The sequence below is a fragment of the Cryptomeria japonica genome, chromosome 3 (assembly GCF_030272615.1).
Source record: "Cryptomeria japonica chromosome 3, Sugi_1.0, whole genome shotgun sequence".
Taxonomy (NCBI): domain Eukaryota; kingdom Viridiplantae; phylum Streptophyta; class Pinopsida; order Cupressales; family Cupressaceae; genus Cryptomeria; species Cryptomeria japonica.
Genome location: NC_081407.1, coordinates 465205719 through 465349897, shown reverse-complemented (window position 1 = coordinate 465349897; position 144179 = coordinate 465205719). Strand labels below are relative to the sequence as shown.

Genomic DNA, 144179 nt, shown 5'->3' with positions numbered 1-144179 from the left:
TCAGAATTAAGATGCAGGACGTTGGGTTCACCAAAATGTAAAGTGGAAAATTGAACCCTCGTGATTCCCCACCTAGGAGAGAGAAAGGAAATCACTGGGATGATTTTCACTTGGGAGATACTTTACATTAAAAAAAGGGGTTGAATCCACTAGATCCAAATCCAAGGGAAATAAGGATGTGAATGCCAAGTGGATTGCAAGGGTTAGAATGTAATTTGCTCTCTTTTGTAAGTAGAAGTGTTGACTTATTGACTATGCATAAAAGAGAGATAAAATGGGTGAAATGAGGAGCAACCGGTTTGGGATCGCGTTGTAACTTTGGATCTAAGATATTTAGACTGATACGGATCTTCCTTGTAGATTTGGAGAAAATTCGTCAGGACCGTGTGCACTCCAAAAAATCCGCGAAATGAAAAGGGTTTTTCCGTATCTACAAATGAAGCCCAAACCTGCAATTACAGCTGCGCACCTGCAACCTACACACATAAAAGAAGGGAAGAAGGGTTGTGGATAGGGGTTTGCCTCAGTCAAACCCTAGTTGAGGAATCAACCTTGAAAGAAAGTAATTGCAAATTATTAAATGTAAATGATGAAAATGTATACCCTGTAGATTTGCAATTTGTTGATGATGATTGCTTTGCTTCTTGAATGTAATCATAAGTGTTGCATGAAATGGCATGTAACATGACAAAAACCTAACACACACATTCTTGCAAATGAATATTGTAATGTTGCTCCAATGGATGAATGAAGAAGACACATGAAGAAGAAGATGTTTGAAGATTTGAACACTTGAATGCTTGATGATGTATATTTTCGCCTATGCTTGCTTATGATCAACTTTGCTTCTTCTTGCCTAATTTTTGCTTATGCAAATGAGAGAAATAGATCCCCTTTTATACTTGCCTAGGAAGATTAATTTTCATCTCACCGAAGGCCGACTTAGGAGAATATAAGTCCCCGAGGAGCAAATTAGGTCCAAGGGTCAGATGGACCCATCTTAGGGCCACCCTAAGAGGGAGGACATGAGCACCACACCCCTGTCCTGCCCTATTTTGGGGCCTGGATAGGGTCTCAAGGTGAAGCAGGAGTTGGAAAAGGAGAATATTTGGAATGATGATGCAGAGAGGGGTCCAAATTAAGTAGGGAAATGCAGGTGCTAGGGTGAGTGATGGGGAGAGAAACTCAAAGAGAGTCAATCATTTATCATAAGGCAGTCAAGTGTTGTTTTAGTGGGCTCAATTATATATTCTCTGGTTTAACAATCAGACTAAACATCCAAACTCTCTAGGAGTGCTCCCAATCGGTATGTTCTTACTGGTTACTCAGGCATGGTTGAGATTCACAAGGGTAAATCCAACCTTACACTATCAAACTCCTAACAAATTCTTGCAAGTGTTGTACTATATGTCTATGTAGTTTTCCAAGGCTAATCAGCTGGTTTTGAGTTTGTGTTTGATCCATTTCTCCATCACTCCTTCCTTTCCCTATTTTCTAGGCCTAGTAGCCCTAGAGCCCCAATTAGCCCTACCTAACCGGTTTTTGTGGATTTGTTCACAATTTTCCCAAAGCCCCAAACAAAATCATTGGTGATCTGAGTACCCTTTTGGAATTACTTGAAGATTCATGAAATGATAAAACACAGTCTAACGGTACAAGTACGGAACTCGAGAATGGCTTGTTTTAAGGGGTTTTAGGCTCTTTTTGGTCTTCTTTCAAGGATTTGGTGTCTTCCCTGATCTTCCACACTTCCAAACTCTCACATATGCTCTGCCACACCCCACTTTATCATGCCAAACACTTGGAAACTCCAACCCTACTCATCCCTGTAAACACTTGCATAATTTTATTCATTTCCTAACTGGGCTATGACTGAGCTCGCCTAGGAAATGATGCTCAATGGACTTTCAATGACCTCCAAATGAAAAAAAAGAATATGTACACTATAAAAATATTCCATGGCTTGAGTCCCAAGGGTTATAGAGAAGAACTCAAAGGACTTCAAGTTGGAACCATGTTTGGGTCTCTCAAACCCTTGCTCAGGCCAAGAGCTTACAAATTCAACAACTTGATTCAAACCTGCAACAAAACTAACCAAAACACTTCCTGAGCACTATAAGAACATGTACACAACAATGGTCAAATAAAAGCAAATCAATCGATTCATGAAGTACGGACTGTTGCTCTAATTCTTAGAAAACACAAGGTAAAAACTTGAAAATGGTCTTCAAATTGTATTAAGATCTCCTTCAAGTGTTCACCAACCTCATTACATTCATTCTCAGGGAATTTATATGTAATTTTTGGTCTAAATAACTCTCCATCATTTTCTTAACCAACCCTTTGCTCAAAGTTGCAAAAAGTTTCTCATCGTTGCAAAATGTTGTCAAGCAATTTTGATAACTTTTGCCAAAAAGTGCATTTTTGAATTACATGCTTTGTTTCCTTTTTCAAACCATCTAGGATGACTAAAAACCACTACCATAAAATGTCCCAATTCCAAACAAGGCTTTTCAAGACATTTTACATCAAAATGCATGATTATGCCATTTTAGGCTTACAAGCCAAAATTAAGCAAATGCATGATCCTATGGACATGCAACCTACTAAAGCATCTCACAAACATATGAGAATGTGTGAGAAGACTTTTATTCACCATCCAAAACCAAACTAAATAATAACACACCAAAAATTACACTCAAAACTAGGTGCTCCTGCACCATACTCTCCCATGAGAAAGAAGTCAAGTGACTCCTTTAGGCAGCAAAGAAAGGGGAACTCCATGCTTAGAAAAGTTTGCCTCAGGTATCCAAGTAGCCTCATATGCTAGAAGGTGCTTCCATTCGATCAAGTGCTCCATGTAGGTGGTATGCCTTGTTTTCTTCAAAACTCTAGAATCTAACACCTTCTCGGCTTGGGGAATGGGTGCAGTTGGTAAGGGCAGGTTTGAAAGTGCTTGAGAGACCTTTGAGACTCCACTATTTTCTTTTGGAAGTGTTCCCTTATACTGCACCAAATCTGCCACATTGAAAATGGGGGATAAAGCCATATCACTGGGTAGGTCTATCTTGTATGCATTATTGCCATACTTGGCCAAAACTTTGCAAGGACCTATCCTCCTCATCTGATGCTTACTAGGGACACCTTTCTAAAGTCTTGCCTTGTTCAAATGAACCATCACCATGTCACCAACTACAAATTGGATATATTTTCTTTTCTCATCTACTCTTTCCTTGATCCTTTGAGTAGTGTCTAATAGGGTTGTCCTAACCTACTCATGCACATCTTGCATTGATTGAGCCATGTCTAAGGCATGTCCACTATGTTGTCCCATCTTTCCCGCATCTTTGAGCTCCAAAACACCTCTAGAATGAATTCCATACACAATCTCAAATAGGCTTTTACCAATGGACCTATTCACACTATCATTGTAGGCAAACTCAGCTTGATGGATGATCTTATCCCAAGCTTGTCCATACTCCTTTGTCAGGCATCTAAGAAGGTTTCCAAGTGTTCTATTGACCACCTTAGTTTGGCCATCCGTTTGGGGATGATAGGCTGAATTGAAAGACAAATTAGTACTCAATCTCTGCCACAAAGTCTTCCAAAAATGACCAATAAACTTTGCATCTCTATCTGACACAATGTTGATAGGTAAATCATGGATTCTAATAACCTCCTTGAAAAACAAGTGAGCAATGTGACAAGCATCATGAGTGACCTTACTTGGAATAAAATGAGCCATCTTATTAAACCTATCTACCACAACATAGATGTTATCAAAACCTGATTTGGTTTTAGGCAAACCAACAACAAAGTCCATACTTACACACTCCCATGGCCGGTTGGTGATAGGTAAAGGCTAATAAAGACCAGCATTGGAAGATGTACCCTTAGCCCTTTGGTAAACCACACATTGTTCCACATATCTCCTGATATCTCTTTGCATTTTAGGCCAATAGTAGAATCTTTGGACAAGTTCCAAAGTCTTGTTCAAACCAAAATGTCCACTCAAGCATCCATTATGCTTCTCTTGCATCAAGTTTTCTCTCATAGACCCTTTAGGCACACATAAGTCCTCCTTTGAACAAAAGGACATCTTTCAAGATGTAATCTGCATATTCACTATGAAAATGGTTTCCAAACTCTTGGCAAACCTTGTAGGTAGCAACAAAGTCTTCATCTTCTTCATACAAATTATTGAAACTATCCACTCCAATAATTTCGAGATGCACTTCTTGCACTGTTAGTAACCTCCTACTCAATGAATCAGCTACCTTATTACATTGTCCTTTCTTGTGTTTAATGGTAAAGGTATATGACTACAAATACTTTACCCATTTAATATGCCCATGGTTTAACTTTTCTTGAGAATTAAGAAAGCTAAGAGCTTGATTATCAGTATAAACCACAAATTCCTTAGGAAGAAAATAATGCCTCCATTTCCTAAGGGCTTGGACAAGTGATTACAATTCCAAATCATAAGAGGAATACCTTTTCTTTGCATCATTGAGATTCTCACTGAAAAAGGCAACCGGTCTATTGTCTTGGCTTAAAACTGCTCCAACCACTATGTTGCTTGCATCACATTCAATGGTGAAGAGTTTGTCAAAGCTTGGTAGGATGAGTACCGATTGATTATCCACCTTTGTCTTCAAGAGATCAAATCCTCTTTGTGCTTTCTTTGTCCATACAAACTTGGTTCCCATACCTCCCTTGATTGTCTCAAGCATGGGGGCACATATTTCACTAAACCCTCTGATGAACTTTCTATAAAATTGAGCCAAGCCATGAAAAATTCTTACTTCACTTGTTGTCTTAGGTGTAGGCCAACTGATTATAGCTTCCACCTTAGAGGTATCCATCTTCAAATCACCTCTTGAAACTACAAACCCAAGATACACCAACTCCTATTTCATAAACTCACATTTCTCCAAATTGATGGTTAGTTTCTCATCACATAGGTTACTCAATACCATTTCTATATGCTTAAGATGTTCATCTTTAAACTTGCTAAAAATTAAGATGTCATATAAGTAAACAACAACAAATTTACCAATTTAGTCCTTGAGTACTTCATTCATGAGTCTCATGAATGTGCTAGGAGCATTTGTGAGTCCAAATGGCATAACAAGCCATTCATAGAGTCCTTATGTGGTCTTGAAGGTTGTCTTCCATTCATCACCCTCCTTTATTCTGATTTGGTGGTAACCACTCTTGAGATCTATCTTGGTGAAGTATTCATCACCTCCCAAACAATCCATCAAGTCTTCAATTCTTGGAATGGGAAATCTATACTTGATAGTAATCTGGTTTATGGCTCTAGAATCAGTGCAAAGTCTCCAAGTACCTCCCTTCTTTGGAGCCAAAATGGTGGGTACTACACATGGGCTGATGCTCTTTCTGATTAGTCCATTGTCTAAGAGTTCTTGTATTTGATTGGCTATCTCCTTGTTCTAATCTGGTGTCATTTTATAAGTTGCCTTATTGGGTAATGAAACTCTAGGTATGAAATCAATTTGGTGACTTATGGCACGTTGAGGAGGCAATGTAGCTGGTGTTCCATCAATAATGATGTCCTTAAACTAATTTAGGACCTTTTGCACTTCTTTAGGAATGCACACTTTCTTCTCTTTCATGTCTCTTTTGGCTTTCCAACAATGGCAAACCCCACTCCTTCTCCTTCCTTGAGTGTGTTGATGAACTCTTTCTCACCAACTAGCAACACATTAGAACCTTTGGATCTGCCCTCTACTTGATCACCTATGGACTAAATTTTGTAGGTGGTTGCATCCTTTTGAAAGGTATAAGCATTCTTCTCTCCATGGTGTATTGTTTTTCTGTCAAACTACCATGGCCTACCTAGGAGTAGGTGGCAAGCATCCATGGGAAAGATATCACACAAGATTTTGTCCTTGTAGTCTCCTATAGTGAAATCCACCCAAGTTTGTTCATTTACAAGAACATGCTACCCCTTGTTGATCCATGTAACTCTATAGGGATCACTATGTGGTATTCTTGGCAAATTGAGCTTACTCACCGCTTCCTCTGACACTATGTTGTTCGTGGATCCTGAATCCACCACCACTCTACATACCTTTCCCATGATCTTGCATTTTATTCTAAACAAGGATCTCCTTTGGCTAGGTTCCTCCTTAACTGGTTCTTTAATCAAGACTCTTCTTATCATAAGGTTCTCTCCAACCTCTGAATCCAAACTCCCTTCTGATGCTTTCATGTTTGTTGCATCCTCTTGAGAATAATTTACTCTCCTCTCACCTCCTTGGGATGAATAAGACTTCTTAGGACATCTATAGGCTGGGTGTCCAAGTTGATGGCAATTGTAGCACTTCATGGTGGCAAAATAGGACCCTCTTCCTGATCCACTAGACCTTCCTCTACTAGAGTTTCTAGATCCCCTTCCTCTATAGCTGCTCTTGCTACTGCAATCCCCACTTTCTCAACCAACTTGGATTCCCCTTGGGATCTTTGGTCTACACTTCTTCCACCGAAGCTACCTCTCTGACCTCTGCCATCTCTTCCCCTACCTTTGCGTTTGTTGCTTTGCTCTTGTTTCTTCTTGCTCTTTTCCTCCACTTTCAGTGCCAATTGATAGCACTTATGCACAATATTAGGGCATAACAAACTTAATTCCTCTTGAATATTCCATCTCAAGCCATTCAAGTATCTGGCTACCATGATGCTCTCATCCTCTACCACCTTGGATCTCAGACACAAATTCTGCAATTCCTCAGTGTAGCTGCTCACGTCCAAGTCTCTTTGTCTCAAATTTTGTCTCTTGTGCAACTGGATCTCATGATGTTTAGGGATGTATGCTTCTTTCACCTTGGCTAACATGCCTTTCCAAGTGGCTATTGGGTTTGTACCCTCTTTTTGCCTTTCTTCTTGGATAAATTTCCACCAAGTCAAGGCTTCTCCTCTCAATATAGACTTGGCCACCTTCACCTTTTGTGCCTCATTGATTCCATCACATCCAAAGTGATTCTCCAATCCCTTTATCCATTCCAGGACTACCTCAGGCTCCATTTTTTGACAAAAAAGTGGCACTCCTTCTAGGGATTTTCCTCCTAAGGATTTGATTGCTTTAAGGAAAGGTTCTTCAGATAGAATAGGGTCTGGTTCAGATGTTCTATCCTTTTCTACAACTTCTTCACCCTTCCCTTCATTGACCTTAATTGTCACTTTCTCAGTTTTGTCTTCAACTATGTCTAGTTTGCTCTCCAATTGTAATAATCTTTCCCTGAGGATCCTATTTTCTTCCTCTTGATCTTCTACCTTCTTGGATAACTCTGCATTAGTCACCATCCTTAGACTATTCTCTCCTACTAATTCAATATCTGTCATGTACTAACTTCTTCCCAAATCTTGGTTGCTATGATACCACTATGATGGGGAGAGATACTCAAAGAGAGTCAATCCTTTTATCATAAGGTAGTCAAATGTTGTCTTAGTGAGATCAGTTATTTATTCTCTAGTTTAACAATCAGACTAAACATCCAAACTCTCTAGGAGTGCTACCAATCAGTATGTGCTTACTGGTTACTCAGGCATATGGTTGAGATTCACAAGGGTAAATCCAACCTTACACTATCAAACTCCTAAAAAATGATTGCATGGGTTGTAGTAGATGTCTATGAGGTTTTCCAAGGCCAATCAACTGGTTTTGATCCATTTCTCCATCGCTCCTTCCTTTCCCTATTTTCTAGGCTTAGTAGCCCTAGAGCCCCAATTAGCCCTACCTAACTGTTTTTGTGGATTTGTTCACAATTTTCCCAAAGTCCCAAACAAAATCATTGGTGATCTGAGTGCCCTTTTGGAAGTACTTGAATATTCATGAAATGAGAAAATTCAGTCTGACCGTACAGGAACAGAACCCGAGAATGGATTGTTTTAAGGGGTTTTAGGCTCTTTTTGGTCTTCTTTCAAGGGTTTGGTGTCTTCCCTGATCTACCACACTTCCAAACTCTCACATATTCTCTACCACAACCCCACTTTCTCATGCAAAACACTTGGCAACTCCAACCCTGCTCATCCCTGCAAACACTTGCATAATTTCATTCATTTCCTAACCGGGCTATGACTGAGATCACCTAGGAAATGATGCTCAATGGCCTTTCAATGACCTCCAAATGAAAACAAAGACTGTTTATGTATATGGTGAAAATGGATAACAATAATAACAATATTGAAAGACTAAAATGGATTCAACCACCAAACCCTAGCCTAACAATGAACAAAGATCCACCATAACATATGAAGATAACCTAAGACAATGCAAAATAACTCAAAAAATCACAAAGATTATACCATCACATGTCCACTAGGGTTTTTGATCTCCATTCTTCCTATCTCCATTGATCTTGTTTGATATGCTTGCTCTCAGATTTTTGTATGCACAAGAGCTCAACAAAGAACGGAATGTGGTTGCAAGTAGGATCGTAGTGTAGCCAAGTCCTCCAAAATTAGTCATTAGGGTCCTGGTAATGAAGAAAGCATCTCCTTAAATAGAAGACACAATAGAAAATGGAGGGTTAAGATTGAGAGGTGTAAAAAGAGAGGTCGGCTAGGATTAGAGGGTAGGTATAAGAAATACCAAAATAATGAAAGGGGTAGGTAGTGTAGGAAATAAGAGATGAATGACATGTGTCATGTGTAGAAAAGGTTAATGAATTAATTAAATAAATAAAGATTTATTTAATTAATAGAAGAAGTAGGGCAATTAAATAAATAAAATATTTATTTAATTTAGGAAAGGGATAATTTAAATAAATAACTGTATTTATTTAAATGAGAAATAAGGCTAGAAGAGGATAAATGAATTAATTAAATAAATAAAGATTTATTTAATTAATAGAAGAATTAAGCTAAAGTAATTAAATAAATAAAATATTTATTTAATTAGACATGACAATTTTAGGTGTCTACATTTTGCCCCTCTTTGAGACAATGCGGCTTGTCGCGTTGTTTCAAAGAAGATAAGCTGAACTGATACAGAGTTGCCCCAGGATGGGAATGATATGCCCCCTCGAGAGATTGGATGAAAAAGTCTGGAAAGATTGCAGACAATCTCGTGATAAGAAAGATGGGAAAGAATGGGCTGATTGGATAATGTGACAAAATCACAGGATGAAGAATACTGACTCGGGAAAATGAAGGGCAGGGCTAGGGTAGGCTATAAGATAAACCATGGGCAAAAGACATCCTCATTGTCATTCACACCCTTACGAGATCACAGTGCAGAGCGAGAAAAGAGCAGCAGCAGTCAGCAGCGATGGCATTCGTTCATAGATTCGATCGTGTCCGCCGATTCCAGCGACCAGCCGATGCAGGAGAGCCAGTAAGTACCCGAAAACCTCCTCGTACTTTCACGCATTTCAAGTTTTGTCATTAATGCATGTTTAGGAGCAATAAATGCGCTAGAAATAGGGTAGTTTAAAAGTGCAAAAACGCGCAACCGCGTATGTGTCAGCGCCAGGCGCGTCTGTGTCCAACAGGCGCGTCTGTGTCGGGTCCAGGCGCGTCTGTGCCTGGAACCGCGTTTGTGTTGAATGCGGACGCGTTTGTGAAATGTAGTAGCGTCTGTGCTTTTGAATAGCGTTTATGTCATGCAGGGACGTCTGTGTTCCCTGGTCGCGTTTATGTCTGGCATAGGCACGTTTGTGTTTAGAAAGCGCGTCTGTGTTGCAGAGGCGCGTTTATGCAGTCTATAAGCGCATTTATGAGTTAAAAGCGCGTGTGTGTTGAAAAAGTGCGTTTATGTGTTTAAATGCATAGTTTTAGTCCTTAAGGTCAAATTGGCAGTTCTGTGATGAACATACGCTGTCGATTGGATAAGCTGCTGAGAGGATACACTCAAGCAGGTCCTCTAGGAAGATTAGGATAGATCAAGGCACTTTGTGATGAACAGGGAGCACCAGGATATGCAGCACTTTGTGATGAACAGGGAGTGCGAATGTGAGTGACACTTTGTGATGAACAGGGAATGTCACACACGTAGTACTTTGTGATGAACAGTGAGCACTACTAGGATAAATAGCAACACTTTGTGATGAACAGTGAGTGTCACTAGGGTAGATAGCCATATGCATTTGGGTAGCGAGTAGCATTTTGTGATAAACAGTGAATGCCACGATAACTGACAAGATTGATTTGCTTGACTGCAGGAGTATTTGCCGATGTTGGAGTCACGGGAGAGATTCCCATCGACTCAGAGACTGCGTCCAGAGTTGTCCATCCAGGACATGATTTCCATTGAGGAGATGGGTCTCACATATATGCTCTATGTGCCTGAGTTTCGGGCAAACATGGGGTTGCTGACTGCATTGGCCGAGAGATGGCACTCAGAGACATGCACGTTTCACCTGCCGATGGGTGAGATGACAGTGACACTGGAGGATGTATACAGGATATTACATGTCCCTATTGATGGAGAGTTGATCCCCTACGACCGTGACGGTGACAGGGAGGCCTTGAGACGAGTTTTTCAGGATCCTGAGTTGGAGATGAGAGCAGGGCATGTAGCCTGGGACACCATGACTGCCACAGGATTGGCATTGCCGGCAGTTATTGGGGGAGTTATCAGTGGATACCTGTGTCCAGACAGGGCCACACGAGGATTGGCAGTGGGCTGGGGAGGGGCCTTGGAGACGCTGATGGCAGAGCACACTAGGTATGCATGGGGGCCATGTGTCCTAGCACATTTGTACTATGAGCTGCATCAGTTTGTATACCACGGATCAGTGGGGCTGGGCTGCGGTGTGACTCTATTGCAGGTGTGGGCCTATGAGCACCTTCCAGTGACGAGGCCGATTCATTTCAGAGGCAGAGGACAGGGACAGAGTTTTGTTCATTTGTATGCCATGATCACATCCCAGCCTCGGATTGGGAGATTGGAGCACTGGAGGAGAGTCATTGATGACATTGATATGGTGATCTGGAGGCCGTACCTGGGGTGCGAGGAGTGGGGTGACGATGCACTGGAGCTACCCTACACCTTCCGGAGCAGGTACCTGATTGGACGGACGCCCTATATATTAGAGAGACAGCTGGTGGATAGGGTATGCAGGCAGTATGGCCGGATTCAGAGGATGCCCCGAGGCTCGGGTATGTATGCCCGTACTGTTAGAGATCAGGTGCAGTTTGGCCCACTGCTATCTTATGATCAGGCAGTGATGCAGCTAGCAGAGAGGATGCCGATACCATGGGACATGTGGCCAGAGGTAGATGATGCAGGGATGGACGCAGAGTACTCTGCGTACTGGGCAGAGCATCCATTTCCGAGGTTGACAGATCCGGCAGAGCCAGTGGATGGAGAGGGTGGAGGAGATGATGATGAGGGAGGAGGGGATGCAGGTAGGGGCCGGCGGAGGCGGAGGGGAGTGGTGGGAGAGAGACGGGTAGCACCTCGGAGGGAGGGAGGTCAGGAGAGAGCAGCTCCAGTGGTGAGAGGACGGGGTGGACTGCCCCTACAGGTGCCAGCAGCACAGGGTCCCAGAGAGGGACAGAGACAGGTACAGCCAGAGGGACAGAGACAGGTACAGCCACAGGTACCTATACAGGCACAGGGACAGGTGCAGGCAGAGGCACAGGGACAGGCACCTGTAGAGGAGGAGCCACAGGCAGGGGCGGAGAGCGGAGACTCCGAGGAGGATGAGGTGGTGAGGCTGCGGGAGATCTGCCAGGGCCAGGCAGATGAGATTGAGGATTTGGTTCGAGAGAGGAACCACCTCAGGATCAGGGTCCGAGACACAGAGCGGGAGAGGGATCAGGCCATCCAGAGATATACCGAGGCCGAGACAGGTCTGAGGGCAGGTAGGCGGGCAGCAGAGGATGCAGGGGCAGGCTACGCCTATGTTTTGCGAGCGGGAGAGGAGATCGCCTACTGGAGGGATCTATATTATGCAGCCGTGCCAGCAGAGCAGCGGGCTAGGAGCTTCCAGAGGTCGTCGCGCACAGCGACGGCTACGGGAGGGAGCCGCAGGAGACAGGCATCCAGCGGTGGGGTTATGGGGCCTCCACCACCACCAGAGGGACAGGGGGATCCAGGGGCAGGGCCATCTACAGCTCAGACTCCGTCGAGGCGAGGTGGCTCCGAGGGAGGGAGTTCCTCATAGCTATAGTGGGCTCCCATTGTATCAGTAGATGTATCATTGTTGTATTGTAGACACCTGCGGGTGATTCTTTTGTAGCCATATGATTCTTTTGACATCATTGTATTATGACACATTTGATTGATTATATATATGAGATGATTCATCTTTTGCGGCAGCTATATGTATGTGTACCTTGTGTGATGAGATGTTCTTATGTGATGCATGTTTTATGATATGGATGCTTATATGATGCAAGGCCATATATTTTTGTTCTTTTATGTTGTATATGTGATGCATGATGCAAATGAAAATGTATGTGATGCAAATGATTATTTATATAATGAAAATGTGAGATGTGCTAACATGTGTTGTATGCAGGATGTGATGCCATTATAATATCTATATGTATGAAATGCTTATATGTGGTGATGCAGGTGCAACTATATGAAATGCACATGTTTTTGGTGTGTCATTATACTCAGTCATGTGATAGCGGGCTACGCGGACTCGAGAAGGACAATGGACGTCAATCAAGAAAGGGGGATGGAAGACAGAAGATATGAACGTGAAAGAGCTTCTTGTGCGTTATCATCATTGAGCTTTATTATGGCAGAATAGGTTATGACAATCGAGGCATATGTTCGGCCCAGAAAGTCATTGTACCTGTTTGCATGGAGATAAGACAGTCACAAACAAGGAATGCCCCAGTTCACACTAGACTCACAGTGTCCTCATATCCTTGGACAAGTCATAGTATTACTAAAAGACACTCCACAGACAGCAAATGCAAATAAGTGACGATACCCCATCCTCGCCTTTCTAGTCAAAGACATCCTGGAGATAGAATCTCTAGTCAAAGACATCCCGGAAAAGCTAAAAGACATGTCACCAAAAAGATGAAACCAAAAGAAAACCAAGACTCGACACCCACATCCACTGTAGTCCTCAAGTTTGTGTCTCTTGTCACTTGTTTAAGTCAAATTTTGATTGTGGTCACAATGTTCACTTTCACAAAAAGGATAGATAGCACTGAACCATATGTTGTCTGAGTCTGTTAAAAGATTTGATTTTGTTGAAGCTCATTGTTGCTGCTGTGTTTCCTTGGAAACTGACTGAATCCATGAAACTGATACCTTATTGTGGAGAAGATGGAACTTTATTGCGGATCTGCGATGCAAAATGTTGCTTTATTGCGAATTGTGCGCGGATAGACTGAAGAGAGCTGAAAGAAACTGTATTCCTCGAAACATGTGATGTTCTCAGTTCCACACCCATTACTAGACGCAGGAATTGGCCGTAGTCACAGATAGGATCTGATTTATTATGGATGGAAAGAGAGTGAAAAGGGAGGGTTTATTATGAATGGCTAACCAATCTCGGGTAGATCAATAACAAGCCATGATGGGAATGGGTAAGTTTATTGTGGGTGAATTGGTCGTGATTGTGTGCGAAGTGAAAGAATGAAAGGGAATCCTGAAAGAGGGAGGAGCAAAGTCCCTACGCATGGCGCTGGTGACCCAGTTTTCACCATGGTACTTGCCCAGGGCGCCACCGAAGTGGTTTTCACCGTTGGACGAAATTATTTCTCTTTACTTTTTTGGATTTTGCAATTTTTTTGTTGTCACAAGGCGCCTGTTTGCCAGGTTTTCACCAAGTAACAATTTTTTTGTTTTATAATTTTTTTTGTATTTTTGAATTTTTTTGATTTTTTTTGTATTTTTGCATTAGGATACTCAAAAAGAGCTTATGTGTAGAACCTGCGAAGGTGCATGCTGTTGATAGGATCCTCCAAAGATTCACCTTCTGTAGTTGAGAGCTGATATGCCCCAGATCCATATGCTGCTGTGATGATGTAAGGACCAAGCCAGTTGGGTTCAAATTTGCCCTTCTTTTCTCTATCTTGCTGATTCTTGGGGTTCTCTCTGAGGACTAAGTCACCTACCTCAAATGTGCGAGGCTTGACCTTGTGATTATAACTGCGACTCATTCGTTGTTGGTAAGCCTTGAGATGATTAAAAGCAGTGTGTCGTCGTTCCTCCAACAGTTCTAGTTCTTGTAAGCGAGAGACCCTGTAGTCTTCATCGTTGATTATGTTTCTCAAGGAGACCCGTAAAGAAGGTAACTCGACCTCAATAGGCAAGATGGCTTCAGCACCATAGACAAGTGAGTAAGGTGTAGCTCCTGTAGGTGTGCGGACACTGGTACGATAGGCCCAAAGTGCGGGATTGAGTTGGACATGCCAGTTACGGCCAGCGTCGTCGACTGTCTTTTTAAGTATTTTGAGAATTGTTTTGTTAGACGCCTCAGCTTGGCCATTACCTTGGGGGTAATATGGTGTGGAGAAACGATGAGAGATATGGAATCGCTCACAGAGTTCACGAACATCCTGATTCTTGAAAGGACGCCCGTTGTCGGTAATAATGGAAGTAGGAATCCCGTATCGGCAAATGATGTAGTTCAGGATGAAAATAGCGATTTGTTTCCCAGTAACTTGCGTGAGAGGCACAGCTTCAATCCACTTTGTGAAATACTCTGTGGCTGTGATAATGAATTTATGTCCGTTGGAAGAAGGAGGGTGAATCTTGCCTATGAGATCGAGTCCCCACTGACAAAAGGGCCAAGGAGATGCAAGTGGCTGTAGTTCTTGTGCTGGTGCGTGTATGAGGTCTCCATGAATTTGACACTGCTTACACCTCTTGACAAACTGATATGCATCTTTTTCCATAGTAGGCCAGTAGTATCCAGTCCTGATGAGTTTCTTGGCCAAGGTAGGACCACTAGTATGCGGACCACATATCCCTTCGTGCACTTCTCGTAACGCAATCTGAGCTTCGTCACTCTCTAAACATCTAAGGAGGGTGCCATCTAGACCTCGTCGGTATAGGATATCAGCTAGGATAACGTATCGGGAGGATTGGCGGATGAAAGTGCGACGTTGGTTGTTCGATAAATCGGGAGGTAAAATGTTGTCGCGAAGGTATGTGAATATGGAACCATATAACTGGGATTCAGGACCAACAACACATATCATTTCCGTGAGAGTGATCTCATATGACGGAATCAGCAGGTTGTCAACCAGGAACTCATAACAGGTCTCATTTTGTGGTAGGTCAATGAGTGAAGCAATTGTAGCCATGGCATCAGCAGCGCGATTCTGTTCTCTTGGTATCTGCTCGAACTCTATCTTTGCAAAGTGTTGTTTCAGATCATCTACCAGTTGTTTGTAAGGCATTAGCTTTTCATCTTTTGTTTGATAATCATCAGTTGCTTGACGGATGACAAGTTGAGAATCGCCAAAAACACGAAGTTCCTGGATCTTCCACTGAACTGCAATTCTTAACCCTGTTGTTAATGCCTCGTATTCCGCTATATTGTTGGTGCAAGGAAATGATAAGCGGTATGACTTTGGTATAGAATCGCCTTGGGGAGTTATAAAGAGTATACCCGCTCCTGCCCCGTGCTGTGTGTATGAGCCATCAAAGTATAGTTGCCATGGCTTTGCAGGTGATATTGTTAGAATGGACTCATCTGGAAATTCTGACTGTAGAGGAACATCATCTATCATGGGAGCATCTGCCAGTTGATCTGCAATGGCTTGTCCTTTGACTGCTTTTCTGTCCACGTATTCAATGTCGAATTCACTCAAAATCATTACCCACTTGGCCAGTCGCCCAGTAAGTGTAGCTTTGTTGAGCAGATATTTTAGTGGATCAATTCTGGCAATCAACTTGGTCTTGTGAGTGAGCATATAATGTCGTAATTTTTGTGAAGCGAAGACCACAGCGAGACATGCACGCTCAATTGGTGTGTAGTTGAGCTCATATCCCACCAATGTGCGACTGATATAGTAGACTGCTTTTTCCTTGCCGTCAGGTATTTGCTGTGCTAGTAGTGCCCCCAGTGCTGTTGGAGTAGCTGATATGTAAAGTAGCAATGGTTGATTCGGAATTGGTGGCATCAAAACTGGCAGGTTCAAAAGATAGTCTTTAAGTGCCTGAAAAGCCTGTTGACAGTTCTCGTCCCATTTGAACTTAATGTTTTTGTGTAGCAGGTGCTGGAAAGGATTACACTTATCTGCAAGTTGTGCTATGAATCTTCGTATGGACTGGAGTCTCCCTTGTAAAGACCGAAGTTGACTGATATTCTTGGGTGGCGGCATGTCCAAGATAGCCTTGACTTTTGCTGGATCCGCTTCTATTCCTCTTTTAGACACAATGAATCCTAGGAGCTTCCCGGAGGTTACTCCAAAGACACATTTCTTTGGATTTAATCTTACCTTGTATTTTTCCAGCCTATCAAAAGCAACTGAAAGTATGTCCAAGTGTGTATTTATGTCTATTGATTTAACCAAAAGGTCGTCGACATAATCTTCCACCTTTACATGCATGAGATCATGGAAGATAGTCGTCATGGCTCGTTGATACGTGGCACCTGCATTTTTCAGCCCAAAGGGCATGACATTCCAGCAGAAGGTTCCCCATGGACAAGTGAATGATGTTTTATGTTGATCTTCAGGTGCAATCCTGATCTGATTATATCCAGAGAATCCGTCCATTAAAGATAACATCTCATGGCCTGCTGTGAGATCAACAATTAAATCAATGTTTGGTAATGGGAAATCATCCTTCGGACAAGCCTTGTTGATATCCCTGAAGTCTGTACATATTCGGATGCTGCGATCTGGTTTGCTAACAGGCACTAAGTTGGAAATCCATTCAGGATAATCAATTGGGCGTATGAATCCGACATCTAGTAATTTCTCCAGCTCTGCCTTGACTAATAATGCCACCTGTGGATGCATTTTTCTCAATTTCTGTTTTACTGGTTTTGCCCCCGGTTTGACTGTTAAATGATGCATTACTAAGTCGGGGTCTAGTCCAGGCATATCAGCATAAGACCATGCGAAGTTGACTTGTCGTGCCTTAAAGAAGCTTATGAACCTTGCTTTCTCGGCCTCTGTCAATGATTGAGCCAAAAATATGTTGTGTGGAACCTCGGCTGTACCAATGTTTGTCTTTATAGTCTCCTCTACCAACATGGATGATTTTTCCTCGTATGATGTTGGGAGAATGTCAAGCCTTCCATCTTCGGGCGCCTCAGAGAGGTTTTCACCCTCAGATACGTCCTTTCTTTTTACTTTTTTAGAGTCAGAGAGCGCCACAGTGTGGTTTTCGCCGTAAGACCCTTGTTTTGTCTTTATTTTCACATTTTTGCGACTAGAAGGCCCGACACCCTCACCAAAGTATGCCATGTTATTTAGCTCTATGGCGTATCCTGCTTTATGGTCTCCAAGAGGAAGATCATCGCGAATGCCAAGATAATCCACGATAGCTTCGTCATTTTGAAATGTATCGATCTGTGGTGGTCCATCCTGATCCCAGTCAATGAGTTGGGGGTGAACGAGGGGAAGGTCTTTAGTGTTTTTAGAATCCGCAAGGCTAATAGTGAAGATGTGGTTATATTCAGGTATGTCAAGGTAGTCATCGAGGTCGTCAATGGCACTCTCCTCATCAGTGTCGATCGTGAGTGAGTCCAAATTATCATCACTAGTAGCACCCTCAGGGACAGGTGTCCTCATCCTATGTGATCCTGACCTAGGGCCCTGAAACGAAGCTTGTGCGGGATCCTTATGGGTCGGTTCTTGACCAACTCTGAATTTCTTGTAAAACTCCTCCTCCTCTGTAGGTTCATCTGGCTCTCTAAATGTCTCATTAAGTTCATAATCGCTGGAGGATTTGTCTGAACCCCATTCCCACTTATTGGAGTCTGTGGAATAATTATCCTCTTGTTGAACTTCAGCCACTTTGACTCGCCATATCTGTTTTGTTTTCTTGTGTTGAATCTTGGGGTTTAGAAAACCAAGCCCCTTAGAGCGTTCCCTTCTTGTAGTTAGCTCAGGTTGTAGAGGCTCCATGACACCTTCTTTGCGTAGTCCGAGAGGACTTTTTCCATCATACCCGAATCTCTGCAGAATTTTGAAACCTTTACCATAGTTTTCACAGGGTATTATAATTTGATCATGTGTATCATCTCCAGCGTCCTTATATAGCATTTTATATAAACTTTCTTCCTCTAGTTCGCCCCATTTTTGAAAGACGGTAGGATCCCATTTGAGGAGCATGATGGAGATTTGCTTATTTGGATGTGGTCGCCCATATTCCTTGGGGGAGTTCATGACTTGTCGTAAGAACATTCTTTGATTCAGAGTGTATTCTCCCATGCCTTTGTCTTGAAACTTGGCTCTAAGTTCACCTTGTTTGGATGTCGAGGGCTTTAATGACTCAGGATCAATATATGCTGAAGAAGGAGTAGCCTCACGATTGCTGGGAATGATAATCTCAGTATGTGATCTCAAGTTATTGCAATATATGAATGGATTTGGATCACCATTGACCGTTACCTCGACTCCATTATGAGGAAATTTTATGCACTGATGGTATGTTGATGGGACCGCTCTCATTTCATGAATCCATGGACGTCCTAGCAATATGTTATACGTGAGGTCTAGATCCAGGACTTGACAAATCACGTCCTTTGTTACTGGCCCTATTCTGAGTGGTAAGATGACCGTGCCCTTGGACGAGCGCTCTTCATCATCATAAGCCTTAATAGTGATTTGGTTTGTAGCATTCACAGCTTTGTCAGAATATCCCAATTGTCTGATGGTGCTCAATGTACAAATATTAAGACCTGCTCCTCCATCTATCAGGACTCGTTTTATTCGGTGTTTATGTATGAAGGCTTCAATATGTAGAGGTGCATTGTGAGGCTGACTTATGGAGGCGTCATCGGCTTCTGTAAATGTGAGGGAGTGTGGAACGGATAGGTATCCCACCATGGCTTGAAACTGATCCACGTTTAGATCCGTAGGGACAGCAGTATCTCTCAAGGTTTTGTCAAGGACAGCTTTATGTGCAGGAGATATACGTAAGAGCTCAAGAATAGAGATGAGTGCGGGTGTTTTCCCTAATTGCTCTACAAGATCGTACTCAGGCTTAGTTGACGGAAGATTGGTATTCTTAGAAGAGGTTCCTGGCAATGTGATCTTACCTCGACGGGTTGTAACATGACATTCAGAGGTAGCTTCGGATGAAGATCCCACACCTTTTAGGACAATTTTAGGTCGCTGAGGAGGATTCTCAGGATTTTTATTTTTGATAGTAATGGTAGAAATATGATTGTCCATTGAGATGTGATTAATAGTGGAATCATAATTGTAAGATGTTCTGGTGTAATTGGCTTGATCATCTGTGACTTTGCCTTTTCCCTTGTCATGTTTTGGGAATGGTTCCTTAAACACCTCATGCTCTTGGTTAGATGAATGTCCCTCAATCTCAATATCTCCTCTGTCAATGAGATCTTGTACAATGTTTTTCAATCGATGGCAATTACTTGTCTTGTGACCCTTGCTCTTATGAAATTCACAATATTCATCATCATTCCACCAATTCGGTTTTACCTTTGGTTCATATGGAGGAAAATCTGGGACCGTGATCACTTTGTTTGCTACAAGCTTTTTGAATACTGATTCAAGTGGTTCTCCCAATGGAGTGTACTTCCTTCGTGGTTTGGAAGCTGTTTGATTGTTCACTTGATTGTTGGTAGAATTTGATCCAGAAAAGATGAACTTTGGTCTCACTGTATTGGCATCAACAACACCATCATTAACTGTGTTCTTGTTCTTGTTCCAAAACTTTGGTTTGTCTTTTCCCTTAAAGTCCTCTTTGTTTTCTTTGAATAGTTTGATAACTCCTTGTTCAATTAAGACTCTTTCTGTTGCTAGGCCCTTTTCAATGACATCCTTGAATGTAGACAAACAAGCTTTTCTGAGATCATAACCAATAGCCTTGTTAACATTTTGTGTGAACATTTCCACCATTTGTTTTTGCGGGATTTCACAAGAGCATCTGCTAGCTAAGTTCCTCCATCTTTGCAAAAATGACGCAAAAGATTCTCCTTCTTTTTGTTTCGTATTGCACAAGGTAGTAACTGAGACATCTGTTTCAATGTTGTAAGAGAAATGTTGAATGAATGCCTCTGCCAAGTCACCCCATGACTTAATACCAGGAGGTAATTGAGAAAACCATTCCATCGCTTGATCTCCTAAGCTCTGTGGGAACAACCTCATTAAGTATGTTTCTTCTGCCGCTACCTCAATGCAAGCTGTGAAGAATTGTCTTATGTGTGCCTTGGGATCTCCTCTCCCTCTATATTTGTCAAATTTCGGTGTTGCAAAGTGCGGAGGAAACGGAGGCATTGGAATGCTCTTATCAAAGGGATAAGGGCATATATCTCTCATAGTATATGTGGGTTTTGATGTGCCCATGTCTTCCACTTTCTTTTGTAGATCTCTAATTTGTTGCTCCAAATTATTTTTGGGAGGAGATGGATTTCTTGTAGCATATCCCATGTTTGAAACACCCATTTGAGGAGGAGCTTGTTGCATGTATGGATGATACTGATCGTAGACATGTCCATATGGAGGTCTATATTGTTGCGACATGTATGGAGCACTTGGCATAATTTCTTGTTGAGGAACCCCATATCTGTTTTGTGTATATAAACCATATTCAATGGGCCTTTCATTTTCCATTGTGTTGCCCCCAATTTTGGCATGAGGTCTTCTTGTGTCAAAATTTTGAGGAAGTCCTTGAGTATCCATTTGTCTTGGTTGACCCATATCTTGAGCATGTGTTTGAACATAAGGCCTCCATGATGGTCTTTGAGTGTAAGTATCGTGCATTTGAGCTTGTGTATGTGGGATTGCTGGTTTCTGAAGCAAAACTGATGGTGACTCCGGCATCATATTATTTGGTCCTCCACTATTTGGTTGAGTTTGTTGTGAAGGTCTACTTTCCATAAGTTGAGATAAGTCAAAATCATGTGGTATCTTAGCTCCACTTTGTGCCATCATGTTTAGAAAGTATTGACGATCCCTCCTCATTATCTCTTCAACCAATCTATTGAATTGAGGATCCATTATAGATTCTTGTATGTCTGCTGATAGTATTGAAGAATTGTCCACATTATCATTGTGTGTAGCGTTGTGTATAGCGTTTGCGCTTTCCATATTTGAATTGTGTCTATAAACATTCATGTCTGGTAATGTAGTGTGCTCAGGATTGTAGAAGACATCATTGTCATACTCATAAGAACTCATGTTTACGGGTCCTTGAGCTTCTTTAGCTTTTCTCCTAGATTTTTGAAGACGGGTTTCAACCATGAACTAGGTGTTAGACCAATATGTGAGAGACTTAGACGAAAATGACAAGGGTATGTAAGACCAAGAGTTGTATGGAGTGTAAATGAATCTGAAGTTTACTTGCAATGTCCAAAGTGTAAGACCAAGTATGTATGTTGTAGAGTAGGTGTGACTTCCAAAGAGAGGATAGTTTCTCTTGATGAGGTAAGCTGACCTTGACTCTAAGTAAGACCAAATGAGACCCAAAGGTAAGAAACCTTGATGAGGGATCACTTAGCAAAGTGTTGTAGTATGTAGTGTGTTGACAAAGTATAGTGAGGACAAGCAAGTGACTTTTTGACTCAAGTATGAGGTATGAAGCAATGATGGACTGTGTAAGACCTTAGAACAGGCTGAATGCTAGATGAACCTGAAGAGATAACCTAGGAAGCTCAAGTGTGCCGAAACTGATTTCTTTGTTTGCTTGACTGTTAGACTTTTTTCAAATCCTGACACAGACGCCTCTGTATACTTCACAGACGCGGTTTTAAGACACAGACGCTATTCTGTTTGACACAAACGTGATTCTGAGATTTCCTGTTGATGTTTGCTAAGACTGACAGATTTTTGCAATTGTGGACACAGACGCGCCTGTATACTTCACAGACGCTATTTCCAGACACAGACGTGTCTCTGTTCGACACAGACGCTGATAAAAACACAGACGCTGTTCTGTACTTCACAGACGCGTTTATCAGACACAGACGCGGTTTTAACAGACACAGACGCGTTTCTGTAACCTTAGTGCAATCTTTCCTATCTGTGAATTTGTTTTGCTGTGACCAAATCTGATTTTTCGACTGTTTTTCGTGACAAGAGGACACAGTGTTGATGACCCAATGTTTGCAGACTGTTTAGACTCCAAAAAGTGTGTTGTTTGATGTAAAAAGTTTTTGCATACACTTGAAGACACAAAAGACACAATGTTTTGCTGTTTTGTCTTGATTGTTTGAGTGTTTATCATAAGTCAAGCACAATTCTTATGGCTGGCCAGGACAATAATTGTTGATCCCACATGGGGTTTTACCCCCGAGGCTACGCTATTCAGAGCGGATACTTAGATGCTTGACCTCACTGGCTCCACCCTCGGCACTCACTTCTCGGGTCAGCCAAGCATCAGTCCCCATGAAAACTCCCCATGGCGAACTTTGTATCTCTACTAAGAACCGTATGTGTGTGGGCCGCTACCAGAGGTCCGACCTCCTGCCTCAACAACTAGAAGGATTTGGGCATCTAAAACAATGAGGTGCTAGTAAGGGCATCCGCTCGTGTGGCCATACATGCGGCACTTTCAGCTCTGTAAATACAGAAGGCTCCCAGCCGGTAGGGGTTACGCCCTACAAATGATCAAATAAATTTGATCAAACGGGTTTATGGGGAGACATAGTGTCGGTATGAACTAATCAGCACACGTTATTCATAGTTTTCACCATGAATACATTTGATTATAGTGGCTTGGAAGAAGATGGCTTTTCTTTTGTTACCACTTGGGTCGTTCTCTTCTCACTAGTAGTCCTAATGACCACACGGGAAGACAGGCCCTCTAAAGAATAAACACAAAGAGCCTATTGCTCAAGACACAAAAGACAATGGTTTAATTTTAGTGCACCAATTGAAGTGTTTGCTAAGCTATGAAGACAAGGCACACAAATAAAATTACAAAACCCTAGCTAAGGCCCTGCAACAAAATTGTTAGTAGTTTGGGTTGTTTCAAATGATAACCCCTTCCTGCAAGCACACGAGTTAGGTAAATTTTAAGAAAACCCAAAAAGACTTTGTGAAAAGGGGCCTTCAACAAAAACGTATTTGCCTCCAAAGCAAGCTGCACAAACCAGGTTAGCTAGATCTGCAAAGGTTAGCCAAAAATAAACCAGATCTGAAACCCTAAGTACAAAATCCGAAAACCCGAATCGAAAAACTTGAAGAAAAATTTTTTTTTTTGCAAAACAGAATGCACAGACGCTGTTATACCAGACACAGACGCGTCTATCCGACACAGACGCGGCTCTGTGATTCGCAGACGTGATTTCAGAACACAGACGCCTTTTTATTCTTCAGACGCGATCAGAGGGTTCACAGACGCGATTCGGGATCACAGACGCGACTTTCGGAAACCTGCAAAAATAGAAAATGACAGAAACACAGACGCGATAAAAGATGTCACAGACGCCTCTGAAATACAAAAACGCGATCCGAACACTCGCAGACGCGAAAAAAAAACCTAAAATGTCGTCGAAATCGTCCGATCTGCAACTTCAAAAATGCAAAATCTGCAACAAAATGTTAAATGCAAAGGGACAAGAGTCCCACCAGGCGTGCCAAAATGTATATGGTAAAAATGGATAACAATAATAACAATATTGAAAGACTAAAATGGATTCAACCACCAAACCCTAGCCTAACAATGAACAAAGATCCACCATAACATATGAAGATAACCTAAGACAATGCAAAATAACTCAAAAAATCACAAAGATTATACCATCACATGTCCACTAGGGTTTTTGATCTCCATTCTTCCTATCTCCATTGATCTTGTTTGATATGCTTGCTCTCAGATTTTTGTATGCACAAGAGCTCAACAAAGAACGGAATGTGGTTGCAAGTAGGATCGTAGTGTAGCCAAGTCCTCCAAAATTAGTCATTAGGGTCCTGGTAATGAAGAAAGCATCTCCTTAAATAGAAGACACAATAGAAAATGGAGGGTTAAGATTGAGAGGTGTAAAAAGAGAGGTCGGCTAGGATTAGAGGGTAGGTATAAGAAATACCAAAATAATGAAAGGGGTAGGTAGTGTAGGAAATAAGAGATGAATGACATGTGTCATGTGTAGAAAAGGTTAATGAATTAATTAAATAAATAAAGATTTATTTAATTAATAGAAGAAGTAGGGCAATTAAATAAATAAAATATTTATTTAATTTAGGAAAGGGATAATTTAAATAAATAACTGTATTTATTTAAATGAGAAATAAGGCTAGAAGAGGATAAATGAATTAATTAAATAAATAAAGATTTATTTAATTAATAGAAGAATTAAGCTAAAGTAATTAAATAAATAAAATATTTATTTAATTAGACATGACAATTTTAGGTGTCTACAGTTTACACTGTACAAAGGTTCCATGGCTTGATTCCCAAGGGTTATAGAGAAGAACTCAAAGGACTTCAAGCTGGAATCATGTTTGGGCCTCTCAAACCCTTGCTTAGGCTGAGAGCTTGCAAATTCAACAACTCAATTCAAACTTGCAACAAAACTAACCAAAATGCTTCCTGAGCACTACAAGAACATGTACACAACAATGGTCAAAGAACAACAAAGCAATCAATTCATGAAGTACGGACTGTTGCTCTAATTCTTAGAAAACACAAGGTAAAAACTTGAAAATGATCTTCAAATTGTATTAAGATCTCCTTCAGGCATTCACCAACCTCATTACATTCATTCTCAGAGAATTTATATGCCATTTTTGGTCTAACTAACTCTCCATCAGTTTCCTAACCAACCCTTTTCTCAAAGTTGCAAAATGTTGTCAAGCACTTTTGACAACTTTTGCCAAAAAGTACATTTTTGCATTACATGCTTTGTTTCCTTTTTCAAACCATCTAGGATGACTAAAAACCACTACCATAACATGTCCCAATGCCAAACAATGTTTTTCAAGGCATTTTACATCAAAATGCATGATTATGCCATTTTAGGCTTACAAGCCAAAATTGAGCAAATGCATGATCCTATGGACATCCAACCTACCAAAGCATCTCACAAACATATGAGAACCTATGAGAAGACTCTTATTCACCATCCAAAACCAAACTAGGGACTAACACACCAAAATGAAGAAATTGCACTCAAAATTGGGTCGTCCCTCCTCCCACCCACGTCGTTGTCGCCCAATGCTCAGCTTCTTATTGATCCTCCTCACTGCCCCGCCGGTACTCCAGCTTCTGGAAACTAATGGCACTCTTATTCCCATCGAAAGAGACATGTGGAGACACTAGATTCACCCATGTGGTGACATGGCATTGCTCCACGTATATCCAATAGTGCCACATAGACCTCTGATTTAGCGCGCAGTCAACGTCCTCTCTACACATTCACCATCCACATGGAAGCCAGGTCATCTATACGATGCACAGTCAACATTGTCACATCAGTCGTACAGTCTGCCACATGGTGTGCCTGGTCATCATTTGTATGACGTGTCATAATTTGACTGGGCCACGTCATTTATTCGTACGGTATGGACATGACATGTAGGGGTGCGATGGTTTGGTGATGGCCAAACAAACATCAAATTTAACCCTGTGATGTGTTGACATCAGTCTACATTAGCACCTTTTTAGAAATTTTTACCCCCTCTCCAATGGGATTTTTGATTTTGTAGGCAAACTTTGGAGGCCCATAACTTGCTCATTTTAGCTCCTTTTTTAGTGCAATTTTTTTTTTATTTGGGCTAATTTTTTGTGCTCTTCACAGTAGTGGTGGTATTTTCTGATTTTGGTGAACATATTTTTCATAATTTCTAGTTTTTCAAAATTGTACCTGTCCAACCTCAATTTTGCAACTTCAGAGGCTTCATTTGGGCTCATACGACCTCCTTTTCAAGTACCTTTTTTTTAAGTGCATAATTTTTTGTCTACTTTCATATGGTGCTATCTATTTTTCACCATTTTAAGTAGAAATTGTACTTTCAGTATTTGATCATTTTTGTGTTATTTGGTACTTGTATTTTTTTTGGATCTCAACTTATATCTCTTGCAATATTTGTTGAAGTCTCTTATAGCCTATTTAAGTCAGTTGTAAAGTTGAAATCAGAAGTCCACTTTACCATTTCTTGCAAGTGGCCCATTGTACACACACTGAGTATAAAGTTCCAAATCATCATTTTGGTGGGGGTTCTTTGATTGAGTGAATTTGGGGGATGTCTTGTGTGATTGTGCCTCTTTCTATTTTTTTCTTTTCATTTTGGTGCTATGGGTTCTCTTAAATTTCTACTTTGAACTCCACATAATTATGCATTATGAAAAATTAAAGCATGGAGTAAGTTAGTGGAAAAAGGACTCATTCATTATGTAAACAAAATAATAACAATACCACCTAATCCTAAGGCTGATCCTAATGCCCAAGTTGAATGGCTCACTAAAAATTCTATGGCACTTGGAACTTTGAGAAAGTATGTATCAGATGACCTCATTTTCGCATTGAGAAATGTAATACAGTTAAAGAGGCTTGGGATATTTATGAGAAACTGTATGGTCAATTTGATGAGATAAGGGGCTACAAGCTTGATGGTGAACTCATGACATTTGAATCCAAAGATTTTGATACAATCCAAGATTATGTGAAGCAGTCACCAGTGAGGAGGGACCTCAAGGAGATCAGTCCAAACTGGCCAGCAAGAGTAAACACAACGGAAACACATAGATATAACAGAGGCAATGCAGAACATATAGTTTTATTGCATGAAATTTGATTACATCCAAATGTTAACAATCGGGCTACAACATATCGGCACACAGGCCTAGTAGAATAGGTCACGTTGAGACCTTGAATCGAAAGATTTATCTTCTAGGCATAGTCTATCTATTTGATACTTCTTGATCTTCTAATTGATTACATTCTAAAGCATGATTACAAATATATATATCGATCCAAAGGATTCGGTCGACCCAAAAAGGATCAAAACCCGAAGAACAAGACCTAACATGCAAAATGAACAAGGTCGGCCTCTGCCAAGAGATTCCTCCAGAAAATCCAAAGGATGAAATGTAGAAGGTCGACCACATGCCAAGAAACATTGATATCAACGTCCAAGGCTCCACAAGCTTCAGAATGGGTTTCGGTAGATCACCAAAATAGGTCTCAGGCAACCGGTAACAAACGAACAACTGGTAACAAGAAACTATCAAGGAAACCGGTAGCGATATCTTGCCAAAAAGTGATCCAAAAGAGATGCAGTTTGAAAGAAAGAAATATGATCAAGTCTTCAATTAGAATCCAACTCCACAGGATTCGGTGAGCCAAAACCGGGACACACAAAAAGGAAAACTGAAACTGCAAACAAAAAACATAATAGAAAAGAAAATGTTTTTGGTTGATGCAAGATTGTTGTGAATTAGGGATGCTCCTGCATCATTATGTCATGAAATTAAATGAGCTAAGAGAAAAGCTTAAGGATTGTGGAATTTACAAGAAGTATGCTCAATTAGTTTACAACTTGTTGGACAAGCTTCCATCAGAGTATGCAACCTTTGTTTCTAGCTTTCACACCTATTGATTGGCTCAAGGTGCCTCATACACTCCACCATCATTCGATGCATTCATAGAGATGTTGATACTTGAGCAAACTAAGTTAACCAAGATGGGGATTCTCAAGTCTTCAAAGTCACAAGATTTGGTGGCTAATAAAGGGAATCAAAGCAATCAAGAAAAAGGCAAGAACCAAAAGTAGTCTAAGCCAAAGCCAGAACAAGATAGAGCATAATCATCCTCTCCACAACATGAAAATTCTTCATCCTCACCTAAGGGAAAATCATATAAGGAGAAGCTTTTTTGTGCATGTTGCAAGAAGTCAGGACATGAGGAACATCATTGTTACAAGAAGGATATTAATGAATTGAAACATTTTCTTGAGAAGAATAAAATCAGTTTGCCTTCTAGAATGTCTACTTCAGCTTCTTCTTCTAAAGAAAAGGATAAAGGGAAGGATCACACTTTTCAAACAAATAAAGGACAAGATATTTGTGCTACAACAAGTCATGATTCAGGGATATGACTTCTAGATTTAGGAGCTTCCCATCATATGGTATCTTCATAGTTTATGTTCTCCTCATTTGAGCCTTGCAATATGCCACTGATTTTGATGGGCAATCATAAATATATGAATATTATTGGGAAATGATCTATTATCATTGGGGATAACTCCTTCAATGATTTGTTGCGTGTACCCCATTTGAAAAACAATATTCTTTCCATATATCAGATCACTCATGGGGCAACAAGGAAAACTATGGAGTTCACATCTGATTCAGTTATTATTAGAGACTTGGAGAGTAGAGCTATCATTGTAGCTAGGGTAGTTGACCATGTATCTTAGTTGTACTCCTTTTCACATTTTGGTCTTATTGATGAGGTTGATTCTTTATATGTTGATCACACTTCTTGTGATGATTCAAATATTGAGGAGAACTTTGGTAACTTGAACTTGGGTGTTCTCACATGTGACCTCACTCTTGAGCCTTGCATCCCATCTCCTCCCATTGATATCACACTTACGGTTTCACCTAATGATACAGATATTGTAATAGTTTTGCCTTCTTGTGATTCAATGCAACAAGATATTCCTTGTCTTCCAGCTTCAGTTCATTGGGATGACTATTTGACAGATATTGCAAGTTTGTTTGTGGAGTCCTACATTATAGATTTGGGAGACATCATTGATGGTATTTATATTATCTTTGATGAAGATGATCCTTCTTCGATTGTTGCGAGGTAAATTTATGATCCTCTTGTTCATTCTCTACATGATCATTCTTTCAAGGTTGACATAATTGTGGATTCTTATGCACAATACTTGGAAGAGGTCTCTTTATCCTTAAACGAGACATGCGAGTCTTTAGATCTTATTCTACATTCATATCCATTAGATCTTGGAGTTCCTTTTTCAGTAGTGTGGACTAGTACATTTGATTTGGAGGGAGTAACTTTCAGCATTGACATGGGGACACGAGCAGTTTTCAGAGACTCCACACATCATGACTTTTTTTTCCTACATCTTCTCTTCGTGATTGGGGAGACTTCATGGATACACCCTTGGTTCTGTTTCTTCCTAAGGGGAGGAACATTGTTTGATGATTGTGGAGAAGTTTCTTCATTTAGTTTTGAGTTTCTACCATTGATGTAGATTATACATTGAGGGGGGGCTACTTGGTCTCTCTTCCTCTCTCTTATGGGGGGGACTTTCTCCTCACATTGGGTTTTGTCCTTCTCGTGCTTCTTTGAGAGTTCTTTTGTATAGTTTTCATCTCTCTTTTGGAGGGGAGTTTTTTTCCATGAGGTTTTCTCCCTTTCTCCATTTGTGAGAGATTTAATTTGCATTTATTTGTGTGCATTTGCATTTGTACATGGGTACCTAACATGGCCTAATAGTCGGGACCCATCTTGCATTGTTAGCTTGAGTCTACATTCCCCTAAGTTGCACTTAAGGGGGGGTGTTGGTGTAAATTTTGTCTCATAATTACACTTTACTTAAGTTGACTTAGGGTAATACATTTCATAGTAGTTTGGATATGACACACTTAGGGAAGTGTACACATAGGGATGATGTATATAGGAGAAATTCCACCTTTTGTGGTCTTATCTTGTTGTTACATACCACCTTTGGTGGGTGATCCATCTCTTGTGGAATTATTTATTATTTCTCCTACTTACCCTTGTTTCTCATTGAGCCACATGCAAGGATTGTATGCTCACATATCCATATGGCCTTGCCTTTATAAGCAGGCTTGTCTACATTGTAAGGAATGATCTAGTTGTTGGTATTTTGCATATTGATTAGAATACAATTTATTCTTATCAATATTTTGTCTCTATCTTGTGCTACTCATTGTTCTCTATATCTTGGCTATATTTGACAAATTCTTACAATTGGACTTATAACCTTGGGATTGGGAATGATATTTGTTTGATCTTCTTGGTTATGAGAGGCTTACATCCATGTTGATTACAATGTTATATATGTTTGTTTGGTTCAAGGGACTAAACGAGTTTATGTGTTGTTATGTTATTCTCATTTTGGATCTCATGGAGGAGATAATACTTGACACCATTGGCATTTAGAGGTGTATGTAGAAGGACATGCTACCGGTTTTGATTTGCAGTGTTTCTCTCTTTGGTCTTGGTTATCTTCCTAGATGTTCATTTTCACATTACATTGGTTTGAGGTTGTTTGGAGCTATGTGTTCACTAGTTCTATGCCCACGATATGTCATGTGGGAGATGACATGGAGGTTTTGTTATCTCTTTCTTTTGTTGGTTGTGGATAACATGGGAGAGTTATGGAGACTTGTGGTGAGAGTTGTACTTGCAGGTTATTGATTTACAGATTTCTCATATTGTTTTGGATGTTCCTTGATACTACATGGTTATGGTTACTCCTTCTATGTGATGTTGTTAGTGGATTCATTTCTGATTTGATATTACCTATGCAGTGGGAGTTTCTAGGTGTACATATGTGATAGGTATTGCACTTGGAGCTTATGATTGCATGTTACAGGTTGTATATGTTGGTGATATGATATTTACTTGTTATATATACCTTGGAGGTATGGATAGTTTGATGTGTTAGCACTAGATGTGGGTGTTATTTAAACTATGTTTATTAGTTCTTGACAACTACTGATGTATTGGATACATTTGGATTGAGTTTTGATGTTTGAGACAAGACTTATATTTTGCTGCAACAAATTGCGTGGTTTTCTCTTTGGATGGCCTTTTCATGTCTAGTGGCAGTGGCATGGTGAAGGGTGGGAGCATTCATGTATGAAATGGTGTTCACTTTGTTTCTCATTGCAAGTATCTCGATGACGCACATGGAGCACTTGGATTCCATGATGGTATATGTACTAGAGGGATTGTTCCTTTTTCATGTTGTGGTTACATATTGCCCCTTATGCAATGTATACAACAAGTGGGAGAATATTGGGAAAATAGGTGTTGTACACCTTGCATAATAATGTTTGTAATTATAATATTTATTTATTACGTGGTTTCCCATAGACGTGTAATGTAATATTTAATTGATGTTGCACATGGATGTGTAACATGTAGAGATTCCTTGGGGATATTCTTGGGACCACTTGATGAGTTGTATTGTAACATTGGGATATTATATTGTATTTGTTTACTATTGGGGAAATACATTTAATAAAGTACCCTATTAGATGTGGGGTCAATGGGGTAGGTAGCTTATGGTATATGCATATGATTTTGTAGCACATGGTTTTGATGTAATACCACTTGGTGGTTTTGTGGGAGCTTGTGTTTATAAAAGCAACCACTTGTTTGGGTTAGCTAGTTGAGCCAGTTAGTCAGATTATCATTTTTGGAGGTTGGAAGCATGGCATGGTATGTGTGGTTACATGCTTGTTCACATGGAGTGCTTGTTGATGGATGGATTTTAGAAGCTTTCACAGCTGCATTGTAATGTTGCATCGTTGAATAATACATGGTGATGGATGCTTTTGAAGGCTGAGTTTTTCCCTCATGAGGGTTTTCCTAGGGTATATCTTGTGTCATCTTTGATGGGTATGTTTTCTATTCTTTGCATGTGGATTCTATGAGTTTATTTTGTTGAAATCTAAATTTGGTTTTGTGGAAATTGTCACAAAGTTGGTTGCAAGTTTCCTTACAAGCTAGACATGCTTTTCAATGGGAGAGAATAAAACTCATATCCCACTAAGGTTTGAGTAATGTAATAAACAACTCGATCTTTCCCTTGATCATCGTGTTGGGAAAGGAGTGCGCCCATTGCTATTGGAGTAATTGAGATATATGGAAGTAAAGGTTGTCCTGAAATAGGCGGCATTAGGACTGGGAGATGGGCCATATACTTCTTTATCTCATCAAATACTTACCGGCATTGGGAATCCCACTTAAACTCTATACCCTTTTTGAGAAGATGTATTAATGGTTGGCATTCGTCAACAATTTGAGCGATGAAGCACCTGAAAAACTATAACTTCTCTTGGAAGCTGCACAAATTCTTTAGTGTTCTAGGGGAGGCATTTCGAAGATTGATTTAACTTTCTTGGGGTCAACCTCGATGCCCTGCCTGGAAAAGATGAATCCTAGGAGCTTACTTGTTGTAACTCCAAACACACACTTTTTTAGAATTTAGGCACAACTTATACTTAGCCAGGCATTCAAAGATCTACTCAAGGATAGTTGGATGTTCTGCTCGTGTCTTTGATTTATCCAATATGTCCTCTACGTAATTTTTCTAGTATCTTATGCATAAGGTCATGGAAAATCACTATCATGGCATGTTGATGGGTAATGCCACTGTTTTTGAGATAGAATGACAAGACTTGATAACAAAAAGTCCCCTAGGTAGTGGTGAACGTTGTTTTATGTTGATCTTCTTCTACAATCTTTATTTGATTATACCTAGAAAAAGCATCCATGAGAGAAAGCATTTCATGTCTTGTTGTCGATCCGAAGAGGATGTCGATGTTATGAAGTAGAAATTCATCTTTAGGACATGCTTTTTTGAGATATCTGAAGTTTGTGCACACTCTAATATCCCTATTGGGTTTACAAACAAGTACCATATTGGAGATCCATTCTAAATAATCAATTGGTTTGATGAACTTGACTTCTAATAATTTTTTTCTCTGCTTTAACTAATAATGCAATCTAGGGATGCATCTTCCAAAGTTTCTGTTTAATAGGTTTGACATTCGGATAAATGGCCAAATAATGTACCAGCAGTTTAGGATCAAGATTGACCATGTTTGTATAAGTCCATGTGAAGTTGATGGGCCACTTGTGAAGAATCTAAGAAGAAAATTTGGAACTCTTCATTAGATAGAGAGGCAAACACATGAGTGGTACGCAACTTTTCTGCGATACCCAAGTTGATTTCTCTTGTCTCATCTATAAGAACTAGTGATCTGTTAGGAACATGCATGCCAATGAGGGGAAGAGGGGAGTCCTCATCCTCTAGTAGCTCAGAGCGGTTTTCATCAAAAGATACACCCTTTGTTTTTACTATTTTATGGTCTAGAGGTACCTTGGAAAGGTTTTCATCAGTAGATTGTTGATCTTTCAATTCTTTTTCACTTTTGTGGTTAAGGATCCCCTCTTCCCCAAAGTAGCCTTGAGGATCCAACTTGTATATTGTATTCCACTCTTGATGATAATATGGTGCGTACTCAGTTGCCCCTAAGAATTGAAGGAGCTTTGTCATTTTGGAATGTGTCAAGGTGTGCAATAGTTTGGCCCTAATTGATGAGTTTGGGATGGTGAAGTGGGAGGTTGATTAGGAAAATAGATGTGCCAAAGAGGGTGGATGTGCCAAAGGTTGAGGAGTTATCTATATTTTTGTACGCTTGTTTTCCAACCTCCTTAAGCATGTCTTCAATATCGACCAAAACATTTTCATTATTTCCGAAAGTGCCTGCCGAAGTTGAGGCTTCATGGGAGGGACGTCCAAAACCAAGCCCTTGATGGCGAACATTGGGAGATGGATATATAGGTCTTCTGATTCCATTTTCTTCTTGTCTCAATCCTCCTCCTTGATAATCCCATTTTTTGGTAGCTAATTTGTAAGTTAAAATATATTTATCTTTGAAGTGATTAAGGCAGGTATCATTATCCATAGAGACATCTCTAAAAAATCCATTGATTGATATCTCCCTCTATGATCTCATGATTGAGTTCACCATGAGATTGGAATGTGGTGGAGCCACACTTTTTGACTACAGGTTCTTTCTTTTTCTATTCCTCGGTGGTTTTCCTATGAGCATGAGGATTTAGAGGTGGCGCATCCACTATGAAGGTCCCTTGTAGGGCATACTTGTCGTAGGCGGTGTTATTGATCTTGAGCGGGGAGAAAATGAATGAGATGGAAGTTTTCTCTTTGGTAGTGGTGAGTATGGAATTAGATTCAACACATGAGGATGATGGGGTGGCCTAAGTGGTTCTAATATTTATACTTGGACAATGGTGTAAATATGGTGAGGAAACCTCAAGAGCACGATAGTACTCAAATGGTTGAGTGTCACCATGAATAGTGATTTCGCAATCTTGATATGGGAATTTGAGGCACTGATGGTAAGTGGAAGGGATGGACTACATGGTATGGATCCATGGGTGACCAAGGAGGATGTTGAATAACAAGTCAAGATCAACAACATTGCACAACATGCTTTGTGTTACTGAGCCCACTTGAATAGGGAGATTAATCATCCCCACTAAGCTTCTCTCAATATTGTCATATGCTTTGATGGTGATGTATTGATTGTGCATATTTGTGATAGTTTACCCCACTTGAGTAACAAACTTCAATGTACAAAGATTTTGGGGAGAACCATTATCAATCACGACTCACTTTACCTTGCAGCATTTGACAATGGCTTCAATATTGAGCGAACGGATATGATTGGGATCGGGAACCATAACATCAAATTAAGTGAAGCTTAGATGGTATGTGGAAGATAGGTGTGCTACCATGTCTTGGAATTGTGTAGGGTCTATGTTGTTGGGACCACAAGCCTCTTGCAATGTTTGGGTGAGGATCTCCTGATGAGTAGGTGAAGCTTTGAGAAAATCCAGGATAGATATCTGTGTGAGGGTTTTTCATAAATGCTCAAGAATGTTATATTGTGTAGACATGGACACTGGTAGTGTGGTAGGATTTGGGGCCCCGAGGACTATCATGTGATCCCTTTTGGTGATTTTTGCACATTGATTATTAGCTCCTTTAACATGAATCATGTTGACATGATTCTCCACATGAGTAATGCACCGTATCATACTACCATAATCAAATGACACATTATTGTAGTTGATATTGTTAGTAGTACATGACTGACTAGTGTTAGACATACTAGCTTCTCCTTGATGCTTGGGAAGAGCATCTTTATACATCCCTAGATTAGCATTGGATGACTTTCCCATGGTGGGGTCAACATCAATTTTCCCCTGGTCAATGACATCTTGTACCGGGTGTTTGAGATTCATGCACTTGCTTGTGGCATGACCCTTAATGAGATGATAGGCACAATACTTTTTATCTTTATACCAATTAGGATTAGGCCTGGATTCTTTGAATGGTTGTCTTTACAGGTATACAACCATGTTACGTTGCTCCATACATTTGAAAATCACATCTAATGGTTCCCCCCGATGGGAGTAAATTGACGCCTGGGGTTGTTGTGACCCATCTAGCAAGGAGGAGCTTGAACAACAATGATTGCATTTTTTTGATTAGCCTATCCATTTGGCATCTGCATTTGAAGATTATGATAAGCCTAAGTTGGCATTCTGACATGTAGTGTCGGTGAGGGATTGGCATATGGTTGTTATGGGAGATTAACGCATGTCTATGGGGGTGGTGGTTTTGTAGCCATGATCATCCAAATCATCTTAGAGTTGGTGATCCCATCTCCTACAATATTCTTGTTCTTATTCAAATACCTTTTCTTATCATTGTTCGTCTTGTTGGAATAATCCTTGTAGTGTTTGATAATTCCTTCGTCAATCAAAGCCTTTTCTACCAATATTCCTTTAGACATGATATCCCAGAATGTTCTTGTGCAATTTAATCATATATGATATGAAAGCTTTGGGTGGAGAATACTAATGAATACTGAGGCCAATTGAGTATCAAGACTATGCATGGGAGGCGACTGACGAGGCTCTCCATCTTTGGATGTAGTCTAAGAGGCTTTCACCTCCTTTTTGTTTAGTTTGACAGAGTTCAAGCATACAAATGCCATTTTCTACATTGTAATGGTAATGAGCCACAAACCTCTCTGATAAGTTTGCAAATCTAGTAATAGTGTTGAATGGAAACTTGGAAAAACATTCTAGAAACGGTCTATTGAGACTTTTGGGAAACAGACGTAGGATATAATTATCACAATATGCTACCTCTTGATAGGCCATATAAAATTCCTTGATGTGATGTCATGGATCACCTTTCCCTTTGTATTTATTGAACTTTGGTGTTTCAAAGTGCTTGGGGAATGGTATTGTCGTTATTGAGTTATCAAACAGGTAAGAACAAATCTCATCGTATTTGAAAACTTGCTTGGAGTCACTGTCTTATAAAGTTTTGAGATTTGCCTTCATTTTTTCCCATTCGATATTGATCAAAAATAGACCAGGAGCCGACATAACAAAATGATAGTTTGGTGTTCAATATGCCACTTGATGTGAATGGATGCAGTTTGATTGTTGTGGTAGGTACTGATAGCTTGTCATGTTCTGATAGACAAGAACCTATTGTTGGACAAGCAGTGGTTGTTGATATTGGGGTGGTTGTGAGTAAGTTACAACATTCCATTGGGGAGTGATGTGTTTCTATTGATATTGCACATTTGGAAATTGTTGGACATGATGAGTACCACCCTGAAGATAGCTATTCCCAACATAATTAGGATGAGGTAAATTGGATTGATCATTATACGATGAGGGATTTTGATTGGCGCCACTTGACAATTAACGAGTATTCGTAACAACATAGGATGAAGGTGGCACTTGCGAGTAACTGAATTATGGTTGTGAGACGATAATTTGTGAAGTCACTCGGGGAACTAATATTGAGGTGCACTAACAATTTGTGGCATGGATTGCGTAGGTGGGGGTACGAATGATGTTGCAATATGTAACACATGCCCCTAGTCATAACCTGTGTAATAGGTGGCGGCAGATAGCCAAGCATTCTTGTAGTCTAAGTTGATGTTTGTGTGGGAGGTAAGTTCAATGGTCACGTGACCAGATTGATAAAGGAGATATCATGCACCACATTGGAAGTCATGGGCATTTGAGCCACCATGGGGATCAAAGTTGTAAACTACATAGATGATGTGTTGCAGATAACTCACCCTGAAGATGGAGGTGGTGCCAGTCTTGACGAGTTGGCGTACAAAGGTTGATAATTCCTTCCCAGCATACCCATAGGTGGTAGTCCCATTGATGCAAATTGGGTACTCTGTTGTGGTGGTGATATTGATGTTTGGACTTATTGTTGATTCAAAAATAACAATGGGGGTTGCTATGGACGTTCTTGTTGTTGAAAAGGTTTTTGTGGACTAATAGTCACAGGTATATTAGGTGATGCAACGGTCATACCTTGGGCAGCCATTTTCACAAAGATGAGATTTTTGCGACTTCCAATGATTTCATCTACTATTTGAGCATTATCTGGATTCAAGAGGAATTGATCAACAAAATTGACTTAGGCATCTATCTAGTCAGGTTGATTTACCATAGTTTCATCGGAGACAATCAGATTGAGAAGATCATAACTGATGGGAATATTTTTTGACATAATAGGGTTGACATCCAAATCTGGATTCAATTGTGGGTTAGAAAATCCTACTCCAAACTAAGAATTTTGTTGTTCTATTACTTGTCTAGATCAAGATCGAGTGGTGGCAAGCATGAAATATGAGATGAAAAGATGTGATGATGAAGATGCAACACTAAAGTCAATGATTGGGTTAATTGCCTGATTTGATCAAATTAATAAAAGGTTGATGAAATAGAAGCAACGACTGAACCAAAGACAAAATTATTGGGAGATTGGCACTCAAATTTCAATTGGATGAAGTCTAAATAGAGCAATGAGACATTGAAGTTACACAAGTGGATGCACTCAAGCAACAAGATAGATCCATGTGAACCAAACCTTTAGCTCAAGGTGATAAGGCCATAATGATTGTGAGAGACTAAACTCAAGACACAATATAGTCAATGAGTTAGTGATAAAAAGTCACACAAAAGGATGTAGACTATATTACAATTGTGGAATATGAGAACAACGATTGAAAAAGGGATTGATTTTTGATTCTATTGATTTGATGAATTGGATGATGAACTGAATGATTGACCAAAAAAGGATAACTAATTTAATAAGATGGCCAACCAAAAGGACTAGAGATGAAGGATCGAATGACTCAATTCAGTTATACCGGGTGACCAATTCAAGACTCGATTGATATTGGATCATTCGATTGACAAAACAATTGATTGGATTAGAAGATCGATTTACCAACAGATTAATCCTTGACTTAGGAACAATGCAATGATGATAGAATCGCGAAAAATGCAAGATGATGAAGAATGAGAATTGACGATGATGACGATGCAAAATGGAATGATGACCAAGGTGATGACTCAAAAATTAGGATGATTAGACCCATTCATGGGTTCCCTAGGGCTAATCTTGTGAGCGGTCCTTTGGAAGCGGATGTTGTGACATGGTCAAAGCCGGAGAGGGGTTGGGTAAAAATTAATTTTGATGGGGCCTCAAAAGGAAATCTGGGCATTTCAAGTGTGGGGTGTGTGGCCCGTGATGATGAGGGAAAGATCCTTTTCACAGGAGCAAGAAGATTACAAGATGGAACCAATAATGAGGCGAAGGCTCAAGAAGCCTTATTAGCGACTGACTTGGCAGTGAACATGAAGGCATCGAAGGTCCACTTGGAAGGGGATTCCCAAGTTGTGATCAATGCCTTGATCAAAGGTGAAACCCCGCATTGGAAGCTAAATAAATTTATACATATAATTTGTGAAAAGTTAAAATCCTTCCAAGATTTTTGTATTCCCATGTGAAAAGAGGCAGAAGTCATTGCTGGCGATCTTTCAAACGTGGCATGTGAGCTTTTTAAAGGGGAAGTGAGGTGGCGAGATTGTCATGATTGCATCGTGCGATGGAGTTAAGACACTCTGCCAAGATTGTACTCCTACAAATTCGAAATGTGCATCTTTCGATCGACTTTTTATCCAAAGTTGTAGTCTAGTTCGAGTTAATGAGAATTTGATGCAGAATGCTCTCTGAAATGGCGGTGGTTGTGGAGCATTCCTACTTAATTTCTTTTTTTTGGTATCATCATGCATTCAATAAGGCTTGTCTGTGAGTTGGTGGTGAAGGCTACAGGTTTTTTGCAGAGTTCGACAGTTTTTTTTTAGAGTCCGTTTCCCGTGGATGCCCATAATGGAAGCCAATTTTACTCTGAAGTCTTCAAAGTTGATGTCGACCTTTCAGGGTCCCATCCCAGTGAGGAAGCTAGAGAAAATGTTTCTGGCAAATGACCCGCTGTTCTTGAAAGCGGTTCAGTTGGTGTTGGGTGAGGAGGTGGCGGTTATAAGCCATAGGTATCGATGTAGAGCTGATATTTATTCCCTAATTATGGCTTGGGGACTGAACTTGGGATATGCATGCGAGGAAGTCAGGAAGGTATTGAGGATGATAATTCCGCATGCCTACCTATTAAATTTGGAGTCATTATTAGAGTGGGTCGTTCCGAGTTGAGGATTCAACCTTTTGGAAGGAATTCCAAAGAATAATGTTGAGTTGCGGGCGAGGTACCCTTGAATTTCATTTCTTTGTTGCCGAGAGGAGGTCAAAGTTTGGTTTAGGGATGATGCGAGGCAAGGTTGGGAAGCCCTGGTGGTTTATGTCTAAATTATGGAGATTGAAGAAATTATCCGACAAGTGGGTGTGGAGGCGAGGCTGGTAGACGAGGCGAGAAGCAAGAGGCCGATCACTAGACGACTCTTAGTGGAGCTGGCAAGACAGGTTGAACAGGGTGGTGCGGTTGGTGGCTCTGGTGGGGTGGCGGAGGCTTCAAGCTCTCGAGTTGCTACAAAAGGTTAAATAATTGTTGATCAATGGTACCTCTTGGTACATTTTCTATTTTGCTGAAGTTTCTGTTTAGTGTTTTTTTTTCTTCTGATAAATTGTTTATGCCATTGAGGCATGATATATTGAAACCTTTTTTGATAGTGGGGTGGGGTAGGGTTTTTTGACATCTCTACTTAAGTTCAGAATGGTTTTGGCTGGGTGGTTTTGTTTCCAGATGGTGGTTTGGTTGTATGGTGGTTTACTATGTACTTCAATTTCCTTCTTAATAAAAATAAAAATATTTTACCAATAAATAAATAAAATAAATTAGGATGATTAAAGTGATCACGCATGGTGAAACCTTGGTAGACGATAATGACAACACAAAATAGACCAAAACCAAGTTTGGACAAAAGCAAACCCGTTGAATCTGATAGAACAACCTAAACTTTGAAAAAATGGGCTAAATAACGAGGAAAATGGTGTTCCCTCCACTTTTGGGTGCAAACTCGACGTTATAGTTAGAGATGCCACTTTTTCTAATTGCAAAATTGTGGTTTTGACAAACTTGTTAAAATTGAAGATACAAAATAGTGTTCCTACCATTCTAGGGTGCAAACCCGCTATTTCTAAATAGGGTAAACTGACTTGGGGAAAATGCATTCCCACTGTTTCACAGACTTGGTAATTGATTGGACGACTTAAGCGAAAATTAATTGTTTGGGAAATGTGGTAAACTAACTTAGCAAAGAAACAACATTTTCGTCGTTTCAACATATTGAGCGTACAGACCTAGAAAAAATAACAACAATTTCGTCATTTTAGGAGACTTGGTAATTGACTCGGGTGAGAGGTGTTCCCGCCACTTAGAAGTGCAAATCCACTATTTTGCGAATAGGATAGACTAGCTAAAGTGAATGGCATTCCCGTCATCCTGGGATGCAATCCTGCAGTTTCGAGACAACGAACTCGTGGTTTCTAACATCATGAAATGGTGAAATTGGCTTGTAAACTCACTGTTTTGGGAATTTTTTAAGACTTGACTTTTGTCAAAAGATAGTGACAATAAAAATAGCAAACATACAAGAAAAATGTCCGATTCAACCAGAAAATGAGGGCCTAGATCAATACATAGTGATTTACTGGTATGAATGAACAAAACATAGTTGTAAGCATGTACTTCTTAGGCTGGAAAGATTATACTAATTGTTGAGTCCCCACTTGGATTACTCCATATACTTAGACAAAGTGGACTTAAAGATATTTTGGTAGCACTAGCTCCCCCTTACACAACACACACTTTTAAGACGCACCAAAATCTCATACCTCAAAGATATGGAGACCTTATAGACCGAGGGCCATTTGTCTCAACAATGAAAAGTACAAATTGGGGCGACTTTAGATGTTTGACCTCCTGCAACAACAAGCAAAGGGTTTTTGGGCTAGTACAACATTAGTGTTTAGTTAGAATTTGGGGAAAGCCAACACCCTGCGTGCACCAAGGCAACTCTACTTTGAGTATAAAACTCATTTCAAATTGACAAGAATGACAAAAGTTTATATCGATGGGCTATGACTTTCATCTCACCCTTGTTTATATAGTGGATCAGATTAAAGTACCACTTGAGTTGTTCCCTCTCGTTGACATATAACACTGGTAGGCGGAATCATTAATAAGATAGTACATGTTCTCTTACACCCAAGGTCACCTGGAGGTGCAAGGGGAGAGGATACTTGTATGCTATCTCAGGGATCTAATATAAACAATGAAGACATAACAAACAAGATTAATTCCCTTGAGAAATTGAAGTGTTTTCCAACTACCCAAAAATACACATTGTTCATTTTAACCCAAAGATTGTTTTCAAGTGCACCCCTCTTTGGCAGCCCTACAACACACAAGTTAGATGTTTAAGTTTTGTTTGGGGTCTTCTACTATCAAATCTATACAAATGTTAGTGAAAAACAACAAAACAACAACAAATTAGTGGGTTAGCAATAAACTGATGAAATTAATATTCGAGAAAATGACAATAAAATAAAATATAGAGCATTCTCGTTGTTTGACAAAGCAAACCCGCAATCCTAACCAACTACTCGCAAACCTACCATCTCATTAAGCAATCCCATTGTTTTATTGGTAAAAAATATTTTGATAGAAAACAAAGAACAAAAAAAAAAAAAAAGACAAAGAAGCAAAACCGCTACTTCTCTGTGCAAACCTGTTGTCTCTACCCCCAAACTCGCTACTTTACCAAGAAAACCTGCTATTTGACTGTGAAAAATTGATAGAAATAAATAAAACCTGAGATAATTTTTTTGAATTATACATATCGTACAATAACGGGAATTCGTTCTCGTTGTTTCTTCTATCAATCTTGCTATTTCAGGTAGTGTTCCCACCGTTTCTCGAAATTGAGTTGGAGGTGAAATAGACTTCCAGTTAGGTGGAAATCCACCTATATTGTCATATTTTTGCCTGCAAGTGTTTAAAATTTGCGAAAAAAACATAGTAAAACAACACAAAATGTGAGAGATGACCCATGAAGTGGGTCCCCTTGGGCATGCCAGAAATGTGTGAGTAAAATATGAGTGCTAAAGCAAAAAGATTGAAATAATGAAGATAACAACCTAAGCAAACCCAAATTAACCAAACACTCAAGATAGGACGCTAAAAAATAAATTATTGAAGCATAATTAATGAAAACAATAAAGACGCGAACTCCATTTCCTTGATTTGGTTGTCCTTCAGTTTGACGTGTGCTCGATCTTGTGCTTCCAAGGGTACTAGATGTGCTCCATGATGATGAATGTGTAAATTAGGCTAAGATGGATGTGAATGATGGATTGATGTGATTGCAAATGAAAGTGATATGAGTAATCAAAACAACATTGCGATGATATGGTTGCATGAAAGTGGATGAATTGCAAACAAAACAGAGGGATTAAATAGGCAAGGATGGGAGATGGAGAGGCTTGAAAAGGAGACACTTGTCCTCAAAGAGGGTAAGTGACAATCCTCAATATGCTATGTGGAATGAGATTCCACACTTGTCCTCAAAGTGGCTAAGCCAAGGGTGACAAGTGTCCTTGACAAGGGCAAGTGTCATGGAGAGGAATGACAAGTGTCCCCAACGACACATGTTTGTTTGGGAGAAAAACACCCAAATAAAAGTTCTTTTTCCAAATATTAAGAATATTAGGAATGTGCACACACGTGTGAGGGGGAGGTTAGAAAGAATAGGGTTGGTTTGAAGGGATAGGTAATGAGTTAGGTTAGAAGAAGGATTAGATGAGGGGTTTAGGTTAGGAGACGGGCGAACTCACAATAATGGTTCCCACTTTTTTGCCATTTTTGACACTGAGATGTACATTTTTAAAATAATCTTCAACTTTTGAGAACTATAACTTTTAAACTATTAAAAATTTGAAGATGATGTAAATTAGTGATTTCTAGCATTTTGTTTGTAGATTCTATATACATTTTTTTCAAATTTTTTTGAAGGATTTTTAAAAAAAATTTCCATCTCCCTCGAAAAGTAGTTTTTTACAACAAACTACATTTTTTAAGAGTGAAGTGCCTCCCGAAACGCATAAATTTTTTTCTATAAATGATAAAAACTCAATTCTTTTGAATTTTGGTTTGTAACATCAATATCCAGGGCTTGCATTTGGTTTTATAGTGATATGTTCAATATTTTTCATTTTATAAAGTTTTGAAGTCCGACTAGTCATAATTCAAACATAGGTTTACGTTTGAACACATAACTTGTTCTATATAAATCAAAATTCAATTTTATTTTTTTGTTAGAAAGAAGACGTCAATACCAGGGGCTTAGATATTTTTCAAATTTTTTTTGAATTAGTTTCTTATTTTTCCCAAGGCGTTGAACAGAGAAGTTCATATTCGATGAAAAACCAATTTTCCATAAAATTAAAAAAACAAGAACATAATAAATTCAAAATATAACAAAATTATACTCGTTAGAAAGCTTGCTTCAAGTACTACTATCTATTATTTTTGGGTTATCAAGACTATTTCATTCGTGTATTGATCCAGAGCTCCGAAGTCATTAATTCTTCATAACTCATAATTTTTTTGGGAGAAACCCCTAGTTTGCGGTTTCGAACAAACACAAGTTCGAGCGAATTGGGTTTGCTCGAACCAAAAATGGTTCGAGCGAACCCCCATTCGCTCGAACCAATGAGCTCGATTTTGGCACGCACATTTTTGTAACTGCCATGTTCGAGCGAACCCAACAATTTTAATTGTCGGCTTTCGTTCGAACTCTGGCCGACGCATTTTTCATTTTTTTTTTCATTTGTGGAATCGTATAAATATCCATAATTTTTTTTCGTTTTTTATCACCCAAATGATTAAAATAATTCACATTTTTGGATGAAAGAAGACATTTGAAAATTATTTTGAAGGCAATAATTTGAAGGTTTTTTGTAAAAGCATGGGAAACAAGAAGAGAAGGCAAAATAAGACTTCAAGGAATTATTCTCTCGAAACGGAAGAAAGATATCGAGAACAAAGAAGACAAAGATATCACGATGCAAGTATGTATTTTTAATTTAATATGTATTACGTATCAATTAATTAGAATTCAATATTTTTTATCTAATATTTTTAATAGGATTAAAAATAATTTTGTTTTAATTGGAAAGCATAATTAATTTGAGATAATACATGTGTATTTGCAAATTTCAAATTCCATCAACTTGCTTGTTGTGTAATTGTATTTTTCTCCTATTTAATTAAGTTCATTTATAATAGATAAGACCTATTAAGTCATAAAATTCATAAGACAGGTATTATGTCATAATTTCTAGGTTCTAAATTATATATATTGAATATTTAATCTACATGTACAAGTAATTTCATGTGATAGGTCCTTTAATATCACATAATATATATCTGCCTTAAGGGTAGTTAAGTATATTAATTGTGATATGTTTTTTCAAATGTGGTCATATTGATTTTAATAATAAGGCCTATTAGGACTATTACATTGATTATAGGTCTTAAATGTGACATAACTTTATAACCTATTAAACATGTTGAATAATTTAGGTGAACTATTTATATTCAACTTCATGTACATGCAAAAACATTTCAGATTAGGAGGTCTATTATGCAATAATAGGTCTTAAATATAAACACGTGTGACAAATTATAGTGCACTTACATTATGGTCCATAACAAATTAATATGAGGTCACCTAAGTTATCGTATGCATGCATCAAAATATTTGTACTTTTAATTTTCAAAATTGGAATTTCTAATTTATCAAAATTTTATTTTATGTGTTAAATTAGTGCTCAAAATTAGAGATTGAACTTTAATCCTAACCTGAGAACAAATTGAACTTTAAACCTAAACACGTAATTTAATTAGAGTTATAAGTTCAATAAGGTCCTGAAAGTAATTAAATTTAATAAACCAAATTGAATCCAGGCTAATTTTAACATGTAAAGCTTTAAGCCAAATTCATCCCTATTCTTAATCCTAATTGAATAATCTCTGATTAATTAAAGAACCTTACACAAACTCTTAAATTATGTGCAGAACGGGCAAACGAACCTGTTGAAGAACACAATATAGTTGATGAACATAGGGAGGAGATTGTCCAAGTTGAACCAATGGAGACCTTTGAAGGAGAGGGGTCAGGCTCCTTACCTCCTACCACTGATATGGATGAGCATATTGTGGATCTAGCTAAACAGGTGAAGAGAAATATTTCTTATAAAAATTTAGATCATTTACTTGAAATGGATGTGGATGAGTTGAAACGTCTTAGTGAAGAACCTAGACATACTAAAAGGAGGTCAATGAATAAAAGTGGAAAAGAAATAATGTCGCATTTCAACAATCTTGATACTACACTAGAAAAAACTCAATTGTTATCAATTGTACTTACTCATAAAGACTTAATAGATCCAATGAAATTGTTGGGTATAGATACAACAAGTCAAAAGAGGAAATCTTCTCAGCTACAAAAATCTATTGTTGATAATGTTAAGAAAGGTTTGGTGAACATTGGTAAAAAATCTCGAAAACTAGATAAGACCATTTCAAGAAGAGTGATGTTGACATCTTTAGTAAATGAAAGATTGCCTCAAAAAAGACAAATCTCTTCACTGTCATCTGAGTTTGGTTTTAGTAGAAGGACAATATCTAAATATGTTAAAAGGAGAAATATTTTGGATGATACTACCTCAGAAGGGAATTGGGCAATTATGTGTAGAGCTCCTCGTTCTAATAGAATTGAAGATGTTGTTAGGAACTTTGTGACAAGTTTTTGGAATGATAATACTCGCCCTTCATCAAATAGTAGAGATGTTATCAAGCAAAGGATTGGTCCCGATCATTATGATCTCCATGTAAAACATTGGATAGACACAACAAAACATGAATTGTATGTATTGTTTACTAAAACAAACCCTCATATAAAGATTGGACAAACCATGTTTGAACGGTTAAGGCCATATTATGTGAAGTTAAACAAAGTTTTCAAAACTTGTTGTTGTCGTTATCACATCGAATTTGACTTGTACTATCAGGTGTTTCGAAAGATTAGAGAAGATAATGATGGTTATGAAAATGCTCCTCCTAAATGAACAAGTCAATTCATAGCATCCATCTTATGTGATAAATCAGATGATAATGCAATCGGTCAAATAAATTGCATAAGAGGAATTTGTGGAACATGCGGGGACTTGGCTAAATTGCCTTTGGAGATGAAGATACTGACATGAGGAAGATGGTAAATTGCAAGAGTTGCAAGTACCAAAAATTTGAAACAAAATTTGGAAAGGAATCTACAAGACTAGATTATGTAGAAGAGGAAATACCTATTGGAACATTTATGGAAAATTTTCGTAAGTTGATAAAACCATACATATGCCATGGTTTTTTTGCCAAGTGGCAAGCAGAACAATTTAAAAGATTAAGAGACACTTTCCCACTTGGAACTATTCTATCTGTAGTTGACTTCGCAGAGAATTACTCTTTTGCACATCAAAAAGAGATTCAATCAGAGTATTACTTTTCAAAGCAAATCACTATTTTCGTGCATGTGTGTTATCGACATGCACAGATGAATTTGGATGGTGTTGATAGTACATTTGAAAATCGTGTCATTAAGAAAGAGTACCACTTCTATATCAGTGATGATAAGGAGCATGACACACTTTTTGTACAACATTGCTTTAAGAAGTTTTTTGAATATTTGAAAGATATAGGCATAACAATAGTTAAACATTTTGTTTGGTCTGATGGATGTGCGGCACAATTTAAATCTTCAAGGCCATTTTATGCACTATGTAGATATCATCGAAATGACAAAATACCACATGTTTGGAGTTTTTTTGAGAGTGGTCATGGAAAGGGTGAACATGATGGTGCAGGAGCTTGTATCAAACGTGCTCTAAGAAAGCATCAAATAAAGTACACAGGAGAATGTATAGAAAATGCACATGATGTTGTTGAATGGTGTAAGAAACACTTTGAGCAACCGAATTATCCTGGGGAATCATCATCGAGAACATATAAGCCCATTCCATATAGAGTGTTTTGGGAGATAACTGGTACGTGTTCTCTTTTAGTATTTAATTTAATTTTTTTTAATTTAACAACTTGATCTACATGTACATTCTTGTACACGTGTACATTCTTGTACACGTGTACATTCTTGTACACGTGTACATTCTTGTACACATGTACATTTTGCAGATGTGGATAGAAAATCAATGCATGGATGCAAGAGTGTGGAGAGGACAAGATCTTTGCATTGTGTCATGAGTACAGATAATCGCCCATGGACATTATACACTAGGGATTATTCATGTTTTTGTTCTGAATGCATTTTCGAAAACTATGTTGATTGCAAGAACCAAGAGCTTGGATATGTTAGTGAATGGAAAATGGTGCCACTAGATGTTTCTGACACATACGAGGATTCAAACTTTGAAGACATTCCTTTGATTTTTGTTGATTACGATCATATTTCAGGATTGATTAAAAAAGGTACATACATGACGTACACATGTAAACATTTCCTTAAAAATGACATATAACTTAGAATTTATTTAACTTGTGTCAAATTGCAGGAGATATTTTTGCAGTCATAGCAGAAGATGGAAATATAGAAGGTGTTAGTTATTATTTATTGCGTTGCACAGAAGAGAGAAAGAAGTTATCAAAATCTGAGATGAGTGATGGAATGTCATTTCCCACAGGTTTGAGTTCTGATTTGAATATGTACATGTACATGTACAAATCGCTTATGTGAAATTTTTTAATTTCTTGAATGTTTCTTATATACATGTACATGCAGGATCAGTTGTAGTGCAAGGGACATATTTCAAACAAGTTAAAATTGTTCAACATGGGATTCATTTCATTGAATACCAAATTGACAACAAGGTATATTAGTATAGTCACTTGGTCATTGTTGTTGGCCTAATTCTTCAAACAGTTCCACGTCGAGGGCGGTCTCAAAAGTGGAGACTAGATAGTGAAGATCATGACAAAATATTAAGTGTTATTGAAGAGCGTTGTGAACCACTTGATGTGGTATGAACTATATATACATTTAGTAATCCACATGAATTGAATTTTAATGTAAGTTCAAGATAAATTCTAGATCTCAAGTAACTTGTTTTGAAACTAAAGGATAAATATTTTTTAAGTTTATTTATACATTATATCAAATTAGGATGTATTTAAATGTGCATGTTTAATTGTATGTAATTGTATTTGTATTTAATTAAAAAATGCATATTATTTAAATTAGAATGTAATATGTACATTTGTAAAATTGATATTTAATATGGAATTAGGACATGCACATGTTGTGAACTATTTAACTACAATATACATATCTAGAAGCTCACATACCTACAATATACATACCTAGATGTAATATACATGTACTGGATGTGAACTATTCAATACATGACCTATTAAGTTTAGTTTGTTCATTTCATACATACTCTTTTGTTTAAAAATCTTGAAACATGTATAATCATACATACTCTTTTACATTTGAAAATCATTTCATGTATAAATTAAATCTAATAGATAATCAAACATGTATAAATCTAATTAATACAATCAAGATAAATTCTAGATCTCAAGTAACTTGAACATTTGTAAAATTGATATTTAATATGGAATTAGGACATGTACATGATCTGTGAACTATTTAACTACAATATACATACCTAGAAGCTCACATACATACAATGTATTGGATGTGAACTATTCAACACATGACCTATTAAGTTTTGTTTGTCCATTTCATGTATAATCTAATATAATCTAATATAATCTAATATAATCAAACATGTATAATCTGATCAAACACAAACCAGGTATAAAGTATAATCTAGAGTCTAAACGAGTCGTTGAACATGCATGAAATATACAATCTAATCAAACATGTATTTAAATCTAATTTAATCAAACATCATGTACATAAATCTAGAATATAATCAAACATGTATAAATCTAATATAATCAAACATGTATAAAACTTATAAAGTATAATCTAAAGTCTAAACTCCATGTATAAAGTATAAAGTATAATCTAGAGTCAAACACAAACCAGGTATAAAGTATAATCCAGAGTCTAAACTCCATGTATAAAGTATAAAGTATAATCTAGAGTCAAACACAAACCAGGTATAAAGTATAATCCAGAGTCTAAACTCCATGTATAAAGTATAAAGTATAATCTAGAGTCAAACACAAACTAGGTATAAAGTATAATCTAGAGTCTAAACTCCATGTACGTGCATGAATATATATAATATGAAAGTATATAAAAAGATAAATGTAAATGAGCTATAAAGTCTGGAGCAAATCAACAGGGATCATGTCGGCTACGAATTGAGCGACCATCTGAGGGGGAGTCCTGCAAAAGTAGAATTTATTTAAATATTAAATATAATACATCTATCTCTCTAGACGTGCACATGTACATCAAATATATATACCAAAAACCATAACTAACCTGTACACTAACAACATCTAAAGAATCTCTCCTACGCACATGCTCAGAGCTCAAGGAAGGAGTGACATGAGCTAACTGTCAATTTAAGGATTAGTCCACAATCAATTTAAATGATCTACAAATTAAAACTTAGAATTCTAGATTATTTATTAAACATGAGATCTATATATATAGATTTATCAGGTACAAATTTGCAATGTATGTATACATATCTTCTAAAATTTTAAACGCACATGTACATGTACATACCTGTGTATCACCTGGAGTAGGCTGTATAGTATGATCCTGTCCCGTGATCATATCAACAACATCACTCGTGCCTGCATATCTCTCTCTAGCTGTACGTATCACTGAGGAGTGCAAGGGGCTAACTAGATGAGTGGGCATCGTGGATGAAGTGTCTGACTGTAGTAGCATGTCCATAAATCCAGTATGGCTCAAATCTCTCAGCTGATCCTCAAATGAGTCCAAACCCTCATCTGTGATATGTACCTGATCATCTCGTATCTCCTCCTCAAATGAATCCAACCGGCCCTCATCTGTGATATGGAGCTGATCAGCTCGTAGCTCCTCCTCTGCAGCAACAGAGTGATCTGTAGGTGGGTCAGTGCCTGGAGCATGCGTAGAGTGATGAGAATGCTGTGACTGCCTTGGGGTATGCGTCGATGCCACTGTAGCCTGACCATCTCTGAGAATCTCCTCTCTAACATCACCCAATGGTATCCCAAGTCGAGATGAAATAAAACTATAAGCATGTAGTAGGTCCTCGGCTAAATACTGCGACATCTGTACATGTCTACTACCTTCGACTATAGCTGCTACCTCATCTGGGGAGGGGATGCCAACAGAAATATATCGATCATTTGAATCTGAAGCCCCCCCATGACTAGAAGATGCATGATCTATGGATGATCGCGAACGTGGTCGACTCATCATATATCTGCCCACCCTGTCAGAAGATATGGTGGCTGCTGCTGATGCAATCTGTCCAATCCTATCAATTGCTTCTCTCTGAGAAGCAATCACAACGTGATCCGCTATGGGTGCCATGGCTGGGACTACTGCAGGAAATCTCTGGCCAACAAGGTCCCTGTGTCTAGGCGGAGCTCTATCACGCCTACGATATGCATCTCTATCAGCAATCCTGCCCCTCCCCTGTCCATAATATCCCGGAATATCAAGGTAGTTTGGTTTCATCTGACAATGAACCTCAGCAAATACCTGCTGTGCAAAGTATAATGGAATCTGGTCGTTATTAGGATAATGACCATGGGCTGCTAAGAATCGTGGGTAAATCAGTGATGCAACCTATGGGTCAATACATCTGGTAACCTGATATCCCCTCACCTTACTCTTCTCCTAATATTGTGGGAAGCATCTCTCCTTGATGGTCTCCTTCGAGACCACCCCCACCACATCAGCAAAAGAATGAGGACCCCTCACCTCACTCCTCAACTGTCTATATATATCCTCTATAACCTCAGGTGAGAATGAGGTATGAGATGCTAAGCGGTCCCTCAATGTCCGCAAACTGTCAAAAATGGATGTGCACGTACTCTTGTACACGCCATCAGTACGAGGGTCATCTAGTATGGCCCTCAACCTATGCAACTCCCGATCACTGTAATGAAAAATAGTAGCAATGTCGGGCAAGGGGGGATCCTGCTGTGGAGGATCCTGCTGTGGTGGCTCCTGATGTGGAGCCTGCGCAGGTGGATCCTGATGTGGAGCCTGCGCAGGTGGATCCTGATCAGGAGCCTGCGAAGGTATATCCTGGGATGCCATCTATCTAGGTACATGTCATAAAGTTAAAATAAATACGTAAGCAGAGAGAGAGAGAGAGAGATCATTTTCATTTTCAAAAAATACATGTAAAAATTTCAAATATTTCAGTGAGAGAGAGAGAGAACATATATTTCAGATCTAGAGATAACATATATTTCAGAGAGATAGAGAGATCTAACATGTGTATATATTTAAATCTTTGACATACATAAAAAATTCAAGAATAGAGAGATCTAACATGTCATATGTTAGGACACTATATGATCCTAAGGACAACATACGACCCCTTAAGACACTATGTGATGGACTAAGGGGTATGTCATTCACACTAGGATTTTATAAGGGGTCATATGTGGTTCTAACAAGGGGTCATATGTTGTTCTAACCACATATGACCCCTTAGGACACTACATGATCCTAAGGGGAATGTCATATGTATAATAGGATGTTATAAGGGGTCATATGTGACCTACTAAGGGGTCACACGTGTTAATGCATGTGTGACCCCTTAGGACACTATATGATCCTAAGGGGAATGTCATATGTACAGTAGGATGTTATAAGGGGTCATATGTGACCTACTAAGGGGTCACACATGTGTCAATGCATGCGTGACCCCTTAGGACCACATACGACCCCTTAAGACACTATGTGATGAATTAAGGGGTATGTCGTTCACACTAGGATTTTATAAGGTGTCATATGCGGTTCTAAGGGTTCATGCATGTGTTATAACACATGCATGACCCCTCAGGACCACATATGACCCCTTATGACACTATGTGATCCTAAGGGGAATGTCATATGTATAGTAGGATGTTATAAGGGGTCCTATGTGACCTACTAAGGGGTCACGCATGTGTTAATGCATGCGTGACCCCTTAGGACCACATACGACCCCTTAAGACGTTATGTGATGGACTAAGGGGTATGTCGTTCATACTAGGATTTTATAAAGGGTCATATGTGGTTGTAATGGGTCACACATGTGTTAAGACACTATTTGATGGACTAAGGGGTATGTCGTTCACACTACAATTTTATAAGAGGTCATATGCGGTTCTAAGGGGTAACGCATGTGTTATAACACATGTGTGACCCCTTAGAACCATGTATGACCCCTTAGGACACTAGATGTGATCCTAAAGGGAATGTCATACATGTAGACTACTATGTTATATGTGATCTTCTATGACCTCCTAAGGGAACATATAGTGTCATATGTGGTCTTAAGGGGTCATGTTGTGCGTGTAATAGGATGTGAAAATGGGTCACATTGTAGAGGAAATTTAATTTGTTTAAATTTGTTATCTAAATTTTCTAATGTTTATTTAAATTAATTTTTCTAACGTTTTTCTTTTTTTGCTAATGTTTTTCTAAGTTCTAATTTACTACAGGTTAGTTTTCTATGTTTTTCATAACAATTTTTTAAAATGTCGAAAAAAATATACATCTATACAATTATGTAATTTTAAAAACAAATTGACACATTTCAATCAAAACATTAAATTATCAAACATTTTTCTAAAATAATGAAAAACAATAAATTATCAAACATTTTTCTAAAATGTTGAAAAACAATAACTATATACAATTATTTAATTAAAAAAATAAATTAACAAACAAATTATTTACAAATTTAATTAAAAAAAACATTATTAAACCAAACAAAGGGTTATTTTGTGCACCTGATATAACAAAGGTCGAAAACTGAAATAGGAAAGATGCTAACTGCTGCAGACAAAGTTTGGTGACGTGATGCTGACGACTGGTTCGATCCAACCCCCACCAGACAGAAAAAGTCAAATTTGATAATGACCTTTTAACTGTCATTTTTGATATTTATAAATTTAAAAAAAAACCCTAACCGAAAAGGGTTAGAGCGAATGGGGGGTTCGAGCGAACCCAAAAGTTGCGCAATGTTCGAGCGAACCCAAGTCAGAAGGTTGGTTCGCTCGAACTGCCAGGGGTAGTTCGAGCGAACATTCCTATTTCGCTCGAACATGGGCAAATCCGAAATTCCCACTTTCGCCAAATTCCTTCGTTGGCAAAAGTGGGAACCAGCTTTGTGAATTCACCCAGACATGTGTGGGAATGAAATTTTAATTTAATTAATTAATTCCATTATGGAAAAAGATGAAAAAGATGAAAGCGAATTAAATAATCAAATTATGAATTTGATTTGTTTAAAAGAAGGGATCAAATTTATTAATTATATGATTTATGATTATCATATAATTAATTAAAAGAGGACTATAACGTAATTAATAAAATTAATTAGCTAGAAGGGGGAACACTAATCAATTAAATAATGTGTAATTATTTAATTTAAAAGCATTTGAGATAGCTAAATTCAATTAATTAGATTAATCAAATTTAGGTGTCTATAGAGATAAAAATAACTATCCTACTTTTGTTGGTAATGTTGGTGTTGGTTCAATTATCAGTGATCCTCTAAACCTAGTTGTTGCTCCTAGTAATGGGTATCCTCATCTCCGGTTTCTACTTTTGATGTTAGGGTTCTTCCATCTCTTGCTTGTACTTCTAAGGTTGGTGATTATCTTATTGGTGATGTTCCTCCTGAAGTTGGCGTTGGTGGAGGTGATTCTTCTTTGGTGATAATAGTAAGGGGAATTATATTATTGTTGATATTTATGGATAATTTGAAGTTCCGAGAGCTTTTGGGTCTTCTTTTCATAGTGACTTGAAGATGGTGTTCACTATTGTAGACTATTCCAATTATGACTTATCTTGAATCCTAGCTTCAAGATTGTGTTAATTTAAGAATCAAATCTTTAGAGAAGGGTGTCAAGTCCTTTATTGATAAGATGGATGAGAAATGTGGTGGTAGTTGATGTTGTTTTAGATACATGATACTTTTATGATATGCTATCACATATGTTATATACTCTTTTTGACTCTAAATGTAAACTGATTTCTGACATAATATTTGAATAGATTAACTTTGATTGATCTTAGCAACAATATTAATTTTTTAATTTATATATGGTTTATTTTATTAAAAACACTTATCCTATGTACATTAAATCTTCATCTAAATATCATTATTATTATATTATTTTTAAATTTTTAAATTTATTTATTGCAAACTTATCGAAAGACAATATTTCATAGAATAATATTTCATGTGTTCAATCTCACTCACAGGGATTGACTTGTGATAAATGCCACAGGAGCGAACTCCGTGTTGAATAACATAGCTGATTTTAGGGGTCCATCTTTTCTATTTTGAGTTTGCATTGTGATAAATACCTTAACAAAACACCATTTTTGGTGTTAGTTAGGCGACGAGCCGAGCCGAGCCGAGCAGAGATAAACCAAAAGAGCGAGTGCACCGAAGATGGCGCGGATGTGGATTAATTGTGCGGCATGCATTCTCTTCATTTACTTGCTTGCTTCAGTTCCATTATCAAGTAAGATTCATAACCACATTTGTCAGGAACATGTTTTGGGAAAAGTTTTTTCCCGTTTCATAGTAGCACTTTCCCTCGAATTCGCCTATTTTGCCGGCCGCCATAACAAGGTCAACCTCGGGTACTTTGAGAAGTTTTACACACCCGATCTGCTATTTTCAAGTGTTTATGCTCATTAAATATTCCGAAATACCCAGCCTTCTTGCTGTGATCCCCAAGTAACAGTTCGCTTTTGTAAAATTTGATGTTTTATTCTTATTTTATCATTATACGTGATTTAGATAGGTCTGTGCGAAACTGCTGGCCGATTGCACATTCGGAGAAACGACTTTGTTTATTGAATTTATCAATTGTTTCGGATAAGACTGTAGTATTTTTTACATCACTGTTCTATTTAATAATATTTACAAATTGCTACCGCGGACAGCGAAAATCTAGTGTTCATAATCAATTTTATTTCTTATATATGTTGAACTTCTCACAGCGGAAGCTGGTAATGCCGATAATGGTTAGCCTTTGCAAAGATTCACCTTTTGCACACCAAGTTAATAAGTGTGCCCCCGTGTGAATGCCAGCTGAGAAATAGAAATTGATCGTATTGTTTTAGTGATGCATGGATTTTAAAGTTCATGTCATCGATGTTCAGTTTTGGGAGCTGGCTTGAACATCGTATTTCGGCAAATCAGGCTGGAGATTTTATGGAAAGAGAGGCTTAAGTACCGGTTTGAACGGGCTATGCAATTTAGACACCTCTTTTTAGCAAGTGTGAAGACATTAATATATGGAATCGGGAAATCAGGCATTTGGCCTTTTGTTTGGGCGTTATGCCCCTTTGCTATTACCTATTCTAAATGCAGGATGTTAGAGTAATCAACTTTGGGCCAAGTAAAGCTATATTCAAAGAAAAGTTGTCAGCTTCTTTTCCTTGAAATTGTCTCCCTTTAATGCATGTTTCAGATTTCAGGCCAACCACAGTTAGATTCAAAAAATGAGATTCCAGCTTCCTCTCCTTGATATTTTCCTCCTTTTCTTGTATGTTTTAGACTTGTTCATCATGTGAGTTGTAGGCAGGTCTGTCTTATTGTGGCTGATGCAAGCACAGTCTGATTTGGTATATAGCAATTATCTGTGATTTTAATGCTCGGCAAACTTGTCTATTAAGACTAGTAGAAATCCCACTTCTTTGCACTTTGTGTGAAGCGAAAAAAATTTTGTAATTTGAAGAGAAAGGGTCATTAGTAGCATAGCGATGTCAATTATTGGTCACATTTTTATTGTGTAACCTATCAAAATGTAACAAAATTAATAGTTAAAAAGCACACCTCTAAACTAATTTGAGAATAAGAAAGATTAATTGCCTTATTACAACACCACTTATTGGCCATATTTTTGTTGTTCCTGCCACAAAGGTCAAACATGTAAGATAGTCAAATTTGAAACCTTGCATTGAAAACATTCAAGTAGGGATGGCTAGGTGTGAAGTTGATTCCTTCCTACCTAGAGTTGTTGAGATATTGGGTGGCATTCATAGTGGACCAGCCACTAAAGGTTTGTCTATGATGCAAAACAAAAACATCTACTATCCATTAGTGGACTTGTCACCTCTTTCATATGATAGGGCAGTGATGTACTTATTGATTGGTGACTTAGTTTTCTTAGATTTGATAGTGGGCTATGGAGATCAGCATGTAAGGGACTTCATTTGGTGCATGGCCTAACAAGATATTTACTTGACATCCTCCAACGAAGACCTACTAAATTGTGGAGAGATTGGACAAGTTGCAGCCACTGATAAGAGGTTTTGAAGAGGTTTCCATCACACTTTTCTTGTTGGAGATTGGTTCATTGATGGGTTCATATCAGCATTGATGGTTGGTGGTACTTGTGGCTTCAATTGGAGTGAAGTTCTTAGCTGGTTAGATGATGTCCAGGTTCACAATAGCATAATGAGTATTGACATGATGGATGGATATGATAGTACAAAGATTTGGGATCCTGGCATCGACATGTGTGGTGCATTCCTTCAATGGATCCATGATGACTTGCTTCACTAAGGGTATACAAATGTTTATATTAGAGTAGTGCAGCGGTTGGGTGGAGCAACGTTTCTCAGATTCATATGGGATCTAGGAATTAGTTTTCAGTGTGCAAATGCAGATTGCTTGAGGACAAGCAAACTCCAAGAAAGGAGGACTGTAATGTCCCCTCTCTAGTTGACAGGCATTTGAGTAGGATTGGCCTATTGTTAGGGTTTCCATTGGCCAACGGAGTGGATAGGGGACCCATCCAGAGGTTTGTGGAGCTATGCAAGATCTTTATAAGCCGTTTTGGGCAGTTTGAGACAATCTCTTATTTTTTAGGAGGGGTTCCTAAATTTTAGGGATTGATTGGGAGTTGATCGGAACGCATCAGGAGACCTTAGGGATCATTCTAAAGGCTTGGGTCACAATCCCTATTTTTTAGAGACTGTTACTTTGCCTGCTGTATTTGGACATCACTAGGATGGCACGTGCATCATCAATTTTTAATTTGGGATGGCCAGGTGATGTGGTTTGAATAAAAATTAAATATTAAGGTATTGGCTTTAATATTTAATTAAAATAAAATAAAGTGATTAATAATGTCACTTTATAATAAATTATTAAACTAGTAAAAGGACCCCTTGTCCTAGTTGAGTTATTGCTGTTTTAAAAGAGGGCCATTGAAGGGGTGTTAGTTATGAATAAAATTTGATTGTTAATAATGGCATACGGGACCCATTTTCCAACTCCCAACCTTGAGGAGTTATATTTTATTAAAATTTGACTTTTATGAATTTAATAAAAAGTCCATGATTTGGACACCAACTTTGGGAGGAGCATAATTTTATTTAAAATGAATTTTTGATTCATTAAAGTGCATGTGGAAAACCCTAATTAGGGCGTTGGCTTTTGAGGAAGCATAAAGTAACATTTGGGTTTCTTTTTTGAACATCTTACATTCATTTTTACATCAACAAATTGGGATTTGAGCTCTGGAGATGAATTTTAGTAGCAGACCAGACTTCTAGGAACAAAAACTCCCTAGAGATAGGTGAATTGGATGAAACTGCAATTCGCAATTGAGAGGAATTCACACAGGGTTTCTATTGGTGCTTTAGAAGACATTTCTGTCAGCAAATTTCAGAGTTATATTGCAGATTTTGGAGGGTTTGGAATCACCCTAGGGCAACCGCCTCATTCTTAGAGCCAGTCGTACCTCTTCCATAGCTGGCTGTACCATCCAGCAGGCTCCATGTTTCGTATCATGGCCATACTAGTCCGGAAAGGGTTTGGATCTCATGCAAGCTTTATAGTCGGCATATTCTAGCAGTGATTTGGTGACCTCAATAGGCTACAGGGGTTAATTTTGATCCATATTGTTGTTTTTGCCAATAAACTGAATAATCTTGCCTAGAGGCCAGGCATGGGGTTAGCTGTTCCTCAATTGTTCCTCAATTTCTTTTAGAATTTATTTTTGATAATTATTGTAGAAGCGAATAAGGCCATTGGGAGTTATCTTTGCTAGTTGGGAGCTCATAGATTGTGTTCCCTTGAAAATTCATCAATAAAATCCCCTTCTAGTTGAGCGCTAGACTCCTGGTATGCAAATAGTTTCTGTAGTGAATTGGTTTTTTTAATTCTGAAAATTATTATCTAGCTGTTCCAAAAATCAGCACGCTGAATTTATTTATCATTTATTTATATTTCTGCATTTTGAGTTCAAAAGTATTGTTTCATTTCAATCAACAACATTAAAATCAGAAAAAATTCAGTATAGACTGACTGGCTGGGGATCTTTCAGTTTAAATACAAAATTAGGTCAATCCGGGATGCAGTGAAACTTACTAAAAATAGTAAGTCCTCAGAATTCACTCAAATTTCATTGGTAGCTTCCTTGAAGGGTTCTCACTTCATTGGTTCATTCGGATTTCTCAAAACCCGAAGTTATTGACCTCATTTCTAAGTCTGAAGGGTAAAAACCCTAAAATAGACAATACAAGCTTTAGATTTAGCCAAATTTCATCTAAGCACTTGTAGACTTGACCAAAATTTACCTAAACATTTGGGGACCTGGGAAGATTGAAGAAACTGCTGCCAAACAACCCAAAAGACCAAGTGGACCAAAATTGTAGGGGGTCCCCATTTGGAATGGGGTGATGTGTGATTAGGTCACAACATCTCATCAGTTTTCTTATTTTATTTGACTAGAAAATTGAAAAAGCCATGCCCTTTAGGTTGAGAAACATTCTTTGGTTCATTATTTGTCAAGTAAATTAGGTTGATTTAAGTAGATATATTCGTGATAAAATTGTTGCTATTTGGGAGGGAATGGAGTGGGCTCACTTTACTAAATAGGTCATGTTTTTTTAGATTAATTTCAAGTGTATTGAATGGCCTTTTATTTTGGCCATATTGCAAGTCTTAGACTTTGGTGCCAAGTTTGTGCATTCTACACAAACTCTCTTTAGCGATGCCTTGGATTGCCTCATTATCAATGACTATCAGTTTGAACGGTTGGTTCTTTTTGGTCTATTTCCTTCTTGCTTCTTTTTTGTAAGTGTTTTCCATTTAGGATATTGTGTATGTTCTCAATGACTATGCTTCTTGTACACAATAAGATGAAGGTCATTGATAATGCTGACCTCTAAAATAGGGAAAAGGTAGAATCCCTCTCTCAGTGGACACACAACAATGATAATCTACATAGGATATCAAGATGGACAATGCAATAATGATTAAACGAGAAGGTCAAAGGACAACTATCTAAAGGATGGCTAAGCTAGGGGCTAAATTGAAGGCAATGTGATGAAGGATGGTCAAACTAGAGATTAGATATAGGGTAATATGGTAATAAGTTAAATAGCATGTAAAAATAAATTAATAAGCATACAATTAGATAGAGGAGCAAGGTTAGAGATATCTTTTTGGGGTTGACTTTTAGGCTTATTAATCACCCCCTTTGGCTTTAGCACTTGGTGGGAGGTGATTGTAGGTGAATTTGAGACAGAGAGGAGAAACCATATTGATTTGCATGCATCAAAGGTGAATCTCCTATCCTGAAGATTCAAAGGTCCAAGTGAGTAACTTATCTTCTGTTGGTGAAGTACTCCATTGTGATGTCCCCTTCTAGTTGACATCTGTCAGCTGAGTAGATTAGCCTATCACTGACCCTCGTAGGCTAATGAGGTTGGTTAGAGGGTCCTCCGGAGTTTTGGTTCGTCATCTTCAGAGCGAGCACTTCAGGTATGGTTTTTGTTTGAGGTCTCCAGGACTCCGTTAGAGATACTTTCTATTTTTAGCAATCCTGCTATTTATAGCCAGGGGTTGGACAGGGACGGAGTATGGTTTGGCAGTCTCCAGTTCAGATGGCAGGCAATTCTGATAAATACTTGGAGAGATATTAATATTTAATTATTTTTAATTAAATATTAAATGGGCGAACTTTAATGTTTAATTGTTTTAAAAGTCACTTTAAGTCATAACTTAAATGAGGGTCTATCTCTCGTTAGATGGGGCCAGTTTTATATTAAATGGGAAAGTGATTTATTTTTGACACTTCAATAGTCAAAAATTAAATATTAAAATTTAAACATCATTGAATGCCAAAATCGCACCCTTCTTGGGAATCGTGCCAAACCCTAAGTGGAGAGGATTAAAGAAGATTTTAGGTCTTCTTTTCATTATGCGAAGTTTTGATATTTTGATTGGAGCTCTGAGAGGAGTTTTGGCCAAGGGTTTCAGCAGAAGATTCTTTTGCAGTGATTAGAGGTATCGATATAGGAAAACGTGGGATTCTTGTACAACAGCATCAGACGCTGTGAAATATCAGTTGATCTTGCTCTTCCAGTTGGTTTCATTCAGGGACCAAGTTTGTGCTTATTAATCAGTGAGGCACTGTCATTCTTCAGTATTTTGTTGCAGCAGCAAACAGGGAAACAGAGGTACCCAAAGGAGATATTTATTGGTGGCTGTACGGCTGCCTGGGAAGTAGCGCCAATCACCTAAAGGGGTCTGCGATTTGCATGTTGGAGGAATCAGAAAAATATTATTAAAATAGCTGAAGGTGCGCCTAGTCTAGAGTCATCTATTGAGCTATCATGTTAGCTGTTCTGGTCAGTCTGGAGTAAGTTACATCATGCTGTCATAATGGACTGTGTATGACCAGCAAGGAAGAAATAAGGGTTTCCAGATTTTCATGGTATTTTCCAGTTCCTATCTAATAATGTTTTGTTTATGTATTGAGGGTAGATTAAGGTTGAATAAATGTAATAAGGGTTTGATCAGTTTATTACTGAACTATAATTGATTTCTAGCGTTTCGCTATAGTTGCTTTTTTGAGCTTTTAATAGTCAAAGTATACTAGCTGTTCAAAAAGTTGCAAAGAACAAACTTAAAACGCAATAGGGTCAACTAAACTACAGTAGTTAGAGTTGAGGGCCTTTGAGGTTCTTACAATGGTATCAGAGCTAAATCTTGCCATCCTAAGGGTTTAGCAATTACATGCAGTCACAGGAAACGGGTTCATACAAGTATTACACACGTAGCAAAGCCCTTCTTGAAGGAGAACAGAGTCTTAACAGGCAGTCAGATACCATGGGTGAAAGGCATACATGCAGCCCACCCAGAGGCCACAGAACTGAGGATGAAGAGACTAGAGAATTTTTTAGGACTATGGCTACCGGGCAGTAGCAGGTTGCTCAGGGTTTACAGGCACTCACCACCATGATGGAGCGTATGAATCCTCCAAACTGAAATAATCAGGAACCAGAGGACAATAGGGGTGTAGCCAATATTCCTAGACCTCATAGGGCAGTTACATGCATAGTTGACAGGCCTTCAAGGCCTAATTTCTTGGCAGAAGAACCTGAGGATGTTGCTAGAGCTGAGGCAGAGCCTGTCTTTGTTGATAATGTTATGACGGTACATGATGAGTGGAGTCTTCTTCCCCCTGATGTTAGGCAGAATCTGAATTTTGATCAGTTCATGAGGCAAAAACAAGAGGTAGAGAGAAACAGGCAAGAGAGGAGGCCACGTTTCCAACATAGAGATCTTGAGTTTGCCACAAGCAAGCTCACTCTACCTTATTATGATGGCAGCGGTGCAGTTACAACTAGTTCCTGGATCCATAAATTGGATACATACTTCACACTGAGACCCATGATTGAAACGGATGCAATTAAGTTTGCAACCTTACACTTGGACGCTACTGCACATGAGTGGTGGCATAACGGACTCATCACTCTCCAACATGATGAGATTACCACCTACCAGGAGTTCGCTGATTTGTTAATAGAGAGGTTTGATAAGAAAGACCCCGAGTCTTACTTCCGGGAGTTAGCACAGGTGAAACAAACAGGGAATTTGGAGGCGTATGTTTCAGAGTTTTTGAAACTGTCTTGCATGGTAAATAACATGTCAAACCAGCGGTTAGTAGTTTTGTTTATAGAGGGACTCATGGAGCCTCTGAGAGGGTGGGTAAAGGCATTTGATCCACCAACACTTTTACTTGCCATTAAAAAGGCACGGAGTATGGATGTGACAGCCACTCAGAATAAATTTGGGTCAAAGGGGTCAACATCTTTCAAAGATAATAGGAATTTCAGCAAAGGGAAAGAAAAATCAGACTTTAGAAATGATTACAAACCAAAACCAGCAGCCTCTCCCTTAGATCGTGAGACACTTAACGATTTAAGGCAGAAGAAACTTTGTGTTTATTGTAAAGGTCCATATGATGCCAACCATGACTGTCCTTTGAGGCCTAAGGGCAGGGCAAACAGAGTAATGTGGGCATATTATGAAGATTCAGAATCTGATCATGAAGGTCAGCCTGTTGGTTATGAGGATTTAGAGGCTGACAATGACACACAGGGTCCTCCGAGACTTGACAAAATGGATGCAGAAGGTGATGAACACCTTAAGGAGGCACTTCTCATGAGTATTCAGCAAGAAGGGTCATTCAGAATGAGAGGAGTACTTGCTGGTCAGAAAGTTATTACACTGCTGGATACCGGAGCCACACATAACTTTATTGATGCTAGGTTAGTGGAGAGGAGAGGAATCCAAACAGAGGAGTTTGAGGGCATCCGTGTGAGGGTGGCAGATGGTTACACTTTAAAGTGTAATAGGATGATTACAAAACTCCCATTACGTGTAAACAATTATGAGTTCAAGACTGATTTCTATGTGGTTCAGATGGGAGATACAGATTTGGTCTTTGGTATGAACTAGGGAAGTTTACACTTGACTTGCAGGAGATGGAGATGTCTTTCACCGTTGATGAGAAAACACATGTGCTAAAAGCGATTAAGGACAGCAATTTTAGAATGATTACACTCAGGCGGATGGAGAGGCTTGTACACCATGATCAGACTGAGTGGGAAGCAGAGTGTATGATCGTGCCCATACAACAGGATGCTCAGAAAGTTGAATATCACCCTGACATTCAGATACTGAGAACCAAACATAACAAGGTTTTCAGTGACATACTATCAGGGAGGCCACTAGATAGGGGTTTTGAGCACATCATTGAGGTAGAGGAGGGAGCGAAGCCAGTGATGATCACTCCATATAGACATCCGAAGCGCCTGAAAGATGAAATAGAGAAAACCATACAGGAGCTTCTGGCCATGGGACATATTCGGCCTAGTAAGTCCCCCTTTGCTTCTTTAGTTGTCTTGGTGAAGAAGAAGGATGGCACATTGCGGATGTGTTTTGATTACAGGGTCCTTAATAAGCGGACGATCAAAAATAGATATCCCATTCTGTGTATTGATGAGCTCATAGATGAATTACATGGGGCTTGTTATTTTTCAAAGATTGATTTGAGATCAGGCTATCACCAGATTAGTGTCCGTGAGCAGGATATTGAGAAGACTGCTTTTCGTTGTCATTATGGACATTTTGAGTTTGTGGTTATGCCATTTGGGCTAACCAATGCTCCTACTACTTTCCAGTCCACAATGAACAAAATCTTCAGACATCAGTTGAGGAAATCAGTATTGGTGTTCTTTGATGATATACTGGTTTACAGTCGTACTTGGGAGGAGCACCTCAGTCACTTAGATACAGTTTTGAGCATTCTGAGTAGGGAGTCCTTGTATGCCAAGGAATCCAAATGTGACCTTGGAATGACTGAGTTATTGTACTTGGGCCATATTATTAGTGCAGAGGGAGTGCGGATGGATCCTGAGAAGATCTGTGCTATTGTAGATTGGCCTACTTCAGTGAACCTTACTCAGTTGCGTGGGTTCTTGGGCATATGTGGTTTCTACTGCCGTTTTGTTAACAGTTATTCATGCCATGCGGCACCTTTGACAGACTTGATGAAAAATTGTGCCTTCTTATGGACTCCTGAGGCTCAGGAGTGTTTTGAGAGGTTCAAGGAGCTCATGACTTCATGTCCAGTACTTTCTACACCTGATTTCTCGAAGTCATTTGAGTTACAATGTGATGCCTTTGGTGAGGGCATTGGGGCGGTGCTTATGCAGGACAAGCACCCTATTGCTTATGAGAGTAGGAAACTTCGTGGACTTGAGAGAATTTACAACATTTATGATAAGGAAATGTTGGCCATAATGCATGCACTGGCCAAGTTTAGACAGTACTTAGTGGGCAACAAGTTCTGCATTAAGACTGACCACAATAGTTTGAGACATTTCCTTGGGCAGTGTTGACGTGTATTTTGTACACGATCATACACAGAATAAAATACCCAAAGGCATCTTATCCTCTCTTGAATAAAGTCGCTAACTGCTGAAGATTCGCAAAAAGGATCAGTTAGGATGACTCCAATGTTCTTTTTGGTAGGGTCTCTACGTGTGGATAAGCACCAGTGGTCGTTGTGATTTGCTGTGTCCTCAAGGGGCCTTACGTTACCGAAGATTTTGCTAAACTAAACAAGCTTTTCAAAAAAATAAAAAGAATAGGGTTTTTGCAAGAGCTCTAATCTAGTCTAACCCTAAGAATGACTTCATGTGGACAAGACTTGGCAAGATTCTACCAACTTCAATTTTGCCATAAAATAACAACTCAATTGAAATTGATGCGATCTTCTAAGGTAACAAATGATTTTTCAATACATCAAAGATCAAAGACACTACCACGAAGGTACATATCCAAGATACAATAATGATTGAAGGTTAAGTGATTCAAGTATTCTCCAGTTGACCACGCAAGGCGTTCCTACAATCAGCAAGAAGCTAGTGGTTTGGAAAGCGAATCCTACCAAAGATCAAGTCCAACACTTTGTCCTTCGAATTAACACACTACTTTGATTGAGAATGATTCAAGAAAATTGAACAACCATGAAGATAACCAAGAAAATTGCAACAAAACACCATAACTTCAATATTTCATTGATTTCAAAGTCATCATGTACAACAATTGTTTGAATTCTTTCTTCAAAGCTCAATCTTGCTACAAAAGTAAATTGCTTCTAAACTCTAATCTCTCTAATACATCAATAATCTAATCTTCTTCTCACATCTAAATTCCTATGAAAATGAAATGAAATGAGGGTATAAATAGCATCCTCAATTACAATGAATGGTCCAGATCAAAAAGCTGATCAACGGTCAAGATCATGACACCTAAACCCTAATTAGGGGTTGTTACAAAAGTTCCCCTTTTATTGCACAACATTAAATGCATAGCCAATTATTAAATTTGGCACAAAAATCTAGGAGACATAAACCAATGACAACTAAGGTGCCATGTCATCTATAACAACCTCTCATCTAGAATCTTATTCCCTTTCCAATTCTCTTTTTTAGCATATGCAATGAATCTTGACACGATTCCTTCGATCTCAGCAATTGGAATCTCGGGAAGATTCTTCATTCTTTCTTCCAAGTGGATGACCTGATCAAATGCATCTAGAAGAGCTGCGTCCCATGCAAGTTCAAGTTCTTTAGTCTTTTCAATCAGGAGCATGGTAGCAAACATCTGGTCCTGTTGCTCATCTGTGATATTGGCGTCCTTGCAAAAGATGACCTTGATTCTATCCTCCAATTCCTGCAAATCCACATCTGTCTCAACTTCGATCCTCCTGCCAAGAATGGTACGTAGTACCTCAAATACTCTGTCCTGGATCGGGTTGATCACCTCCTCAACATGGCTACATCTAGTACTGATGTCCTCAAAGAGAACTTCCTTCATCTGGAGTAAGGTTGACCACTGAAGCAAACTATGAGGTCCTCCATCCATGATCTTTTCCTGCGCTAAGACCTTCCTCGATGTTTGTCTGATTACTTTCAAGATAGGAATGATAACCTCTTTGGTATGAGCAAAAGCAGCTACTGTTATCATCAAGTTGTGTATAATCTCAAGAACCTGGATAGCCCTATGAATAGTCTTCATCATCCTTGTTGTAAATTCTACGGCAATTGTATGAGATTTGTCCATCCAAGTACTCATACGCTGGACCATACTCTTGAATCTCTCTGCCTCACCAATTGATTGAAGGGGAAGTGCCTGTATGGGTGATCTTGCTGGATCCTGACGTCCTAAAGGTTGATTGAGATGGCTGAAATATGTTCTCCATGCACCAACCTCTCTCTCAAGCTTCCTATTCTTCTCCATTTCTTCCCTAAGTTTGTCTTTCAAGGCCTCAAATGAATCGGTGGCATCATCAAGTGTCTGCTCGGCTGTGGATGGACCTAGCTCAAATGTCTCTATATCATATTCCTCTGCTAAGATCTCACCTTCATACTTGTCCACTGCCGGTGTAGCTATCTGCAACTTTCTGGATCCAGTTTCATCTCTAATCATCTTGGACATCTTGGTAGCCTTCCTCTTTTCTGTCACTTCCTGGGAATGTCCGACAAGGCTCTCCAAGTCAATTACATTGTCTTCGTCCTCAATCACGATCACCTTAGTTAATCTTTCCTTCAACCAATCTGGGATGGCAGATCTTGTCTCTTTAACCTGTATTTCCTTGGACAATTTTTCTTCTCTGGGAGGAGATGTTACTTCATTATCTTCCCCATCTTCATGCAACTCATTGTCTTGAAGAGATCCACCTGTTGCCTGTCCTTCTTTATCATTCTGTACCATTGACTCCATAGAATCTTCCACTTCAAGTGTCCTCTTCTCAGGTCGAGAAGATGTGCCGGATGAACGATCTTGGTTGGCCCCTTGCTTCTTCTTGGAAGATTCTCTCTTTTCAGGTCTCTCTTTCCTCTTCGAGCCTCTTGGATGGAGATCGCCTTCACTTGCACTTCGAAGGTTGCCTTCATTTGTATTTCTGGGATTAGGATTACCTTCGCTTACACTAGCTCCACCTTCGGCTAGTTTCTCTTCCAAAGTGAAAGTCATAGCTATGCCTTGCTCTCTCAACTTCTGATGCTGCACATCAACCCATCTGCGAGTACAAGACAAGACTGGAGCCATCAAAGCATCTAGATCCACGACCTCGGGCTCATTCCAATCTAATCTTACTGATTTGCTTTCTCGGTCATAGGATGACTGGAGATGTCGGCCACTGTCCTGTGCTTGGTCGGCCACTCTGTAAATCTTGCATTTCCTGATGAAATCCAAAGGCAATCTAGAATGCATCTTTCTTTTCACTTCAAGATCGTCTAAGAGATTCATCATAAAATCTTCTATCTGAAATTCATGCTTAAACTTCCTACCGACTGTCTCCTCTATATATCCATGTGGATCAAAGCTTTCTCTCAAGGCAAAGGATGAAAAAGAATACAAAGCTAACTCCTTCTCTGCGTCATCCATGGCTAAAGCATTAGGACATACCTCAACTGAATTGCCTAAGATGATAGGTACAGGAACTCCATTTCCATGTCTGTGTCTGAATGCCTTCGCATAAGCTGCCAACTGTCTTGTTACCTCAAGTAACACTATTCTGTCTGTCGGATATCTCGGCAACATGTATGGAGGTGAAGGACATCCATGAACTCTGATATAAGTAAACTTCGGAAATTGGATAAACCAAGCACCGTACTTCTTTACTAGTTCCTGTGCATCTTGAGATAGCCTGTTGTGAATCCCACCTTGCAACGTCCTCGTGATGTTCATCGTGAAGGTATCATTAACTAGCTTGTAGTTGCTTCCTGGCGGATGATGCAAGTGGACATAGGAATCACAAACTCTGACCTCGCCGGGTCCTCTTCCAATCACTCCTCTGTGAGGTAGTCCTGCATACTCAAAGCTCCTAATCAAAGCATATATGAGGTATGAACTCATGTGGAAGGACTTGGTAGCTTTTAGTCTCCTCAACTGTACGTCCAAGCAATGGCTAATCATCCTAGCCCAATGAATTGTTCCTTTTCCCTGAACTATCACCTGGATAAAGTAGAACATCCACCTTTCAAAGTAAAAGGCTTGAGGGGCTCCTGTAACTCGGTTGAGCATTGTAATCAAATCTCTGTACTCCTCCTGGAAATCAATCCTATGTGGTGTGTTCGGGATCTTGCTCAGGCGAGGACGACTCTTGAGTAACCAGTTCTTGTTGATGATGCTTAGGCAAGCATCTGGATCATCTTCGTACATGGACCTGGCTCCTTCGATGCTCTTGTATATCATATCCCTGTGCTCTGGAAGATGGAAAGCCTCACTTATAGCTTCCTCTGAAAGATATGCTAAAGTGTTTCCTTCCTTGGACACGATCGTTCTGGACTGAGGATCATAATGACGAGCACACTCAATCATCAACTCATGGCACTGAACTGCTGGAGGGAAGCCTGCCGCCTTAATGATGCCACTTTCAATTATTCTCCGGGCGACAGGTGATGGTTTACCAATGTAGGGGACCTCTCGAAACTTCTTCGTACTGAAGTTACCCAAGTTGGTATCTCCAATGTTGCTCCACTTAGACACGATCTTGGTCTCCACTTCTTCAGTCTTTTGATCTTCCTTCATGAGAGCTGGACGACTGGTGGATGCTCCCGCCTTCGGGGTCGCCATACCTACACAACATTTCATAATAAGTAACTAGATATTGCAATGCATAACATAGATTAGATTAAAGACTAGGAAACTTCATGATAAGTCTTTGAGTTATCATTTCCTAAAAACGATTGAGCTACTGGAATTCAAAAATTTCAAAATTCAAAATTTGAAGCTATAACGATCAAAATTCAAAATTTCAAGGGATCCTCGCCATACCTCACTTGAGAGTTTAACTCTAAAATGCAAAACAAGAAATTCGCCTAGGCAATAATCGAAATTTGGTGACTTCAACGTGATCTCTCTTCAGCTAGCAACTTCGCCACCTTTGGGGGGGTCTTTGATGTGATCTTTAATGTCTTTGGCAAGTTCGCCTTACTTTAACTTCAAGTTCGCACTTCCTTGATGATGTTTGCGCCTTCCTTGGAATGGAAATTCGCTCCTTGTAAATACAAATCGCACTTCTCCAAAATCGCATATGAAAGATGATAAAATGATAATGTGAAAATGAAAATTTTCACCCTCCTTTTATAAGCGCTCACCTCTCATTTACCTCTAGGCTGACTTTGCCAAAATAAAGAAATTAAAATGATTTTTAAATAAATAACAAGGGCCGACTTTGTAAATATTTAAATCCAAGCGCTCTAATTTGATTTTTATTTAAAATAATAATTAATTCATTTAATGCCTTTGCAATTAATTAATTCGATTTTTAAAATAGGCAAAATTAATTAATTAAATATCCAAGCGCAATTTTTTAAATGCTATCAATTTGATTTATCGATTTTTTTTTTTAGCATTTAATAAAATTTAAAAAATTGTTTTAGCGCCAAAAATTAGGAGAAGGGAAAGATACAAACCCCATCGCTCTGGTCCCTGACTGAGGGACAGGAGCGAACTTCAGTTTGGCCTTGATTCTTGTGCTTTCGACGTTCAAAACCATCATCTTCACGTTGAAACTGGCATATTTGTAAGGAATTTCGAACTTGATTAACTTGGTTTCGTAACTGAATGTCTCTTGTGACCATCATCGCCCTGGTCCCTGGCTGAGGGACAGGAGCGATCTTGGTGTTTTCTCCTTGATCTTAGCTTCTATGATCACCAAATTTCATCACGAGGAAGAAACAACGTTATCCTTTCGTTCCATGCTTGTTCTACTTGTCGTTAACAAGGCACTTTGATGCTTGGAGGATTATCGCGCTGGTCCCTTGGTGAGGGACAGGAGCGAACCTTGTATCTTAGCCTAAATTTGTCGCTTTGTAACCTTTGTTTCTTGTTCATTGCTTTCCAAACGATATCCTTGATCTTGTGTATCCTTGCCTTGTCATGATTTTGAAGGAAGATGAATGATCTTGTGAAAATCGCCCTGGTCCCTGACTGAGGGACAGGAGCGATGTTGTCTCCTTGGCTCAATTGATCACCTTTTGACGTTTGATTTCTTTGCATATCACCTTCTTAAGACACCTTAGACCCTGTGCAACCTTGTACAATCTTGACTTGGCGTGATTTTTGAAGGATTTGGCCAATATGGTAAATATCGCCCTGGTCCCTGACTGAGGGACAGGAGCGAATTTGGGCATCCTGGGCTCAACCTTGTTTGTATCAACTTGCAATCACTTTCACCATGTAGAATGAGGTCCTTTGATCCCTCTTGGACACTTGAAACTTGATAAACCTTCAAAACCCAAGCCTTCATAGAAATTTCGCTCTGGTCCCTGACTGAGGGACAGGAGCGAATTTGGGCATTTGGTGCAATTCTTTCAACTTTAGCGGTCCTTGTAACTTTGTTCTTTGTTGAGACGCTTCAAAACGTCCTTGCCTTCATGTATCCTGACTTGGAGTGGTTTATACTTTGAGTGAAAGGCAAGATAATCATCATTTCGCCCTGGTCCCTGGCTGAGGGACAGGAGCGAATTTTCATGTGCAAGCTCAATTACACTTTGCCAACCCCAAAATTTATCTTCAACGATCTTGTTGTGCATCCCTTCATTCATCCATGGCTTGGAATTCATTCTAACTTGGCAAGAAATTGACCTAAGGCAAAAATCGCTCTGGTCCCTGACTGAGGGACAGGAGCGCCTAGGCCAATTTGAGTCTCCTATTGATGTCTTGTAATCTTCAATTTGTATTCAACGGGTTCATTTCACCCTCCTTTCTTGCTTCAAACTCAAATCTTGCTCAATCTTCACCCAAATTTTGCCCTATGAGGAATTTCGCTCTGGTCCCTGGGAGAGGGACGGGAGCTACACTGAATTTCGCCCTAGTCCCTGACTGAGGGACAGGAGCGAACTTTGCATTTTTGGTCCGTTTTCCTTCACGAAGGCACTTCAAGTTATATTCAATTGATAAAACATATCTCCTTTGATCTCTTCAAATCGTCAAGTTGTTCAAATCCTGCAAGGACAAGGCAATGTTTGATTTTGAGCTCCGGTCCTTCACTGAGGGACAGGAGCGATTTTTACTCCTGGCACATTTCCACGCTTGTGAAATTCTTCAAATTATATTCAACGGAAAGATTATGCCTCCCTTTATCACTTCCACTCGAAAATCATCTTGATCCTGCAGGGACAGTAAGATTTTTGAACACGAGCTCCGGTCCTTCACTGAGGGACAGGAGCGATTTTGCTCCTACAGGCCAAAATATCATGATTTCGGGATTACAATCACTTCACAAGGCAAAAACAAGACCTTTCCAATGCCCGGGATCAAATATCAAAATTTTCAAAATTTGGTCAAAATCACCCAATTGGACAAAATTCGCAATTTCATCATTCACACTTAGACGAATTTAGACTCTTTATTCAAAATTCCAATTGAAAATAGACCAACTCACTTAGCCTCTGGCAAATTCACTTTATTCAAAATTGCATCCTACGAAAGGAAGCTTGAAAAACTCTCAAGATTGACTGGACTCTGGCCTAAAAACGTCAAAACGGGAACCCTAAGGCTTGACCCTAAATCCAAACAATTGACAAACTACCAAAACCCTAAAAAGCAGAGAAAAAGAACAGGCAAAACGAGCAAAAAGAAGGGGGCCCCCATTCGCATGGGGCGATGTGTGAAATGGTCACAACAGGTAGCGTGACTTAAATGACATGCAACAAAAGTGGGTCAGCAAACTTTAGGCTTACAACTTTGATATTTCCTATATCAAAGGCACACAGAATGTAGTTGCAGATGCCTTGTCACGTCGTCCCCACCTGAATTCTATTGTCCAGATAGCAAAGGATTGGCAGCATATTATAGTGGCAGAGTATGCCAAAGATAGCTGGGCTGCAGGTGTGGTAGAGGGGTCAGTAGTGGACAGCAGGTATACAGTTGTAAATGAATTGATCATTTACAAGGGGAGACTGTACTTGATCCCAGGATTGGAGTTGAGGAGTAGGGTATTGCGGTTTTGTCATGATGAACTGATAGTCGGACATCCCGGGTTCTTCAAGACCTACAAACAGGTTCGTGAGTGCTTCACGTGGAAAGGGCTCAAGGCAGATGTTCTACAGTATGTTAGAGAGTGCCCTGTTTGTCAGCAGAATAAATAGGAGCATACATACCCTGCTAGTTTACTTCAGCCACTTCCAATTCCTGATAGGAAGTGGGAATGTTTGTCTATGGATTTCATCACAGGGTTGCCGAGAGCACAGGGACATGATTGCATATTTTTGGTTGTGGATCGTTTGACGAAGTATGCTCACTTCTATCCGATCACCACCACTTATTCAGCTATTCAGGTAGCAGAGTTGTTCTTCAAAGAGGTATTCAGATTACATGGCTTGCCTCGGACTATTGTCAGTTATAGGGACACTCAGTTTTTGAGCCACTTTTGGCAAGAGCTTTTCAGACTTTGTGGAACCGAGCTTACACAGAGCACCAGTTACCACCCTTAGACTGATGGCCAGACTGAGATAGTTAACAAATGGGTGGAGGGATACCTCAGGAACTATATTTCAGGGCAGCAAAAGGCGTGGGTGAAGTGGATTTACCTCTGTGAGTATTGTTACAATACCACGCACCACATGTCTATTCAGATGACACCATTTACAATACTGTATGGGTACGAGCCTCCTAGTTTCATTGACTTATTGTTGAGTGACAGTAGAGTGCCTAGTGCGGGAGACATGATACAGGAGAGCCAGGACATTGTGAAGACTCTCAAGGAAAATATAGCCAAGGCACAAAATCAGCAAAAGCAATATGCTGATCAGAAGAGGACAGAGAGGTCATTTGAGGTAGGAGGCATGGTGTATTTAATGTTGCAGCCTTATCGACAGTCCACTCTCAGGAGGAGTGGAGTAGAGAAGCTCAAGCCACGATATTATGGCCCTTTCAGAGTGACCCGACGTATAGGTGACGTGGCTTATGAGTTGGATTTATCAGCAGATAGCAGAGTACACAATGTATTTCACGTGTCATGTCTCAAAAAGGCATTGGGACACCGTATTGAACCTTCCATGGTTTTACCACCCCTGGATGATGAGGGGAAGTTGATACTCGTACCTGAGGCTATCATTGAGTTCAGGGAAAGGAATTTCAGGAGACGTACTATCACAGAGTACTTGGTGAAATGGAAGGATTTGCCGGTAGAGGATGCTACTTGGGAGAGCGGGGAGATTTTACAACATCCGGAGTTGAGATTGCTTGAGGACAAGCAATTTCAGGAGGGGCGGACTATGATGTCCCCTTCTAGTTGACATCTGTCAGCTGAGTAGATTAGCCTATCACTGACCCTTATAGGCTGATGAGGTTGGTTAGAGGGTCCTCCGGAGTTTTGGTTCGTCATCTTCAGAGCGAGCACTCCAGGTATGGTTTTCGTTTGAGGTCTCTAGGACTCCGTTTGAGATACTTTCTATTTTTAGCAGTCCTGCTATTTATAGCCAGGGGGTTGGACAGGGATGGAGTATGGTTTGGTAGTCTCCAGTTCAGATGGCAGGCAATTCTGATAAGTACTTGGAGAGATTAATATTTAATTATTTTTAATTAAATATTAAATGGGCGAACTTTAATGTTTAATTGTTTTAAAAGTCACTTTAAGTCATAACTTAAATGAGGGTCTATCTCTCGTTAGATGGGGCCAGTTTTATATTAAATGGGAAAGTGATTTATTTTTGACACTTCAATAGTCAAAAATTAAATATTAGAAGTTAAACATCATTTAATGCCAAAATCGCACCCTTCTTGGGAATCGCGCCAAACCCTAGGTGGAGAGGATTAAAGAAGATTTTAGGTCTTCTTTTCATTATGTGAAGTTTTGATATTTTGATTGGAGCTCTGAGAGGAGTTTTGGGCAAGGGTTTCAACAGAAGATTCTTCTGCAGTGATCAGAGGTATCAGTACAGGAAAACGTGGGATTCTTGTACAACAGCATCAGAGGCTGTGAAATATCAGTTGATCTTGCTCTTCCAGTTGGTTTCATTCAGGGACCAAGTTTGTGCTTATTAATCAGAGAGGCACCGTCATTCTTCAGTATTTTGTTGCAACAACAAACAGGGAAACAGAGGTACCCAAAGGAGATATTTATTGGTGGCTGTACGGCTGCCTGGGAAGTAGCGCCAATCACCTAAAGGGGTCTGCGATTTGCATGTTGGAGGAATCAGAAAAATATTATTAAAATAGCTGAAGGTGTGCCTAGTCTGGAGTCATCTATTGAGCTATCATGTTAGCTGTTCTGGTCAGTCTGGAGCAAGTTACAGCATGCTGTCATAATGGACTTTGTATGACCAGCAAGGAAGAAATAAGGGTTTCCAGATTTTCATGGTATTTTTCAGTTCCTATCTAATAATGTTTTGTTTATGTATTGAGGGTAGATTAAGGTTGAATAAATGTAACAAGGGTTTGATCAGTTTATTACTGAACTATAATTGATTTCTAGCGTTTCCCTATAGTAGCTTTTTTGAGCTTTTAATAGTCAAAGTATACTAGCTGTTCAAAAAGTTGCAAAGAACAAACTTAAAATGCAACAGGGTCAACTAAACTACAGTAGTCAGAGTTGAGGGCCTTTGAGGTTCTTACATCCATCAAATCCTCTAAGTGCACATGCAAGTGCAAGTATAGCAGATACTAACTTTATTGCTTTCAGAATTGGCAAAGGGAAACCTATAAATAGGGATCCAAACCTGAAAAATGTATTTCCAAAATAACCAGCATCATAGGCTTAGTTGATGAGGTTGTCTAGACAAGTGAACACAAAGCATCATCGGTTGGGTTGATGGTTTTCAACAAATAGAGGATTAGCAAGGAGGAAAAAGATGGATCAGATGGTGCATGACACAAGGGGTCAATGAGGATCAAAAGGCCACAATTAGGAAAAATGAGGAGGTTAAGGGACAAGTGTAAGGAAAAAAGGAATGCTCCAAAGGGAAAATGCACTATGACTTGATAAATACAACCCACAACACACCTCTCAACAAATTATACTTTGTTTGACTCACCCCCATCCCTATTTGGGAGGTTAATGTGCTCACAAGTCTTGCCAAAAGATAATGTTATTAAGGTCATTTTTCATTGTATATCCTTTACATGGTATAATTAGGGTGGTTCCATCTCTTAGGGCTATTGATGCTTTGTTTGTTAACGGCCATTTTGCCGATGACTCGTTGGCTTTAGGATTCAACGTCCACTGGGCTAAAGACTTGATGCTGTAGGCTGCCCATTGGCCCTAAATTTACTTGGATATGTTTTCTTGGAAATGGCTTTCCCATGGAGAAATATATGCCTTTCAAGCTTCCCATTTTGATCTTGGAACTATGCAACCTAGTGCATGGAAAGGAAGATCTTCTCCATTGTTCTACTACATTATTAAGTGGAAACCTTTGTCCTTTGCATGTAAGTTTCAGATTTGTTTTAAGTTTCTTTCAATTAATCTTGTTTACTATTCTACTTGTTGGCCCCAATTTTGGCTAAAGTTTTGAAGACATATGCAAGAGCCACCAAAAACTAGATTTGTACAAGAAGGCAAGGATGCCAAGCTGCATACAAGGCTGACTAGGCTGCATTGTGTAGTTCGCAAAAGTGGTTGTGCTACATAGATGCTAGAGATGAAGGGTGTGAAGGACATGCACAAGAGGATGGCAATAGTGAATATGTGTAGGACCATCTTGTGAAAAGTGGAGAAGTTGATTTCAATATGCTATTTCTAATTTTAGCGTGGAGAAAGGCATATTGCTAGCTATTTGAGTGCATATTTATTTTAGTTTAAAACAAGCATGGTGTAGAGTACCACTATGATTTTAATTTGAACCATGATAATTATGGTTGAAAATAGTAGAGTTTTACACAAGCCCTAAATAGAGTACAATTTTCCAAACTAGGTTTTCAGACTTTTGCCTTCAAATGTTTCCAAGTTGTAGAAGCTTGAAAAGGTTTTTCTACATTTGAGGTATTGCTTATTGACTATTGTGACTACTATTACCATTTTAATCAACTTACTGCATTATTGGGAAATAAATTAATCAATTGATTTTGAGTTTCAACTTGTGCATTTCCAACAAGTATGGGAGCATCAACTATCAATCTGCTCATTGCACATCTAATATGTTTATCAATCTCTATGATTTTCTCTACATTGCTTGGCTTAAGTAATGTTGAGGTGATGTGCTTCCCTATTACAAGTATTACTTTATGAATTGTCTTTAACCCCACTGTAGTGGAACCTAGCATGATGGCTTCCATGGCATATTTGACTTGAAACAATCGGCCTTCTAGGGAAAAAGTGTTGTCTTCTCTGTCATAGCCGATCCTACATGGGAAACCATAGACAATTTGGATTTGGACTAGTTGAATGTCCTTTTTGCCAAGGTGGGTTTGCTTGTTGTGGGAAGGAGAAGCTCAAGCACTCTTTGCGCAACACACCATTGTTGATCTAGTTGGAATACAAGACAACCCACTTAGTCCTCTTTGTTTTGTATTGCGACTCTTGGTACCAATGCCTTCTCCAAGAATTTTTGTGAGATGTTTTTAACACAATACTTAACATTTTAGGGTATACATTATAGTTTGATTATATTAAGGTTTTCTATAATGTCCCAAAATCTAATTTTTAACCTTCCACAAACACATAATAGTTGAATAACAACACGATTTGGCCCTATTGTTTAGTCACATCTTAAACAACTCATATTTAAATTTCTATTAATTCATCAACAATTTCATTTCACTTTGATCAACAATGACAACACAACACCAATCTTATTATAATGGACAACAAATATAGATGTAATTCACATGCTCTTTCCTATTACATTAGTTTCTATATTACATTCAAATGATTCTACAACATCATGCGATTCATACCAATAACAATGGCAAATCAAAATCAATACAATATGGCTAAAGTCTGTGTCCAATGAAGCTCAAATACAAACTCTATATGAGATCAACTTTTGAAATCACTAGGGTTTTCATTCTAGGATTCCCACACTTGAACAAAAGTGCTTAGAATAGATTCTGAAAGGAATTTTTGTTAAATCTAGATGCTGATTTGGATAAAAATATTCGCTCTTTATATTCTTTACAAACGAAACAAATTGGTCACCATGTACATCCACAACTTCAAATTTGAATAGTGATCATGGGTAGGAGAGATTCCACTTTGAAAATGACGACATCAAAAACAAATTATTGGAAACAATATGAAACATGCTAGGAAGTTAAGATGGTAATGGAAACATAGGAAGAAACGTCAATGATTAGGGGTTGTCCATATCACGAGACTCAAACTATAGGATAAGGTGTTGGGGATTGAGCAATGTTTATGTAGGTAGGGTTAAGTTCAAAAGTCCAACAAATATAATGGCAAGGGGGGGGGATAGACAAAAGGCATGATAGGACGCATAAATCCAAATCTCCAATTTGAAGAAGGGAAAAGAAGAGTTGGAAGAAAAGGCATAGTTAGGAAGGGAAAATACCCACATACAAAAACAGTTAAGACACTGAAATGATAATTCGTTATTTACAAAGGAGATGAAAATTCCTTAAATAGAGTATAAGTGATGTTTCTATAAAAGAAATGATCGAGAACAAAAGATCGAAAGAAAACTTCCTAAAACTAATTAGATGATGAAAGACAGAAAGGAAACTTCCTAAAACTAACTATATGACCATTACACGCTAAATATTGCGATATTACTTTAATACTCTCTCTTAATGGCCTCATGATTGTGTGAACTGGGGTGGGGGGGTAATCTTATGATTTTTTGTTTGCTTTTGCTAGTTTCATGAATGAATAATCTTGGAGGAGATTATCATGTCTCTCACTTGCTCCCCTTTCAATTTAAGTATTCTATGCAATCTTTCTAAATCATGTAAGGTCAATTGTGGTTATTCCGCGATGAAAAATTACTGACTATACATAGCGATTTCATTACACTTCGATCAACAATGGCAACATAATCTTCTTATTATAATGAACAACAAATATAGCTGGTATTCCTATGCTCTTTCCTATTACAATAGTGACTATATTACATTCAAATGATTCTATAATCAACATACAATTTATGCTAACAATGGCAAATTGAATCAATACAATGTAGTTGGAGTTCATGTCCATGAAGCTCAAATGCGAACTTTGTATAATATTGCTCTTTGAAATTACCAGGGCTTTTGTCATTGGATTCCCATGCTTGAACACAAAGAATTTGTTTAAGTGCAAATGGTGTTTTCTGAATGCATGCATTCACCCCTTTATATCCATCACAACAAGAACGGGTTGGGCACAACATAAATTCGCAACTTTAAATTCAAACAATGCTTATGGGCAAGAAAAGTCCCACTTTTGAAAGTTATGGCACCAAAATTGACCATTATTGACAATATGACACATGCTCGAGCATTGTGGAGAGAACAAAAACAAAGGCAAGAATGGATTGAGGGTTAGAGACACCACACGACTCATATCATGGGTCGGGTGTTGGGGGTTGAGCAACAGGTGTGTTGGTAAAGATAGGTCCAAATGTTTGAAAAATACAAAGCAAGAGTAGGGGAAGGATGGAAGGCCTGTTAGCATGAAGTCTGAAAGTCCCCTGGACCAAGGAAAGGTTGGACTTAGACGAGAAAGCATGCCTAGACAAGTAAATCCGAAATTTTGACCATTGACAAACACTTAGAAGATTGAGCATGCTTTTAAGCTCAAAGAGTTTGGGGACCTTATACAAACATTGGGTGAAAGAAGAGGAAGAACATGCACACAAAATAGGATGGGAAGTGATAGGGAAAATAGGAAATGGGCAATATTGTCCATAGCTTAGATTATTACATAAAGGGGACTTGATGTTTTTAATGATTATTTGTAATAGGATCACATTCATTGTCTTTTAGATACATCTATGTGGGATAAGTGCTTGATAGACATTGTAGGTGTATTTGGTGAGTTCCATCTTAGAGACTTGGAGGACAGCATTGAGGACATTCATCATCTCCTTGTGGATGATAACTTATATTTTGTTGCATCATCATCTCATTAGATGACTCTAGGGCACATTTAGTCTCTCTTGTTATTTCTTTGCCTACATCTGCTTTTATTGTGACAAATTCTACAAAATTTCACGAGTTCATAGATTTGACTCAATCATTGTTCACATTGACACCTTTTGCATGAGTACTGGATTCTCATTGATCCAATTGACTTGCTTATTGTGAATGTCATACATGCATGGTTACTTTATTTGAATCTTACGTGGTACTTGATTCATCTTATCAACATTTGTCAAATTTAGCATTGGCTTGGAGATCATTGAGCAACATTCAGAGGATTCATCTTCATCTCTGAATCTTGTTCAATGTCCATTTCCACAAGGTTCTTATTTGTCACTTTTTTCAGTTAGGCTTGAGACTCTTAATTTTATTGCAGCACATATTGGCATCGTCATGGTGACACTTGTTGAGCAACTTCTAGAGACATTTTATATTCTTAGTTTTCTTGCCTCATATTTCCTTTTCAGTTAGGCTTGAGACTTTTAACTTGACTGTGGCACATCTTGGCATTGACATAGTGACACTTGAGTAGCTTCTAGAGACATGTATATTCTTAGTTTTCTTTTCTCAAATTGGGAGGGGGTCACCCAGACCTTCTCTTTTCATTCTCTCTTAGGAGGAGGTTTGTATGATGGGCTTTATCCTTCTCATCTTTTGAGGGGCATCATTGTTGTACATGGGTGCCAATCCTAGTTGCACTTAAAGGGGTATTATATTGATGTTTACTTAGGTAGGATAGGATAATTGAGTATGTCATTTCCTTTTTTCAAGGGATTTTGCTTTTTTTCTTATCCTCATAGATTTGGAAACTTAGTTAAAGAAAACCCTTTGCTTTTGGTTTTCTGCCTCATCCTTATGGAATTTGGAATCTTTGAGCTATATATTATAGCTCTTTCCTTCCAATGTATAAGCAATTTTTAAACTAGTTTCATGTGTTGAATATTCAAATTGTGAGTAGATTCGACATTTGGTCTTGGTTACAATTATTGTTTATGTAAGATTCTAATACATCCCACCAAGTAATGTTCAACTCAGCACTTGAGCACTTAAGATTTCACACTTTATTTTGGTTTTTGATGACTATGCATTAAGCGAGATCATCAATGCCTTCATTTTGATGCAATTTTTAGCTGTGGGAACAATTTTTTCTGTGTTGACATGTCTTCGTTTGCGGGCCTTGTGGATGGCAAGTGGTTTGCATTTTCAACTTGATAAAAAGATAGGTCATTTATTGCATGCTTCAATACACTTTTGGGTTACTCATGTGCAGAATCAACTTGGGTTATCCAATTTTCAGGTCATATGGGGGTAATCAACTTGGAGATAAAATGATAGATATAGAAGTTGAATATTTTTCTTGTGCAAATTTCATGACACATAAGTATGCTAGTTTTCAATCAACCTAGAAAATGGTCGTGAAAAATTTCATAGCAAAAGGGTGCAGTATTTCTATCAAAATGGTATATAGTATCGTGGACATTGATTCTGTTTGATAAACAAAATCAAGTAGTCAATATCTTGGTTCTTGAAAATTCTAAATCTGTAGAAGGAACAAGCTAACAGTCAAGAATTTTTTTCTGTACATTGGAGTTTTGTATCAAGCAAATGAGGCACCATAAACAAGTCTGATGTGCAACACAAACAGTGGTTTTATCACTACCCCTGCAGATTAGGAAGGATGCAACTGTTGTACATAATCCGAGGTGTAGTAGTAAAACATATTAAATTTGTATTCTCTAGATATACCTAATATACCTAATGTGCTTATACTATACCATCATATCATTTAAGGTCCTTATGATAAATATAACTTCTTTCTGTTTGGTGTTTGTTGTTCTGATTGTGATTTTCCTTGAATAGTCTGTTAGTACTACTACTATTATTCAGCTGCAGTCCTCTTTCATTTTGGAAGTATCCTATCCATCTTATGTTTGATGCATGGTAAAAATGTTGTTTGACATTTCATTAACTTATAGAATACCTAAAACTTATGTATGTGTTCATAAGTAGAGTCAGGTAGATGAGAAGAGAGAGTTTGAGTAACATGTGGTTTTGTTGTCAATGCAGCTGTTGCTAAGAAGTCAAGTGATGTTGTAGAGCTGCAAATAGGAGTGAAGGTAATCTATAATATATTCATTGCCCTTTTGAATGAAATAAGAATAAGTACTAAATCAGGAAATGGTAGCTGAAATGCATTTGAATTGTTATAATTCATTTGTGAGGTAAAAGATTGGAACATGTTAACAGTTATATGTTACTGCTGAATACATGATTTTTGAAGCATGCTTTGAAATTGGTGTTAATCAACATCTGTTGTTATTTGTTAAGAACATTTAATTGAATTTGACATATTGTCTTTGTTAGGAACTGAGATGCTTTTATTATTATTTAGCAACCATCAATTACTAAAATAAATAGGGGACAGATATGTTGGTAGTTGTTTTTATTGTAATACTTCTCTATGGATAAAGTAAAACATACCTTGTGGTCAAATAGCAATAAACTGATTATTTGTATCTCAATATGAAATTGCTCTAGCAGGTGAGTGTCTTGTGTATGCATGATGGACAATGCTTTTTAGAAGTAACACTATAATTTAGCCTGTTGCCATACTGGAAAGCACACCTTGTAGCCAACTTGCAACAAATTGGCTACTGTATCTCAATATGAAATTGCTTGAGTAGTTGAGTGTCTTGTGCATGCTTGGTGGAGCATGTTTTTCAGTAATAACAATCTCTGTGTTTTCTTATAACTCTACAAATGCTATGTTAAAATTGAAGTTGGACATTACTTTTTAGAAGCAACGATATATGTGTTTACTCATTGCTTTACAGAGACGTTAAAATTTAAACATCTGGGATATACATCTGCAATTTATTCAGAGAAATTCATGAACAATGAAGAATTCGATTTGAGAGAACAACTTGCACTATCTTCATAGCACAACAATTATGGGAGAAATAAAGTTAAGAAGATTCTTCTCAAACTTGTGCACTCTTCCATGTCTTTATATAACTGACATAAACATTCATATTTTGCAAACTTTCAAATCTCTAAAAAGATTAGAGTTGACTTTTAGCTTTCTATTTCCATATGACCAATAAATCATCGTGCGATTATATTTACATTTTGACATGATATTTCTGAATATAATGACTCTATATGAAGACTATGAGTATGACATATATCACCTTATGAGTACATCATTGAGTAAATTAAGCAATGCATAGTGGTGACTAAAGTTATCTAACCTAATAAACTTTATCTTCCAATATCCCTCGTATGAATTCTATTGACATAAACCACCTTATAAGTACATGATCTAAATTCACTAACAAACGCATGATGGTGACTCCTGAAAGTTATGCAATTTAGTAAACTTTATCTTCCAATATCCCCCATAAATATGCACTGTAAACTTTTGCAATTGTTTTCATTTTGACACTATTTGTGAACAGTAATGACTCCATATTAATATTTTTGACTTAATCCACATTATAAGTACATTATCGCAATTGACTAACCAATGCATGATGGTGACTCCTGAAAGTTATGTCATGTAATAAACTTTATCTTCCAATACCCTCCGCAAATGTGTATCTAGATATGAGGCTTGAAATATTTTCTTGATGCTGCTATCTCAAATACTCCAAAATTTTTGTTTGGAATTATTTATTGCATCAAATGTTTGGGAAAATTTGAACTACTACAATCTTTCCACCACACTTCTGTTGAATTTCACCAATTTTGTCTGAGGTTCAAATTGATATATTAACTATCATTTATCTGCTACTGCTATGCAGTCATCCTTTAATGTCCCAACCTATTTGCACTTAAAACTTTTTTGCACTTATTTCACCCACTCAGCTATGTGAGTATTTTGTCAAACAGTTGGCATGCATTATACTGGTGAAGAACATTAAACTAACTGCTCACTGCAATTTTGTCAAACACCTGGCAATGCAGACATTTTGTCAAACAGTTTGGTTGCTTGCTGGTTATAAGTTTCAGGTGGCAGGGTTTTCTTGATTTTTGTCTTGGTTTGAATGGCAAGGTTAATACACAAATGCAAGAAGATTCTACTCATGAATGGCTGCAATAACATATTAATTTTGAACAGAAAACTAGAGAAATGACTTCAAAGTAGTTCAAACTGACCTTTAGTTGCAGCAAACATTAAGCTTTAATATACACAGATATCCTCTTATTACATGCCCAAATCTGAGGTTACATTTGGCAGAATTTTCTTGTAGTGCACAGCAGATTCCAATACTCAAATACCATCTCCATGAAAAATTGATTGAACAAAATAATCGGATCCTCTATTCAACGATATACAACCGTATATATAGAGATTACAAGACGACGTTCTAAATTAAGAACAAGTCGTTTAAGTGAAAACTAATAAGCTAAAAAGCTTAAAAACCTAAATAAAACTTAATAATAAAAAGCTAACTATGCCTCTTTAATAAGAAGCAATAGTTTCATTTAATGCACTAAAAAAGCTAAATAAGTCGACTAAAAAGCTAAATAGCTAAATAAATCGACAACTAAGATGACCACTAAGAATAGAAGATGACCATTATAGAATAGATATTAATATTATTTTAACACCCTCCCTAATGGTCATCGTACTCAATACCCTACAGAAGACATTGTAGGTGTTATGATCACAAATGCAAAGAACATTCTGCTGCTATGGAGACCCTCCCAGGATTTGCAGAATGACCAAGAGTACCAAAAGCCATCCAAACTATTGTAGCCCTCACACGTGAATTAGAGATCTGGCACACGCGAATTACTGAAGCTTGAAACCATGATTTTGAGGAAAAATCAGCAAACCCTTTTGCAGAAGAGTATTGAGCACTGTTTGCTCCAGCAACTCCAAAACAGACTGCAAGATACCATGGTTGCAGATGTGCTCCCTGACAATGCGACCAAAAACTGACTGCAACAAAGCACAATTTTTGAGGAGATAAATTGATCAAAACCAGAGAACTTCGCGTATTATAGATGATTTTTGAGGAAAAAATCATAAAAACCAGCAAACAATTTTTGAAGAAAAAATTGTGAAAGCCTAGAAATCTCACGCAAGCTTTGCGGATTATAGATGATAATTTTTAAGGAAAAAATTCTAAACCGACCATGATTTTTTTTGTGGAAAAAATAAAAAAACCGACAAACAATTTTTCAGGAAAAAATCGTGAAAACCCTGGGACCTATAGGATGAGGTCTGGTCTAAATCATTCTGATCAAGGCAACGATATTCAAATATCGTTAACATGCGCTATTTCTAGGCGTTGTTTCATTTGTTGAACTTTTGACTGTGATCCAACATGACGTTGGTCAAAGATGCCATCACGGAAACTGAGGTTGAACGTGGTCAACCTAGTGAAGGCAGGAGACAGAAGAAGATGATTAAAAATCAGAATAGAAGCAGCTGCACAAAAAATCTGAAACCTTGGAGTGGAATTTGAGGCATGAATCCCGGTGCGTGAATTTTGAGGTCTGTTGAAAAAACGCAGAAATTAAATTATTCTGCAAATTTAAAACCTGGAATTTTTCTTAAAAAAACAGAAAAATAATAATCTGGAGAAAATAATATTAAAAAAAACAGACAATTTCTTTGTTAAAAAAACGTAAAAAAAAGGGTAAAAGCCCTAGGCACTGGTGGGAGAAGCAGAAAACGCAAAACCCGTAAATTGTGACCACCAGCATGGATCCCGTTGCGCACAAAAAAACAGATGAGATGAAAACTTCACGATTTTGCAGAAATCGCGGAAGAAAAAAAATATTAAAAAATTTATGGAAAAAAATTTCCTTGTAGAAGGCTTACGAATTTTTTTATTAAAAAATATAAAAAACTCTAAAAAATCCCATCGACCCGCTCTGATACCATGAAAAATTGATTGAACAAAATAGTCGGATCCTCTATTCAACGATATACAACTGTATGTATAGAGATTACAAGACGACGTTCTAAATTAAGAACAAGTCGTTTAAGTGAAAACTAATAAGCTAAAAAGCTTAAAAAGCTAAATAAAGCTTAATAATAAAAAGCTAACTATGCGTCTTTAATAAGAAGCAATAGTTTCACTTAACGCACTAAAAAAGATAAATAGTTAAATAAGTCGACAACTAAGATGACCACTAAGAATAGAAGATGACCATTATAGAATAGAAATTAAAATTATTTTAACACTTCAAATCTGAGATAAATCTCAGTCCAAGAAATAGAGAAAAGACTGATAAATCAGCTTCAAGCAATGTCTTCTTTTGGAGTCCAAAAGCGCCAGCAATAGAGAATAATATAATTGCTTAAAGAGGGCTGATATAACAGCAACTAATATAAGAATTGTAGCAGCTCAGGCAAGATTGAAAATCGCTATTGGAAGCTCAAGCCCAAACTGCAAATTCCTCCAACATTTCACCAATGCTAATGGTCCCACAGCTAGCAAAGAGAGGCCGACAACCACGCCTTCAGAAAAGATCTTATACTCTGAAAGCTTTCATATCTCTGATGATATGTTATGATAAGAGATACATAAATCTGCATATAGAATATGAAAGTACTCCACGCCTAGGGTTTTAAGGAGCCATGTTAAGCCAATGCCCAAACAAAGAAAGAAGTCACCAAACCCTTCCTAACTTCCACGCCTAAAAAAACAAGCTCACACCAAGAAAATGTGAAGAAATCCAATGCCACAAGAGAATCACAAACCCTCAAAATATTCAATGCCAGGAAAGATTGTTTGAAACCTGCTCTTATTCACTGAAAGAAACCAAGAAAATATATTAACTAAATGCAAATGTGAAATACCTGTATGATTTTCCAACAATCAACCAGAGTAGATGTCATGTCCCCATCTTTGAACTAGAAAGCAACAAACAGGTTGTATATTTTTTGTAAAGTAGTACACATTGAGGAGATCATCTTATTCCCATACGGATTAAGACAAGTAGGAGATTGATATATTATCCATCCATCAAAGCATAAAGACTTGCAAGCATCCAAATTCTCATGAAGATGACCTTGTTAAACTACTGTCTTGCTCATACAAGATCATAACCATACATTGATCAAATACAATCAACATAACCAATATAGATGCATATTCACCAAGTCAACATGGAGAGAATACATATTGAAGCAGTGGCTATACGGTTGAGGTCAATCTCTCTTCATCTAAAAGATTATATAATATATCCATTCCTCATTACCTCTGCCAGCAGAGGAAGTATCGAAGAAGATCAGAGCGCGACTCAAAACCATGCAACACTCAACGTTCAATCTGAATGGATATAACAACAGTCAGCATGATGATAATCAGAACAATATCCTTATGAGCATATCGATCCAATATCTTTTGACCAGATTGAGTTATCATATCGATGCATGAGGAGGATCAACAAAGATGAAATAACGTAACTAAGTAATAATTTATCTATGTGCCAAATACTCAAGGCTGATAAGCATCCGATCAGAATGAATATAGCATCATTAGAATTGACGATGGATAGAGACTATTAAACTTTGGGGATATGGTGGGCTGATCGGTGAGTGGTAAACAGTCAGACTAAGACATACATGTGAAGAGATTAATGACATTGATAAACAAGGGATTTGTTAAAACTTGTTAATGACAATGAAGACAGCGATCATAATATGTGTACAAACCCGATTTGGTTATGGAATAAATTACTACTGCCAGCAAATAAAGAAGTCAAAGGTCAAAGGAATTATATTTATCTTAAATCCCATAGCCAATGATAATAAGCGATTATCATTAAGCAACAAACAGTAGCGATTTGGAGGAAATTAACAATAAGTTATGAAAAGGTACGATTAAAGATAGACAAGGCAACGATTTAAGGGGGCAATAATCAACGATTGTCAAGAGACAAGAGACGTGTCTCTTGGAGCATTCTTTCCCACCATATATAAAGACATCCCATCTATTTGGAAAAGCATCGAATAGTATTGTTTATTTTTTATATCCATTTCTGGATCTGCTCAAATTGAGCATTTGCCATTTGGCATTTATAGGTTGCAAGGATATATGAATATGGAACTTAGAAACTTATTTACTTTTAATTCCTTAATTAGATCTGGTCCGGTGAGCATTGATTGCAAGGGAGCAAAAGGATGGCCTATACCACTTGGAGGAATACCATCTGATCTGACATAAATATCAGAATTATAGCAGGGGAATTTCAATAGAAAATTCAGATGTTAAGCTTGTCAAAGTGCTTTGTGGGCCCCACACAATAATATTCAGATTCTTATAATAATAGAATCCTAAAATAGTGTTTGCAGCAATTAGAAAAGTTTTTGGAGATTTCACCATTATTGTTGTGTTTTTAGCAGCAGCTCCACTAAAGGGAATGGGGGCCCAGTTGGAAGACTTTGGAATATTGGTTGTAGTTTTTATTTCAGCCTCACCTAAGCTTTGCAGATTATTGATTGTTATTTAGTTGAACAATCAGCATTACCAAAAGGTCAAATGATGGTCTAAGAGGAGTCAACAACATGTTGAAGATTGAATATTTTTGTTTGGGAAAATTATTTGTGTTTTTTTACCCATTCTCCACTAATTGTTAGATATCAATCGGATAAAAGCTGCAGTAAAACATGATCAACAACAAGAGTCAACACATGGTTTAGATGGAATGTTGGGAAACTTATCAAGATAAGTTCTTCTGAAAACTATTCTTATCATTAAAGTTAAATATTATAGTAAAATGTCTTCAAAATTAATGAAATTATATTTGTAAATGTATTACAATTCTCACTTCAGGTCAAAATCATGGTGAATCCCGAATGGGGACATTACAGTAGACCTTGCATTAATGTAGCGAGTCTTATCTAAAAGGGGTTTTGTCATCCGGAAGGCTGAGTTGAACTAATTTCAGAAACCATGCAGGGTTTTCTTCTCATCAGAGAAAATATCAGAAATAATTATCTTCAACATATTTTCAAATAAGAGTCCCATCCTCCTTTTATAACTTTTGAGGAGCTATTTTAGGAAAAAACATTTTTTATTTTTTGGCTGTTTTTTCTAAAAGCACTTTTTTTTTGCTTTTGTGTTTTTTTTTTGGAAAAAACACTTTTTTCTTTTTGGTTATTTTTTGGAAAAGCAGTCTTTTGTTTTGTGCTACTTTTTTGAAAATGTGTTTTTTCGCTATTTTGTTACTTTTTCAGAAATGTGTTTTTTTCTCTCAAAAATATGCTTTAAATCTTTAAAAATATGCATGTAACCAACTTATCCCAAATGTATTGATTACTAGTTTAGCCTTCAGGACCAATGCACAACTAGTGGGCACACCATTTTCCTTCATAAAAGCATTTCTAGAGAAGGAAAAATTCACCATAAGCAAATCAATTTATGACTCAGGCTTGCTGTTGATGTATAGTTTGTGACCCCAATGTGCAAGCTGACAAACTTCATGTACTTCCTAGTGTGCACTACACCTTTTCCTTGATAGCTAAATGTCAAATCTTTATTGAGGAGAAGAGTACAACTACTTATTGCAATAATTCACAAATGATAGAAACAACAAAACCAATTGTTGTAGTTTTGAAGTTGTGAGCTATACAAGTGAAAATAATTCCACATTGTCTTCATAGGCCTCACTCAGAGCTTCAACTTAATATTCATTCATTCCGATGATGGATGTAGCCTATCATCTTTTGGCATCCATGGGGAAATGAATCAACATGGTCTTATAGGAGTTAAATCATGTGCCTAAATCTTCCTTCTAGTAGCCTTCTATATTGGCGACCTTTGGTGCATCCTTCATGGCAATATTTACTTATACCATTTTAAGGTGTTTGGTGATCATATGCCTAGATTTATTCAATATGATTAGTATTTTGTTTGTCCCTCTCTTGTGTATAAAAATTCAAATGACATTAAACTATCATTGCCATTAAATATGACCAGTAACTACATGTGTTACTTTGATTAGCAATGGATCCTTGTGAAATTGAAGATGTTGCATCATTATTTTCGATTGGTTAGTTCTACATCCTCTGTAAGGATGTAATCCTAATATGTGCTTCCTCAAAATGAATGGTTTGGAGCCAATCTAACAATACTCAAACATCAAGCTTAGGATCCTAGAAATTTGATTAAAACTGAAAATCTAGTAGGCTCAAGATCCTAGAAACTAAATAAAAACTGAAAATCCATCACAAACAATTCCCAAGTGGTCATCTCCCATTGTAATTCCTTGTGTACGTTCCAAGCATGCACCAATCTAGACAAAGTGTGTGTTAAGTAATGCATCCAACGGTATGATTAATACCATAATTGAAAAACTTGGACTTGGCAAAAACTTACTAAGGCCTGAAAATGCAACTTGACAAAAACTCACCAAGGCCCAAAAATGCGACTTGGCAAAAAGCTCAACAACTTAAAAAATTGCCTAAATTTCATTAGAAATGGAATTTTTTGCAAAATTCAATGAGGAGATGCATCCGATAAGTCAAATAAATGAGCACATAAAAGAAACAAGCTGAGTCTATTTATATTTGATCTACGTTACCCCAAGTTTCCGGGACGGCAGTTTTTTTTGCCAAATTTGGGGACGGGGGGGGGGACGGCAATATAAAATATAGGGAAAATTTAAAATATATAGGAAAATTCTAAATGTTCATACGAGAACATGGATAAAGCATGCATCTATACATTATATTCATATGAAAACATGGATATAGCATGTGTATGATACTATGAAAACATTTTAGAATGCAAGCATCGAACATACAACATTATCAATAGACTCAATACTCAATATGCACTCATAATTCAGAATTTCAATTCATTCACATTTTCAATATGCATATCATAATAGATATTAAAGAGATAACATACAAAATGCCCAAAGGCCACACTGTTGCCATATTGTTTCATTGTCAATTGCGATATGGAAATCGAAATAGTACTAAGTAAATACTAAAAAGCAAAGTATAATATTTATTATTTAATATTTTATTATTTAATGTATTTTCTATTTATAAATTTTAAAATTTATAATATGAATTAATTTAAAATTATAAATATTTGATATGAATTAATAAATTTAATGTTGCCTTTTAATTTTTGATAGAGGGCCCATGTTAGAAAAATAATAAAATATAGATAGTCGTATTTTGATTTCATAACTATTCAAATTCAATGATCAAAAAATTGATAGTCGTTTTTTAAATTTTTTCAATATAGAGGGCCCATGTTAGAAAAATTAAAAAAAAATTGAAAATACGACTTTTTTTTTTAATATTTTTCCCTAGCTCTAGATGTGGGGGACGTCTAGCCGTCCCCAATCCGTCCCCAACCGTCCCCCCCGTTTCGGGGACGTCCCCTCAAAATTTTGACAATTTGGGGATTGGGGGGGGACATCCCTTGGCCGTCCCCAAGTCCCCGAAACGTCCTCGGGACTGGGACATGGATTTTCAGGTAGGGGACGCGTCCCCGGGTTTCGTAGTATTTGATTGATTTAAATGCAAATTGGGTACAAAATTGCATCATCATGTGGAAAGTTGATGTCTGATAGTCTGAAGCAAAATGAAAATATCAAATTTTCTTTATAAAACTAAATGTTAACACTACATCAAAACATTTTACATCTTCCTCATCCCAGCTCTAGCAAAAACTAGGGGAGAGGTATCCCTAGTCCTAGGAGTCCGTTGGGGCTCTGTCGCCTTGCTTGGCATGACAGGCTATGGCTCGACCTCCATCATGGATGCAAATGTTATTGGCATTGGCAATGACTCATCATTGTCAACCTCATGCTCCTCAATGTCATCCAAGGTGAATCCAAATCCAACTCCCACCTCCATTGCCTACCTCTTCAAATCATAGATGTAGTCATCGGTAAACAATGTAGGCTGCTCCTATGCTGTCCAATCACTATAAGGATCTATATCATCCAAATCAATTGGACCATCTGAACTTGATGTTTCCTCTACCTTCCTTATGTGCAACCGAAGATTATATTGCACAAAGACAAGGTCATTGAGGCATTTTTGGGCTAATATATTCCTCTTCTTCGTGTGGATGGCCTCGAACAAGCTCCAATTCTGCTCATAGTTGGATGCACTACAAGGTTGGCATAAGATGTGAAGGGCAAATTTTTGCAGATTTGGGGTATTTCCACCCCAATTTCTCCACCAAGGCTCTACAAAATAAGATATTGAAGAGCTAGGAAGCAAAGTGAAAACATATTTTACCAAATTATCAATAGTTGTAAGATGCATGTGAAAGACTCCAAATATTATACGTGGTGTTTGAGTGGTTCTTCCTCTCTTAGCCAGATCTGAAGAGAAGAGCTTACCCCTTTTTTTTTGTATAATCATCCAATTCAGCCACAATGCGGTCTCTCACCTCAACATCGGGTGTTAGCCTTTGAATGCATGTAGTGAGGCCCTCCATAACCTCTACACTAGGATCTAAGAAGGAATCCGAGTAGAAAAAGTGAGGGTTGAGGAAGTATCTTGCTGGATGGACGTGTTGGTGGAGTTGTTTGTTCCACCTCCTATCAATAATTTCTCATATGGGATCAAATTTGAGGTGGTCCCTCATGTAATAACTTTTGATAGCCTTCTTGGTGTTAGTTTATTGTAACTTAGTGAGGAAAATAAATAAGGATTCAAATCCTTATAGGGCTGGGCCCTTCTTCTTGATGTAATGTGGAGACTCAGCTGGGCCCTTCTTCTAGATGTAACGTGGAGACTCAGCTGGGTCCTATTCCCATGTAACGTGTAGATTAAGCAATTGATGTCTATAGGGCTGGGCCCAAATGTAACGTGTGGACAAGCAATAGGGCTGGGCCCAAAAGGTAACGTGGCACAAATTGCAAGTTATGTAGGCCCCAAATTGGGCACCAAAGTGCAAAGTAGAATATGTAAAATAAAGAATTGGTTAAGGCCGACTTAGAAGACTTAAACATGAATCTTGTATATAAACAAGATTCATTCTACACAATAGACACATATGTTATTCATTGCTAGCCTTATGTGAATTAGCCTTCAAAGAGCAGCGAACTATCTTCTTGTGTCAGCGATTCATTCCTAGGAACAGCGAATTGTCTCAGTGGCAGCGAATCATATCCATAGTCAGCAAATTCACTCCTATGCTCTGTGAATGATCTGCATGACAGCAAACAACAAATCTCGATAGTGCAGATAAGTCTATCAAACTATTCCTTGTGCCCTAGTTTGGAATCTTCAGTCTGCTGTTCTTATTTATATGTTGCTTCAAGTGCAGTAAGCAAAGTTGTATGCTGATATTGTCTAATATAAACTTGAATCTTGTTGCTGGGTTTTTCACCTCCAAGAGGGAGGTTTTCCCAGTGTAAACTTGTGTTGTGTGCCCTTTCTATTTGTGTGCTTTGATTCTTGTGACTGCATTATTATTTCCTGCTCATTATTGTTAATCTGATCACGAAAATCAACACTTGGCCCTATCCATGGCTTCATAAAGATACCCCATTGGTGTTTGTTCCCCATTTACCAAGCGGAGAATTCTAACAAAGGACTCCGACACTTACAATTTAAAAATACAAAAAGATTAAAGTTATACGTTTGTACTTGGAGACTTGAATTAAAAAGTTAAATATTCAATTTGAATTTAAATTCAAACTTTTGAAGTTACCTTCACAATCTCTGTAGCTCTTTGTGCAAATAGGTTGTTGAAGACTATGCATGCAACACTTTCTCCTTCGTGCTTCCTTGAATAGGTTGAGTCTAGCCATGCTTGAATCACAAACATTTGTTTCAAAGCCGTCAATGAACCAAGAATGCTTTGCAACGTTTAAATAAATCGTTGCAAACCTTGTGACACTTGATCTTACCAAATCTTTCCCTTGGGTGTGCTCTCTCATCAAGTTAAGAACCCAAGGGTGATTGTAGATATATTTTGTGACTACAACTGGTGTCACCCAATCAAGTTTGTCTTTGTCCTCCAAAAGAAGGTCAAGGACATGTGCTGCACAAGGTGTCCAAAAAAGTGTGGGGTGTTTCTCTTGGAGGATTCTACCAGCCGCAACATATGCTGTTGCATTATGAGTTATGATTTGCTCCACATTTTCAATTCCAACCTCCTTGACAACTCGCTCTAACATTCGAGCCAAATTTTCTGCATTTTCTTGACGTTGGAGGCATCCACTGGTTTCAAGAAAACCACATTATTTTTGCAAGAAACCAAAAATTTAATTATGGTGCGGTTGTAGGTGCAGCTTGCTGAGTTTTCAAACTTTTTTTGGGTGATTACTTGCCAGGCATAAATAGCTCCCAAGCCTTAGAGACAAATGGAAGCCGTTATTAAAAATCAAACTCTATATTAGAAGTTTCAGATTTACTGCATAGGAAACATATGAAATGAAATATTCTGTATGGTACCTCTTTAAATGCCAATTGAAACATCTTTGTATATGCTGTAAAGTATATAATGTGCTAAAATAACCATAAATAAAAAGCTTTCCTTTCTCTTTTGTGTGAAGTGGAATCAAAGGAAATATAAGCTAATTTTGTTTGTACAATAAACCATCTCTTAATTCATGATTAAGTTAAGAAATTTGATTAATCATTGTAGGTTTTTTTGAAGATGCGAAAATCAGCCCAAGGTGTTTATTTAGATAATAAAATGACTTCCAATCTTCATATGTACCGAATTTGACCGAGAATATGCAAAACTTCTGAAGGAGTTCTACTCAACATATCAACAATTTTGTTGTGTTGAGACGACATTGTTGAATATAATAAGCTCACATTAAATGCCTTTTTTTTGAGCTTTGATTGTGAATTAAGAATTATGAGTGGTTGATGATTAGGCTGGCACTCTGCAGTGTCTCGGTATTTAACTCCAATTATTGGTTCAGCTGTATGGGTTCAACCTCAGAAATATCAGGAAGGATGTGGTGCTGCTATCCTTGAGTTCTTGAACCAATGATTAGATTACTTTATCACATGTTGTAGTTTTTTAGCTACAACAACTGTTTTGCAATGGTATGCATTGGGGTGGCTTACTTGCTTAAAAATGCCTATGGCATAATCAGATACATCTATCTCTATCACAAAGGGATGGTATAAATCGAGAAGAGAAAGCACTATAGCTGTGCAAAGGGCATATTTGAGCTTCTGAAACTTTTAATTGTTCGTGCATTTCACGAGAAATGTTGGATGAATTTTAAGTAAAACTTCATACCTTCTAGGAAAATTTTTAGATGGGTAGTATTGCATGGGGTTGGTCAATTCCTAAGGATCAAAATTGGTTGAATGTGTAGTTACATCATTTTGTGCAAAAACAAAATATTGACAAAGTTTTTCAAAAGAAGTTAAAGAACAATTTGAACATACAGAATTGTTTCTCCTATCTACCATTGACTGATATGTTATCTAAATATACTACATTAATTTCCCTAGATGTGAGCAAAATTATAATTGTTTATTCTCATGACTATAACTCTAGCGTTACTAAGACCAAATGGCATGACTAATCTGGATGATCATATTTTGTTCAAAAAGTTGTTTTCCAACTTATGAAGGTTCCATATGTACCTATCGATGGCAAAAGTTTCGATCAATCTTGCTCAAATATGAGGACCCTTTTAACTAGCCTATATGATCTTCAATCTTGGGTAACAGGGATTGATTTTTGACGAATTATCTTGTTCAATGCTTTGTAGTCTATGCAAAATCTCTATTTATTTTGTTGTTTCTTAGGTAAACTTAGGTTTGGAGAACCACTTGGAGAAATACTAGGGCTGATCTGACCATCTTCAATACATTTTTGCAAATACTCCATTTTCTTGGCAGTTTCAGTAGGCATGGGGTGATAATGTAGAGAAATTATGGAGTGAAGAACTTGGAACATAGTACATGCTATGTTGGATGGCTCCAAGACAAGGCAATCCTGTAGTTTCTTCAAAAGCATTTGAATATGTATCAACAGTAGCCTGATTACCAAAATAGGCAACTTCCCTATTTGATTTTTCTTTTGCTTGGCATGTTTCCTCATTGATATTTACTTATTTCATTTCTTGCTTTCTATAAAGTAAAAGAGAGTTATATAGAGAGGAAAAAGCCACAAATTTGTATACTTCACCATTCTTATGAATATTGTAGGTGTTGTGTGTGTGTTTCTGTAGGTCAAGAGATAGGATAGAGGTGATAGTATATATGAGTTAAGGATATGTACAATAAGTTTTTTCCTTACAAGTTCCTAGATACTTTGTCTGGATGGTGACTTTTGATATCCTATGATTTTAATTATGTTTATAACATGTGGCTTTGTGAAGAGAGCACTTTCTTGTCCTGATTCATTAATTAGGTCACTCAAATTCTGGTATTTGCAAAACTTATTTTCATTACCAATAAATGAAGATGATTGTCATGAACCCTTCAACTGCCATTTATTATTTGGCAAAGTCTTGGAAGTAGGAGAGTTTGAGTAAGAGTGACAACTAGTGTTGGAAATAAAAGAGTATCTTTTCTGTGGAAATTAAATTTTAACTTTGTTTTCAGAAGATATTGCTATTTTTTATACTAATTCCAAGGAATCCCTTGCAAACATAGCGTTTTTTTTTCTGAGAATAGGAAGCAAACCAAAATGAAATTTTATCCTAAGTAGCTATTTTGGATATGGAATTCTCAGTTTGACCTAAATCTTTTTGAACAATTTGATATGTTGTTGGATTGATTGACCTGGCTTTTGCCAGAGATGAAGTCATAGTGTTAATAATTTTTTTTTCCATAAGATATGATTCATTCCATAGGATTATCTTCCCATCTTTGCTGTCTTTGATAAAATTCATAAATAAATGGTTTATTCCATATGGATATTGAAAATTGGTTCTTGTTGCATTAATGATCTTAGGTCAACTCTTAAAGTATGTCTCAAGTCTGCCTGACCACAAGTTGAGCTTCTTGCCATTGAATCTGCAAATAAACTTTTGGATCTTGAATTTACTCTAATAAATACTAGATCCAAAGCCTTAACAGCAAGACTACCTAGTGATGTTAGATTTAGAAATGCATAAGATGTAAAGCTTTGGAGAGAATAGTCTAAAGTTTCCATTCACAAAGGTTTGATACTGCTAATAAACTTTTGGATCTTGAATTTACTCTAATAAATACTAGATCCAAAGCCTTAACAGCAAGACTGCCTAGTGATGTTAGATCTAGAAATGCAAAAGATGTAAACCTTTGGAGAGATTAGTCTAAAGTTTTCCATTCACAAAGTTTTGATACCAAGTGATAATAAAACAATTGCAACAAAAGAAGTTCATCTGTACATGTTGCACACTCATTAGAACTTCTCCTTTAGCTTTTGTAGGTCTCCCCTTCATTATAGACAGGGAAAATCTGAAGAGATGTACTGTCATGGAGAATTTTTGATGGTTTCTTGTGTGGAGTGGAACCTAATGGTTTGATAAACAGGATTACCTGATTACGCAAACATGGTCCCCCTTCAAAATCTTTGATCTTATCCACCATACTGGAGAAAATACCAATCAATTAGCCTTTGGTGTAAGAATGACTTCCAGGTTTCCGTGGTTTCTAGACCACCAGAGACCATTCTAACAGGAATGTCAATTTTTGAATGCCCATAAACTTGCACTTGCATATAAGGATGCAATTCCTTAGTTGATACATGTTTTCAGCTACTGCCTCCAGGTTTGCAAGTAGCAGCATGTTATTACTGCACCTCTTTAGACAACAATTAACACTGTTGACGCTGTCAGTCTTACCAGAAGATATATGCTGCATGGAGTATAAGCACAAAAACATTTTTGACGCTTGTTAGTGAGTTCTCTGTAATATCCTCCTCGCCTTGAACAATTTCCATGACATGCCCTTCTCCATTCAGGAGCTGAAAGAAGCAGAAAATCTTAATTTCAGTTTCAGAGCATTTTTTAAAAGTGATGCTTCTCATTTTCTGTTCTGGAATGAAAGTTTTTGTTTTCTTTGCTTAGTTTGACCATATTTTGTCATTAATTTTGAGAAAACATTTTATATGTATTTTTTGTCACATGATTTTAGATTATTTGCCTAATTTAGCTATATTTTGTGCTAGTACTAGTTTTAGTATAATGTATTATATATTCTTTTTGCAGCACAAACCAAAATCATGTGATATTCAAGCTCACAAAGGTGATCGAATCAAGGTCCACTACCGGGTAAGCATGCTTTTGATTGCATTTTTCGCTCTGTGAAAATAGACAAGAATAGCATAAATAGTTAGATACTTGAGTCCTGCTGCATGCTGAGCTTCTATGTTAGACATGCAATCTGAATTCCTGTTTGTAGAGCTTCTGATGTACGTGTTTCATATGAAGTTTACACTAGTGACAGATTATTTTTTGCATGGGAGTGAATATTGCATAAATGAAATTTTAAAATGCCATATAGCAGCTACATTGTCAACTACAATTTATCCTTGTTTTTTGACAGCTGGTAAAGAGTTATTTCATCACAAATACACAACAAAAATCCATAACATAAGCTTTATGTTTATGCTGAATATCTAGTTGAAGATTTATTTATTATTTCTGTTGCAATCCAAAGTGGAGTTGGAGAAGATGGAGTATACTTCCTATGTCATAATTGGTTGGTACTGTTATGTTGACTACTGCTCAGATTTTCTTACTAAGCACCATAAGCACCGACACTTAATGCTAGAATTGAATGCTACGTTAATACTTCAAACATAAGTGCTTAATTTGAAATTGTCGTCGACACTCACCATTTGGATGAGCATTTGTGAAACATTGATCACATTGGAAATCCAAAAATTTCTTCTGGTAGATTCTAATCTCATGTTGGAAGCAAGACAGAGACTTTCCCAGAAAGAAAAATCTTAATCACATTTCTAATAAGCCTCTTAAAGTAGATAAGATAACTGACATGGCAGCTGCAACTTAAAGCTTCAGAAACTTGAGGAAGATACAAGGATAAATGACTGTAAAATTGCTTTACATTGAGGTTAGTCTCTTCTGTATGTAGCTGTTGATATTGAATTGTGGACAGTGTTCTGTGAGAACAAGACCAGTTAGTCTGATGATAAAGTTAATTTTATCTTTTGCAAATATGCTTGCTTTGAAAAATTTAATTTCTTGTACTCCAACAATTGTAGGGAAACTAACCTTTGAACATAAAAATCTAATGAGGAAAGACTATATCATGAGATACCAAATTAGAGGAATAGAGTTCATAAGGTGGTTTTACTACTTTGAAAGAACAGACTGGACTTCTGATTAAAGCATTTAAAAATGGGTCCAACGTAGACCCACAGTAAGAACAGATTTGTATACCAGGTAGGGAGTGTTTATATCTATCTTAAGAAGAAGTTAGCAAAAACAATTGATAGCAGTATCATTTTTGACATGCAAAATTCCACTCCTAGGACTTATGTCTTGAAAATTAGATCTGAAATGTTTTGATGCTTATGTTCTATGTTACCCCTCAACAACTTGTTATTTTTTGTTTGGAATCCCAACTTGCTTGTCTGTTTTTAGCCACTTGGCATCTTCTTTTGATTTGCAGGGGCCCTAGGGCTTGATTTATAGTTGAATTACCTTACAATATATACACATTTCTTTATTCACACATTTTGGCATTTTCCTTCTTTGTAGCGAGGAGTTTCCTATTTGGAGGCTTTGGGTAACTTCGTACATACTCAGTTTCCTAAGGAGCTCCATAAGAGTGAAATGCATTCAGAAATATGAACTTGAGTTGATAATTTAGGATTTTGTTTCTTTCTATTGTTTGTCGATCTTTGTCTTGCCTGTTTTTTTCTGTTAGCTTGATGTGAAATCGCCTTTTGATCAATGCCATTCCTATAGTTTGATTCTCCGTTTCAAATACTGTTGGCTTCGTTATAGTTGTTGACCTTGTGGGCTAATGGTGTTATATGGGTTTCTGGATTTATTGGCAAAGTAAATGTCATGAGGAGCAGAATTAGATTTTGGAACTGGACTGTGTACTGGTATATCTTTACACAATCCCAATAGAAAATAGCCCAATTAGGTGGCTTTAAGAAACGAATTCGAGAGCAAGGATTCACAACTTAAATGGATGCAAAAGAGCAGGAGCTGGTAAACTGTGTGGCCATAATAGATAAAATAGAGGAACAAAATTGATGCAAGAGTTATCGAGAAGACTATAGATTATGCGAGGGGATGAAAAAATATTACTTCCAAAAGTTTTCTAAATAAATAAAGCATTAATACAGCTCAGTGAATCAGAATAAGAAGTTAAACTTAGAATTTATTATCAAACAGCTCCTGCACTAACAGAAAATTCATCTCAATTCTCATCCTTCAAAATTTTGAGCCCAAAAAGAAGTTACCAAAAATATTTGGGAGGTAGTAAAGACTCTGAAAGTATATAAATTCTATCCCCAGTCACAGAATATGAGTTCAAGGAAGTTGTCTTTTCCTTTGAGAAGGATAAACCATTGGGCCAGATGTCATTTTAACACTTTTTAAACCAAACTTCTGGGAAGCTATAAAAATACCTGCTGGCTTAATGTCACAAAGCTAGTGTTGTTTCCAAAGGTTCCTCTGGCTAAAAATATAGATTAATATATGCTGATTGCATTGTGCAATATAGTTTTTGTAATTGATTGCTAGAAGGCTGAAACCACCACTTCCTAAGCTTATATCTGATAATCAATCAGCATTTCTACCTGGGTGGAAAATTATGGATAATATTATTGTAGTTTTAGGAAATCATACACTTATTACTCACTCCATATATACCGAGCATTTTACTGAAACTTGACATGCTCCAGGTATTTAATAGGTGCAGATGGGACCTGATAATCCTCATGCGTGAATTTCAGATATAAGGTGGTCAGATGGGTTTATAGTAGTAGAAGGAGCACCCAAGGTTTTTTTGTTACCAATTAGCTGGTTACTCTCCTCTTTTCAAGGTTGATATTAAAGTAGATCAAGCAAATTGATACCCTTATCAAAAAGTATTGGTTAGCATTAACTCTCCTCTTCTTAAGACTGATATTAGGGAAGATAAGCAAATTGTGACCTTTCTCAAAAAGTATTGGTTAGCTTTGGTACAACAGATAAACAGGCGAAAATGCAATGAAATCTTTGCCAATATTGTATCTCAATGAAGGAAAGAAGTCTTCAAAATATTGAGACTTAGGGAAGGAACTTGCCAATGTTTTATCATGACTTTCATCTCCATGGAAAATACACTAAACAATATGGGAGAACATTAAAATCTGAATGCAATTCAAACAGGAAAACTAGACCAACAGATGGGGTATGCTATTTGAGAGAGTTAAATTAATTTGACCTGTTTAGAAGCAGTTTCTGTCTACCTTGTCACTATTTTACTCCTAATTGAGATTGAGGAGGAGTTTGCAAACAGACAAAGAAAATTTGTCTAGTAAGGTATTGATGATGCTTTCAAATACCCTAAGTTGCTGATCATGGTATGTGGATGGTTACAGAGGTACAACATTTTATTCCTTGGGTACACTTATGGGTTTGTACAATTGTATCATCTATGTCAGCATACTCTAAGAGTTAGATCCCAATTCTTCATCACCCCTCATTGTAATCATGTCTCTTATGTGACAAGAGACACGAGATGGAGTACATAAACACCAAATTCGCAACCATTTTTGCCCAATCAGCTGAAGAAGAACTCACAACGTGTTGAATTTGCATACAACATTTGCAATTACAAATCATAAATTATAAATTATAAATTATAATATATAGCGGTGAATGAAAAATGAAAAAAGTTGAAAAATAAAAGATGCTTACTTGAAAGAGGACTTTTATTCAAGAGGTTGTAAGTAAATAGAGCCTTGGCTATATATATATACCACCATTCATGAGCATCTTTTTTGTACTTGTTTTGAAGAACACAAATATCATGACTCGGCAAAGAAAATATCTTTGAGCCATAATATTTTGGAGACAAAGCAAATGCTAGGCAATGTAAGGGAGTGGTCATCTTGTTTTGACATTCAACAATGATCTTTTGCACCCTTTTGAAAAATGCTTCTGTACGGTTATGTTCTTAGGCTTCTGCTATGGTCACTCTTTCAACCATGAAATCTATGCCATCATAAATTTCACCAACACATGGGTGGTCTGTATTAGCATACCTAATAATGCTAATGATGGGCTTAGTGAAGCTCAAAACATATTCAACATTGGCCAACCACTCATCATCTAAGATCAATCCCTTGATTTTGTACGCTCTCTCTGTACTTAATTGCCTCGATACACTCCAAAGAATGTTGATGACCAGACTGCGTAGTGCATCTCACACATTCAAAAGTTGTCTTAAGACAATTGTATGATGCATATTGAGTATAGACAACCTAACATGACGGAAAAGATAAAACAAATTAAAATATTAAAAAGTAGATGACATGTCACACTAAAACATTAAATTTAAATTTACTTTCAACCATAGCAGCAAAGATATTTTGGGGAAAAAATTGGCAAACCACAAGTACAATGTTTTTTGAAAAAAATGGGATTCAAAAGGGATAAAATTGGAAAAAATTGTATTAAATAAATGTACAATTTTTTTGAAAAGAGACAAACTACTTGTTTTTGAAATTTAAAGGCATTCCTATAGCATAGAGATAATAGAGAATGGATAAAATAGAGAATTTAACCCAGAATTATAGAAAATCATGGTTGCAGACAGACATGTCTTCAACCCCTTGGGACTTGTCTCAGGGATTGGGAATGTTTTCTGTACCAAAAATGGGGTAGAGATGTCCTTGATTGCTGGAAATGTCCCGCTCGCATTTCCTTTTGTCTCATGAATTAAAAAAGAAATTACAACCTACAAACTTTGTGCGAGGGTTTTCACTCTTGAACACTTTTCCACTGCTCAAAAACAAATGTGAAATACATTCTAAAGTTGCATGATTTATATTTTATTGTCATGTGGGGGTTTGTTTACTCTCAAGACTTAGAGGAGCAAATGCCAATTCAGTTGCATGAGGTTTTAAAACATTATAATCTACAATAAAATAACCCATAAACAACAGGATCAGTTGTACATGCGACAAATATAGAGCAACTTTAAATGTGGCATACCACTAGTGTTAGGTTTTATCTTGGCCACTGTTTTGCAAGATTAATGAATACGTGAGCAAATGTCAATGGGCTGCAAGTGAAAAAGTAGCAATAAAAAAGATAAGACTATTCCTACCAGATGATCACATTTTCAGCTCATGCTGAATGTGAATATCCCCACAAGAGGATCGATAGAACATGGGGTGAAGGTCATTTGGTATAACATGTTGAAAGCATGGGGTTAACCATTTAAGACCTGTGAGGGGTGCTCTGAGAATATAATTATGTAGTCACAAGCACAAGGAGATACAGAGAAAGATATTCGGACAATCCATGTTTGCATAAGATACTTTATTAGACATATGGATATATTCAATGTTTTCTGTGTGTATATATATATTAAAAAAATGGCATCTCCAACTACCCCTATCTCCTATTTTTACAAAACAGATGTACTGCTACAGTACCATTACCAGTCTCTCATACCAATGTGTACCAGTCTCTTGGCAACCTTGTAAGAAATAGATTTTGTTTGAAATTGCCATTAGATTCATTTATACATAGTTGTGTGGTTTGCAATAGGGAAATACTAGGGTTTGCAATAGAGTAGTCTCAAAGTATTACAAAAGTAAGGCTCTTGTTTATCTCCTTTCACTGAGAAATTGTCAGTTCTGCTGATGATTTGTTTGTGGAGGGCAAAATTCTACCTCAAATTCTCCATCTCCAGCAGTAAACTAGAAAGATTGGTTGATTGCTATTGCATCCTCATTCAAACCAAGTTTTTGCATAATTGTTTGCCTAGTGGATGAGATTCTTTATTCTTGAAAGCCATTGGTATTTCCACACTGTGTCAAAGAAAGGCGATGCAAATGGTGGTCTGAAATCCCAGCAGTTTCTATGATTTTGTTATTATTTCCAGAATAAACTTTTTTTAATTGGCGTCGGCCTAAGACGATAGATAGATTTTTTTCGGTTTACCTTAGTTTCTAACTCTTAACTTTACAACATTTATTATATTTATAGTTTATAAACCATTATTAACTTTTAATATTTTAAAAATGTTTTTAAATTTAAATTTAATATTTATTTTAATTAAATTTTTTTTTTTTGAATTTATTAGTGTTTCAATTTGTTCTGAATTTTTTTTTTCCCAGAGCTTGAACACTAACACAAACCTTGTGGCATAGCTTGTACTTGTTTTGAGTTTACTATTTTAGATTTGTCCCCAGTTGTGCGTATCTTTGTTTTTCTTGCTTTGTTGTGTTTACTTTGAGTCCAGGGCCCTTTTTGCCCTAGTACTTTCTATTGCGACAGTTTTATGTTCCAGTCCCTTGACCTATTCTTAGTGTTTGTGGACATTATTATGATTTCTTTCTTTCGTTGAGGTAACTGTAAAATAAAATGAAATTGCTTAAATATCATAGCATATCCCATCTCTAATAATTCAAATCTAGGGACTTAATGGTTTAATTTCTCAAATAACATTCAGTGCTAACATCATTGCAAATATGAATCACTTTGTGATCCATAAGCCTCTAGACTGATAACCCTTGAGCTGCATCAGCAATGGATTCCCCTAAGTTAGCCTATTTGACACAAATTCCAGTAACCTGCACCATTACATTTAATTTTATTGCAGCAGTTTTAATTGTGCAAAATCAATAAGAGAAATGAAAACAAAACAGCAGGGCACACAATGGTAAAACTGCGCAACATGGATTTCATTTGGAGAAAATTTGGTAAGTGAAAAACTCTAGGAAGGATATGCATGTTAACATCTCTTTCACTATGATAGTGTCAGTATAAGGAGATTGCCAATTTAATGATCTTGTTAGGGCTATAATCTATCCCTACAATCAGCTTTGTTCTCTAACTCTGTTGTCCACAATTCACAGGAAACGCTATCCATTCTTCTTCACTGTCAATACAATTTGAAATTGCCCTTTTTTAGCCCATCGACTAACTCTGCATTTGGTTTTGTTGTCTTATTTTATTCCTCTTTGTTTTCCTTACCAAGGAAGATCGGCAATTATCTTGGAGATGGCAATGACCACCTCTTCCAACTGTCCTGTCTTCAGAATTATTAATATTATATTTTCCTAAGTTAATTATTAATGCTCAATCATGTAATATATTGTAATTTTAGTTTCTTAGAAACTTTCTATTTTGTAAATCCTTGTAATTTATTTATTGAGCGCTGTTGCTCATTGTTGATACAACAACTATTTTTTACCAATTACGTTTCCGTAATAGGAATATGGACAGTTGCCTTGAAAGACAATGGCCAGCCACACAAATATTTACAATCAGCCCACCAACAATGTACACCCACTCAACTCACACAAGTAAATGAAGCAATCACTAAATATATCACAACAACCTTGACATTGAGGTCAAAGGAGAGAGACCTCCACCAGGAGCACACAAGATAGTTGCTATTCTAGCTAGTGTTAACCCTTAGTGGAAGAGAGACACGTAACTAATATCAAGCCACCCATGCAACACAAACTGACTTTGTTCATTTTTTTGTCTCTAATGAGCTTCCAGTTGCTACACTTCACCAAGATAAATCTGTAGCCATGAAGATATGCATGGATTTGACTACATGTGCAGTAGTAGTCTGCAGGCATGAAGATACACATGGGTTTGATTACATGTGCAGTATGACAGTGTGTTGAATCACCATCAAGCTACTTGTAGCATCCGCGCAAACAAACTCTTGGTGTACTAATGTTTCGATTCCTATAGCATTGTTGCAAGCAATACGAATCACCCCAATTTATATTTCTAGCTGAGGACAGTACTCTCAATTTCTCACCTTAACAATCTCATGCTAATTTGAAGTCATATGAAAACCTGTAACAAACTTTTGTTTGCCAATAACAGTTGATTATCGCTTGCAGCAAGCTATAATACACTTGTGGCAGCCATTTGGATTCCTGTAGGAGATTTGTGATCACCTATAGCATTTCTATAGGCAACTTGCACCTTGCGGCCAGGGAATTTGCAGCCTCTTACTAAAGTAGCCAACTGGAAAACAACCAGATGAGAACTTCTCCATCAAGTCTTTGGGATCATGTTGTCTTTAACTTTGTAGTCTTGATATTGTTTGTGTGTTCCTTAACTAGCTATTTTTAACTTGAGAAAGTGACTTTGATAAGCCTTAAGGAGGATATGCTAAAAGGAAACTTTTGCAACATCGAATGACTGTAACTGAATAATGGATTTTTGCATTGCATGCTATGGGCCTTACTTTTAATTCAATAGGTATTATTGATTTCAGGGTTCTCTTACAGATGGGACTGTTTTTGATTCGAGTTTTGAGAGGGGAGATCCAATTGAATTCGAACTTGGCAGTGGTCAAGTAATCAAAGGTCAGCTGTTTGGCCATATACTTTAGATTAAAGTCTTTTTTTCATAAGTGCTTTTATGTTTTTTTATGAAAGCCCCGTTTGTATGGTGATTGTTATGTGTAAGTGGTTCTTCAATTTAGATATTTATTAAATAAACCTGAGTATATTTGCATCCCTTTTATGTGAGATCCTCTGAGCTGCTTATAGGTTGCGTAAGTTACAAATTTATGTTTGGAGTACATACATATTTTGTGTATATTATCTGTCTATGCATTTTGCATTTGGTTGATGAAAGAGCAAACTAGTTAGTATACGTGGATTTGAAATTTACAGTGAAATGTTGTTTTGAGAGAAACTGTTATCATGAGGACAATTTTACGTTGAATTTTTATTTTGAAGTTTAAAAAATCATTTTTCTTGCTACACAGCTCCTAAAAGTGAGTACTGAAGCAACTTCCTATTTGCTAGACTTCCTATTTTCTGTATGTGGATTTGAATTTTGTAGTGAAATGTCATACTTTGAGAGAACCTGTTACCATGAGGATAATTTTACCTTAAATCTTTCTTTTGGTGAGGTTGAATAAAATCATTTTTCTTGCTAGCCAGCTCATGAAATTGAGTACTGAAGCAACTTCCTAGTTCCTTACCTAAGATAGGCAAAAGAGTACTAAAAGATATCCTTATGGTGTACATCTACATCCTGGATCAAGAAAACCATATGATATACTTCAGGATGCATGTTTTATATAATCATGAAACATTGTGGAAATATGTTACAATGATTACACACCATTCAGCATGTTGTATAATAAAAAAGTTCTGTCAATCTGAAAATAGAATTAGCAGAATGTGTGGCCATAGGCTCCTCCTTCTCTTGTGATTGCAAACTTCTTTATAGCATAAGTTTAAGAACAACTTTGAGTTCTTTTCACCTGCAACTCAAATTAGTGGAAGAGCTACAAACACCTCAAATATTTTTTTGGATAGTGTAAATTCATGGAGTTAGAATTTGAGGCACTATACCCCTTTTGGATGTGATTCTTAAGTAGATAATTTTTAGTTTTTGTAATAACCCCACACTGATTTTTTTTCATTGTTCCACGACCGTTGGGGATGGGGAGACGGGGGGATGCGGGGACAAGCTTCAGGGACGGGGGGACATGCGTTTCCGTGGAACACTGTTTTTAAAAAAATTGATATAGAAAATGCAAATACAAGTCCGTGCACTTTCCGATCACCAAGTTCCTGGTGTGGGCAAGGTGAGAGCATATGGTGTTTTGGACAATACACACTTATATCTAGATGAATGCATTTTTAAAATTTTAAGGCAGGAAGCCAACTAGAGCATATAGGCGACAAAGACGACCCAAATCAATGCCTCTTCGGTGGACAAGCATTTGTAGAGAATGCAAAGCCACTAGCAGATTGCAATGGAATCCGATCAAGCCAAAATGGCTGATTGCTTGAAATGCAAAGGAGTCTAGTGGTCAACTAACAAAGATCTTCAATGATAAATGCATTAATTGGCAATATATCATCTGGTTTTACAATATCTTGAATATGAAATGCATAACTCTTTGGCGGTACTACCATCTAGATTTGCAACAATATGAGCTTGGAATGCACTAATTACAACTGAGAATGATATTGATAAGAGAAACTAGATGCACACACTAATAATGTTATTCAAAATAGTAAACACGCTGCTGTATATACATAAGTTAGTCCATTAAATCATAGGTTGATGTTATACCATTCATGTGGACTCAATAAACTGAAGTGCACTACCAAAGAGTGTTGAAGGATGATGTAGAATGCTGATTGTAGACCTGTAAATTTACCGAATATTACATAGAATTGTCATATCAGCCTGTTTGGGTCTGAAAAATTTCTTTAATCCACGATCCATAATACCCCAAACCGCTGTGTTTTTTATGGCAATGGAGGGCAGTGTTGTTGGCTATGTGGGCTAGGGTTTCACTGCCCTAGCTGCACATTTTCTTTGTTGTGTTGGGCAGAATGTAGGCATTATGGTGAAAGGGGTTTGCAATTATTTTCTGCATTGGTTGTCTGGTTTTGGGTTAGTTTTAGTGTGAGGAAGGTTTGTGCGGTGTGGAGGTGTTTAGGGGTGTGATTGCTAGTTTAAGAAAGGGTTTTGGCTATTTGCTGAGGGGGTTTTTAACTTTTTTGACTCTAGTGTGGAATGGGGTCTTGTTGGTGTTGGTGCTATTGTTTAGAGCCTTGGGTTGCGAGTCTTAGTTTTGGAGGGTGGGCTTTGTGCTTCATCAATCATGGTAAATTGTGAGGCCTTGATGAGGGTAGATACGTCTTCCTCGTTGCATGCAATGATTGATCGCTTGGATAAGGTTTCAAATGGTGAGGGCTCCTCTTTGACTAGAGGGTCTAGAATCTCGACAGTGGATGGTTGTCTTGAGAGGAGCCTTTATCAACCAATATTGGTGATCTAATCGGATGTTGTTTCTAAAGATGTCGAGTACTTGAACAATCATGCACTAATTTGCAAATTTGTGGGAATCCAAGTTTTTATTCTGTTTTTGGAATTGTGGGCTCACTGAACTGGGACTTGGAACCTGGAGGGAGATATGGAGGTAATGTTGGTTGCTAACAATTATTTTATAATAATCTTTTCAGCTGGGTGGATCAAAATAAGGCCTTTGAGGGAGGGCCTTGCTTTTACAACTATGTTGGCCTATTCATTAAACCATGGCATGCGGGCTTCAACTTTGTGGAGGAGCTTACTACAAGAGTGCTTGTTTGGGTGCATCTCTTGAGGCTTTTGCTTGAGTTTTGGAGGAATGAGATTTAGTACATGACTGCTCTTTTGCTTGGGAAGTTGGTAGGTCCTTCATAACAGACTCTGGATAAAAAGGTAATCTCTTGTGGTCGAGTTTGTGTTGAAACTGATTTAATTAACCCATTGCCAGATTCTAAAGAAATTTTTGTTGGGTACTCTTCTTGGACTCAACAGCTCGATTATGAATCCCTCCCATTTCGGTGTTGGATATGCCATGAGTATGGACATCTGTAGAGGTGCTTGAGATTTAATCATGCAATTGATTTAGCTAATGTGCTTTCTCGTCCTCCATCCAAGGGTGATAAAGGAAAGCCCCTATGTTAGAAGGGGTAGCAGATTAGGAGGGTTTCATTCTTGTTAAGCTTCGCAACAAGGGTTTCATTCTTATTAATTGATTTGATGCCTTGGATTATTTGGCTCTGGAAGAGGGGATTCCAATAGGAATACATTTGGGAGTTGTCTCCTTGGGAGAAGTTCTCTTAGATTCTAGAGAGATTGATAGTCACAACTTGTTGCAAGGAGGATTCTAGGACGTGTAGATGGATATAGATCAGCCTCTTGTTGCTTGTGGAGAGATGGAGCCAAGTGGGATTAAGGAATTGAAAGTGTGTTCAGCCCTAGCCAGTCCTCCACATTTAGAGAAGCAAGTTTTGGATTGTAGAAAGGTAATGGGTCCTCGCTTGCTTTGGCATTGCAACAAAGATCCCTTAAAAAGAGTTCTTCGGAGAAACCTCCCAAGGTGGGACGCAAGAAGGATCAGGAGAATGTGAAGCTAATTTGTGAGATAATTGGTGAGACACTGGTGGAATCAGGGTGAGTTTAAACTTTTGATTCCCATTTCTCTCCCTCCCAAAAATGATTGTCCTCTCATGGAATGTAAGGGGTATGAATAGCATCCCTAGACAAAGGCTATTCGGGAGTTGATTTGTTCTCATTCTTCGGATATTGTTTTTATTTAGGAGACCAAGTTGTAGTGGAAGGTATGCTAGATGTGTTATCCAGAATTTGGAGTAGAGGTTGATGCTAGTGTATTGGGGCCCAAGGCAATTTGGGTGGTGTAGCTTGCTTTTGGGATTTGTGAAATCATTCCACTTTGGTGGATCTCTAGTAGATCCTCTATCTCTATGGCTGCTTCAAGTATTGGAAATTTTGGGAAACTAATCTTTTCACCAATGTATATGCTCCAACTGATCTTCCATATAGATCTATCCTCTGGCCTCATGTTAGGTATGTTCAGTCTTGTGCCCCTTTTCTTCCTTGGATCCTTGTTGGAGAATATTAATCTAGTTTCTAGTTTAATGGAGAAGAGGGGTGGCTTAAGTAGGCTCGAGCATTCCTCCAAGCTTTTGAGGGAAAATAGTTTGCCTGAATTTGGTGGACATATTCTTCTAATGGCTTGTTCACTTGGAAGAATAGGATATGTGGGGAGGATTCTATTTCTAAGAGGTTAGATAGGTTTTTGGTTTCTAGTTGTTGGGTTGGTTATAGTTGGGTTACTAGTTTAAAGATCTTAGATTGGAGAGGATTTGATCATTGGCCGATCAAATTTGCTGCTAATATTTTTTAGAGCCCCAAAGAACCCTTCGTTTAAATATCAATTTCTATGTCTTTGGGATCCTTCACTTCGTTTATATATTGAAGTGGTGGCACAAAGGGAAGCTTGCATATAGCATGACAATGTACTCCTTTGTTAAGAGATTATAATTTGTTAAGTATAAGTTTAAAAAGTGGAATTGACAATGTTTTGATTATCTTTTTGCGGCTAAAATGGCTGCCCAATCCTGTTTGGATGCCACTACTCATTAGATATGAGATCATGGTCTAAGGAAAATTGTAGAGAGGAGTTTGCAGCTGTTAAGGAGTTGGAGGAATTGGAGTTGTGAGAGGAGCTTTTTTGGAAGCAAAAGTTGTGTATGGGTTGGCTCCAAGAAGGTGACATAAACATTGACGTTTTCCACAAATTTGTTAAAGACAGAAAGCAAGGGAATTCTTCTGACATCTAAGGGGACTCAACTTTCTTTGCACCGTGAGAATTCGAGGGAGGCTGCTCAATTTTATGCCACATTGTTTATAGAGGATTCTCCTCTTGCTAGTGATGAATAAAATCTTGTTCTAGATTATATTCCTTCTTTGGTGTCTTTTGAGATGAATGAGTCTCTTATCAAACCTATCTCTTTGGCTGAATTAGAGGAGATTGTGTTTTAGATGACGAAGGGGAAAGCCCCTAGTGTAGATGGATTTCCTATTGAATTTTGCCATGTGCTCTAGGAGATTCTCAAATTTAATCTCTTGGAGGTAGTTTAAGGGTTACAAATGAGAAAACAGATGTTAAGAGCCATGAATGCTACTTTCCTTGCTCTTATTCCTAAAAGAGAAGGGGCGAATTCTTTAGATCTCTTTAGACCTATAGCTCTTTGCAACATGGTTTATAAAATAATTAGTAAGTTGATTGCAAAGAGACTTAAGCCATGGCTCAATAGGTTCATATTTGAGGAGCAAGGAGGCTTTGTTCCCACCTAACAAATATTGGATTGCATAGTAATAGCAATTGAGGATATTCACTCTGTGGTGGTTTCTAAGGAAAAGGCTATGTTCATTAAGTTGGACATGGATAAAACCCATGATTGTGTTGAATGGGCTTTCCTACATAAAGTGCTTTTAACTATTGAGTTTGGTAGTGATTGGGTTAAGTGGATTATGTGCTGTGTCACTTCAACTTCTTTCTCAATTCTTATCAATATCGAGCCTTTTGAGCTATTTGGAGCCTCTAGGGGCCTTCAGCAAGGTGATCCCCTATCATCCTATTTGTTCATCTTAATGGTTGATTGTTTGGGGAGATTTATCAAGTCTCAGGTTAGGCAAGGTTTGTAGATGACACAACTTTGATTGGATTAGCCAGGGTCAATGAGGCAGTTAGCATAAGGACTTTTGATATTTACTTGGCAATCTCAGTGTAGAGGATTAATGAGGACAAGTCCTCTATTTTTTTTCCTTTAGATCAAGATTGCTTGGATTCTTAGATTCCCGATTGGATCCCTTCCTTTTGTTTACCTTGTTATCCCCCTTTCTGTTGGTCCTTTGCCCAAGAGATGTTGGTAGGATGAGTTGGATAAGTTTTGTATGCTAGTTAATCACTGGACTCTCAAGTGTCTTTGGACTTTTGGAAGAGTGACTTTATTGAAGCCGACGATTCAGGCTCTCCCCATTTACAGATGCTTTGTGCAGGCTACTTCTAGTTTCATTAAGGAATATGATGCTCTTTCCTGTTAGTTCTTATGGGCTGGTAATTTGCTTTTATCAAAGTGGAGTTTGGTCAAGTGGGAGGCTGTCTGTAGACCATAGTAGGAGGGAGGATTTGATCTTCGATAGTGTAAGAACCCCGCTGGTTCTAATTCTCCTGAAATACTATTGCTGATGTGTTTTTGGATTTTCAAGTTTTTTGAACAATTTTAAAGCAAAAAATAACAAGTGTGCCAGACAAGAATTGTACATAAAACTGAATAGAAATGGAATTGAGAGCAACTGCAACTAAATTATGAATAAGATAACAGATACAATTAATTCTACTGCTAATAGCATACCCGTAGGTCCTTAGCTTATTTTAAATGAAGAATTTTGGAGTTTGCTAGCCAAAATTGGGAAACTAACCAAAATGAGTGTACAAATCCAGAATGTGATTTTTTTGAGCCAGAAAGTTGATGGAATAGCCTGAATAGGCTAGGCATTGGGAACTGTGCACTCAAAATGCAAAATGGGTAGGCGTTCCAGCCTCCTAGGCAAAACACCCTTCTTCTGGAGCCCACTTGCCAAGTCTGATTGGTACGGCCAGCAAATGGGATTTGTACGGCTTGCTTATTTGATGCTAACTACTGCTGATTGGGGCGTCTAAGTCTGAAAGCCCTTTCCTTATTGTAAAACTCTGCAAATAACTGAAATTAAGAAACCTAGATGAAGCACATTAAGACTCTAGGATGAAGCCCTCTCAGTTTGCAATAATTCAGCTAATCTTTCACAGCCTCAGAATTACAAATCCATGAAGAACGCACGTTCTTCAATAGCAAACCCTCTGAAATGTTTGTCTCAGACAATCCACAAAACAAAATCAAGCAATGTCAAATAATCAATAATAGAGTTTGAATTGCTCTTTTTCCCCTATATCCCCAAAAAGCACGAATTCCAAGAAAAGTATGCCCAACTTCATATTAAATACATTTAAATGTATTTAATTCAATTCCTATAGTTTAATTAACCTTTTGGGTGTCCAAATTCATTTAAGTGATTTTAAAAGTCACTTTATAATATTTAAGTGGTTAATAATTTTAATAAAGTCACTTTATGACTTTATAATATCCATATAAGTTATTAAATAACTTTACCACAAAAATATTAATATCTTCCTCAATATTCAGTCTTTTGACGTGCCGTCAGAAGCTGGGGTCAACATTGAATAACCCCCATGTGTCCAAGTGCCCTGACTAAAAATATCACAACTGCCAGATTGAGTTACTATAAATAGGAAGTCTTTCAACTAAGCCCATGCACTGACTGCAAAGGCCCTGGAACTGAAGAAGTGGAACTGCCACTGAGACTCTCTATCCAAAATGTTAGCCTACGAGAGTCCAAAATAATAGGCTAACCCATCAGTCACTGAGACTGACTAGAGTGGGACATTACAGATAGGCAGGCCTCAGGGGTCTAGTTTTGGCTGCCAAGCTTTTTTGAAGGTGGTGCTTTAATCATTATCAAGATTGGGCTAGGATCCTTACCACTAAGTATCTAAGGGGGTTGGAGAGTAAAGATGGTCCCAAATTCGACTTCTTGGGTAAAGGTTCGATGATCTAGAATATCCTAAAAAGTTGTGTTAAGTTAATTAAGCAGGGGCTTTTTCGGATTTGTAACAGGGACGATAGGGACAACACAAGGAGAATCCCTTAACATGAGGATGAAATGCAAAGCATCAAAAGGAAAATTCCCAAAGTTCGAAAATGCAAATGTGGTCAAGTAGATAGTTTTAGAAGAGTTAATCGAAGTTAGTGACTTGATTAGCATTTCAATGTATCTGTACTTGCAGTCCCTATGCAACAACTTCTTGAAGTTGGTTGGAATAGGGTTGAGGACTTTAAAACTATCCAGGACTTGGGCCAGGTGGAAGTGTTCAGATGGAAAGAACCTCTTGAGTGGCTGCCGGGGGGCTTGGAGGAGGATCATTAGGAGTTTGCTAGGATTCTGGCAGTTTGAGCTCATTTGAGACTAATCCAGGGCACATGTGGGTAAGATCACTTGTCCCTTGAAAAGGTGAATGTACCTAGGTAAGATCGGGGCTCCACAGCCTAAAAATAATTTAATAATTAGAAGGTAAATAAATTTCCTAACCCTCTAAAGCAACTTCCCTAACAACATAAGACACAAAAGAAGACAACCCTATGATGCTTTTGATGCAGAGCAATAGAATGATTTATGTTGAGTTTCCATGTGCAGTTGCACTATGTTGATGTAGTTTGACCACTGGCTATTGCTATATTTTGAAAATATGCTACAAGTATAGTTTGTTTTGAGTTATCATTTAACATTTGTCATTAAATTATCAATTATCAGTTGTGTTTTGCAGTTAATTTGTATATTCTGTGCAAATTATGGCTACTTTTTAATCTTTTATACCTCTTGTATTGCCATACTCAAGCCGTACTGAAACTGGGTAAAAAAGTGGCAAACTACCTTACTTGAACCTGTACCGAAAACCAAACCAGCAACTTAGCTTTACGTTGCTAATTTTTGGAGTATTTTTTTTCAAATCAGGGCTACATGATTGTTTCATTGGACTGGGATAGTGATTTAAAGTTTAAACTATTATGATAAGATTTTAATGTTCAGATAATGTAACTTAAGCCATTCTATCATCAAATGTACGATCCCTCAAAGTGTAGTGATTTTACGATAGGCTATTTGGAAAAATGCCTTTCTGATAATGGATCCTTGGTTATAGTTGAGTGGTTTTTTATGTTTAGCCTACGCATTGTGCATTTCCCATGACAACTGATTTATGTCCTGGATTTCTTCTCAATTTATGAATATTCCTGCTAATGATTATTCATGATGTTCACATTTCCTATTGCAAGGATTTTCAATAATGGTCACAAATCTTTAAGCTGTGTATGTCTAGGGTTTTTATGTTTAGCCTATGCATTGTGCATTTCTTATGACAACTGATTTATGTCCTGGATTTCTGCACAATTTATGAATATTCCTGCTAATGACTATTCATGAAGTTCACATTTCCTATTGCAAGGATTTTCAATAATGGTCATAAATCTTTAAGCTGTGTATGTCTAGGCTAGTGCGTAGATAATGAAGTTTTATTCATGAGGCACATCTGGAAAGGAAAATCAGCTTTTTGATACTTTAATTTATCATTTATGAAATATATTAATTTGTTATCGTTTATGACTTTTGTGGATAAAGAAGGGATAAATGGAATCTGATGGTTTACGTCAATCAAATATTGTTTGTGGCACAGGTTGGGACCAAGGCCTTTTGGGAATGTGTGTTGGAGAGAAACGCAAACTGAAGATACCTTCCAAATTGGGTTATGGAGATCACGGATCCCCTCCCAAGATCCCAGGTGTGAAGTTAGTCACATGCTTGGTTACTATTTGATGGCAACAATTTTAAATAATCTTGATATAGAATAGAAGCTTCCCATAATTTTTCCAAATAGTAGATCATTGTACTTCCAATTTATCAATAAGCAAGAATAACTGTTTTGTTTTGTTGGGTTTGCAATTCCTATTGCTTTTGAATTTTATGCACAAATATCAATAGTTAATGATATCAAGTTTCCACAATCCATTAAAGCTGTTCAAATCTTGTTTCTGGAATCGATTGTGTTGGTGCTTTTTTCATTGAATTCAGAAACAAGATTTGAACAAATATTAATAATGTTTTTAATATACATATGTAAATTGTGAGATGCAAAAACTTGTCAAGATGAAAGAATAACTGTTTTGTTTTGTTGGTTTTGCAATTCCTATTGCCGTTGAATTTTATGCACATATATAAATAGCATTTTTAATACACTCACACACACATGAATTGTGAGATGCAAAAACTTATCAAGATGCAGGAATAACTGTGTTGTTTTGTCAGATTTACAATTCCTATTGCCGTTGAATTTTATGTACAAATATTCATAGTGTTTTTAATATATATATTTTGTGAGATAAAAAAACTTATCAAGAAGAAAATCTTGCTGTCTATGATGATGTTATTACCAGGTATGAAGAATATGAATGCTCATATATCTGTTTCTAAGGTATTGAATGTTGTGAACTCCAAATATCTCACTGCCTAAACTTTCTAGATGTTTTCCTTTTGTACCTAGTTCCGATAACTTAATGTAGCAGAGAAATGTTGAGTCGTTTTGACAGATTAGATTTTTCCCTCACTCCTGTGATGAATCTTGGATGCAGTGGTCAGTATGGGCAATAGCTTTTTGCATATCTTTTTTTGGTAATTATCAGAACTAGGTACAAAAGGAAAACATCTAGAAAGTTTCGGTGAGATATTTGGAGTTCACAACATCTATTTCCTCACAGATATATGAGTATCATATTCTTTATATCTGGCTTCAGGACTGGTAATAACATCATCATAGACAGCAAGATTTTCTTCTCAATTTACTGATTGTGTTCTGGCTTTGGCAGTTGAAGCAGTATCACAAACAACTTGAGCATTTTCCTTATGAATATGCAAGCAAAGTTGTCTGCACTTGCACCACACAATTGCTCTTCAGCCAAAAAGTTATTCTGATCTGAAGTTTTAACATGTTATCTACTGTTATAACAGTGCTTGAAGGCTACAAGCCTACAGGTCATTGTAAAGTAAACTCGCCAAATTTCTGATTGGATCAACTTGAACAAATGCATCATCATCATAAAAAACATTTTCCTGATCAAACATGTAACATGTATCTCTGTGCACAAGAATGGCAATCCAAATTGCATGCTTAATATGAAATGTCATATTTCATATTATATCAACCTCTTGGTATAGATGATTGGCAAGGGCTGGCTTACTGCCAATACCATGCATGAGTACCGAGCCTACAGTATATATATACTAAGTCACAAGGTTTGAATTCGAGCTCGAGTTTGGCAACAATAAAATTCGGATGAACTTCGGCAAGGGTAAAAAATTCGAAAAAAAAATCGGCATAAAATTTGCCTTATTAAATTTTATAAATTTAATTTTTTAAATATAAATATTATATTCACAAAATGATCAAAATAGTTTAAAATTAATATATATATATATATATATATATATATATATTTGTTCACACAAAAACATAGAAATTAGTATAAAATTAAAATATTACTTTAATACCACATATATAAAATATACCATATTTAATAAAATTAAATACATCATTTATAAATTAAATTATATTAAATTTTAAATATATATGATTAATATTTTTATCATTAAATATAATACTAATAAATTAAAAATATTTAACTTTAAATATAATTGTATTAAATATTAAAATAAGAAAATTTAATTCTAATAAATTCATAAATTAATATTAATAAAAGTATCACTTAATGTATTGTTTCAAAGTTATGTTGAGTAAATATTTGGAAACAATCTAAGTCTAATAAATTCATAAATTAATAATTAAAAAGCTATTGCGTAGTGTATAGTTTCAAGATATGTTGACTAAATATTTCGAATTGATCTGTCCACGCGAATTGTTGCGGAGTCCTTAGAAAAGCCTGCCGAAATATTTTGAATGGTTCAGATTGTTGGTCTGCTGCCATATACAAATGCTTCAGAATGTCCATCTTCAAGAAAGACTATTGAAACCCTCGATAAATTTGGAACCCTAGAGGCGAAAAAAATCCTCTGGAACCTTGAAAAGCGGGGAAAACATGTACAGAAAACGTTTTACTCAAATATATTTTATTAAAAATGCCAGGCCATATAATCTGTACGAATTTTGTAGCGAATTTCAACGATTTTTCAGCAATTATTTGAAGTTCGCCGAATTTCAAATTTCATGGGTGAAATTCGGTGAACCCCGTGTCTTAATATATATATATATATATCTTTTGTACACAAGAGGGGTCTTAGCGAGCAAGTTGGCATGGCCCACATATATATAAGTTGAACAAGGGTATTGATACTCATTATGTGTCAAATGATATAATAGAAGGATACATGTCATTAAAATTTTCCATTAACAGTTATAGCAAAATATTGTTGATAACTATGCTCCCAGGGACACATCCCCTGTCGAATATGATCCCATCCTCCATAGGGGGTGTTTTGTTTGGGGATGTGAGGATGGGTCGGAAATGTCCCCCACCCTGCCCCCTATTTTACAAAAAAATTGGAAACATTCTCAGTATGCACAAATATTTTTGGGCACTAGCCGCCCCCTAACATACCTAGGTACATTCTAGTTACAAAAAAAACTTACAAGTTAGAACCTTTTGATGCCTGTTTGGTTTATGACATGCCCATTTAAGATTTACAAAAAAATATGACAATGGAGTGCAGCATGAAAGGTACGTGTGGTTTTGAATGTCCTCTGCCATCCCCTAAAATATGGCCTTAAATTAATTTTTTGAAATATATTTGAGAGAATTTCTGTTAATATTATGACAAGAAATGAAAGAAACAGCTGCCCAAATATGTAACTAACTGAAAAGAGAGAGAATTGACAAATAATTCATCTCTGGAAACTCCGTACCCCTCCAAAAATATTTACAATCACAACCTATGGACCATCCCACCAAGATACCTGTACACAATGACAAAATAAAAGGAAACTAATCTTGACTGTGATACGTTGATAGTAACTGCATATAAATTAAGAATTTTAATTTGTATACTAGCTTATTGAAGGCCAAAATGATAAAAGTTGTGTGTCAACTAAGAAAACAGCTTTCCATGTTGCAAACCCTAGACCAATGACCACGCCCCACAGTAGCCCCCATCTGTCACTTTATGAGACCTTTTCCTGCACTAAAAACCTTGAAGGTTTAGGTTCAAGAAAACTAGAAAGTCACAGGATCAGTAGAACTGTTCCTGATGCAAAAAGGAGTTTTCATGGCAGTGTTCTCGTCTAAACTAAAGAGGAAAGGAGCACAATCTTCCAAAGGAATCCTTTGTTTATGAAGATTTCTGGCCTCTCTATGAAACATTGATCCTCAATGTTCAATCCAACATATGATCTCTCAAATATAATGTTTGTATGGGTTAGACTTCCTCTCTTCCTAAATATTGGCAAGAATGAGCACTCCAAAAGAATAGACCGACACATTATGAATACATAATTTCAAAGGTCACCATGAACCCTGGGTGTTAATTATTCCTGGATTTGTGTCACTTAGTAAATATAGATCTTGAGAAACCTCTTATTGATGCAATCATACCAAAGGTATGGGGAATACTGAATAGAGTAAGAACGCCGTATTGATTGTGAAAGCATCCTTTTCAGATGTAGAATATATCATGAGCAGTGGTCATCTTGCTAGGGTATGCACGAAACAAGAATGTAGCAGCAAAGCCTGCCAAGACAAGATAACAGAAAAGTATCATACTGAGAAAGCCATAGAGCAACGATTCCATAAGGCCTACATTAGAAAGTACAGGGAAATGCCCTCCCAAGCAACTATTGATCTTTTTGAAGAGGCACAAAAGAGAGCTCAAGGGTCATGGTTCACAGAGGTGTTAAGAACATAAGGATTACCTTTGTAGTAAACTCATCTTAGTCACTTACATGGTTTGTTAGTATTGCTATTTTCATCAATTAGAATCTAGTAGGACAAATGTCACATTAATGTTTTTTGGTTGCATCTCCCAAACTCTTATAAAAGATGGACCTCATTGTAATCGTCACTCCAATAACTAATAGAATATCATTGTGTTATATATTTTGCAACAAAAGGGGTCAGTGATTTGTAAAGAGTACAATTATCATGTTTACACTCTGGCAGTTAGTCTAATGTGTTGGTGCACTGAATAAAATACTTGTATGAACGTGGATTTCCTACCATGTCAAAGTTTTGTTCTTGTTTTTCTTCTATTTTCTGTTGTAAGTTTCTTATCTTGTTATGTTCTTGTATTGAATCTATATTTTGTTGAAGTTTCTAAACTTGTTATTAGGAACAAGTTTATTTTTAGTTTCTCTGCCACAGTAATTTATATGTTGTCAGAATGTATGTGGAATGCCTCTAAAGTGTTTTAGAAGACTCTTTAATTTTTGTGGTATCAAAATATAGGTGGAGCGACTCTTGTATTCGATACAGAGCTTGTTGCTGTTAATGGGAAACCTGGTAAAAGCGATGGAGATAATGAGCTATAAATGAAATCTTTCCACTAAATTTAGATAGTAGTCTAAGGTTGGTATGTTAAATTGTTTGGCCTTGAGTTTCTTATTTTGGAAAAGCTCACCAAATTGAACAAACTATGACTCTTTGTCTCACTGGAATGGGAAATCTAGGTTGAATGAGTTCAAATACTGAAAGGTTAAATACCAATTTTTGTTTCATTACTAATTCAATAGACAGAAGATATAAGGTTCGAATTTTTGGTATATTGGTTTCATTTATCTTATAAATGTTTCTTTTCTTTCAAACTTTTATTTAGCCACTTTCTTATTTTCATGATATGCTTGTACTATACTTAACTAAAAAGGTACAAAGTTTATGTGTAAGGAAGTATATTGACACGATCATTTCTTTCCATAGTATCTAGGTGCATTTTATATTTGATAAGCAATGATTTTATTTTAACTATGAGCTTAATATCCTAAGTTGCCACATACAATCACAGATCTCAAAGATGTTAAAGCCTCTTTCGATACAAGCTCCCACAACAAATCACACCTGAAATATCTTATTCACTGTACTAAAATGGAAGACTGAAATCATACGAAAGCAGACTAAGACCAAGACCGTCATTCATTATATAGCCACCTTCCAGGTGATCAAATGATACTTTCAAATTATTTCAACAAACCCCTTTATTTCTTGATCTTATTGAGGCAATTCATAGATGACTCTATAGACTCAGGTAGTCTTATGATTACTCTCAAAATTCTTGTTGTTTGCCTATGCTATTTTGTTTTGGGTGTCAATACTCTAAATTATAACAAGAATTTCCCCCACTTTAAAATATTTTCTAGTTCAGATCATTGCCCATTTACATTGTAAGGAGGTTTATTATAATCTCAAAATTTTCTTCTTGTTCGTCTTTGTCATTTTGTTTTGGGTACCATTACTCTAAATTATAATAAGAATTTCCCCCACTTTAAAACATTATTTTGACATTGTAAGGAGGTTGGCATTGGTTTGCTCTATTTATTTATTGAAGGGATAATTTATCATCATAAAGGTTGACTTTTTCATTTTTTTTTGAATGGTGATGTAAGCTTGTAATTTAATCCGTTCTGTGGTATTATTAGACCATGCTTTTGACTTTTGGGTTTCTATGTTATTTTGATCAGATAGAAACCAAACTTTGTATCTGTTCATTATTCAATGCTAGTAAAATGTTTAATAGGCTCTGTTCTAGTTTTTTGAGTGAACCCTGATGCAAGATGCTGTCAAAAATACACGGACAAACATAAAATCCTGTGCATGCATGGATACACTATGTTTGCTGAGTTAGTTTGAAATGTTCTCATAAATGGAGTTGAATTCGGATCATATATGCGATGTGGACAATTTCTCATGTAACCCGGACAATCTCTGATTGTTAAAAGTGCATTGATATGTTCTTTCTATTTTTAATGTTTTCTCTCCATTTTCAGAAATGTTTCTGTTGACTATGGGCAGCAAAATTGGCTTGCCCATTCACGTTGTAAGGATGATGTCATTGATTTTATTCTGTTTGTTTTCTAAAGGAACAATTTTTTATTTTATTTTTCGATTCCAAAGTCTGGAGATTAACTGGCCCCAGGCCACAAACAAGGGGCATTAGCCCTCTACATAGAAACACCAAGCACCAACTCAACCAACTCAACAATGTCCACCATGGGACTGAAATCTGGAACCTATCTCCAAACAGGCAATAGACATACCATCACACCATGTGCCCATCCACCTTCAGAGGAATAATTTATCATCATAATCTTTTTGTTTTCCTCTTAATAGTAATGTAAGCTTTTAATTTAATTTGTTTGATAATATTATTAGACCATGATTTTGAGTTTCTATGCTATTTCTATCAGATATAAACCAAACTCTGTACCTTTTAGTTGTTCAATGCAAGTAAAATACTTAATAGGGCTTGTTCTAGTGTTTTGAGTGAACCATGATGCAAGATGCTCTGTCAAAATCATTGAGAAACATAAAAGCCCATGCATGCATGGGCGCACTATATTTGAATCTTTTGCTTAACTGAATTAAATTTGGATCATCATAATATGTTACCTGGATAATTTCTCATACAATCTGGATGATATTTGATTGTTAAAGTGCCTTAATATATTCTTTCTATTTTAACTTTTTCTCTCCATTTTCAGAAATGCTTTTCTGTTGAGTATGGGCAGCAAGATTGGCTTATATTGAGATCATGGAATCTATGAACGGACTAAAATTATTTTGATGACTCATTTGGTAAAACAATCTCTGATTGTTAATGGTGGCAAAGGGGCAACGGTGTGATGAGACACGTTTGCAATGATGCGCTACTATTATGATTTTAGAAGCCTCTTTTTAATGATTTTTAGTCACATGGAGAGGGATTTTTTCTTTTCTTTTCTTTTTCTTATTTTTTTATTATACTCAGTTGAGGATGGATGTTATTATTTTTATGTTGAATGGGATGGCATTAATGTAAAATTGAATGCTATCGCACGATGGCTTATCCTAACTGTATGATTTTTGGAGGGCCTAACCTTCTCTTATTAATATTTTAACCCCTTTCTTTGTACAGGCATTTCATGCACATTCCTTTAATATTTTAATCCCACATTTTGTTTGGATGTTTCCTAGATGCACTTTTCAACTTGTAGGGGTGAATTTGAGCCCTTTAGGACTACCATTGATGTTTTTCAAGCTTTTGTGTATCTATTTTCAATCATATCACCGACCAGATGCACACTTCTTGAGGAGGAGATGATTCATGCTCATTAGCATGGCATAAGCTAGGAATATGTATTTTTACTGGCCTTTAATTATAACTGGCTTCTTGTTAGGAAAGTAATAGCAGGAGCGAACTCTTAAGTACTCAAGTTAGTATGAACTTGTAGATTGCATGTTGCTGTATTCGAAGCATATTTGAACCCAGGATGATCATTAGGGAGGGTAACCAAATTCATTTTTCTCCTCAAAGATCTAGGTAAGCAATTCTGTAAGTATGCTTTGATTAGGGAGGGTAACCAAATTCTTTTTTCTCCTCAAATATCTAGGTAAGCAAGCCTCTAAGTATGTTTTGATTGTCAAAGATAGCTTTTTTATTCTAATAGAATGCATTGTGCAGCACCATGCAGAAGCTTTGACCTTTTATGATTGTTTAAAGCTGACAGTAATAATAGTAACTCAATATTTAGGAAATAATTCTTAGAGGAAATGTGGACTTTCCAAATTTTAATCAGTTGACAAACACAAATTTGTCGTCCAATTTAAGCAAGAGAGATATTCCATTAGAATAGCCAATGGTATGAGAAGTGTCACCCTTTCTATGCCCTTGAAATGATAGATAATAGATTAAGAAGTGACATTTGTCCTATTTTGTTTCAGCAAAATTATTGGAGGATGGAGGAGGCTTAGTTGGTTGAAATAGTTTAATGCTTTGCTAGTTGTCTTTGTAAAGGAGCTTACTAGATATCGATCAATTAATTATAAAATAGCTTGCCTAAATCGTCACTAAGTTCAACAATAGAGTGAAGGCATTAATCATCTTATCGCTAGAAATCATTCTTCCTACACATTAGAATGATTATTTACAGAGAAATAATAGTAGTAGGTATACTGATAGTGAAACATTTAAGTTTTGGGGATATTGGACACGATGTTTTCCTTGACATGTCTTATTGAGACTATTAATTTTTTAATAAAATCCTATTTTAATATTTATCTTTAGAATGTACCATATTTGGTGGTAATAACAAATTGCACAAAACACCTTGAACTTGGTTTAATATATGTAATAGTGAAATTAGGATACACATGCCATGTGCCATTTAGTTTTGTGCACCTCTTGATGTTATCATCTTAATGTAGCAACATATCAACAATTTTCTTACCACCTTGAACTTGGTTTAATATATGTAATAGTGAAATTAGGATACACATGCCATGTGCCATTTAGTTTTGTGCACCTTTTGATGTTATCATCTTAATGTAGCAACATATCAACAATTTTCTTACTCTTGTGCTAGTTATGATTTATGGTTCGATCCCTATCTATCTCCAATTGATGTCATATCATCATTATTTCATCCCCATTAGCTCTTATTCCATGCATTCATTTCTTGAAATAAGGTCACCATCTTATCATTATAGATCATTTCCTAATAGTGAGGGATTGATCAAGTTGATCTTGAGGAGTATAGAATTGATCTCCAAACTCCAAAGCTTCAGTTTTTGAATTTGAAATCTCATACCCCTTCTATTTAGCCATTATGAGCTGAGCTAACACATTTTTCAAGCAACATGTTACTATGCCATGGTATTTAAAGAAATTCAAAGTGCACTTAATTTTAAGAAGTGAAATGCAACAGAAATGCAATGAAAAAGAAAACGATTAGAGCACATCAATTCCTCAAAAGTACAAAACAAATCAAATTTTAATTGTTATATAGGTTGCCTACATGTTTTGAAAACGTTGTCTTCGATCTTTCTCATCACCAACAATGTCTTTGGACATCACCTTGACAAATTAAGAAATTTAAAAGGTGAAGCGAAGTATTCTTTTCAATGCACTTTTTGTCAGCTCATTCCCATGTGACACATCAATTACAAATTTCAAATTAGATTCACGACTCTTGAAATTGAACTTGGGAGTTGCAAGATTAATATATACCATTTTTTTTGACAATTTTGACTTTTGAGAGTCACCAAACCAAGGCAAATAATTTCATGATGGCGGTGAATTGAGTTAGAACAACATTGACCTTATTCTTCCACCATTGATCCTAGAGAAGGTAAGCTTCTCTATTGTCTTATTTACTTTTTTTTTTGTGCTTAAGTGATTGCATGCATTTAGCTAGCCTATATATTTATGCATGTGTGATCAAATCCAATGGATTTATGGTGAACTAGACATTTTCATACATGATCTAGTGTTTCCCCTTTGGGTTTATTCTCCTTCATTGGTGGTTCATAGTTAATTTTTCATATTACTTATCTTTCAAACTATATTGATCATTTATTGCTCTACTTCTAGGCTTCCATTTGATCTTTACCCCTTAGGGCTTTGTCTGATCGATTGGTGTTTTATCTATATTTTAAATTGCTTAATCTCAATTTGATTAGGTTTGATATATCATTGATTTTTCTATATTAGGATTTGAGCCTTTATTGCATGGTATTTTAGATACTTCTTAATCCACTCTTGGATTGATCTTCATTGATACATCATTTATCATGGATCCACATTGAAGACTCCTAGATTTTGCCACCTTAACTTTGTTGTAATCCCATGTTGACTAATATCTTCATTCCAATTCATCAATTTTATCATCATGCTTTTGTTAATTGACTAACTTTGTCATCTTTAGATAGTCATAGGGCATGAGTCTCACTTCAAATTTATTTTCTTATGCCATTTTTGTGGAGCATAAGCCTCATTCGGTTGATAAAATATTTAGAAAACAATTCCTAATTATTTAGGGCTGAGCTTTCTCTTGATGCAATCTTTCAAAAACCAATTCATTTTCCTTGTACAAACAACCTTAATTATAAAACTAGAAAAAATGAGGTATAAATATAGGGCTATAAACAAGTGTTATTCCTTAAAATTGATCTACTAGAGGTCAACAATTCTATACTAGGGATGAATGCTTTCTGGGGTAGAATGCTAACTACTTTGAGGATTTTTGAGAGTGAGATGACTTGCATCACTTTCTTTCCTATGTTTATGCAGTGTGTTAATTTAGCACTATTTTGTGCAAAATCGATTTTCCATTACATTTATATCTATTTGAACGAATAAAATTTAAGTTTTAAATTGATCCTTCATCTCAATTATTATGGTTTCCTACTTTTATTCACATTAGGTAGTCCAGCCTATAGTACTTGCTAGAAGCTAAATATATAGTCTCACTAGCCCTCACTAGAAATGACGAATGTTTAAAAGCTAGTAGATACCTATTTGGTTATACCAAAACTCATTTTTTCCTGGTAGTGTGTGGTTCAGTTAGGGGGTGCCAATACTCCCAAGTCAATAGTAAAAATTAAAGAGGAAGAAACAAATATGAAGAGAAAAGAAAGGAAAATCATTGCATACTGTTTGTAATCATATGGGTGAGTTTTAAAGAGAAAAATAATATATAAGAATCACATACATACACAAACTATGTGAATCAACCAAGAATCATATTCACTTTCAAAAGGCTACCCTATTTGAGGACGCTCTCCTTAACCACAATGACCTATTATCTCTCACTCCTCGAATTTTGGGAAGCATTTACAAAGGTAATTACTGGATGATGCCTAGTGTTAGTCTAATGGCTAGTTAGATTTGGAGTAATTATTTTTCCTTTTTAAATTTATCTTAGATCATCCCTTTCATTTTCCCTGTTCCCCCCTTGATTCCCTTACAATCTCACATATTAGAAGTCTAGTGAGAAAGCTATATGCTACTCAACCTGTAAACCACTTAGTTAAAAATCTTACGAAGAGCAATCGTAGTGTCCAAAGTATATCTATATTATTATCAAATAAAGCCTAGAAAAGTGAACCCATACATTTGTAAAGATTATAAATATGCGAGTCCATCATTAATATCCTCCATACAAACATCATAGAATTGAAAAATTGTTACCCTTGCTTTAAACACAAATATTTGATCATTTCGATATAGTTATATCATCGTCCTTCCCCATTGGTTATGTTATCCTCCTCTTAGTTACCTTTCGTGAAGTGAAATCTTCCTACCCTATGAATTCAAATTGACTTTCCCTTCCCTTGATGAGTTAAGTCAAGACACCAAATTTGTATTTTAATGCTTAGTAAAAAAAATAAAGTTTTGGGAGGTGTCCCTATCTACCCCATTTTAGCCAATTAGTTGATTTTTGAACCAAGAAATATGCTAAGTTCTCTTCAATGACTTTGGAGCCTTCTCTCTGGAAAATAAAGAGTTCTTGAAATTGTTTCAGCATCCAAAGCATTCTCAAGAACCCTTTGAATATTGAAGCAAGTGTTTTGAAGCACATTGGTTCTTGGTGGAGGCAATTTCATATATATCATCATAACTAGGAATGGCTCTGTAAATATTGCAAGATTGGTCACAACAAAAATGACATGATAACACGATTGCACTGCTAAATAAGGTTTGTGCCATGATGAGATTTTTTTATTGTTTTTTTCCTAACTTTTTGCTGCCAGATTTATCTATTAGTCAACTTCATGTATGAAGGAGATTAGTTAATTGATTGGAGATAAACTAAAGGCATAATATTCATGACCAATCGGTCAATCTTGAGAAAACCTTACACTTCTATCTAACATCATACATATTTATTCTATAAGAATCGTTAAGATATGACATGGTATTAGAACAAGAGGATGATTTGACGATACTACTCATATATATGATTATTACCCTTAATTAGTGTTAGAGAAAAGCAACAAATTTTTACTAGTTACGATGTTAACTATGAGTGTTTAATGGAGACATTGTTGTTAGAATATTTGTGGAAGAATATACTTTAATGACAATGGATGGTAGTTCTTTATTCAATTCTCCATGTTTACATATTTGAATTTTTCAGTTTTGAAGATACTCCCTCCAAACTCCTTTGATCTGCTAATGATAAAATAGTTTTAATAGAAGTATATAGGCAAATAGGCGAGATTAATAAGTGAAAAACCAATATAATAGTTGGGATCTCATACCCAATTGACCTAAGCTACTATTTATGTAAGTCTTCTTCTAATGTGTAAGATATTGAAAAGACTCTTAATAAACTATAAATACATTTATATGATAAGAGGATTCCATTTGATATCAAATATTATGTCAAGAACAATATAAAATTTAGACCATAATATTTTTTTGTGGATCAACTGAGGAATTATAATCTAGATTGGGTAACCCGAAGCATTATGGATGACGACAGTGATCTAATTGACCTTGTGTATGAAAAATCAATTCAAATGCTACCATTACAAACTATTAATTGGGTTAATAAACAAATGACAACTATTAAAGAAAGCACTATATACGTGTTTAAGAGATCTAGAGCTTGGTTTAGTAAAAGAACTATTGAATATACAACTAGCAATGAATCTAAAAAAGGAGGGTAGTCAAAGACTCAAAGCAAACAAAGGTTCATCTAGTCTCATAATTTTCTTGTTATACAACTCATGTAAGGAGTAGTTTAGCAAGTGGTGGATGTGTTGATGATCCTACTAAGAGATAAGGTCTTAAAGGTCTTAAGGATTCTTATGGTGTTGATAGTGCTTCTAGAAAGTTGGAAATAAGAAAGCCTCAAAGCCTAACATCTCAAGCAAATATGTCCTCTTCTCTTCCAACCATTAACTATTTATTCCAAGTTGATACCACCCAATAGCTTGTCACACTTGATTGAAGTTCCCTTCCATCTTCATTAGTTCCAAAGTAGCAGCCATTAACTTCCTCTTGTATTCCTTCTCTCATCCCATCTTCATATGCTCCTCCCCCATAAGTTCCTATTCTAACTTCGAACCAAACGAATCCTATTAGACATCATACAATGGTTAATTAACAATTATCAACCCTACATGTAACACTATTGTCCCCAATTCACAAATGGTTGTTTCTAACTTACCGCTACCTTGGGTTCGAGAAATGGTATCCGAAGGTTGTTAGACCTTTTTTAATAATATCATAAATTTGCTTCCAACTCCCCTAAAGACCAAGATTACTTCTAGATTAATGATAAATACTTCTTCAAACACAATATTTTGAGATTGTTAGGCTTTCCACTGATAAAATTGAAGAAGATATGATAATGGTCAATTACAATTTATCTAGGATGGACCTTGGTCAACCTATGTATGAAGGGGATATTGATAAATGGTGCAGGAGCACCTAGGACTTAGGCTCATAGTTCTTCTACAATTCTGGCTTGTACTGACCTTAGCCAAGTCAGGTTCCTAATAAGGACTCCAGGAGGGTCCAAGGTGTGTGTGTGATGTTTGAATTGAGTCAAGTGTAGGCCTAGTTGAGTTGGTTTTCTTCCTAGGTTTGCACTTTGTGAGTAGGTGATAGTTTGAGTAGTTGAAATGGCCTTATTGATGGTCAAAACTGGCATAACTTGGTGTGAGCATTAGAGAGTTTTAGAATGGTCTTAGGAATGCTTAAAAAGTCTTGTGTAATGACTTGTAATAGGTTGTTTAGGTTGGCAAAGCAAAATGTGGAAAGTTGTAAAAGTTGTCATGACAACTTTTGTCCTAAAGGAGCTTAGCGGCGGAGTTAGGGATAGCACAATGCCCTAGAATGCCTCCACACGTGGGGAAGACTACTTAAACTTCCTCTTGCATTGTTACCATGGTTGGAAGGGTGATTTTGTATGATTGACAATCTGAAACTACTCATTTTCGGACTGTTATCACTGTTTTTGGCTTATTTTGCTTAAAATGTGAATACAAATGGATTGAATCCATTGATCCAGTTTTGGATTGTAGTTCTTTGGTGTGCTTTAGTGTCATTTGTTTCATTCCATGCTTTGTAGTTAGTGTGAGTTTGTACTTTCATTGTTTTGTTTCCAAACAACCAGTTTTGGCTTGTAAATAATAATTTCATGTAAAATGGTTGCCCCATAAAATGCCTCCCTGCTACCATCACAGCCTGTTGAGACATGGAAGGCAACCCATTGTACAATGTATATATGTAGGGAGGAGTTCTAGAAGTGGAGATTAACATGGTTACCACCTTGTTCTAGGCGAGTCCAAGAGCAACCCGGCTAGAGAAGACAGGGTGAAAATTGAGTGCATAGTGCAGAGGTGATTACCAAACCTTGGCCAATCCATTTGGGATGATTCATGAGGTCTATACAGAGTTGCAGTAGCAAGGAGAAACCTTGACAAGTCATGTAGATGTCCAATTCTCAAACTTGACCAGTCACTACTGGTTAAAGGCCTAGAAACCCTAGCAAACCCTCATTTTTGGGTTAGGGCATTGTATGACGAGTTGGAAGACCAAAACCAACAAAATCTCTTAGGGTTGGGTGAGTGTTTGAAGAAAAACAAAACATGTTGCAGGGTCTTTTGGACCGATTCTCTCAAAACCCTTGAAAACCGGATTTTGGAGGCCTAATAGGGGCTCATTCCTTGTAGCCCTATTTCTAGGCAAAATGGTGAAATCAGTAAGAAAGATAGTGAATGCAAACCACAAATGGACCCAAATGAAATTCATTCCATGGTAAATGCTACCTCCACACCTCTGCAATGACTCACAACAGTATGGGGTTGAAATTGACAAGTTGTTGTCAAGTTGGCACAATTGAGCATATTGAAGACACTTTGTGATGATAGGGTTCCTAGTCAAACACTAGTTGCAAACACTTTGGGATTGGCAAAGAGCAAGCCCTAGAAGAGATTGAGAAGGACTTGGAGGTCTTGGAGCATAGTTAGACCTGGAGAGGTTGGTGGAATTGAGCAACACCAACTAGGTGAAGTGTGATCAAGCTAGGTAGACCAAACATTAACAATATATATTATATTCATAATGGGCATGGATGTACAACTTGTAAGTGTAACTACCATTACTTTTTTTACAACTGTCACTTCTAGCTGTAACATCAATAAATATACCATTACTAAAATTAGCAAGTGCCAAAGTTTTGGAAAAACTACAAAAACTTGGATAGAAGAAATAGTATTGGATGACCTTAAATTCATTCAAGAGGTGAGAAAAATTTACTTGGCAAAGAAAATTGATAAGAAAAGAATCAAGGGTGGAGTGTATAAGAGATATCCAAGAGATGAAAATCACAGATGGAAACTTGCTCATAGCTTAACAAGTTTTTTCCTAAAGTAGAATAGAACCTCTTAGAGTTGGTTCAAAAGCATTGAGTGGAAATTATCGATTCTTAAGGGATCTCTTAAAGATTACCAAAGTTTGATATATTTTAATGGGGTTCTAAAATTTGAGTTGATTTTTGGTTGGTTAATTCTAATTTTTATAGAGGATGAAACTAATATTTTGGATCTAGTTGGGGTTAAGAAAATATTTTAGAACATAATCTTAGAATAATTCTTTGATACAAATGTGTTTGATCTCGAAGCTATGAAAATGTTGAATACTGTCACTTCTTAACTCATCAAATGTCCTAAGAATCTACCTAAGTTCTTAAAACACAACATAGAAATGAATGATTTATTGATAGTTCAAAATTTTGTTCGACAAGCATTACTGTTTTCAATCGTAAGGTGTGTTGGAAAATGTCTAGCATATCCCCTCGTGATTCATGACATGGTTTAACAACCTCCTGCGAGATCCTTAATTTGAATGGTACACTTTCTTGAATAGGTGCATCTTTTGGCACAGGCAACCAATTCAACTCCTAAGAAGTGGGTGTTAGAGCGGGGTCATAGGTTCAAATCCCTCATCTAATGTAGAGGGGTAGATTGTTGGAATGTGTCTAGCATCGCCCCTCGAGATTCACGACATGGCTTAATAGCCTCCCATGAGATCCTTTATTGGAATGGTAACGATTTCTTGAAGAGATGCATCTTTTGGAAAAACGACCAACACAACTCCCAATAAGGTGATGGCTCTGATTGCCCATGGAAAATTGATCTTTGTCATGGAATCAATGATAACATGTAGGGATCACATGAAGTGGTTAGATCTCTGATGGAGATAAAACATTTTTCCTCAACAAAGTTCATAACTTACTTTGGACTTTATTCTAATTATTCATTATATTTGTTTAATATTGTAACTATTAACTAAATTAATATGACTTAAAAGTGAACCTTAATTTACAAAATATAATTTGAGGAATTAGTTAGAGTATTTATCATTCGGCCAAAAAGAGGAAATTATTAATATAAGGGATATTCAAATGTAAGTGACTTTTTGCTCATAGACAATAGTAATGCAAGAATTGTAAAGATACTTTGCATTTCAACATTTGAAGAAATAAGGAGCAACATAACATAAGTTCTTACACATCATTGAGTCTGCGATGTCTCTCGCCCAAAAAAATTCAAACTCTTCGTCCTCTGCTCGCATCTCCTCTGTTGCTGCATTGGCTATGCAAGGTGATGCTCAGACGACGCCTGGTGTGGATCCTCATGTCCAGGGGGAGTCTGATGCCTCTTGGCCCTTGGATGCTCCTGCTGGGGTTTTGGGTGTGATGGGCTCCTCCTCGATGTCCTCCCGTCCCAGTGCTGCTGGTGTGCGGCTTGGTGTGACTCGGAAGCCACAACCTAGACCGTTTGGTGGGTTCGTTCTGGTTACTAAGGCCATATCTGTCAATTTGAAAGATGATACGACAAAGGAAATTGTTTATAATGCTTCTATCCTCTCTTTACATGGTGCGATCTGTCGCTTTAGGGGGTTTTGGCCTTCTCTTCCTTAGCTGCACGCTTGGATATTTGAACATTGGGAGCCTCTTATCATGTGTAAAGTTCATATTTTCGCTTTAGGGGGTTTTTGCCTTCTCTTCCTTAGCTGCATGCTTGGATATCTGAACATTGGGAGCCTCTTATCATGTGTAAAGTTCATATTTTTGCTTTAGGGGGTTTTGGCCTTCTCTTCCTTAGCTGCATGCTTGGATATCTGAACATTGGGAGCCTCTTATCATGTGTAAAGTTCATATTTTCCCCATGGCTAAGGGTTTTTTCGTTGCAAAGTTTGATAATGTCCAGGATAGAGACAAAATTTTATGTGATCACTTTTTTATCTGGGAGGATAAGTCTTTGTTGATGATTAAGCCTTGACACTCTGATTTTAACCCTTCTACTGAAATGTTTAATAAGATTCCGATATGGGTTCGGCTTCCTAATCTCCCACTTCATTTATGGAATGATTCTCTTGCAGAGGAAGTGGGAGACACCCTTGGTAATTTTCTGATGGTGGATGCTGAATCCTCTGATATTTTCCACTCCACTTTTGCCTGCCTACTTGTTGACCTGGATATCTCAAATGGGCTGGCTGTTGAAATTTTACTTAATTCTTTAAAGGGTTCTTGGGTCCAATATTTGGACTATGAAGGGATTCCCTTTCGTTGCAGAAGATGTTTTAAAATTGGGCATGTTGCTGAGCATTGTGAGTTTGAGAATAAGACAACTAAGGCTACATGGTGGAAAGGCGCATCGATACAACATTATACGGTGTCGAAGTTACCCGATCAACCTAGGAGTTTTTCTGAGGTGGTTGCTTTGGAACCACAGGATCCTGAGGCATCCCCTCCGGTTGTCTCTCTTGGTGGGGCTGCTGAAACTGTGCATGTGTCTCATGATGTCTCCCGTGTGAAGGAGACTCATGAGGCTTCTTCTGGTGATATTGATTTGGCTGGTACTCTTGTTTTTACCAAATCTGCTATCTTGCCTGCTGATGCCAGGGTTTTGTCGTCTATTGGTTCTGGTGAGGCTGTGTCTGTCGGACTGAAGCGGACTGGTGATGCTAAGGTTTTGCCTTTGCTGTCCGTTGGTTCTGGTGAGGCTGAGACAACGACTGCTGGCTCTCCCTCTCAGGATTTTGGTGCGTTGGATTGGCATGTTAAGGCAACACAAGTGGAAGAGGGATGGATTCCTGTTAAAGGCAAAAAATCTAAGTCCTTTAAGCCTTCTTTTGATATGACTCTCCGATCCCATAAGAGCAATTTTAAACGTAAACCTTGATGGTTCTTGGGCAGGGGATGGTTTTTGGTTGACTGCAGGTTGTTCTTTCTACAACTTTGTTGTTTTTGGTTATGGGTGTCCTTTTTACCCATGGTTGTCTGGTGCTTTGCTGTTCCTTTTATTCAGACAACTTTTTGGTTGAGGATTCTAGTTCCTATCTTTTTCTGGTTGTAAAGGGTTTCGGGTCCCTTCAAAACCTGTTTTTCCCCTAATAAAAAACATTCGAAGAAATAAAATAATACTTTTGAACCTTGTGTCAATATTATTGTTTCTTAATTGTGGGCTATTCACATGTTCAACTTATAATATTTCTTCAATTTTCCTTTGTAGATTGTGGATAGAAACTACCATTTATTGAAATAAATTTTTAACAAATTGCTAGAATTACTTCCATTCATAAGTTAGGGGTTATCTAATCTTCTTGATTTAATTATTATAAATTTCGTAAGATTACACTATTGAATATGTTGTATAACAAAGACCTTTATGTCTTTGTTTACTATTGTTTGTTTGACAATTTCTTTCTACTTGCCCCTTCCTATTCATGTCTTAGAAATTTAAATAGTATCTTGTATAGGCCTATTTATGGTTTTCAACTTTTTTTCTCCTTTATTCTTCCTATACTTTTGGGTTAAAAGTATTAAAAAACCACAAAAATCTCAATCATATGAGGGATTTTCCTCTCTCAAATGTAAAAGAAAACCATACATTCAAAACAATAGTTTTTCTAACAATAGTAACATTTGTTGCTATCCATAGAACAAGTCATGGTGATATCAACATATTATTGAAATGGTAAATCTAACTTACCAACAAAGATAAAAATTAAAATAAAATGTACATTTATAATCTATAAGAAAAAACTCTAAACCATCCATATGAAGAAAGCAACAAATTTAAGTTTGGCACGACAAGGTATAAGTCAATAATAATTAGAGATATTTATATATGTACAATTGTTAATGTTCAAATATAAAAACTTAATAAAGGGAGACACCAAGAATCAAAAGTGTACAAGTATTTGCATGTGTCAAGTATAGAATCTCCTTATGCCAAGGGGTAAGTCATGATTAAACAATATATATCAAATTAAAACCAAGAAAGTCCTTATACACCTAATACATGAATGAAATCTTAGTCACTAGGGGCTCCTTCTACTCTATCATCATCTAATCATGGTTGTCTCTAATCTCATACGTGTCATCTCCTTTTATCCATGATCCTAAGAATAAATGGTTGTCCCAATGTGTGATTGGGAATGTGCACAATGGCTAGGGATACCTCTTGTAGCCACTGTGCTCTTTAATTTTTTTTTTCGAACCTCTATACGAATGATTATGTCCTATTGAGCTATAATTTTTGACTTGCATGGTTTGTGGGAGGAAACACCCATATATCATCCTACAACGAGAACCAAGTCCATGACAACCAACAAATCCTCTCAACCCCCTCTAATGGTGTCATATATATCCATTAGAGTGACATCTATTGAATTTTTTGACTCTTGACAATGCTTACATTATCAAAGCATCAAGAAATGACAATGTTAGAGCCACATCAAAAACAATATTTAATAAACATGCTACATATCATAAGAAATTTTAAATCATATAATAAAGAGTATAGAAAGCAAATAACTAAAAGTAAATGTCCTCATTAGGATCTCTTGTCTATTGGGAGAGGTCACTTGCACTCATCTACTCCTTATTCCATTATTTGAAAGCCTTAGTCTATCAAGGGGAATCATATTTTATGAGAGTATCTTAATGCGGTTCCTCCCCCATCCTTCACACTCTACCTCTCCCTATTGTGTTGCTCTCTTATTCTCCTCCCCATCCTCATTGTTTGAACCACTCTAACCTTTATCCCTTGCAATCACTAGTTTTTCATCTTGGTTAGTAGTTGTTTGAAACCCATAAGGACCAAGTGTTTCTACTAATTAGGTATAATTGGGGAACCAAAATCTTAGTATTAGTTGAGCTAGTCTATAATTGTTAAGGCTAAGAACCTCTTACAAATTAATTGGTTAAACGACATGGATAGACTATTGTTACAGATGACCTTCCTCTAGTGTCAACTCATTCCTACGATATTAAAGAGGATCTTAAGAGTACATCAACTATGATTTCATTTACATACCTCCTAAGGGAATATCAAGATCATCTTATGACTCTCTTGGAGGGTATTGGATTAAAGTACCTTAATCACATAACCCCCAGTCCATAGGAATAAATCAATAAATCAATTTAGATCTTAAACATCTATATGTTAAGGTGTAAAATCTAGATTTGTTCAACAATTTCAAGCATATTCCTTCCTACCGTATGCCTATAAGTTTGAATCTATGACACATGCATCAAAAGAATCATGGTTGATGATGAAGCTACAATGAACATCATTCCATTTTCCTCTTACAAGAATAAGGATATGGTAAAACAAATGTCGTCTATTGTCAAGCCATCTACTTGGGAAAGCCAATGTGAAAGCCACCATAATTTAAAAAATAACCATCTTACTCACCCTTAGACCTAACATGGCTCCAACAATGTTCTATGCGATTGATAAGGACACTTGTTACAATGTGTTGCTAGAAGACCTTGAATTCACAATATGAAAGCCATCCCTTCTACCTTATTACATGAGATGAAATTTTTACACTTAGGAAAAATCTACATTAATGGAGAAGACCTCAAACTATTTACTATGTGTTGAGTAACCGAAATACTGAGAGGGGAGGGGTGAATCAGTATTGCCTCAAACTTATTTAAACTTCTAGTTAACCAATCACATAACATAATTTAAATGCAATAAACAAAATGGAGTCACAACACATAACAACAAATCTTGTACGTGGAAAACCCAATTTGGGAAAAACCATGGAGAGATAATTCTCTCAGGAATAGTGTAATATGTAACTGGTTACATAGTACAGGGGTGGCTCACTGCCAGTTGGATTCACTGTCCAAAGTACAAAAGAGGGGCTTTATGGTGTATACAAAATTTGAACTATTGTAGTTGCATCTGACATATGCATAGATTATAGTTCCTTTGAAGTACATAAGTCGTCTCATATTCGCTATACTTGATGTGGACACAATGCACATCCCCAGTCTTTTCGCATATAGTACAAAAAAATAGTTTTTCAACAACCATACACCTAACACATAATACTAATGGCAATATATATACGCACCAAACTGACTAACAAGTCGACTCAACCGAAAGGGGCGAGACCGAACTTATCCACATGCTACATCAATCAAAGTATCTTTAAGCAGTGTCGACTTCTATCGAGTGCGTTAATCAACAAGTAGACTAGTAGACCACACTTTCCAACACATTCAGATAGGACCAGATCGAAAGCATCTTGAGACATGTGTTATCATCATATCTGGATAAGAGCGGACCCAAAAGAAACTTCCGGTAAAGCTGAATACGTGCACACATAATAGAGAAATATTTCGCATACCACATACATACATACATGTCGGATAACATATGATATTCATGACATCAATGACAACAATAACAAATAGGTCAATAATCTCCTCCTTTGTCATTGCTGGCAATATAAGTTATATAGTGTATGTTTGCTGGAATAATAACAAAAATACCAACTGTCTTCTTGCATAGAAAAGATAATAAACACCTATTGACAACTCAACTCCTACTACTCCCCCTTTGACAACAATGACAAAAGGTCAAAAAAAAGGTTAGAAATAGTGCGAAATGAAAACTGAAACCCCCCTTAATGGGGACAATCACTGACTTCCAGAGGACTGCTTAAGATTTTGAGCGTGAGCAGTCCAAGCGTCTTTGTGCTTGTCCCAGTGAGAAATAGCTTCTATCATAAACTCGATATGTGCCAATAGGGATGCATGCAACTATTTTGCCTCAGGAATGGAACCAAAATCAGAGTATGAGAACTGGGTGGCACGAGAGAGGGCTCAATTGATAAAGGAAACACTTTCATTGCTCAAGTCTCTTAGCTTACTTAAGGAAATAATGATATTATCCCTTTGCTGCTATAGCTCATAGTACCTATCATGAAGTTCCTCAATCTTTACCCTTCCAGAGCTCAATAAATCCTTAGATAGTTTGAAATTGACCAAGCCTACTGGATCTTATCTTCAATGATGTTCATCTCATCTTTGATACTCTTAGTGGCATTCGACCACTGAAGATTGAAAGCAAATAATATATCACCATTTTCTAAATAAGATTGGCCTTGAGAGATACGCTGAGAAAGTTGAAGACGTGCTGATTCACATTTAGCCTTGAATTCCTATAAGATTTTTCCTTTGTCATCAACTTTATCCTTTTCATATTTTTCTCTTATTTTCTCTACATGTCTGCCCAATGAATTGATCAACATCTTGTATTTTTCTGCATTGGGAGTGTTCGAATCCAATTGACACTTGGGAACTATAGCATGAAGTGATGCCATAAGATCTTCAATAATCTTGTCTTTCTTTCAGAAATCTTGCCCAGTAGAGGAAATGAATGCTTCTCCAATCTCAAGTTTTTGAACCGGATCAACGTTAGAAAAGTCAACTGATTGCATAGAAGATGTAATAGGTGGGATAATTAAAGGAACAAAGAATATTTTCTTCCAAACATCATCAACTGAACCAAGATTGGTACCAATTATAGATACCTGGACGCTGGACTTTTTTGCCAGATTATCTTCTTTAACTTTTGATGGGGTATTGCATTTAGGTTTGAGTATATTCCTTTCATCCTTATTAGATACTCGATTATCAACAAAACCTTCAATCTCTTTGCCCTTGTCGAACTTAGAGTTGATTGGATGGACCTTAGAAGTTCTGGGAATATCCATACTACTGCTCATAACATTATCCATAGTGTTTTCCATGGTAGACACATCATTCACTGGATCATAACATGATTATTAGATGGATTATCTTTATCTTCAGGGGCGACAACATGCACATCCTGAGACATACCAGTAATGATGCCATAAGCAGAGGGGAATAGACAAAGGTTCTTTGCAATCATCATAACAATTTCCATAATCTCATTCTGAAGTTTTTCTTAGCATTGGTCTCACTAAGCATGAGACCATCTAGAGTTTTCTTGGATCTTAACTCAGTTTTGCATGCTTCAATCAAGGTGGCCTTATTATCTTGTGAGAGGGCTGAATTGACTAACTCAAACACATGATCTATAATGGCTCGTTCCTCTTCTTTAGAAATTTGTCTGACCATTATCAAATCATACAATTTATTTTGAACGATGTTCCTAAATTGATCAATTACAACATCATACTTTACACAATACATTATAAAGGCTTTAATTATACTATTTTGATCTTCAACATTAGCCTTAGTGAACAAATTGCCTACTTCACTTGGACTTGTGCCTTGAGCAAGGGATTCACAAAAACTTTTTGCATCGAGTGACTTCTTGACCTTCTTCCCTTTGGATTTCCAGACATGTATCTGGTATTGCTCTGCTTCTTCCTCTTCCTTAGATTCCAAAACAATGGTATTACTCTTGTTTTCAATCTTCTTCTTCGGAGAGCTTGACGAGGGAAGCTCTTTCTGAGCAAATTTACCTGTTCTGGATGCACCAAGTCTTCTAGAACGCCTAAATTAATAGGTTTCTTCTTCAATCAGCTTTGCTTTATCCAAAGATTCTTGAATTACCTTTTTCTCTGCCTTTTCTTGGCCCTTCTGGGTGAGCTCTATCCGGGCCTGCAAAGATTTCTCATCTGCAGTCCCAAATCGTTCTTGAGACTCATCGACCAGAATTTCAAAGAGAACTTTGGTTGTGCCTTCAAGCATATCAGGAGATACTCCATACTTGAATGGGGGGACCCAGACTTTTCTGGGCACCACTGCTTCAATATAGCATTTATCAGATGTAATCACAAATGTAATGTCATTTTTTATACATGACAACAATTTCTTTCGAACTTTTGTCTTTGTTCTACATATTCATCTGAAAAACGACAAAGAAAGCCACACACTCTTCTTCTCTTGTCTTTTCATTGATGAACCCTCAAAGCTTGTCCGTGATCTGATGGGCTACCAGAGTGTCTGGTGACCATAAAACCCTACCACGATTGGGTAATGCTTGCATGAAATAGAATAAGATGCACAGGGCTAGGGTTCTGAACTTGAACGAGTGTTTCTTCTCTCAACATTGAACAAAATTCTTCAGAAATTGCTGACGCAGGATTTCATAGAGGTCGAAATCCTTATTCAGTTCCGCCATTTTATATGCCATGTGAACTGCAGTGGCTGAAATATAATTTTCCATGTTTGTGAAATAGATTTTATTTTTGACCATCGTCGACAGGTACTTAGCCACCATATTCTTGACATTGTCAATTGCCAAGGAACGTTTGTTAAATGTAGCACCAGTCAAGTTCGTAACAACCTTATTCTTGGCAGATTTTGGTCCGAGAATTCCACTAGAGTTGTAGACACTTAAAAATAATTATTTTAATTATTTTTAGTTCCTCACATAATTAATTATGTTAATTAAAATTCTCCTCAATATTAATTAATTATAATTAATATTGTCACTATAGTATGTAATTGATTTATTTAATAAATCAATCTCTCTCTTTATTCTTCTAAAAATTAAATCCTCATAAATCTTCCTCTTAGCTAATTAATTTCAATTAATTAGTTAACCTTCATGATTCCTACAAATCATCTTCCTAATTCATCATTAACTTAATAAAGTCTTCTAGAAATTCTCTAAACTCACTTAACCTTATTCTTCTAATTTTTAATTCCCTCCACTCATTCTCTCTCCTAGTCAAATCCTCCTACAAATCGTATCCCACCTAATCTTTCCTCTAATCCCCCTCCTAATGAGTTGCTAGTGGCTAATCATCATGATTAGCCATAAAGTCAACTCCTTGTCCCTTCCATCCAACCACTAGCTTTAAATGCTCTTTTCCTAGGTGAATGTGAGATTTTCAAAATCCCACATTCCTCTGGGCATCTCCTCTCCCAAGGAATTTTTAATTCCTTCTTATTCCTCCAATCCCCATAATCATCCCTTTTTGGAGAATTTTAAATTCTTCCTCCCCATTCTTCAAGGAATGTCAAATCCCTTGCTCTTCTCAAGGCACATTGGGAAGTCTTCCCAATGCACCTTGAGGAGTGTGGAGACAAGAAATGCCTTTAAAGCATATCTCTTGGTCTCCACACCCTCTCTTGGGCCTTGTGTGAGCTCACAAGAAATCTTATCCCTTCATCTTGAATCCATCATAACCATCCATTTTTCCTCTCCTCTTCCTATAAATTGAGGACTCCATCCCTTCATTCTCCATCTCTAAGTTTAGTAATCTTATGCTGCTAATTTGAGCCTAGAAAAGTCATCTTAGCATCCTTATCATGTCAAAATAATCTCCCATCCATACTTGATCATCTCATCCCTATCATCCCTCAAGATCCATCTCATTTTGTGCACAACATTGGAAAGCCATCCACATTAAGCAAGCAAGAGGAGCACATCAAGTGGAGCATCATCCAAGGGCGCCTTCACTTCATCAAGCTCCATCCGAAGGAGAAGGTATAAGGTTTGTGAGGTATATGCATCTCATTCTTGTTTTTGTGTGATTCAAATTATGTCTTTCAATTTCATATGTTTCTATGATTGATTTGCATGGTTTGCTAACTAAATCCTCCTCACTAATCTTTTCTCCTCTTCAGGAGTCAATCAGACATATTATGGACTTCATTACATCCTTGGTTATCATGTGGGTTTGGTCTAACTAGAGAAACCCATCATGAAACTTGCTCATCGCTAGCTTGACCCACTTGTCATCATGACGGAAATCGGGAAAATTATTCCATGTGTTCAAATTCTTCTAGACTAGGTTAGTAAATTCTGATTTTACCTGACCACGCTCATTAGTCAACTTCTCAGTCGATAGATCTAATATCTTTCGATGATGCCCAAATCCTTCCAGCTTGACGTGGATGTAAGACCTAACATCTTCTGTTAGAACAACCCCAATCAGTATGTTTGAAAATGCTCCAATAGGATCAGTCTCTTATCACTTTGTATGGTGTCTTCATGAATATTGGTCATGTTGGAATCATGGAACACTGAGAGGTGGGGGGGGGGTGAATTAGTGATTTATTGGTTAGCAGATTTTCAAACTTAACTTTAAACCACCAAAAGCAAACAAATGAAACTGAAATGCAGAAACATAGAACAAACAACCACAAGAGCATAACACCAAATTTTTATGTGGAAACCCAAATGAAAAAACCACGGTGGGATTTGAACCCACAATATTATTCCACTATGGCCAATAGAAAAACAATATTACAATATGGGGAATGCACAAGCATTCAGGCACATTGCATAGAGCTCAGTGCTCAATTATAATAACCTAGAAGGCTACAACCCTCAGGGAAGGCTCACTGCCTTACAAATTAATTACAGTGATGAATTACAGTGAATGAACTCTAAAGTAGCATCTGCAATGCTTGGATGAGTTCCTGTTGAGTTCCAAATATATTGACTGGATCACCTTCTCTGTTCTTCTTTGTTCTACCCTGTTCATTGTCTCAGTCAGCTATCAAATCAAGAATGCACATGTGAAGCTATGCCAAAGCTGATTCTTGATCACCACTCGCTCACATACAATCATACCATACACCAAAAAGATCATCCACACCAAACTTATATGCCGACAATCACAAAATAGATCTTTTACGATGTTGGCCTGCTAGTGTAACATGTAGTCACATGTCAGCTTGACTGGATCACCAAAGATAAATGCGGATCACCAAAACAATAATAAAATGATGTTTCTATGTCAGCTCAAACAACCGAAACACGATTCAAAGCACCACAATCACGGGAAAGCTTCCGAACCCAAAACTGCTCTGTTCATCTTGGAATACTGGTTGACAAGCTACATGTTAACACTTGGTTCCAGATAAGAAGAATTACAACCACCAGATCCAATATCTTGGAAAAGTTGCCATCAATGACAACCCTAAATCAATAGTCAGCCACTAGAAACCACCTGAAACCACCAGATGAGTGTCAATTTCCAACAATCTCCCCCTTTGGCATTGATGGCAACACTGGTGAAAAAAAATGGCTAAGTGTTGTGCACTGTATACCAAATCAAAAGAGTTTCGAAGGCTCCCCCTTAGACAAAGAATTCTGAAATCTATAATTACACTCTTCTGTACATTTTTCACCGTTTCTCTCCTGTTTTGACATCAATGCCAAATATGGGGTGCTCCAAAACATATACAGAGATATTCACCAGAAACTTTACAAATACTTGAAGATGTCAGTATAAATAGTCTTCAAAAATCCTAGGTGAGTATCCTACCCGCTCTTAAAGTTATCCAAAACTGTGATGAATGCACTGAATACACTGGCATGAATCTCTAATTCCTTTAGATCAGATGGGACAAGCTGGACCATTTCCTTCATACAATCTACCTTATTACTCAACATGGTGTCCAACTGGGGGGCAATTAGGTTATGGAGTTCACCAACTTTTCTCAAAAAATTGTCCTTGTCTGCTTGGAGGCTTGAGATCTGATCATTTAGATCTATAATCTTCCCTTGAACACTATTGGTTAGAGCTATATTTGGGTCAAAGGACTGTGAAATACTATCAAGCTATCCCTGGCAAACACCTATATGATTGTCTATATCTACAATAAATTTAGACAAAATTAGACAAGACTTGTACAATTTACCGCCTTTTGACAATGCAAAAGAAATAATTTGCAGTCTCTTATTTAGTCTCACTCTATCATCCTCAATCATCTTCCGAAATGTCTACATCCTAACATCCTAAAATCTATCCAAAACTTTTTGAGCTGCAAACTTCTCTAAAGAATAAAAATTTGTAGTTACACTGTTAATTAACTGCAATAATTGACCGGAGGAGCTATTATTGGAATCAAACTGTACATTTGGAGCCACCTTCTGCAAAACATCTATCGACATCAAAATGAGCTTCTTATCTTCAGACTCCGACTTCACCAAATCATGACTGGCTTGGGCTTGCACAACAACTACGAGCATGAGCTTTTTTGCAAGAGACATTTGTCCAAGGTTAACAGGACCATCAAGATTGATATGGATCTGAGGTGGGATCATAGTAACCAGAGGAGTGACAGTTGCTGGATCAACTACTCCTTTCCCTTTATCTACCTCAGTGACCTTAGCCTCTGTACTCCCAACATCCTTTTTCTCTCGCTTATCCCCTTTATCTTTTGCACCGGTGTTGCCACTTGGTGCAGTATCATCCTTTGGAATCTTAGGGGTTGCTGAACTGTCCACCACGAGAGGATTATCACCGGTCTTAGCATCAAGTGTTGTGTTACCTTGATCTTCCGGATGTCCCTCAGTCTGAGTTTCATCCTTCTAACCACCAGAAACACCTTTTTTTTCTACCGACTAAGAAGACTTGAAAGCATCTTTATACAAAGGATCATTTACAATTATCTTTCTCCAGATGTCTTCTGTCTCCTTCCTCACCTCCTCTACCTTTCCAATCATTAATCTATTCACTCTGTTCTGCTTCTAAATTCTTTCTTATTCGCTTCCTCAATAAGCCTC

General features: G+C 37.3%; 1 protein-coding gene across 1 annotated transcript; it reads left to right on the top strand.

Moving 5' to 3' along the window:
- Positions 1 to 54706: 54706 nt before the first annotated feature.
- On the top strand, positions 54707 to 120181 carry LOC131078409 (peptidyl-prolyl cis-trans isomerase FKBP15-1). Its single transcript, XM_058016098.2, has 6 exons — positions 54707 to 54952; positions 81409 to 81458; positions 97459 to 97521; positions 105698 to 105788; positions 115097 to 115201; positions 119868 to 120181. The coding sequence occupies exons 1-6, from the start codon at positions 54880 to 54882 to the stop codon at positions 119948 to 119950; spliced, it is 465 nt and encodes a 154-aa protein (XP_057872081.1). The 5' UTR covers positions 54707 to 54879; the 3' UTR covers positions 119951 to 120181.
- The last annotated feature ends 23998 nt before the right edge of the window (positions 120182 to 144179 follow it).

Bases quoted from the DNA above. Each gene is read 5' to 3' on its own strand.
- LOC131078409 (XM_058016098.2), top strand. From the start codon at position 54,880: ATGGCGCGGATGTGGATTAATTGTGCGGCATGCATTCTCTTCATTTAC. The intron at 54,953-81,408 runs GTAAGATTCATA...TTGTCAATGCAG, and splicing joins TGCTTCAGTTCCATTATCAA to CTGTTGCTAAGAAGTCAAGT. The intron at 105,789-115,096 runs GTCAGCTGTTTG...TTTGTGGCACAG, and splicing joins CAGTGGTCAAGTAATCAAAG to GTTGGGACCAAGGCCTTTTG.